The sequence below is a fragment of the Callospermophilus lateralis genome, chromosome 4 (assembly GCF_048772815.1).
Source record: "Callospermophilus lateralis isolate mCalLat2 chromosome 4, mCalLat2.hap1, whole genome shotgun sequence".
NCBI classification, from domain to species: Eukaryota; Metazoa; Chordata; class Mammalia; order Rodentia; family Sciuridae; genus Callospermophilus; species Callospermophilus lateralis.
In genome coordinates this window covers 76,482,817-76,626,995 of record NC_135308.1, presented here as the reverse complement: position 1 = coordinate 76,626,995, position 144,179 = coordinate 76,482,817, and the positions used below count along the sequence as shown (strand labels likewise).

The 144,179-nt window shown below is 38.9% G+C and overlaps 1 protein-coding gene across 1 annotated transcript; it reads left to right on the top strand.

Annotated features, from left to right (window-relative positions):
* The first annotated feature begins 95,812 nt into the window (after window positions 1-95,812).
* LOC143398347 (pregnancy zone protein-like) lies at window positions 95,813-140,031 on the top strand. Its single transcript, XM_076855322.1, has 35 exons — window positions 95,813-95,895; window positions 97,756-97,939; window positions 99,065-99,224; window positions 99,394-99,446; window positions 100,233-100,253; window positions 100,461-100,629; window positions 101,075-101,159; window positions 102,848-102,959; window positions 103,274-103,388; window positions 103,539-103,648; window positions 104,679-104,840; window positions 106,193-106,420; window positions 106,646-106,709; window positions 115,918-116,060; window positions 117,284-117,433; window positions 121,100-121,264; window positions 121,850-121,952; window positions 126,218-126,365; window positions 127,020-127,248; window positions 128,039-128,165; window positions 128,497-128,618; window positions 129,094-129,145; window positions 130,297-130,380; window positions 130,618-130,794; window positions 131,098-131,185; window positions 132,024-132,180; window positions 132,837-132,911; window positions 133,319-133,499; window positions 134,386-134,609; window positions 136,031-136,249; window positions 136,424-136,551; window positions 137,543-137,633; window positions 138,280-138,348; window positions 139,056-139,158; window positions 139,925-140,031. Exons 1-35 carry the CDS (start codon window positions 95,813-95,815, stop codon window positions 140,029-140,031), a joined length of 4,488 nt encoding a protein of 1,495 aa, XP_076711437.1.
* The last annotated feature ends 4,148 nt before the right edge of the window (window positions 140,032-144,179 follow it).

Here is a 144,179-nt window from a genome sequence, read left to right as displayed (position 1 = left end):
ATAAGTTTTATCCTCTAATTTTGAAATCTTTAGTGTTTCCTGATTTTTAAGTAATATTGCATAAGGAGATCCTACACAAGCTGTAACAAAATGACTTTCATGTACTTAAGAAGGCCTAATCATATGTATTATGTCTAAAGAAGCCAATAATCTGTAAAGTTCTGTATAAACCTGATAATGTTGTTTAATTTTAGTAAAATATAAAGGGGTAATCCATCCATCTGAGAACCATTCATTCATGGGTTCAAGTGGAACGCTCCTAATAATTCGTATTCGAGGAGTATTTCATGAAGGTGACGATAAAATTTTAGGAGCATCATAATTAGATTTAGAAATAGAAAAATCATATATTGGAAAAGAAGAATTTTTTGGAAAGATTTTAAATCCTTTTTTAATAAACATACATGTATGCCACATTGGAAATCCAAATTGTCTATCTATTCTTACCCATGAATGATCAAGATGGGACTCAGCTTTTTTACAATCTTGAAACATAGAAGGAGGCTTTTTTGAAGGCAAATTTTTTTTTAAAATCAGGAAAATCTAAAGCTAAAATAGAAAGCATCCAAAGATCCTTTATATCATTTTCCTCATTTGGAGAATTTGTCATAAAAGTTCTATAATTAAGTGGTATGCAGCCCACAATTGGAATAATATTATAACTAAAACACAGAGGAGGTAAATGACTATGACCCTTAAAACTAAAATTATGAGTTGATATAGGAGTAATAAAAGAATTAGATTTACCCCCCAGGAGGTTAGTATTATTGGTAAATACCTTAATATCTCCTTTTCCCCAAGTAGTGAGATGAAATAAAGGTGGATCAGGATAATATGCCCAATAATATTCAGAAGACACATTGGTTACCTGACAGGCAAGAATAGCTAGCATAGCAACAAACATTTTCTCAGGAGTGCAGAGGTTTGACTGAGTAGAAATAAGTTCTCGAGCTTGATGAGTCAATTGTTTTAATTGTCCCCAAGTTGGTAATTCTGCAAATCTTGTAGAAGATGATCATCTGAATAAGGATTGAGGATCATCAAAGCTCATTCAGGAGAAAGATGGAATCAAGGTAGTCATCAAATCTTCCTCAGGAACCATGGTCAATGGTGAGGCGTGTCGGAGACTCAGAGGGCACGATCTGTTCCGCTTTCTGGTCTGGAGGCTGGACATAGGGTCGAATCAGTCTGTCAGGAATCCAAATGGGGGAATCTGCATCCTGTGGGAAGACACAAGCATATCCTCGCCCACAAGTTAGTAATACATCAGGTCCTTTCCATTTACCTGTCAAAAGATCTTTCCATTTTACCAAGGGTTTTGCTGATATTTTTTCACTTTCCCAATGTCTTAACATGGGAGTCACTCCTTTATAATCACAATTAAGATGATTGATCACAAACAAAGCATGTTGTAAAACATGATAAGGAGAACTATATTTATATTCTCCTTCTTGAAGTTTAGTAATTTGAGCTTTCAATGTTTGATGAGCTCTCTCAACTATAGCTTGTCCTTGAGGATTATAAGGAATTCCTGTAGAATGAGAAATTTTAAACATATCACAAAATTTTTTAAAAGCATTTGAAGTGTAAGCTGGTGCATTATCTGTTTTTAATGCTTTAGGCATTCCCAAATATGAGAAACAAATAAACAAGTGTTGCACTACGTCTTTATATGCTTCCCCAGTTCTTGCTGAGGCAATAATCACATGAGAAAAAGTATCAACAACAACATGAACATAACTTAATTTTCAAAATGAAGGAATATGAGTAACATCCATTTGCCATAAATCATTAGGTCTTAAACCACGAGGATTAACTCCCATGGGTAAAGTTGGCAATAATGATGGACAGGTTTGACAATTTTTGACAATAGTTCTAGCTGATTCCCTAGGGATATGAAATTGCTGTCGAAGGGCAGAAGCATTTTGATGATGTAAAGCATGACTAGCTGTAGCTTCCTGAACAGTAAGAATTTGGGGTCTGGTTAATGAATCTGTCAATGTATTGCCTTGTGACAATTTTCCTGGTAAGTTAGAATGTCCTCGAATATGTCCTATAAAATAAGGATGTTGTCTATCTAAAATCAACTTCTGTAAAGAATTTAAATGATGAAAAATTGTAGTTTTATGTTGAGGAAGAGAAGCTGTCTCTATATGAGGAAAAATTTTTACAATATACTGAGAATCAGTATATAAGTTAAACATTTGATCTTTTAATTGGGTAAAAGCCATAATTACAGCTATTATTTCTGCCCTCTGAGCAGAGGTTTCTTCTGTCTGTTGAACATAGGTTTTATCATTAATAACTAAAGATGCTCATCCATTTGAGGAGCCATCAGTGAAAACTAAAGCTGCTGGTTGAGGTAAAGGTTCAGAAGAAAACAATTTTGGAAAAATAACAGGGTTATTCTTAACTAAATATAACGAAGGGTGAGATGGCAAATGAAATTTAATATGACCATAATATCCCTGTAAAGCTATTTGCCAATCTTCAGAATGTTCCATAAGTGTATTTAATTGATCTCTGGAATAAGGAATCGCCAAACTATCCATTTCTTTCCCAAATAACTCTCTACTTCTATGTCTTCCTTTTATTATTAATAAAGCAATCACAGTAGGGTATGAGCAAATAACCTTTTTAGAAGTAACCGGCATATGAATCCATTCTAAAGGGCCTGACTGCCATAATACTCCTGTGGGTGTATGAGGAGTAGGTAAAATAAGAAAATCCCAAGTTTGAGTATAATCAACTCTTTGTAATTGTTGTTTATTAATAGTTTCTTCTACCTTATTTAAAGCCAATTTAGCTTCTTCTGTCAAAATACGAGAAGAATGTGGGTTAGAGTCTCCTTTCAAAATATCAAATAAGGGTTTAAGATCTGCAGTAGTAAGTTTCAAAAAAGGACGAATCTAATTAATATCTCTTAAAAGTTTTTGAAAATCATTTAAAGTTTGTAAATGATCAATCCGTAATTTCAAATTTTGATGGGAAACAGTTTGAGTATTTATAATTTTACCCAAATAATTGTAAGGAGGTGATTGCTGAATTTTTTCTGGGGCAATGATTAAACCAAAATTTTGTAAAGACTGTGTCAGCATTAATAATATATGATGAAGCAATTGGACATCTTTATGAGCAATTAATATATCATCCATATAATGAATGATATAAGCATCTTTATATTTATCTCTTATTGGTTGTATTGCTATTGTAACATATTTTTGACAAAGAGTAGGACTATTTTTCATACCTTGAGGCAACACCTTCCATTGGAAACGTTGATATGGCTGTTTTAAATTCACAGAGGGAAGGCTGAAAGCAAATCTTTTGCGATCATCAGGATGTAATGGAATAGTAAAAAAGCAATCTTGTAAGTCTATTACCATAACATGAAATCCTTTAGGGACAGCTACTGGAGATGGGAGTCCTGGTTGTAAGGAACCCATATCCTCCATGGTAGCATTTATAGCTCTTAAATCTTGTAATAATCTCCATTTACCTGATTTTTTTAATAACAAATATAGGAGTGTTCCATGGACTATTAGAAGGTTCTATGTGTTTTAAATTAAGTTGTTCCTTAACCAACAAGTCTGCAGCCTGTAATTTTTCTGTTGTTAAGGGCCATTGTTCTATCCATACAGGCTCATCATTTTTTCAAGTCATTTTATCTGCTGTTTCAACAATGGCCCCAATTAAAAATCCTGTTGAGCTTCTTCTACAAGAGCAGTACAGAGAGAAACTCCCATTTTAAACATTATATCTCGGCCCCATAAAGTAAAAGGAAGAGAAGGAATAACATATGGCTGAAAAGTTCCTGAATTTTTGTCATCAGCCCATTTAAGTATTTGAGTGTTTTTTGCTACATTAGTAGCAGTTCCAAGTCCCATAAGTGTTGAGGGAGTTACTGTTGTAGGCCAGGTTGAAGGCCAATCTTTTCCAGCTATACAAGTCACATCTGCTCCTGTATCTAATAAACCATCAATTATTTTTCCCTGAATCTCTAATTTTTTTATAGGACGAGAATTTTGAATTTTTTGAACCCAAAATGCCATATCACTAGAGCCAAATCCTTTTGTTTGTCTTTGTTCATTTGAAATAGTTCGGTTTCCGATAGATAAATAGGGGAGTAGCAAAATTTGAGCAATTTTTTGTCTTTTATGAATAATCAAAGTCTTCCGAGATGGGGGTTTTATTAAAATCTTAATTTCTCCAGTAAAATCAGAATCAACAACTCCAGGAATAACTTTGATTCCCTGTAGGGAAGCAGAGCTTCTTCCTAGAATAAGACCAAAAGTTCCTTTAGGTAAAGGTCCATAAATTTTAGTAGGTATAGCTAGAACAGAATAGTCTGAGGGAATAACTACTGATTCTGAAGATGCCAAATCTAATCCTGCTGAATCTGGTGTGGCTCTTAATAAAGCCCTTATAGTATATTCTGTCGAAAAAGATTGCTGATGACCTCTATTATTTAAGGGGCCCGAGGAGGGCCCCATTACCAGTTTCCCGGCAATGGATTGGCAGTGATTTGTGGAAATTTTTGAGGCATTGGTCCACCTATTAAAAGTGTCCCATCTTTATGAAATTTAGAGCGACAGTCCTTTGCCCAGTGAAAACCCTTATTGCAACGTGGGCATAAAGTTTTGGGTCTAGATATCTGATTAGAAACTATGTTTTCTTTATTTTGAAAATTTTTATTAGGACAAACTTTACTAAAATGACCTGTCTGTCCACAAGAAAAACAGCTTTGATTTCCTTTATTTTGTTCTCTGTTTTGAAGTCTTTTAAGAAACTGAGCATTTGTTTGTCCTCGTAATGCTGCAGCTATGGCTACACCTTGCAAATATGAGGGTGATACATCAGCACAAACCTTAACAAAATCAGATAAATTTCCTGTCTTTCTAATAGGTCTTAGGAGTGTCTGACATGTAGTATTTGCATTTTCAAAAGCTAATTGTTTAATTATAATTTGTGCAGCTTCATTATTTGTTATAATTTTTTTCACTGATTCTTTTAATCGAGACAAAAATTCCTCAAAAGGTTCTTCAGGCTTTTGTTTTATAGTACTTAAGCCAGAAGTTTTAACTCCTTTATTTTCCAATTGTCTCCAAGCATTAACTGCTAAATCTGAGCACTGGATCAAGGCAGGATGAGGAAGATGTAATTGATCACTTGGCTGAGCCCAATCATTTTCTCCCATTAACATATCAAGAGTGACTTCACTATTTATAGATTTATTATATCGAGAGTGTTCTTTAGCTCTATCTTCATAATCTGTTTTCCATAGTAAGAATGTTCCTCCAGGGAGACAAGATTTTGCAGTAGCAAACCAATCATATGGAGTCATCCATCTAGTGGCAATAATTTCTACTATCTGTAAAGTATAAGGAGAAGTGGGCCCATAATCATGAACAGACTGTTTTAATTCTTTTAAAAGTTTTAAAGGAAGGGGCTCCCATTGAGGCATATAATTCTCATCATTTGGATCAAAAGTGATAGGGAGAGTAAAACTTAAATCTCCAGATTGTAGAGCCTCTTTCATAGCTCCTTTAAATCTTACATTCCGTGGAGGAGGTGGTAAAGTATTTTTCATTTTGGAACCCAATTTATTTTTGGTAGAAGATCCGCAAGAATGTGTACTTATGGGGGCAAAGAATTCTTCATTATGATATTCAGTAGCTGCTTCTTCTAAATTATCTTTATTTTGTAAACAAGACTGATCCTTCTCCTCATCTTTTTTTAGGACATAAGTTTCACTTCTAGAGTCCTTCCTTAGGGGAGTTTCTTCAGTAGGGACAGTTAAGTTAATATTATTTAAGATTTCAGCTTCTTGAGCTGGATCTAACATATCTTTTAAAAGATTCCATAATGCTATAGCATCTACAGGCATATTTTCTGGTCCATAATTAGAGTAATATGCTCTTAAAGCTTCTCCTATTTTTACCCATGTTTTTAGATCTAAGGTTCCCTCTTCTGGGAACCAAGGACAACATTCCTGAATAAAATGAAAAAACCTCTGTAATTGTGAAGTGGGAACCTGAACTCCTTTTTTTCTAAGCAAATGTTTAACAATATTAATGAATAATCCTCGTTCCTTGGATTCTGTATTTCCCATTTTTCTTTTATCTAATTACCCACTCTCACCTGTTCTGCCAACAGGGGGCTCGCGAAACCCACGGGTAATGGCCTATCCACTCCGAAAACAAGGGGGCAAATGCCGAGGGGGCTTACCTTCAGGTGCCGAGGGGATTACCTTCAGGTCCCTGGCTCGGGCGCCAATTGCCGGGGTCCAGCCCCAGCGGGGTCCAGGGAGTCCTGAAGGAGGAGTGGCGTCGGCGAAATGATGAGACAGGAGTCGTTCCGTTTGAGCAATCTCCAGAGAGAGAGCTAAAGCTGCTTTCTCTGGGTCCCCTTTTTATTACAATTTTTCTCATCATTATAGATTCAGAATACGTCATTGGTTATATAATTTAAAACTTTGCCAAGACATGACATTTCCTTAACCATGATTGAGAGCACACCGATCTACATTCTTCCAGGATATGACCCCCAGCCATACAATCATCAAAGTACAGAATCATCAATAAAACATGTCACCAATTTACATCCTTCAGATTTTCCCAAGATTTACTATTTTTCCCAAGATATGTTATTTCCTTATTAACTAATGCCAAACTACGTAACCAGACTCTAAGTCTCCTAGCCAATCATTAACCTAACGTACACTTGTACTTTATTTTTAATCTAAAATTCCCATCTAAGAAAGTCCCTTTAAATCTTATATTTAAAATATCTTAAAGTTTATGAATCATCCTTAAAACATATCAGAAACCTATACAACTAAAGACTTAAAAATTTCTAAACTTAAAAATCTAAATAAAATAATATTTCTAACATTATTTTAAAACTGTGTCTTATAAAGCTATTTTAATTAATTCCTAAATTTATTCTCATAAAACTGGTTGAGCTGCTTTCTCAAAGAGTTTCTTTGTTTCTCAGTCAAGGTACACTAGTTCTCAAAGAGTTTGTTTCTCAGTCAAGGTGCACTAGTTCTCAAAGAATTTGTTTTTCAGAGGATGATTATTGTCCATTATTAGGTTTGTCCACAATGTACTAAGATAGAAGAATAGCCTTTTACTTTGTCCTTGATATGCTGAGGGGTGGGTAGAACGGCCTCCAGGGCATGAACTACCTGTTCTGTTCTAGCCATCTAAAATTTAATTTGTTTGGCATTTAACATACTCATGCCTCCTGTGAGAAACATAAGCATGAAAATACAAAGTCCCAATTACATAAAAAAGGGTCTCATGGTTTCGGTTACCCACCAACCAGCGTGGCTTTGCCAGCATTCATCCTCACTGTGACCCTGTCAAGACAGTGGGAGAGTGGCTTTGCCAACACTTTTTCTCACTGTGACCCTGTCAAGACAGTGAGTGGGGGATCGCCTCCACCAGGAAATAAAAGAGATAAAAATGTTTGCTAATTATCATTCCTTCTGGTTGTCTCAATTTTAGCAAAAAATAAGGAGCAGACCTTAGAGAACCCTGTGTTTGCTGCCTGCCCAAAAGATTGGATAGCATTTGGAAGCCAGTGTTTATATTTTGCTGAAGACATGGGGAATTGGACATTCAGCCAGACCTTTTGCGCTACCTTAGAAGCCAGTCTCGCTCAGTTTGAAAGCCAGGAGGAACTGGTAAGAAAAGGTTTTGGATCACTTTTCCCTTTAGAATTCTTTGCCCCCTGAGTGGTTTGGGCTGCATAAAGTTAAAGCTGAAATATGAGAAAGGATCATATCTCAAACAGAATTTGGAGCATGAGACACATTTTAGTGTGTGCCATTGGTTAAGGTATATACTTGGCCTGGAATTCTGTGAGTCATTTCAGATATTCGGGCATACTAACCTGCAAAAATTAAATATACTGTTCTCCTTCCACTCAAAAATATGCTAATCAGATAATTTGTCATCTGCATTGACACATGTTGGATATTGAAGGTGTGCACTAAAAGCATTGTGCTAGAATGACAGCCATGAATATATGGCCCCTTATGAAGAAATTTAGGATCACAGATATTAAATGACTTAACTAAGAATTGATGACTGGTCTAACTCCAAAATCTATGCTTCTCAAGTATACCATGATATCACCTCTACAAAAGAAGGCTGTAGGGAAGATAAACTCAAGATCTTTTTAAAAACATGAACACATGTTTTCCCTTTCTGTGTTGTGTAGCAGAATTTCCTGAAAAGACATAATGGCCTTTCTGATTATTGGATTGGCCTTAAAAGAGAAGCATCATATCACATTTGGAAGTGGACAGAGAACACTGAATGTAAAGCCTGGTAAGTTTTCAGAGTTCTTTTTATTCCCTTGTATTCATGTGTGTGATTTGTGTGTATGAGATGAGAAAGTTATCCACATGTAAAGCGCATTGCACTAGTGGATAAAAAATATGAATCCTAAACTCCATGGCCGATAGTGTGCTTAGTATGCTCAAGGCCCTAGATTCAATCCCCATTAAACTCTACATATACCTAAAATGTAAATATTTTTATGCTCTTCCATATTTACTACCTGTGTCTTTAGAAAGAACTTACATTATTGTGATTTTGCTTGACATCTTTTGCAGGATGATGGCATCAGGCATAGTTATTGCAGTTACACTGATTTAGAACTTTGCTGATAAACAGAGAGGGCTGTAATATCTATCCTAGGAAGCTACTGAAGGACTGATGTCTGTAAGACTCACACATCCACTCTTTATACTGCTGCATCCATTCACAAAAGCAAAGTTTCCAGAGAAACATTGGGAATCTCTTCTAACATTTCATTATCAGACAGAAACCAGTGAATAAATCCATTAGATGGGTTAATAATTTTAATGGATTCTTGGTAACTGTAGTCAGTTGGGGCATGGCTAGAGGAAGTAGGTACATTGACAGAATAACCTAAAACATCAGATATACTGTTCTCCTTCTGTCTTGAAATATAGTAATCATATAATTTGTCATCCACAATGGCATATGTTGGGCATTAAAAACATTGTGCTGGAATGACAAACATAGGCTGATACTTTCCCAAATTTTTAAATATAGATATGTAAGGAAAATAAAATGATCAGAAGCAAAGTGAATAGGCAAAAGCAAAAGCTGCTAGCCCAAGCTGCTAGCTTTATTTATATCCATAGGTTACTTTAGATCATTGACATCATTAGTACATATTGTTCATTGTATTACCAGGCATGTTACAGACTCAGCAACATTATGCAGCTTATTCCTCAGTTACATACTAAACTGTAATGTGCAATGTTAGGAGCTTTGTGTAGCTCCCAAGAAAATCCATTGTATAAAGTTACTTTTATGTGGACAGGTTTAGGCACAGTGAAACATTGTAGTTGTCTAACAAGAGAGTTCCTTTATTCCCAGGAGTTGTGTGCCTGAGATTAAGGTCAATGCTGATAAGACACTAACTCAGAGCCTCCTCCTGAAGGACATTGCTACAGTGGCTAGGCATGCTGTGTCTTTGCACAGAAGTTTTCCCAGCAGCCAGGCATTCTGTGTCTTTGCACAAAAACTTTGCACAGTCACCCAGCATGCCACAGTCATGAAGCTATTAGAGACCTCAGTCCCAAACACAGAACCCTTACATAGATAATTGGCATACAATAGGGGTATGCCCTTGGGGACTCTTCCTAGTTCCTGGTCCCTTCTGCTATGCCTGTTGCTGCTTTCTGAGTGCCATGAGCTGAGAAAGTTGCCTCTGCCATGCTCTTCTACCATGATGCTCATCCTCACATCTATTGTGGTGGCCAGGATCTTGCCAATGAATTCTTGCTGGTTTAGAGGGATAAGCCTCCTAAGAAATGAAAGTCTATAAGAATTAATAAAGAACAAAAGACAAAGTCAGAAAGCTATCTTCAAAAAGTTGGAGCCCCTGATAGGTCCAGTCCACACAGGAGCTGGAGCTAGACAATTAGAAAATGACTCTTGAGGTGTATTTAAAGTGTACACCAAAGGCAGGAACAAGGTTTCAGGAGTAGAGCCATGCTTCACAATGTCTTGTAGTCAGCATGTTGATTGGCATCTTGGCAGGTCACACCCATCTCAGAGGGGCTGTGTGGCTACAATAGGTTACCCCTTCTCCAGTGCTCTGTGGGATCATTGACAGAGCTTGAATAGGGCTCAAAATGTGTCTGGGAAGTTTTACACAGAGGAAATGTCCACTGGAAGTTCCCAGACACCATCTTAGCCTATTCACTAGTCTGTGGAGTACAATTGAGACCACACAGCCCATAGATAGCTCTCAACACACATCAGGCTGAAAGCACTGGACCTAGCTGACCATGGACTGAAACAATGAGCCAAAAGAAGTCTTACCTCCTTTAAATTGTTATAAACATTTCAATGGTGGTAAAGTGATCATTTCATCAGAACAGGTAAAATATAGGGCACAATCACTTCCATCAAAAATGTTAAACTCTTAGGAATTTAGAAGTAAGTGATTTTTAAATATCTTCAGACATTTATGAAACAAGTAGAGATCAAACTAAAAATAATCTTCAGAAGAAGCTACCAATGACAACAGTTTGGAGACAGCGGCAAGCACCAGTTAAATACCTAATCAATAACACATAAGTGGGTTTGGGATAGATGAATGATAAACTTGTGAAATTCAAGCAAAGACCTTGAGAATGTAAAGGAAACTAAATGCAGAAATAGTATATATTATCAATGACTGACACATTTCTCTTGTTCACATTAAAAAACATGGAGGGTTGATGCTAGACAGTATAGTGGAGAAGCAAATGTGGATGTCCAGCCTATGAATATTTAATATTTTTGTCTCTGATTTTAGGTTTTCCATCAAAGGATTTGGAGCATGTACCTACCTGGATGATAATGGAATCAGCAGTGCCAGGAACTACACAGATAATGTAGTTGTATGCTTTCCTCCACAAAAAAAAAAAAAAAAAAAAAAAAAACTTAATTAAGCTTCTCCAGAAACCCTTACCATAATTGTTCTTAGACTCTTAGCAAAAATTCCTGGAAAAGAATTCTCAGTGAGGGTGTGTTTACAGAAGCATAGTGAGATAAGACTTGTCCAAGGCCTTCACAGAGACATTCACATTTTTAAAAAAAGTCTGGCCAAGACTGTGCATGGGCAGGGAGAACCCAGGCTAGGACAAAGTCCACCACAACAGCCCACTACTCATGCTGAAAGTTGGAGCAAGAGAAGCCAGAATTAGACAGGTAGTCATTGTAGACAGGTAGATGGAGTCAGGTCGGGTCAAGGAAGCCACTTTTGAGTGAGTCTGGGAACTTAGTGACTGTACCCTGAGGGATCTTATCAAGAACCTGCTCTTGCTCCAACCTGTTGCCAAGGTAACCTGTTGCAGAAATTTTCCCTCCCTACAGAGAGCCATAAGGTTTTTAATGTATTCTTGCCTACTCAACCTGCCCTTCCCCATGAGCCCACCTATTTCTCACCTTTTGGCCATTACACTGAGCATTCCTGGGCCTTGTCACATATGCAGGAAGGAGAAAGATAAGCGGGGGGGAGCAGGAGAACAAAGGAATCCTAGGACATATAAAAAGAGCAGAACACCTCCTGGCTTCTTGGGATGCCAGGATACCAGGTATGGCCCACTTCTCCTTTGCAAAAGTCTATATTACCCCTTTTTAAATAAACCCTGCTTCTTATGCTTGCCTTAGCATGCTTCTCTAATGTTCAAAATTCAACATGTGGGGAAACAGGACTCATCACCAATAACCGCGGTATCACAAGGAGCCAGCAAGGGGCAAAGAGAAGTGGCCTGTGGGGCCACACAGCACTGCCACAGGGGGATACAATCTGCTAAGGCAAGGCAAAACCATCACTGGGCAGTTGGAGCCAACTTGCTGGTGGGTGCACAGAAAAAACATGGCGGCTCCCAGGCCAACAGAGTTCCACCAAAAGCAAGGATATTGTAACTTCAGATGGGCAAATTTGAGAAATGCTCTGGGCAAGATGGCAGACAGTCTGGAAAGTCCAGTGCTGTGGGCAGATTTTCAGATCACATGGAGAGCATAGAAAAGCAACTCTAGCCACACAGCAGCAGCATGGTGTTTCCTCATAAATGAGTTTTCTTTTGTGCAGGATTCTTCCAAACCCTGCCTTCCATGGTCACAGCATGGCATGCCCACACAAAGTGGGCTTTAGCTGGCTTCCTCTCAGTCCCTCCCATCATTGCTCAGAGCGGGCCTTCCAGCTCTGCTTCACAGAGCCCGCATCTTACAGCCTCTGTCTCTTAAAAGCAAGCACTCAGGTGAAAACTTTTCTTTTTCTGTTCCAAATAAATGCTAACAACAAATAATATATATATATATATACACACACACACACACACACACACACACACACACACACATACACACACACACACACACACATATAATATATATGTATTTGCACACATATATGATTTACCCAGCTTAAATCCATCTTAAGATTGGGAGCCATCTCATCACAAGGTCATGAAAAGTTTATTTCTGTTTTACTATAAAATACTAAGATTCCTATTTGCCCTGACCATACTTTGATGTTTAATATTGCTGGAAATTCCTGCCCATGCTTTGAACTTACCCCTGCCTGGCTTTCCCTGACCAGATAACAACCCTCCCAGAAATCTCAGCTGCTCCTAATTAATTTTGATGTCAGAATCTGAGTTTACTCCCTACCTTGAGATGTTAAGACGTGTAGATCTTTAACCTGCCATCTGCCCTTGTATTACGCTTGCTAGAAGCCTATCTTCTGTAAGCTCCCGAGATACTCACCTTTATAATTTTTTGAGTTATAAAAACCTCCCTGCTCTTAATCCTGATGCCAATCTATGGACCTGCATTTTCCTGAGGTAGTTGCTGATCAGCTCTCTTGTGTATACAAAATAAGCTTGCTTTAATTTGGTTTAAAATTGGAGTAAGTGGTCTTTTCTTTGCATCACAGCTTACACACACACACACACACACACACACATATGGGGCCACACAGGCAGACTCTAAACCAACCAACTCCTGTGTCTTTGGCAGCAGCTCTCTATACTTAACTATTCTCAATGCTTCATTAATAAAATGTAATTCACAATTCCATCAACAGGTTTCTTTATGAAATTTTCTTTAAAGCTCCAGTGCTAGAGTTCCAAAAAGGTTGTAACTTTAACAAGAGCTATTCTACTTATGTTTTCTAAGACTTTTTTGTTATTTGTTTTGGTTTTTAGAGATGTTATTAAAAGTTAATCTGACAATTATAAAAACAAAAAGTTGGCAACCTGAAATATTTTGCTTCACAAAGTTTTCATAATTGCCACTTTTTTATTTTCTGATTAATAAAAGTGTATATACAATAATTATGTTTACATTATAACTACATTACAAAATGTTGTAGAGACAGAGGAGGCAGAACACTGAAAGACAGCAGGAAGCAGATTTATCATTTATTTCTATGGGTTACAACCAGGCTCAGAGGGAAAAGTTTTCACTGTAATCAATTAATCCCTCTGAACCCTGAGTTCAGGCAGTTTCAGAACTTTCCGCCCAGTGTGTGTAGGGGAGGGCAAAGAAGTTCACAGTCTGCAGAAGTTCACACAAAAGCAGCTTTTTCTTTCACTGCTCTGGGCAAGATAATCCTCAAGGAGAGCACCTGAGCAGGGAAGAGCCTCTTCTCCCCTTTTTCCCCTCCTCCTCTCAGCTGTTACCATGGAGCCCAATTAGTAACATCTTCTCTTTGAAATGTAAACATCTCTGTAAAGCTCTGGCCCAAAGTCAGAGGCCTTGCTAAAGCATCTTTCTTGTCACACTTTGCATTTGCAAACACACTTTCCACTTGAAAACTTTTGCAAACTATTATATATTATTAAAATACTAGGTAGTTCATAAATGTTGTAAAAAAAACTAGTAAAGGGGGGTTTAGCACCTGGAATGCTGATCTCTTTCAGGCCCATGGCCAAGTAAGATAAAGCAACAGAAAATAGAAAGCTTAACTACATTGAAGTCTTTTGTAGAGATTCTTTTGCTGATATTTCTAATATCAATTATGGTGTGAATTTCTGGAAAAAAACCTAATTAATATTTTCTGTGGAGGAGGGGGTACTACTACAATAATATCAAAATTAACATAACTAAATGCATGCACTCACAATTTAAAAATAAAATAAAAATTGATACAAATACTTTTAATTCACATGATTTGATGAGGTTCAATTTGAATTGGGTAATTAAATAAAAAAGCAATGGCTTTAATATTAATACACATTTTTCCAGCTGGTTAAATGATCTATGTTTTCTAATTTCTATAATAATATTTATATCCATTTACTTGTAACACTTTTATTCAACAGGAGAAACATAACCAGTATTATTATTTACATTTACCTCATGCCCTGACTATTAAATTTAAGATAAATGACATTAATTATATAAATATTCATTTCAGGAGAAAATTATTCACTTATGAAATTAAGATGCTAACTATTTGACATAACATCAAGTAAATTTAGCTCCTTAAATGACATAAAGTAACATATTTAAGATAATTAATGTTTTCTTAAGTTTATAAAAAAATACAGATTTATGATTGTCTTATGCCATCACTAACAACAAGGTTACTAAAAGTTAAGTCTTAATAGATATAATTTCTATATACAAAAGTGTCCAAAAATTTTGGCTACATTTCAATTGGAATATTTTCTCTTATTAAAATATAATAATTTGTCTAGATTCAGAGATTTATAGGGATCATTCTAGGATATAAACACAAGCAGGATCCTACAGATGAGAAATCATGTTACAAAATTCTAGAAGGAAAGAAACCAATGCTTCCACAAAGAGAAAAGAAAAAATGGAGAGTTCTAGAAGCAAGAAAGAAAATGTCTCTGGCTAAAAAAGTCTTTATATATTAAATACTTTGATAATAGGAAGGAAGAGATTTTTCTAAATGTGAAAGTCTTTGTATGTTATATACAGGAAGTTCTAAGTAAGTAATAAAGAAGATTTGTAAGGGATAAGTTTGTGTGTAATTAAGTTGCATGTGAATATATGGAACAATAAAAAAATATTTAAGGTTTTTCTCTAAGATCAAATATTGATATACAAATGTAAACCAAAATATAGAATAATTTCTTATACCAGATAAGTTTTATTATTTAAAACAGAGCTAATTTAAAAAAATAAAATAAAATTTATATAATTTTGACTAGGCAATAACTATTCTTTTTAAATGCCACCTTAAATTTTATATTTAAAACTTTTTTAAAAAAGCTATACTTGATTGACTTGAAAACATCAATGTAACTATGACAATGATTTCTTATTTTTATATATCAATTGTATCTCTGTTTCCTAAATATATCTGTAAAATATAAGGTTTAAGAGAACATTTTCCTGAGCTGAAGCTCTCCAAAGTAAAGTTTTATATAATGCTCTCTTAAAAACATATAATAATAACAAATTAATTGAAAATTTATTATATAATTTACTATTTTATAATTATATGTTATAAAAATTTTATGTTACTCTCTACACTGAGAACTAAACAGCTATATTTTTAAAAAACAATTAAGAGACACTAACTTATTTAGAGGGTAACAACATGAGATATAAAAATGTTCAAACACCTTTCCTCAAGAAGGTGTTAAATTTTCTCTTCATTTGTTCATTTCATGCTTTGGATGTGACATTGAATTATGTCAACTAGTTTGCATTAACTGAAAAAAATTTCATACCAAAGTTTGTAGGACTGGGCTCGTGGCTCAGTGGTAGAGCTCTTGCCTAGCATATGCAAGGTGCTGGGTTAGATCCTCAGCACCACATAAAAACAAATAAATAAAATAATAAAGGTATTGTGTCTAACTACAACTTAAAAAAAGAAAAAAAACATATATTTAAAGTTTGTAGAGTGGTATTCAAATGAGAAACTGGGATTAATTTGAAGATTAAAACACCTTACCTAACTTTTGCCAAGAGAGCCACTGTAACAAATATTAAAAATTATACATAAGAATCTCTTAAAATTCTATAGTTTATAGATAACTGCTGTGAACATCTAGTATATTGCCTTCTAACCTGTTTTCTATAAATATAGAAATACATATTTTATAAATGTAAAATCATACTGATAATTTCAAAACTTATAAATCATTTTAAATTACACATAATTAATGTTCTTTTACAATGTTGTTTTTATATTTTTTTAAATTTTATTTTTTAAAAAAATTTTAAATGACAGCAGAATGCATTATAATTCATTTTACACATATAGAGCATAATTTTTCAAATCTCTGGTTTTACAAAGAGTCACACCATTTATGTCTTCATACATGTACTTAGGTAACAATGTCCATTTCATTCCACTGTCTTTCCTACCTTCATGCCCCCTTTCTTCTCCTTCTTCCCCTTGCCCTATCTAGAGTTCATCTGCATTATGAATCAGCATTCTTAAATCAGAGAAAATATTTGGCATTTGTTTTTTTGGGAATTAGCCTACTTCACTTAACATTATATTCTCCAACTCCATTCATTTACCAGCAAATGCCATTATTTTATTATCTTTGAATGCTGAATAATATTCCATTTTGTATATATAACCACATTTTCATTGTCCATTCATATACTGAAGAACTTCTGGATTGGTTCCACAGTTTAGCTATTGTGAATTTTGCTGCTATAAACATTGATGTGGCTGTGTCACTGTAGTATGCTGTTTTTAAGTCCTTTGGGTATAGACCGAAGAGGGGGATAGCTGGTCAAATGGTGATTCCATTCACAGTTTTCAAAGTATTTTTCATACTGCTTTCCATTTGGCTGCACCAATTTGCAGTCCCACCAGCAATGTATGAATGTGCCTTTTCCCCCACATCCTCGCCAACACTTACTATTGTTTGTATTCTTAATAGCTGCCATTCTGACTGGAGTGATATAAATTCTTAGTTTTCATTTGCATTTCTCTAATTGCTAGAGATGTTGAACATTTTTTCATATATTCGTTGATTGGTTGAACAATTTTTCATATATTTGTTGACTGATCGTCCTATTCTGAGAAGTGTCTGTTTAGGTTATTGGCCCATTTACTGACTGGGTTATTTGATTTTTTGGTATTTAGACTTTTAAGTTCTTTATATATTCTAGAGATTAGTGCTGGATCTGATATGCATGTATTAAAATTTTGCTCCCAAGATGTAGGCTCTCTATTCACCTCACTGATTTTTATTTTTTCTGAGAAGAAGCTTTTTAGTTTGAATCCATCACATTTATTGATTCTTGATTTAATTCCTGTGCTATAGGAGAATTAATAAGAAAATCTGGGTGTAATCCAATATATGATGGGTTTGGCCTACTTTTTTTTTTCTATTAGACACAGGGTTTCTGGTTTTATTCCTAGCTCCTTGATCTACTTTGAGTTCAGTTTTGTGCAAGGTGAGAGATAGGGTTTAATTTAATTTTGTTGTATATGGATTTCCAGTTTTCCCAGCACAATTTGTCAAAGAGGCTATATTTTCTCCAATATATGTTTTTGGTGCCTTTATCTAATATAAGATAACTGTAGTTATGTGGGGTTTTCTCTGTTCTGTTCTGTGTTATTTATCTATAAGTCTTTTTTGGTGCCAATACCATGCTGTTATTGTTACTATTGCTGTGTAGTATATTTTAAGGTCTGTTGTAGTGATGCCTCCTCCTTTGCTCTTCTTGCTAAGGATTGCTTGGCTATTGTGGGTCTCTTATTTTTCCAGATAAATTTCATGACAGCTTTTCTATTTCTTTGAAGAATGTCATTGGGATTTTGATTGGAATTGCATTAAACCTGTATAGTGCTTTTGGTAGTATGGTCATTTTGACAATATTAATTCTGCCTATGCAAGAAAAATGTAGATCTTTTCATCTTCTAAGGTCTTCTTCTAAGGTCTTCTTTAATTTATTTTTTTAGCATTCTGTAATTTTTCTTGCAGAGTTCTTTCACCTCTTCCATTAAGTTGATTCCCAAGTTTTTTATTTTTCTTTTCTTTTCTTTTTTTTTGAGGCTATTTTAAATGTGGCAGTTTTTCCTTGTTTCCTTTTCAGAGGATTTATCACTGATATGCAGAAATGCCTTTGATTTATGGGTGTTCCCAGGTCCAGAGGATAATATTAACTGCTTGATTCTAAATCTTCTCATGTAGCTTCATAAGAAAATACAAACTTAAAAATAAAGAGCAAGTAATAATATTCTTTTGACATATCATTAACATAACTAAGACACAGAGAAAAAGTCTATGATCTTCCAATTGTTAGTGGAAGATCACAACACTTACTACTGCCAAACACTTGAGGGTGGGTAGAACTGAAGAGAGAAAGTTTAAGAGAATCATGAATAAAAGAAAATGACATGTAAATTAGGAGAACACAGTGAATCAACTCAAAATAAAAGAAAGTCCAGCATTTGTACTGGAAAACAATTTGATCAAGAGAGGAGGGGTACTGACTATTGCAGACAGGGCAGGTAAGAAGGGAAGGATGTAATGGGATACTATTAAGGACTGCAGAAACAAATGAATAATTTTTCATTAAAAAATTATTTTTGGCAGGGCACAGTGGCATACCTGGTAATCCTAGTGGCTTGGGAGGTTAAGGAAGGAGGATACAAAGTTCAAAGCCAGCCTCAGAAACTTAATGAGGCCCTAAGAAACTCGGTGAGAACCTATCTCTAAATAAAACATAAAAATGGGCTAGGGATATATATAGCTCAGTGGTTAAGCATCTCTGGGTTCAATCCTGGGTACAAAAAAAACCAGAGCATTTCTGTAAAAAATAACATAAAAAAGTATTTTTACCTATGAACACTACCCATAAAATACTAAGAATTAGGGAAAACAACAACTCTAAATAAAACTTCTATAAGAGAAATAAAAACTGCAAATAAAAACATCTCAGCTGATGAAACTTCTCCACTCAAGTATTCTACTCAATAAATAGATACAAGCCATATCCAAACACATCAGTATAAATGAAAAGTTCACAAGTTGGGCATTTGGGTATTTTAAAACACTGTGAATCAGAAATTTAATATAGAATAAAACTGGGTGAAGCAAACAAACAAAAAATAAAATAAAAAATTTTATTGAACTACAAAATAGATGAAATAAACAAAAACATCAAATGCAAGTATGAAAGTACAAAAAACATCAAGAGAAAATGGTCAAAAGAAAACTCTAAAGGCAGTTTTGGAGAAAAACAGTAGAATAAAAGAGTGAATACAAACAGGTCATAGGCAATGTGGTTGCATTGCAAAGCAGACAAAGTAGTTGTACTATATGAATGGAGTTTTTTGAGAAAGGGAAAAATAAAAATTTTAATTTTTAAACTATAATTCAAGATGAATTTTTAGAAAGAAAATTTAGACTATGTATTATATGTTTATACTTGGTACATGGTAAAACTTCTGCCAAACAATAAATATTGAAATATATTTTACTTAAGCTACTAGATTTTAAGTATTGAGAGAAATAAACCTTCAAGGCCTTCAGAGATAAAAGCTAAATAATCTAGAACAAAAAATAAATTAGAGTGAAGTCAGAATACTTACATACAATATTCAAAGCAAGGCAATAATGGAACCATATTTTCAAATCATTTAACATATGAGCCAAGAATTTAATGTACAAAAAACCTGTCTTCATGTATGAAGAAGTCTTTAGGAAAACAATTTGGAATATGAAGACTTTTAGGGAATTCTAAGCCTATATGACCTTCTGAGAAAGGCAGTAGAGAATGAGCTTTATGTACCCAAAAAGTGATGAGGAAATTGGTAAAACATTGCAGATAAGAGGAAAAAGTCAGAATGTAAGCATTATATGTTCAAACAAGAGAAAGAGGCGACTATAAAATGAGACAAAAGGCAAAGAAAGGCAGAAACTAGAATAAGATTATTGACTGTTGAGTAGATAATAGGTATAAGTCAAGAATACTACTTAAAAATAACTAGCTAAATTTCAAAGTTAAACAAGAAGTGTGAGACCCCAGGTTGGATCTCCACAACTGCAAAAGGAAAGAAAAAAAAAGTTTAAAGCAGGAAAAAAGTGAGATTAGGGTATTATAAAATAAAACCACTAAAACAAAATTTTGATTTAACCTAAACACCAAAAATCAAGAATAAAAATTAAAAAGGAAAAAAGATATCTATAACAAAGTACAAGACCAAAATGATTTAACAGTAATGATAAAAAAATAATATGATATAATTCAAGAGTAAATATGTAAATTATTATCAATACGAGTGAAAGGACTTAATTCTCCTTTAAGAGCAATATTTTTAAAAAATCAAAACCCTATGATATATTTTATACAAAAAATAACAAAGCACAAAGTTTCAGTGTTTTAAAGAACAAAATTAAATTTAAAGGGCAGATAAATGAAAATAATAAGGGGGCCAAGGTTGCAGTCCTCCTGATATCAGAAAAAAAATAGAATTAAGGCCAAAATGCTTCAAGTAAAACAGAGGATTATGATTTATATCGTGAAAAGCTGCAATTCATCATAAAGTTTCAATAGTCATGAATACCTGTGTACCATGTAATAAAGCAGAAATTACAGAAAGAGAAAAATATGAAAACAATACTAACAAAGAATTCTTACATACTACTTTCAGTATAAGATAGCTAAGTGGATTTAATAGTATACATAAATTTTTAAAAATTGAAATAAATAAATTTTATGGATACAAAATAAGATAATATAAACTACATCTTCTCAACAAATGGAAGAATTATCAAAAACATATTTGGGCACAAAAATATATCAGACTTCATAAAATAGAAATATTACTGATTATGAGACAATATAACTTTAAACTAAAATGAAGTTCCAAAATAAAAAGGTATTTTTACACATAAATTAGAAAACTTTCCAGTAAGTAAATTTTTTGGTGAAAGGACAAATGCCAACAGAAATTGAAGAATTTCTTTAAAATAAAAATGGAGGAATCATGACATATCAGAATGCATGGAATATTTTTGAAAGTAGAGATCAGGCTGGTTGTAGCTCACTGGTGGAATACTTGCCTAACATACATAAGGTCCTTGGGTTGATCCTCAGAGATTTGCACTCAACACACACACATTAGAGAAAAACACATTCAAACCAATAAAAATTAAGAAAACTGTGTAAATTTTAAATAAAAATAATAGCTAAAAACAAGAACAAAATGAAGTACTGTTTAGGAAATGATAAATTGTGATAGAGTACCAAAAAACCTATACTGCATCTAACTGATACATTAAAATACTACTTTTTGGGAAAGAGCAAAATAGGGAAACCACTAATTAATTTAAGAAGGAAAAAAGTACAAACACACAAAATAACAATTATATAATGGGCAGAAAAACATAAAAGTAAAAAGAATGTAAGGATACTGACAATATGGTTTGTAAAATTATTAGGACTTCACTTTTCAACAAAAAATTTTAAATTATAAAAAAATCTTAATTTCTTAAAAATTATAATATACCAAAACTTACACCAGGATAGAAGAAAGGCTGAAACAAACTATTTTCCTCCAAAGAAAAAGAATATTGGTAAGAGTCTCTGATACACAAATGCACCAGACACTAGTCATATCTACTAAGGGTAAGAACGAGGCAAGAATGCTCTCCTGTCCCTTGCAATTTAGTACTGTACTGGTATTAGGGGAAAAATAATCATAAAAAGAAAAATGAAATGGAAAACTATCTCTATTCACTGATAACATGGTGACATATTTAAAGTCCCTAGAAAACCAATGAAAAACTAATTCAACCAAAAGCAATCCAGCAATTTTGCAAAATATAAAATTATTATGCAAAAATAGCTCCCAAGAACAGAAATAAAAAAATTATGTAACAGAGGGGGAAAACCTCATTTACAGTAAACAGAAAAAGAAGTTAGAATGCTAATTAGCTAAATAAGAAACTGTATAGAAAATTATTTAAAGTTAAAATTCACAAAGAACACAAAATATCCTTGCACAAATAAACAGACATTTATTGGTCTTAATCAGAACATTGCCCCATAAAGATGAAATTATTAAGTTAATTTATAAATTCCATGTGATCACAACCAAAATATCAGTAGGCTGGTGTTAGAGTCTGTAAACAAGTCAGAATGGCGCCTGGCATCTTGCCAGAGAAATGTTAGAGTCTGTAAACAAGTCTGGATGGCGCCTGGCAAAATGCCAAAGGGAGTGGTTTGTGAAGTAACGCCAGCAAGCCATTAAGTGTGGAGATTTCTTATTGGTTGACTGCTGTATCTATTTTATGTTAATTACATAAGCTGTGTGGAATGTACAAATACCACTCCTGTCCTACAATAAATGGCTCCCAATCCTGCTGTATCAAGGTATGCAAGTTGTTTGTCAGCCCGGGGTTAGTTTGCGACAGCCAGCCGGCCTGCGGCAGGCTAGAATTTGAGAACTTGGACATAAGTTGGTACATAAGATCAACCAAAATAGCTAGGGGTACCCTAAAATTAAAGTGACTGGGCACCAGGAAAGCCAAAGAAGTTGATTCATAACAAAAATTATTACTTACCACAGAGTCTCTATAATTGAAACAGTGTGGGGCTGAGATATGATAAGACAGACCAATGGAATGATATATAAGATTCAGAAATAAACATAACTACAAATAGAAACACATGACAAATGTCATATTTTAAACTAACAGAGCAAAGATGATTTTGTGTCAATGAGATAGTTATTAAATGAAACAAGATAATTTATATTAATATTATTCTATACTAGGAATCATGGATTCCTGGAAAAATACTGGTTTTAAAAATTAATGCAAAGAATGTACAAGATAAGTCTGGAACCTCTTGAAATAGAAAGTTGGTAAGTGCTAGAACCAGCATGTGGACATGCTAAAGAGGACATGGAGACCAACTTGGGGATGTTCCTCCTGAACAAACCTGGAACAAATTGAGCATAAAAATAATTAAGAATAGCAATAAATTATGTACCATTGAGTAATAGAAACTGTGTTTCCTCAAGTAAAGAAGAAGATGTAAAACTGGAAACCACCATCAATCATTACAGCAACATTGGTTCAGACAAAAATTATCAATAAATGATAAAGTTAAGTGGAAACGTTGGTGAGGTTATATACATAGATTTAATAAAAGCAAAATGTTTATTAGTTCAAATGGGGATAAAAAGACAATGGAGATCCAGGAAAACATCTTCACTATAGTAATCAAAATTAATATCCTCAAAGATGGGAAGATAGATCTTAAATGTAATATCTTAGATGTAATATCCTGAAAAACACAACACTTTATGTGGTATCCTGTGCACAAATACATAAATTCCACCTAATCATAGGAAGCATTAAATAAACCTAACATAAGGAACATTCTATTAAATAACGGATACAAGTCTTGCATTTTTTAAAAATGGCAATTTCATAAAGAAAAAAGAAAGGCTCTTTTCCAGATTAAAACAAAACAAACAAAAAAAAAAAAAACAAAGAGATGCAACCAAGGAAATGCTGTATATTGTTCTTTCCTGAATCCTTTACTACAGGAATAAAACAAAATATAGTTTTTTTAAAAAGGAGAACTGACAACTGAACATAGTAGGCAGATTAGGTCTCAAGTATCAATTCAATACTAAGTATTATTGTAAAGTTCTTAACAGGTCATAATCATGCATAGAATTATGTTTTACTATGAGTGTTGGGTAAGTCAAGAAAAATAAATGTATTATCCACAAAGTAACAAAGGAAGAAATTAGTGGATAGTTTCAACATGTTTCATGTCACATAAGCTTCATATGAAGGGTAAGACTTAGAGTCCAGACAGAAATAAGAAAACTGAGGAAATCAGGGATCTCAGCTGGCAGCTGTTATTCCAATTTCAGCAGGAGGACACTTTTATCCACAGCCTGGAGGGCACACAATGAGTCATGGGCTGCTTGAAGAGACTGGCATTAGACAGAGTCTAACCTGAAGTAGAGAAAGAAAAGGAATGAGAGTAGAGATAATTTCTACAAAGTAAATCTGAATAAATTCAGTTTTTTTCTAAACAAATTCTGATAGATTCTGTGCATATATTGCTCCAGCCCATGTTTACCCTCAACTCTCCTTAAAGGAATTTCTCCTTTACCACCTTCCTGTCATCTCAGAATTAGCACTACCATTGTCAAGGATAATTATTTCCATTTGGCAATTTTCTTGATTCCTTCATAACTTAAATGCTACCCCCACTTATTGTGAGATTACTACATAAATATCAGAGTGGTCTATTAAGGAGGTATCAAAAAGCAAACTGCTTACCCTTCTTACTCTGGACAGGACAGACATAGAAGAAAAATCACCTGGAACTTGACACTGTCAGCAGCAATTTCTCCACTGGGATGAAGGGTGGAGACAAACAGGGCAGTCACAGGAGCCAGATCAGCACTGATGCTGATGGGGAAGGAGAAGTTCCCATTCCAGGCTGGGTAAACAGGAGATCAACAGATAATGCCCTTGCATTCCTGAGTAAGCTTAGGTAAAAGAGAATGGCTATGGATATAAAGCACCAATTAGGCTTTGTTTTAAATGCAAACAAATCAAATAATGCCAACTACAAATGAAAAATAAGACTGTGTAATGTAGGGAATTAGAATACTCTGGTTTGGGAAATCCCTTTTCTGTAATGAACTCAATGACCTGGGAATAGGAGAAAGAGGTCAAACTGTCACTTATCCAAATATTTAGTAACTTTCTTTAAGCCATCCCATTTGCACTCTGTCCTCAAATTAAAATAAGTGCTCTTCCTAACTTCTTTACTCTCTAATGATTCCTCAAAGAGAAAAAAAGGTAAAGTACATGTTTATCAATGGTTGCATTATATACACCATTGTTTTTGATTTCCTTTCGTCCACTGAGAAAGATTGCTCCTTTCACCACCATCTGTGCAGGACAAAGAAAACACACTATGAGATCTATTGCCTAATATCATATCATATTATCATTATATAGTGAATTACCTCATGATAATTTGTTACATAACATATGGAAACTTCCACAAATTAAGAGTGAACTTGGCACATTTGAAGAAGAACAGAAAGTAACCACAATGGATTGGGAACCTATCATGGACTAGATACACTGTGAACAATGTGAAATGCACTGTAGGAGGAGGAGAATTTTATCCAGACTTTCTGGCTCTGAATTTGCCTTCATCTAATCTCTATCAAATATATGATTTAAGGCACATCCTTCCACCTGTTTGCCTCTATTCCATTATCTGTAAAACGGGATTTCCATAAGGCTGATGAAGCCAGCCAACCCATACAAGGGCAGTGCCTGACATGGAATCCTCACCCTAGGAGGAAAAACATATCATTTCTAATTACACATGTATGTCTGGGGAAACCAAGGCTTAAGGAGTTTAAAGAACCTGTCCAAGATAAACTAACTTGTGTGATTAAGAGGAGAGGGTGGGGGCTGTGTGTGGTGGTGACTCAGGAAGCTGAGTCAGGGGGTCACAACTTCAAGTCCAGCTTCAGAAAAATTGCAAGGCCACAGGCATCTTAGTGAGGCCCTGTCTTTAAAAAAATAAAAATGCTGGGGATGGAGCTCAGTGGTAGAGTGACTCTGGTTCAGTCCCAGTACCCAATACTGGCCCCCAACTCACCCAAAAAAAAACAAGAAAAGAAGAAGACAATGACAACAATGAACAAGAAGAGGGTGGAATTCAAACTGGGAATTCCTTAATTTCCAAGTCTGTTTGTCACTCTCCAATATGCCTTGAAGACACAAAATGAATAGACTCAAGCCAGCTAATTCCATTGACCTCTTATCAAAATGAAATTTCTATTTTATTTTTTGCATCTGCCTAATATTCTACTATTAAAAAGAGTTTTAAACGCCTGATATGAAATAATAATTGAATGCAGTGGCAAGGCCACAGCCCACATTGGAGGCAGAAAAACTCTGCAAAGGCAGCAGTGACTGCAGCACGCCCCTGAAAATGTTGCCATGGACAAACCACACATGGAGGGCATCACTATATGCAAGGCAGCAGTGACTCCAGGGTCAAGGACCCTGAGCATCTGGGCCACTCCACAACCCACGAACCGCCACCAGGGGCGCTGTCCTGCCAGCGGCAGCCTGCAACCAGGAGGCGGGGCCTGCGCTGGGGGCACAGAAGGGGTGGCTTGGGGTGACTGAGAGGCCAGTGGCCTCCTTTGGGAAGAGCGCAACATGCACTTTCCACAGCGCCCTTTGGCGCAGAGCAGGACGGGGCTGAATGGAGGACACACCGACTCTGCCGGCAGCACTGGAGCGCGTGCCCCCTGGCGGCCAACGGACAGACTCCTGTCTCTGAGCATGGGTTGCGCCTAAGTCCCTGAGGACTCCTGGGTCTTGGGGTCCTGTCAGAGATCTGTCCACAGATAGGCACAGCCTGAGACTACACCATTCATGCTTCTGGGTGCCATTGCCTGCCACCGCATGCAGGCATGCTGTCTCAGCTGCTTGAAAGTGGCTGGTTCGAATATTGTGCTTTTCACTTCTCATAATTCCTGCCAGACCCACCTCTGTGTTTGTGCATGACAGACACATGGCTCCAGCATGAGGGTTGCCCAGGTGGTTCTCGCACCCATGGGCACATACAGATGATGACCATCTCCAAAGCAGAGGGTGGAAGATTCCCCAGGATACATTAGGAAGCTCTGGAGAGCCTGTGAGGCCCCCTGGCTTCTTGAACTCACACCCATGGTCAGAAGGAGGAGATGGGTCTGAACCCAGCTCTGTCTCCCCCAACCAGGGCAGCTTCTGGCAAGACTTGGATCTTCCTGGGGAAGAGATACAGGCTGTGTTGGCAGAATCTGTTTACTTGTGCATATGCCATGGGAATATGGCAGCAGCCAGCACCCCAGGTGGCCTTTGGAACCATCATGTGTGAAAAAGGGACTCAGGTAAGGAGTCCCAGAGGAAGTGACCTCACTTCCTTGGCCATGGAACATATAGAATTTGGAACCCTCCTAGCTAGGTCCCAACAGTCCACCTCCAGCCCCAGTCCGTTCACTTGTGTTGACAAGGCAAGCAGAGAGCCATGAGCTCTTGTGGTCCAGTCCTCGGTGGACGCCCTGGCCTCAGGAAAGCCCTTCAGAGTGGCCTTTCACGTGCGTGGAGGCGCTGGGTCAGCCGTGGGTCCAGAACACTCTGGCGATTTTTCTCAAGGAGACCGGAGGTGAGACAGGACAGAAACTTGCAGGTGAGCAGAGTCTAACCCGCCTGTGTGACTCCCCTGAGACAGCCCCAGACCCTCACGAAAGCGAGTGGGTGTGAGTGTGTGTGTTTCCCTCATTTCAACTGAGAATTCGAAGGGAAGGAAAGCCTTTGGTTCAGTTTCCACCTGACTGTAGGACAGTGAGACATTTGGCAGATTCTACTGTTTCCTGGTTGAAATGTCCCTCTTTGATCCCTGAAACTAGGGAGGCGACAAACGTCCATCCCTGGATGTGTCCCGTCTGGTGGACAGCTTCACCTCACTAATGCGCCAGGAGTTGGAGAAGGACCTCGTGATCATCCTACAGAGGCAGCACCCCTCCTGGGTGGAAGAATTGTTGTGCAGACGCCCTAAAGTGACCAGCATCCAGAAAGTGCTAGAGCTCCTCAGTCAAAGGTGTGTGCCACCTCCAGGGCCTGGGACATGGCGATCTCTTGGCATGGTGGATGGGATGCCAGGCACCACTCTGGACCTCTGGCAACTCTGTGGGATGTAGGATATTCACAGGAGAACCTGCCAGGGTGTTGAGCCAACCAAGTAGGATGAGCCCTACTAGTGTAGTTCCTAGGCCTTGTACTGGGCCAGGCTTCCAAAGCCTCAGGACTTCCCCTGGGGGGGCCTGTCCTGCCCCTGTGGGGAACTCTTCTGCCTCAGCCCAGCTGGACAGAGGCCTCAGGAAGAGCAGTTTGAACATTTGGGAAGGAGCATGTGGCTTGCATGTGGAAGGGCCCCTGACCTGCCTGGAGGCAGAGCGGGGACAGCTGGGGTGGATGGAGGGGGACCTGGTTGGGTTCATTCATGGGCCCAATAGATGTGAAGCACCTGCCCTTGGCAGGCACATGGCCTATCCATTAGGAAGCAGTGCACACACACCTCCCAGCCCTCCTGAGCTTTCACTATTGGCAGGAAGTTAGTCAAAGCCACCAGGCGTCTTGGCGCATGCAGGGCACAGGATGTAGGAGGTGACATTCTCCTGGCCTTCTCTAGGTATGAGGACCAGCAGCTATGCATGGAGGAAGTCTTCCTTCCAGGACAGAAGTGAGTGATTTGGGGGCCACGAGAGTGGGCTTCTGACTCCAGGGTCATTTGGGGAACCTTGGCAGTGGATGGGTGGGCAAAAACGCACTGTGAAAACCTGTGATATGTGGCACACGGATGTGGTCTGGTGATTTCCTTGTGGAGTGGACACAGACAGCTGTGGTGGGACTCTGGGTAGCTAAGGACCGCAGGAGTGGCTGGCACCTCAGAGTCTGGCCCTGTGAGGATCCCTCGCCTACACAGCCAATCCCAGCCACGATGGCCCTCACTTTTCTCTACTGAGGAAAATTTGGGAATCCTCCAATGTGCAGGAGAAGGGGAGTCCCTTACCTTCACATGGCCCTCACAGGCCGTCCCCCTTCTCGCCCTACTGCATGGGACCTGCTTGGCCACTCTCTGGGAAGCCCATCATCCGGGTGGTCCAAAGGGGCTTCCAGCTCAACGTGATGCACAGTCGCTCATGGCTCCCTGCCCCACTCCTATGTCCCCAGCGCCTTCTGCTCCTTCGTCCAAATGTGGCTCTACCTGTACCCAGAAGATTTTGTGGGGTCCATGGACAGCCTGAGGAGTCTCAGGACCTTCTTGCTCCACACCATGCCGGAGTCAGGGCTGACAGTCCAGGTGGAGAGCCTCCTGACGGGGCTGGAGAACACGGATCCCAGTGAGTCCGAGGCCTGTGATGAGGGGGCCTGGGGGTGGGGGGTGACCTCATGTGTGTGTCCAGGAAACTCTGCCGCTCCTACTGGGAACTGGCCTGTGGTCCCCAGCCCAATACTCCTGACCCCACCTGCAGCAGGAGGGCCCTCGTCCGGGAAGAAGTCCTGGTGCCGGGATAGGGGCTGGGCTCTTCTCACAGCCAGGGTTCTTCTGAGGATCGGGAAAGACCCAGGGAAAGGCAGTCATGTTGGGGCTCTTTTCTCTTTCAGCTGCCTCTCCAGGAAAAACCCTCCATTAAACAGGGCCAAACACCAGAGGCACCAGGTCACCCATCTCTCAGGCCAGCACCCACGTGTGCTGGAAAGTTGACACTGCCCTAGAGCTCATGTCTCCTCTGGCCCCTCTACCTTTGTGAGCTCCTGAGGACTACTCAGTTCTAGATCCCCACCACGCCTCTCCTCTTCCTCTCCTCTGGAATTTTCTGGACTTCTAAAATTTATTTATTTCCTGATTTGATTACTTCCTTGTTTATTTATTTATTTATTTATTTATTTATTTATATTTCCTGTATTATTTATTTGTTTATATATTTATTTATTATCTGGTTTGGTTTGAGTTTTGTTTAGTTGTTTAAGGTTCTTTCATTGTTGTTGTTATGGTTTTTTCGCTATAAGTTTTCATTGTTGAGATAGGTGTGTTAAAAAGTTTGGTAATAAAGTTTTACATTGTGTGATATCAAGTTGCCTGCTCAATCCATTCCCAAGGCTGTGCCACCACCAACACTGTGTAACTTCGATGGGAGAGATCCCAGAGGAGCACATGGGTCTTGTGGGGGAGAACACACACTGGTCATTCCAGAAGAGGTGAGATAGAGGCCCCTGAGTATGGGGGAGAGGTGACTGCCTAAAAGGTTGAGGATTCCATGCCACCAGAAGCAGCTGGTTTTCTGGGCGCAAAGCCCCTTAGGACCATGCACATGGAATGTAGAATCCAACAGAAGAGGTGTCTTTGCCAGTGTGGTCACACTTAGGTCTCCTGCTCTCCAATGTGGAGTGGAACCCCCAACCCCTACCTGAGTGGTAGGAATCCAAATGGAAATGTGACGGCACATGGAACTCCCCTGCCAACTCTGGGTCTCAGGCTTTGGGCCCATGTCATTGAATCCATGCCAAGACACCATGCAGAATTGGAAGAGCACATGAGTTTGTGCCCAGGAGCCACATTTTCCTCATGCATAACACTGAAAGCATCATGGTTGACCTATTTCAAACAAGATCTTTCTTCTTTACTTTTGTCTGTCTTTTTGTTTTGTTTTTCAGTAATGCGTGAGGAAACCAGGGTGCTCTGCTACCGAGGTCCTTGTGTAGGACTTTTTCTTTGAGCATTTGTGACAAACTCCCTAATTGGCAAAGACTGGCACAAATTTTGAGATCATCCTGCCTGGATCACTCAGGACGCTGATAGCCACAGGCCCAGCTTCGTGGATCTGCTTAGAGCACTGCTCCCGATGTCCACAGAGTTTCAGGGTGGAGTGTATGTGTCAAAGCCCTCATCTAAGAAACTTACACACATTGGATCCTCGTAGTATTGTGCAAACAAATCCACAAAGTCACCATGTCCACAAGACCTTCTTCAGGACCAGGCCAAGGATAGCCAGCAACACTAAATGCAGGAATTTGTCAGATTCAGAGCCCTGGGTGCTGTCTCCTTGAGTCAGGGAGAGCTGCTGTGGGTGGGGCCCTCTCCTGGTACAGTGCAGCCCTTTAGATGCCTAGGAGGTGAGGATGCCCCACTGTCTATCACCCCAAAACCTGACCTCCAAGAAGATAACATACTTCCTAGTGCCTTAAAGACAGGTGCCCGAACTCTGGATGCTGAATGTCACAGGAATGGGTAGGGGGTGATTTGCAGATGGTGTGCAGTGACCCAGGCAGACGGTCTGAATGGGGGATCTTGGTTGAGGAACACTGCAACACCAACACTAAACCTCAGAGTATCCATCTGCTTTTGCTTTTGAGCTCCTTGCTGACTTTCAAGGTGACCATCATTGTTTCAGTTGACTTTATGGAGGGTCAGCAATATGGAATCAAGTTCACTGGATCATCCAGCTTTGTGCTAGATTGGCTCCAGCTCATTAGGATTCACACTTGTGTGTGCAGTGAGTAGATGGGATGTCTAGGACCAGCCTGCATCGAGGACCTAGTAGAGGTGACTGGGTTGATGAGGTTGTCTTGTCTCAACACAGTCATCCTCTGGTGAGATAGCCTGCACTCATGGACATGGTGGCAGGTGGGATCCAGTAGTAACAATGGGCCCCACCCCAGAGTTCACATCCTCTCCAAATGCTATGGGCCAGGATCCAGGTGTGCAGACAATGAAGACCCTGGGAGGGCAGGATTGAAAATGGAAGGCCTCACCCTACAATTAGAGAGACCTAGTCTCAAAATGAAACATCAAAGGGCTGTGGATGGAGCTCAGGGGCAGAGCATCCTGGGTTCAATGGTCCATACTTGAAAGATAGAAAAAGCCCTGTGCCTCAGAACCCAGGCACAGAAATACACTCTTGGAACACCAAACTACTTGGGAATCTAAGCTCCTTGGACATCAAGAGTTCCAGGAGAGCCTGGGCAATTGTCCTGATTCTGTCTGAAAAAGAAAAAGAAAAAGTGTGGAAGATGGACCTCACTACTAGAGAAGCCTTGTGTCAGAAACTTTCTAGTTCTTTCAAATGAGAACATTCAAGTGCAATTTACTCTTAGAGCAAAATCTTTCTATTTCTGCCATGTTGAAGAGGCTGAGCTGAAAACACACTTACCTTCGCTCACTAACTTACAGCCTAAGACTTGAAGTCAGAAAACCACGTGCTTTAAAATGGCAAGTCTCAGTGGGTACTGAGACTCATAGGCATTCCCCCCACCCCAAGGGTCTTGCTCATCAGAGAGAGAACTTTCAGAAAAAATTGCCTGTGACCAACACTGCCTGTGGCTCTCCCTATCTAGGGCCTGCTCTTGTACTTGGGTTCACATCCTGCTTTGACCCTGCTGGTTTTCAAGAAAAACCAGAGGCAAGGGAATACCAAGAGATTCCCTTTCTCTTCAGTCCTCCACAGGCCAAAATGCAGGCTTGCCACTCTTGCAGCTTCTCATCCAGGTGGTCTTTCTGGCGCATGCTTCTCCCAGGTCTGGCTTTGCAAACCAGCATGTGGAAAGGGAGAATCTACAACACACCGAAGAAAAAGTATGGAGGTGAAAGACAGGAAGGCAGGGCTGTGGTTACCTCCTTGCACAGGCAAGCATTTCCATATCAACCCTCTTTACACTTGCAGCCTAGAGACAATGCTGGAAGCCCTAACTTGCTAGTGAGCCTGAGTCTTGAGGATGACTTGTTTTTTTTTTTTTTTTTGGTCTTTCTTTTTCTCCTTTCATATATAAATGCCTCCCACAAGTGGAATCCAAAGAGAAACCTGGCAGCCAGGAGTCCTCTGCCCAATTTGGACTTAGGAAAACCCTGCAGAGGCAGCAGGGACTGCTGCCACCCCCGCCCCCCCGCCCCCGGAGGTGTGGCATCGAAGAACCTCAGATGGAGCCCATCCTGTGTGCAATGCAAGCAATGACCCCAAGGTCATGGACCCTGAGCATCTGGGCCACTCCACAAGGCCCACGAACCGCCGACAGGGGCGCTGTCCTGCAGGCGGCAGCCTTCAACCGGGAGGCGGGGCCTGAGCTGGGGGCACAGAAGGGGTGTCTTGGGGTGGCTTGGGGTGACTGAGAGGCCAGTGGCCTCCTTTGGGAAGAGCGCAACTTGCACCTTCCGCAGCGCCCTTTGGCGCAGAGCAGGACTGGGCTGAATGGAGGACACACCGACTCTGCCGGCAGCACCGGAGCGCGTGCCCCCTGGCGGCCAACGGACAGACTCCTGTCTCTGAGCATGGGGTGCGCCTAAGTCCCTGAGGACTCCTGGGTCTTGGGGTCCTGTCAGAGATCTGTCCACAGATAGGCACAGCCTGAGACTACACCATTCATGCTTCTGGGTGCCATTGCCTGCCACCGCATGCAGGCATGCTGTCTCAGCTGCTTGAAAGTGGCTGATTCGAATATTGTGCTTTTCACTTCTCATAATTCCTGCCAGACCCACAAATGCTTTTCTTTAGGGAATCCAAAAACCTATGAAAATTCCTATGAAAGAATGATGTTTCAGGAAGAACATATGAGCCATTCCTGAGCGTATGTAGGTTGTGGTCCAGTCCTGGTGAGACTGAAGGGGTATCTGGGTTGAGGAACACTGGAACACTACCACTAAACCTCAGAGTATCCATTTGCTCTTGCTTTTCAGCTCCTTGCTGACTTTCAAGGTGACCATCATTGTTTCAGTTGACATTTTGGAGGGTCACTAATATGGAATCCTGTTCACTAGATCATCCTGCTTTGTGCTAGATTGGCTCTAGCTCATTAGGACTCACACTGTGTGTGCAGTGAGCAAATGGGATGTCTAGGACCAGCCTGCATCGAGATCCTAGTAGAGGTGACTGGGCTGATGAGGTTTTCTCACCACAGTCAGCCTCTAGAGAGTTAGCCTGGACTCTTGGACATGGTGTCAGGTGGGTTCCAGTGGTAGCAAAGTGTCAAACCCCAGAGTTCACAACCTTTCCATGTGCTATGATCCAGAATCCAGGAATGGCAGTGCACACCTGGAATGCCATGCTCTGAGGTGTCTTGGAGGGCAAGATTGCAAATTGAAGGCTATTCTCTGCAATTTGTGAGACCCAGTCTTCAAATTAAACATCAAATGGGCTGTGAGAGTTGTTCAGTGGTAGAATATCTTGGGTTCAATCATCTGGAAAAACAGAAAAAATCCTGTGCTTTGGAATGCCAAACTACTTGGGAACCTAAAACTTCTTGGAGGAATATGAATTCCAGTACACCCTTGACAATTTTCCTGAATCCTTCTCAAAATGGCAAAGAAAAAGTGTGAAAGATGTACCTCAGTATTACAGTATTCTTGTATCAAAATATTTCCAGTTCTCTCAATTTATAACATTAAAATAGGATTCCTCTCTTATAGTAAAATCTTAAAATTTACGCCAAATTTAAGAAGCTGAGCTGAAAAGTTACCTTCAATAACTTACAGCCTAATACTTTAATTCAGAAAATAAGATGTTGGAAAAGCATAAATCTCATTACTTAATGGCATTTCCAGCCCTTCCCCACCAGTGGTACCACTCATCAAGAGAAAGAATTTTCAGAAACAAAGTGCATAAGAATAACAATGGGTAAGGCTCTCCCTATCTAGGGCCTGCCCTTTTCCTTAGGTTCACACCCTGCTCTTGACCCTGCTGATTTGCAAGAAAAGGCAAGGGCAAGAGAATATAAACAATTTCCCTTCCCCTCAGTCCTCCACAGGCAAAGATGCAGGCTTTGCACTACAGGCAGCTTTTCACCCAGGTGATGGCTTTGGTGACTCTTTCTCCCTATAGCTACACCCAGTCCTAGCCTTGCACACCAGCACCTGGAAAAGGAAAAAAATGTACAACATTCAGAAGGCAAAGTTTCCAGGTGGAAAAGAGGAAGGCAGGCTGTGGTTACCTATTTACATATGAAACCATTTCCATATGAACTCGCTTTATACTTCCACCCTAAAATTTACCATGGAAACTCCCACTTACTGGTGAGTCTGAGCACGAGATTTTTTATTTATTTATTTATTTTTTTTAGTGCATACAAATGCTTCCTATGTGTGGAATGTAAAGACAAAGAAAAAGGCTCCTCAGCCCAAGTTTGAGGAGGAAGAAACACAAGGGCAGCAGTCCATCCATCCTCAGGGTGAAGAGCCACTGGCAGCAGAGGTGCTGTCTCCAGCCCAGAGGAGGGGCTGGAGCTGGTAGCTGAGCAGAAGCAGGTCTGGGTGGCAGAGCAGGCAGTCACCTCCCTTTAGAATGGAGGAACTTGCACCTTGCCCAGCGCTTGAGGGAAGCTCTTCTCTGGCTCCCCAAAGATCTGTCCAGAAGATAGGTGGTGCAGAGATTCCCTTTCATGGCTCTCGGTTATGTTGCCTGCAACAACAAGCAAGGAGGTTGGAAAAGTTTGGAAGCGACTTTTTAGCATATTTTGCTTTTAATTCCTTGCTCTCCCATCAAGACACAGAAATACAGAAAGTATTTACTATCTGGGAAACAAAAGCCATTTAAAATTGTTATTGAAGTATGATGTTTGGGAGAAAAGATGTGAGCCTTTTTAGGTGCTGTGTAGGTTGTTCTAACTTTAATTAATTAATTAGTCTATTTTTGCAATACTGGTGATTGAACCTAGGGCCTCATACTTGCATGCTAAGTTTTATTCCACTGAGCTGTACCCATTTTCTTTCATTCCTTTCTTCTCTCTCTCTCAGTAAAAATGAACCCAGGAGTACTCTACTGATTAGCTACATCTCCTCCCTTATATGTGTTTATTATGCATATATTTTTAAATTTCAAGGCAAGTTTTCCTTAGTTGCCCAAGCTGGCCTTGAACTTGCCATTCTCTTGCCTCAGCTCCCCTGAGTCTGATTACAGGTGGGTGCCACCTTGCCCCCCTACACTCCTATCCCTTTTTGTAGGTTTTGTTTTTGATTTTGTTTTTGTTTTTTTAACAAGGGCTCTTGCTATGTTCCCTGGGCTAACCTTGAAGTGGCATTCATCCTGTCTCATCCTTCCATGTCACTTATATTATAGGCACTGGCCTCCCTGCCCTAAAAATTTTTACAAAAGAATAATTTTTGTTTAGAAATTTTGTAAGTTTTCTTTCATAGTAAGAAAGCAGAGTAAGACAAGTGTGCTTGCTACTGATGTATTTAATAGACACTCCAGGGTGTATGCTATTGAATCAAATAGAAGAGGCCTATGATTATGTGAGAATCTGAATTTCAACTGTGTAAAACGAGAACACGAATATACATATGGTATAGTAGCTCTACTTTTGATGGGAAAAATATACACTTCAGACACCATGGGATCTTTGTGGCAGTATTTCCTAAAAGTGAATATAAGAATAAAGTCAAAGCTGTGCAACTCCAAAGTAGTATATTCCAAAAAGGAACAGAAGTCAGAGGTTAAGTGAATGTTCCTGATTCTGATGACCCTTCTGCTGACCTGCCTCCTGAGCAGAGCTTGGCAGAAAGTCTGTGGACTTGCAAAGCAACCCTCTCTTCTAGGAAGGAGCACCTTATCCGTCCCCTTTGTTTATCAGGGAAATACATAAAACAGTTTTACTGAGCCATAAAGAAGAATGAAATTATGGCTTTTGTCCATAAATGGATGGAAAAGGAGAACATCATGCTAAATGAAATAAGTCAGACTCAAAAAAATTCAAGGGTCGTTTCTTTCATATGTGGCAGCTAGAGCAAATTAAGGGGGAAAAGGACAGTGAGGGGGATTGAATATCATAAAGATATAGGGAAGATAAGTGAAATAGAAGGGGACCCAGAGATAGGGAAAGAGAAGGAACATGGAATGATTTACCAAAATCACCTTATGTACCTATATAAATGTAACTCCAGAAATCTCACCTTTATGTATATGTACAAAGCAACACTCAAAATAAATGATTAAGAGGAAGATAAATAGAGTAGAGGAAGGAAAATAAGGAGAAGGGGGAGGGGAGGGGAGGAAATTGGGAAACAAAGACTAAAAACTGCTAAATCAAATTCCATGCATGTGATTTTGTCAAAATGAACCAACTACCAGGTACAACTCTATTGCTATAATAAAATTTTTTTTAAAGGTGGACTGGGAATAGAACTCAGTAGTAGTACCCTTGGGTTCAATCCACAGCAAAAGGTGGGTGGGGAGTGGGGAAGGGAGAGGAGCAAAATAACAGAAAAATGATAACTTTGCAGTTCACTGACCTCACCAGTGCTCTGGGAGAAAATTGGACTGTGGATTAAATACCTGACATGCCTTCAAAGCAAGGGACAAAGTACAGGTTCTGGACTCCTTAACTCAGGTCAATTAGGCCTGGCTGCTGATGTTCTGATCTGGTGACTAAAGGGAAGAGGGACAGGTTCATGACACTGAAATAAGATGGAGAGACTTTCAGCAAAGAAGTGAGAAACAGGTCAGATTCAAGGGAGCTTGAAGGAGAAGTGGGGGCCCTTTGTTCTTCATGGAATCAGGAAAAACTGGTTCCAATCAGGCTAGGAGATTGAGCTGAGGCTGGAAGGAAGGGTACAGTGTAGTTCCTTGGGCAGTGGGAAAAGGGCATGGCCATACCTTCAGCAAAAGCCTGAAGATGGGAAGCCCAGGATGAATAGGTGTGCAGTGAATTGTTGAGTTTGGCTAGAAGATTCCAAGGGAGCAGTGGAAATTAAGTGAAAAGGAACTGGAGGCTAGGTGGTGGTTTGTCACTTAAGTAGAATTAAGTATTAGGAAGGACCTAATAGAGAAGCAATGTCATATCCAACAACATGAAGACTGTGGTGAGTGTTTGGGGTGTGGCTCTGAGGTAGAGTGCTTACCTAGCCTGTGCAAGGCCCTGGGTCTCATCCCCAGCATCTTAAAAGAAAAGAATAAAAGACTGCAGGCAGAAATGAGACACTTAAAGCAAAGAATAAGGAGATCCTTCCTCAGAGATTGGCAAGCACATTAATCTACATACCAACCACTTCAGTTCTGTCCCCTAAGAACACTTGGAGTGGCACCCTCCTATTTCTGAGATGGACTGTAGAGAGTGGAGAATGGATTGGAGGGAAGTGATGGGGTTGAAGAGGAGCACTAAGAGTGAACCCCAACCGAGGTGGCAGCAGCAGGTAGGAGCCAGTTGTACCTGCACCATAAGATAAATTTTGATAACTGACTGAGGGTGGGCTCAGGGAACAGCAGAGACTAAGGATAACATGAGGTTTTCACCCTGGGTAAAGAAGCCAGAGGGCAGTTGCATCCACAGAATTCCTATTTGATTTTAATGTGAGACATAACAATGGCTGGCATTTATTGAATACTTCCCAGGATCTAGATAAAGGGTCTTATCATTCATTTATGTAAATGGTTTTGTTTGTTTGATCCATTTGCTTTGTTTTGCATTGCTGGGGATTGAAACCATGGCTTGCTCATGCTAAGCATAGGCACTCTATAATTGAGCCCAGCCGCATGAAATTTTTTTTGAGGGGGATGGGTACTGAGGATTGAACTCAGAGGTACTCATCCACTGAGCCACATCCCCAGTCCTGTTTTCTTGTTTTTTATTTAGAAATCAGGTCTCACCAACTTGTTTAGTGCCTCACCATTGTTGAGGCTGGCTTTGATCCTCCTGTCTCAGCCTCCTGAGCCACTGGGATTATAGGCATGCACCACTGCACCCAGCATGCAATTGTTTTTTGAGTACTTATTGTATGCCTGCATTGTTTCAGATGCTGGACATTTGAACTAAAAACACACATATATAAAAATTTCTTTGCAAGGTACAGTGGTGCACATCTCTAATGCTAATGACCAAGATAGGTCTGGCAGGAGGATCATAATTCTGAGGCCAGCCAGGCAACTTAGTGAGAATCTACATTTAAATAAAAATAAGAAATGGTTGGGGACATAGCTCATTACTTGCCTATCAGGTATGAGAAATTCAGCAAAAAGAAAAAAAAATAAAAGAGAGACATTGATTTATCAAAGCTTGCACTCTGGTAACAGTTTTATAGACAAATGTAGAAGTAGGTTAAAAAAAAAAAAAAAAGTGCGGGCTGGGGATGTGGCTCAAGCGGTAGCGGGCTCGCCTGGCATGCATGCGGCCCGGGTTCGATCCTCAACACCACATACAAACAAAGATGTTGTGTCCGCCGAAAACTAAAAAATAAATATTAAAAATTCTCTCTCTCTCTCCCTCTCTCACTCTCTCTTTAAAAAAAAAAAAAAAAAAAAAGTGTCCAGGAAGAAAAGGAAGGAGAGAGAAGACTGGGGCAGAATAGAGGTGGTAAGGAGGAAACCTTGCTCATCTGGGTCATGTGGACTATTTGGAGCATTCAGCAGGTTGAATCCTTCCTGACCTCATCTGTCAAGATCCAGCATTAACTGCTAAGGTGCCCTTCATTTTCTAGCAAGTTTGTTAGTTATGCTGACATGTAATTAGAATATGGAGGGTCCTCTCATTGTGATGATTGGGTTTGCACAACCTAGAATCAAACCAAATTAAGTATGTGCCTAAGAAGACAAGACTGATTGTAGGAATGATCACACTTAAAGTCATTGGCATTATATCGACATATGAGTAGGAAAATGGATTTTTACTTATATTCAAATGTCATTTTCTTCCACCTCTAGTGTGTTCTCCCTGACAAATGACTTGTAATGAAAAGCAAAATTCATAGACTTGAATTTTGATCTTTTCCTCTGGTGAAGAAGAAAATGGACAAAAGGAAGATAAGAAGAAGGAAGAGAGGAGCCAGACCAATTCTCAATGATAAATTGAGCAAACCAGAGCTGTAGCTAGCAGAGCTCACAGAATGTCATGAAGAAAAAAGGAAATACCTAATTTAAAATGCTTAAAGTAATTTAATTTCAAAAATTACCAGTTAATTCCACTATTTGTTGAGAGTTGAAACCATGAGGGTCAGAAATAAATTGCACTTTATCAAGTAATAAATTAGGCAGATGATGCACTGAATTTTTTGAATCGTTATGATTATTATTATAACTCAGTACTGGGAATCAAAATGAGGGCCTCACTCACACTAGGCGAGTGCACTATCACTAATCTATAACCATTTTATTTGAGGTAGTGCCTCCCTAAGTTAGGGAGGCTGGCCTCAAACTGGCAATCCTCCTGCTCAGCATACTCCCTGAGTACCTGGCATTACCACTGAGCCCCACTTGCATGAGGCACTTTAATCTGTAGAAAGAAAGAAATAAAAGACTTATAGTTACAGGAAAAAAAAATATATGGCAAAGCAAAAATAAGTTTTTCTTTTCCTTTGGTGCTGGCCAACAACTCATGTGAATAAAAACTTAGGAACATTCTTTTGAAAGAAATGATCAGAAACAAATGGACTTATAGCAGACTATTCACAGGGAAGTTTTGCTTTGACTTCCTTTTCCTGGGGAGAGAGGCAACAAAGTAATGTTAAAATGTCAGTATTTGTATTTACATTGCATATTCTGTTTCTTCAAATGAGGAATGGTGGTGTGTCCAGTGATAAGGGCCCTATCACTCTAAGTGTTCCCTTAGGAGAGGTTGGAACTGGATGAGCATCATCTGGACCAGCTGCTGCTTTGAACCTATGACAATGCCTTGCAAAATCCCTGAGAACAATTCCCTCCTGTGCTGTCTGGGAAGGGCTCCTGTGGTATGAACACAAACATGGGGAAGACCTCAATGGGTTGAATGCATGACTCTGGTAGCTGGGGAACACAGCCAGATTTGGGTTAAATAATCTCATGTAAGGAAGGGAAGTATTACTATTTTAAATCACATGATAGAAAGCCCAGCTCAGTGAACCATGCCTGTAACTCCAGTGACCCAGGTTGCAGAAGCAGGAGATTTGCTGGTTTGTGGTCAGCCTCAGCAAATTAGTGACACCCTGTCTCTAAATAAAAAGTAGAAGTTTCTGGGGATGTAACTTAGTTGTAGAGCACCCCAGGGTTCACTATCAAGTACCATAAAAAAATATAAAACCATTTATTTCTATAAAACACCTCTTAAAACAAGAAAAGGAAAGCTAGGCAAGATAATGCATGCCTGTAATCCCAGCAGCTTGGGAGAATGAAACAGAAGGATCACAAGTTCAAGGCCAACCTCTGCAATTTAGAAAGGCCCTAAGCAACTTAGTGAGACCCTGTCTCTAAAAAAAAAAAAAAAAAAAAAAAAAAAAAAAAAAAAAAGAGCTGGGAAAATGTGAACATGTCACAACTTTAGGGAAAAAAAGCAAGGAACCTGTGTGTGTGTGTGTGTGTGTGTGTGTGTGTGTGTAAAATAAGCACATGGACTGCGAAAATTAATAGTAATCAGGTTCAAAATGCTTATCTGCATTCATTGTTTACTCCCCCCCCCCCATGACACACCCAGGTAGTGGTTGTATCTGAGATGAGACAGGACAAGCACACAGGTAAGAAGAGCAATCAAGGTGGGGAGAGCAGGAACCAGGACAGCAGCAGCATGTCTTTTTCCAGAACAGTCTGTAGAGGGCAGTAATGATCACCAGAGTCCTCCCAAAGCACTGGTTTCTATGGACCCTGGATTAGCAGGTTAGTACAGATAATTAGTATCATGTAATTCTGGTATTTACTCAAGAAATACTTCACTGCATTTTGCCAAGTGAACAGAAATCATTACATGCAATAGAGCAGTTAAAAATTCCCAGGGGTGATGTGTGAGGCCTTGGGTTCAACGTTCAGTATTACAAACACACAAAGAAACCAAAAAACTTTGACAGTGGGCTGGGAACTTTGCTCACTGTAGAACACTAGTGTAGCATGCTGAGGTTCAATACCCAGCATAGAGGAACAAGAAAATGTTTTATAGAACTATCAAAATTTTTCCTTTTCACCTCTCAAAGAACTAACAATGACAAAGTGGGTGGCATTGGGGACTTGAACCCTGGGACACTGTATGAATAAGACACACTCCCAGCCCTTTTATTATTTATTGACACAGGGTCTTTTATAAATTTCCTGGGATGACCTTGAATTTGAAATTTTCCTTTTTTAGCCTCCCAAATTGCTAGGATTGCAGGTGTGGACCTCTGCACATGACTAAAGAGGGTGATCCTCTTAATTCCAGCATTTGCATTCCCTTCAGAAGTAGGATGTATTCTGAATCTTTCCTTTGTCTTGGACTTGGATGTCATTAAAGTCAGGAGACCAGAAATAATAACATGCTACTTTAAAAACACACCCCCCCCCCAAAAAAAAAGAGGAGGGAAGAGTTGAGAAATAATTTTTAAAAACTGTAATAACAAAACCTGGAACTGTGGTCAGAAGCAGCTGTCAGTATGGCTACTTCCTCTCAACACAAGAAACAGATCAGAAAGTAAGAAAAGAATATGGACACTGACACATCCAGTTACTCAGCAAATAGCAAAGATTTAATCTAGAAAAAGCCAATGGAAAAGCACATTTGTCATTACCCAGAGGAATACTCATGGCCAAATTACTTAGATAAATGTTCCCTAGTTTGAGAAATAAAACAGCAAGTAGCCAGTTCAGCATCTCACATCTTCCTTATTCTTGCAAGAAAGCCTGCTGATGAGAAGAGGTGCTGGGATTGGCTGGCCTAGGCTCCTAAGAAGTCCACCTGTGGGGAAGATCCTAGAATATGGCTGGCTTCAGGAAGAGCTTCCTTCAGACCACAGCTAACATCTACCTTCACAGAGCTGCTTTGGGAGGAAAATGGACAAGCCTGTGGCTCTCCATGTCAAGGTGTGTGGAAACTCCTACAAATGGTGGCAAGTCCCCAGGGAGAAGTACAAGTACCTTACCAGGCTAAAGATCATGGGTCTGTCTGGCATGTTGCAGGAAGGTGCTGAGCTGCCACAGCCAGCTAGCCACTTGTCAAACAGTGTACATAGAGACCAGGTCCTTTGAGTGCTTCCAATGGAACCAAACTTTGAGGTGTTGTTCAGCCTCCTGGGCCACCAGAAAATCATAGGGTGAGAAGCACTTCAGCTGCCAGCTCTGTGGAGAGGCCTACAGCCTGGAGGACCTTTGGGCAGAGCCTAGAAAAGTCCATACTCATCTCTGAGCTTTGCCCTCTGGTTCATTTTGTCACCACATATGTGCAGATTTTCCATATGAACTGTGATGATGGGGAGAGATACAAAGGAAGAGCCAGAAAATCAGGTAAAATGATGTACAATCTCCTTCCATATGTGAAAGAGCATGTCTATCATATCCTCCAGGAGCATTTTGCACCTGAGCTATATCCCCAATCTTTTTTTATTTTTTATTTTGTGACAGGGCCACACTAAATTGTCCAGGCACAACTCAAGCTTGAGATCCTCCCACCTCAGCTTCCCTAGTCCCTGGATTACAGGTTTGTGTGTGCCAATTCACCCAGAGGTCTCTCCCCCACCCCCCTCTTTTTTTTTTTTTTTTTACATTAGTCTATTTTTGTTCTTCCTTGGAATTGATGAAGAAACTCTTGTTGCATCACCTTTCACAGGTTTCTTCTCTCTAGGGGTGAAGATTCAAGTATTTGCTGCTGCTTTTTAATTTAAGTTTTATTTTTGGTGATCCTGGTGGTCAAACTCTAGGTCTTGTGAGTGCTGGGCAAGTGCTCTGCCACTGAGCTACATCCCCTGCTGTCATTCCTGAAATAAAAATCCGAACTCCTTTACATTAAAGTTTCTTTCCTGGGAGAATAAGACCACTCAGACATTTCTCAGGGGTGGCTCATCTGTCTTTGCCTTCTGTACTAGGCTGAGGCAGGCCCTGATCCTGGACAAGCTGACCAATTATCCTCTTAGGGCATGATCAGTCCAGAGTAAGTAGCAACATTTTTTCCTTACTGTAAGCCCAATTTTGCAGTACAGATTTGCCATTAGCATAACTGATGGTTTTCCTGTTTTGTTTGTTTTGTTTTGTTTTGTTTTAGGGCAGGTTGGCTGTGCTGCCTAGGCTGGCCTCTAGCTCCTGGGCTCAAGCGCTCATCCTGGTTTAGTTTGCCAAGGAGCTTGGACTATGGGTGGGTATGTGGGGCCATACCCAGAGATAATTTTATTCTCTCTGAATCCTGTTTGTATTTTTAAATCTCACTTAATTAAAAAATTTTATTTGGAGAACGATCTTGTTTGCTACTAAACTCGATGATCCATTGGTAGAGAGGAGAGGATGAGTAACTGTGAAGATTGTTTCTCATGGTTTAGGCTTTAGCAATGATGGGGCAGGAGGAAGAGAGATAGTTTGAGGTAAAAACCACGCACTTGTTTGATGTTGTAATTTTCTGTTTTTCAATACTGGGGATGAAACCTAGGGATGTTCCGGCAATGAGCTACATCCCTAGCCCTTATCATAAAAAGACAGGGTCTTGTTAAGTTGCTGAAATGGCCTCAAAGTTGTCATCCTCCTGCTTCAGCTTAATACAGTTATGTATGACCACACCAAGCAACACTTAAAATTGGGGATGTGTATGTAAGACAGTCAAATGGAAGCACACCTGCAATTCCAGTTATTTGAGAGGCTAAGGCAGGAGAGAATTGCAAGTTTGAGGCCAGCTTGGGCAATTTACTGAGACTTTTCTCAAAATAAAAAAAATAAAAAAGTTCTGGGGGTGTGACTCAGTTGTAAAGTGTCTCTGGTTTTCATATCCAGGACTACAGACACACACACACATGTACATGAGCACACACACACACACACACACACATATACACACACGTACATATATATATGTATGTGTGTGTGTATGTGTGCGTGTGTATATATATGTGTGTGCATGTGTGTGTGTGTGTGTGCGCGCACGCACCCATGCATATTCAAGTAGATATTTGAGGAGACCTAGCATAAACTAGCCTAGGACTTTAATGTTTTAGTACCACAGATATAAAATATGTGACCAGGGATTGGATTAATAGCAAAAGAAGTCTTGTTTCTTCTTTGCAAAACCCAACCTATACCTCTTTTCCACAGGACAGACTTCAATAATTTTGATACTCTTGCAATTTGGACAGCCTCTTGCCAGTGTTGTCCTAAATTATTATGAGTTGCTGGAAAAGAGATGGAAGAATTACTCCTCCTCCCCACACCCCCATACCCCCACAAGTGCTGGGTATGGAACCCATGGCCTCACAGGTTCTAGACAATTTCTCTACCACAACCTCAAGACATCTTTTATTTAAAGTGGTCTCTTAAATACAATTGATCAACAAACATATGAAAAAATGTTCATCATCTCTAGCAATTAGAGAAATGTAAATCAAAACTACTCTAAGATTTCATTTCATTCCAGTCAAAATGGTACAGAATGGTAATTATTAAGAATAAGAGCAACAGTAAGTGTTGGCAAGGATGTGGGGGAAAAGGTACACTCATGCATTGCTGGTGGGACTGCAAATTGGTGCAGCCCATAATGGAAAGCAGTTTGGAGATTCCTCAGAAAACTTGGACTGGAACCACCATTTGACCCAGCTATCCTTTCTCGGTTTATACTCAAAGGACTTAAAATCAGTGTGTTACCGTGATGTACCACATCAATGCTTATAGCAGCTCAATTCACAATAGCTATGGAACCAACCTAGATGCCCTTCAACAGACGAATGGATAAAGAAAATGTGGTACCTATACACAATGGAATATTACTCAGCCTTAAGAAAGAATGAAATTATGGCATTTGCAAGTGAAATGACGGAGCTGGAGAATATCATGCTAAGTGAAATAAGCCAAACCCAAAAAACCGAAGGCCAAATGTTTTCTCTAATAAGCAGATGCTGATCTATAATGGGAAGGGGGAATGAAAGGACTTTTGATTGTGCAGAGGGGAGTAAAGGGAGGGGTCGGGATGTGGGGATGGGAAGGATAGTGGAATGAAAAGGACATTATTACCCTATATACATGTATGATTACAAAACCAGTGTGACTCTGCACTATGTTCAGCTAGAGGAAGAAGTTGTGCTCCATTTGTGTGCAATGTATCAAAATGCATTCTGCTATCATGTATAACTAATTAGAACAAACTTGAAAATAAAGAAATCTAAATAAAATGATCTCTTCTTTTGCTTGCCATGCACAAGGAGCAAAATCTGCCCTTTCACCTACTTTTACTTCTTTACCCATACATCTTATCATTTGATTTTGAGGGTAAACTGAGTCAAACTCTTGTATCTTGGATGTGGTATTTAGCTCAGCTGTAGAGTCCACTGTAGAGGCCACTTCTAGCGCGCACACACACACACACACACACACACACAAATTAAAGACCTACTTATCTTTATCCCAATTATGTCTTTAAGTCCTTATAGGTCCTCTTTCTTCCCAAATAATTAATATCATCAGCCCTTTTGTCGCTTTCTCTTGACTGTGAAAAGAAATGCAAAATGTGGCCTTAGCAATATCCTGCTTACCAGGGATAGACATATTCATTACTAGGAAGAAATCCATCTTTGCATTGTTCCCGGGTCCAGCTCTGCTCTGGCTGCCACTGCCCCCAGTGTGCGCCTCCTCCACCCACAGACTCCAACGGCTTTATGGCTCAGTCCCTGAACTCCAGTTTTCCTTCTACCCCGCTGCAGGGGATCACCTGCTTGCCTCACCAAGCCAGAGGCATCTGTGGCCACTGGCTCCAAGATCACCACTGGGGACTTAAAGGAGGAGAAGGAAGTCGTGGAGGAGGCTGAGAAAGGAAGAGAAACCTGCTAAAGGGAATGCTAATGAGGAGGCTCCCAGAGAGGCAGGGAAGCAGAGGAGGAGGCGCTGAGGAGGACAGGGAGACGGAGACCAGCATGCCTAGGCAGCCAGGCCAGGGCTCCTGCAGATGACAGGAGAACGATGTTGATGCCAAGAAGCACAAGAGGATGAGGATGACTAGACAGCAGAAAAGGAGAATTCAAACTTAAACAAGAAAGCCCCAGAGACTTCTTTACTCTCTACTTCCTTTCTGGGAATCTAATGGAGGTCACCTGGAGGACAGAGCCCGCCCACCCACCTGTGCCACCTGCAGATGGCATATGCTCTCCACCACCCCACACAAAACACAAAGTGAGTTTGCAACAGGGGAGGGAAAACAAGGGCCAAAACCTCCTAGGCCCTGCTTATATTTTCCCCCTTAAACGTACTTTAAAAAAAGGAAAATTTGTGCTTTTTATTCACATTTTATATTTTTATACGAATTAGTAGGGGCCATTCATTTTTACTGATCTTGAAAGACCAAACCATCCTTGGAATGGTTCTTTCTTCTACTTCTCGGTTTACTTTTTCTGTGACCATGTTCCTTATAATGTCAAAGAAGGAAAAAGAAAAGAAAAAAAAAACTTGTTAAAAAAATCAAAAACAGCAACAATAACAACAAAAATCTGTTTCCAAATTTTCCAGTAAGTTTTTTTTTTGTGTGTGTGTGTGTATGTACTTTAGCTGTAATATAGGTACTTGCTTTATATGAGATGGTTAAAAAAGCCAAAGATAAAATGCCTTGGTTTTATTGTGTGTGTTTGTTGTTAATTTGTTTTTTGTCTATGAAGCTGCTTTTATTTTTTGGACTGTTGGATGTGAGTCAATACTGTCCTAAAATAAACCAGAATTTTATTTTGCCATGTTTTCCTAACAAACTTTGGCATATAGCTTAAATTTAGAACACTCATGGTTCAATCACCAGTAACAGAAAAAGTAAAATAATTTTGTAAAGCCATATTATTTCCATTATAGAATCTATCTTCCCATTAGAGAGTTTATTTATGTAGAGCTGCCGGGGATCAAACCCCAGGCCTCATACACAGGAAGCACAGCCTCTATCACTGACTTATATCCTGACTCCCAAATCAGTAGTTTATAAATACAGGAATAAATAAAAATTACTGATCTAATCAAACTAGTAGTAGGAGATGGTATCTTAGATGGTGACTACAAAGGTACACACATTAGAAATACAATTATTATGTGACTGCACAATTCAGGTTAAAGCCCTGACCCCAATGTAATGCTATTCTGAGAATGGAGCCTGTTACTTTAGAAGTAATTAAGTTTAGATGAGGCTTGAGGGCAGGGTTCTAATGATAAGATTATAAATGTTATAAGAAGAAACAAGAGGCTAGGAATGGATCTTCATTCTAGAGTGCTTGCCTATCACACACAAGGCCCTCAGTTCAACCTCCAGTACCACAAAAAAGAAGAGAGTCTCCGGATAACTCTTCACATTGATCTCAAATTATTCTACCACCTCACCTCAGCTGTTGATGAGCTTAAATTCAGAGATGAACTCACTTTTCCTAAGATTTGCCAACAAACCTCATCATCACTTCTCACACTGTATATAAATCTGATGAAAACAGATGATTGGTTTTTCTATATGCAAACAGGGCATGAACAAACCAATGACTCTTTGGTTACTATTAGCTTAATACAAAAAGTTGAACAAAAAGGTGGTAAATGTGAAAGAAATTCAAAAGAAGTAATTTTCCAACCAACATAATGACTAAAACCCATTTAAAAAAAATACATTTCAAAACACAACATATAAAGAACTGGGAATGTACCTCAGTGGAAGAGTGTTTGCACAAGGCCCTGGGTTGAATCCTGAATCCCAGTATCCTCTAATTAAATGAAATGAAAAATAAAATAAATACAATCTTATCTTTGGTTTCCAAGGAAAGTTTAATGTGATCAAGAAGGGATAAGAATTATTCTAGATAATTTCTTCTTGTTTTGTAACTGAACAGTCAGATAATTAGAGTTTTCAAATGTAGCACTACTCAATTTGTAAAATTCAAGTGAGACTTTATCTAATGGTCAGATGCTATCTTGGAGTCATCTCTTCTGTTCTGATATGTTGATGAGATATAAGAGGAACTTATTGGGGGCAGGGAGTTGACAGCTCAGTACAACTCAGATCTTTGTTGGATTCAGCAAGTGTCAGAGAAAAACATTTTAGGAGGAGAGGCAATGTTTTACAACCAGGTGGATGTTAGGTGCAGGGCAGGCTGAACTAAGTTGTCTACAGGGCAGGCTGAACAAACGTTAGCTTCACGATAATCTGGGCACTCAAACCCCTCTCTGTCTGGTCCTTTATCACCTATTTGCGTCAAGGCTGAACACTGGACCCCACTCAAGGCTGAACACTGGACCCCACTCAAGGCTGAACACTGGACCCCACTCAAGGCTGAACACTCAACCCCCACCAGTCTGGTGCAATAGAGACCCACATCTGACCCCTGTCCCGTCTGCCTGAAGGCAGAAGATGGCACCCTTAACAACTACTGTGTGATCCAATCATTGCACACCAACAAGGGAGCTTGCAGACCCAAAGACCCCATTAGATTTTGGCAATAAAAACTCCTTCCTACAGGGCCTCTCTCTCTCTCTTGCTTTTGCTGTCTCTTGTTCTCTCTTTCTTCTCTGGCTTTCGCTCTCCCTCTCCCTCTCTCCTCTCCCTCCCCCTCTGCTCCCCCCACTCTTTCTCACTCCTCTCTTTTCTCCTCTTTTGCACTGCTGCAATAAAGACATCTTGGTCTCTCTGATTGTTGTGGTCACTTTCCTTTCAGTAGAAATTGATATTTGACTTCCCATGCATCAGCATCAAGTCCAACCTTCCCTACTTCATACCTCCATCTTTTCTTCCTATCTTATCCTTTGGAATCCTGAAGAGGTAGTGGCCTGCACACTCTATATAGTTCAGTAAACTCCTTTTGTTGATGATTTTCCTGCTTCCTGGAGCACTTCTCTCTGATCTGCAGGTTTTTACTAACCCTTGAAGATCCAACTCTGTTGTTCTTTCTTCCAGGAAGGTTTCAACAAATCCCCAAATTACTTGTTCATGTTTGTCTTTCTCTATGATTTAAACACTATTTTGAACTCTGGGGCAGAGGTTGTTTGATTACTAGCCCCTCAGTGGCACAGTTCCTGGCAATAAGAATCAACTACTTCAGCACCAGGAGATATCCAGAATGACTCTCAGACTTTTGTCTTAGCAAACAGTTTAGCAGACTACCTTTCATCTAGACATTGGATCAGGCAGTCAGGACTCTGCATTGATTTTAATAATAGAGAGTGGAGGCTTATATTAGAGTAATAGCAGAAAATGCTGAGAGAAGGGGAAGAGATCTATTTAGATAAAATACATTTAGGAATGAACATGTTGAAATATATGCAGTATTTAATGAAAGAAAAGGGAAGGGAAGATGATGAGATAGAGTCAAGCAAATAAAAAATTATTATGTAGATATGGGGTAAGACAGAAATGATGTAGAATTGGTATTTGTAGTTTATTTTCTTCATAGGTCAGCATCATCTTAGCATAACTAAAGGGTTCTCCTGATGATAAGCATAAGACACTCTTTATGTGCTGCATTTGGTTGTGAAGGGCTCTTTGTTAACATTTATTATTCATTATAGTTCAAGAAATGGGAGATTATTATTTGTCACCAACATATTGATGAAAATGAGAGCTTGCAAGAGGTGAAAGCCAGTAAGACTGTAGCTACAAAGGTCTCTCATCAATCATCAATGCTATTAAAATCAACAGCATGGTTTCAAATACTTTTTACTCTTTAGTTGTTGTATTTGGTTTCTTTGCAATTATGTAATTTTAACTATACTTTATTGTATGTTTACTCAATACTTATTAAGGTGGGATCTCACTACACTGTTGGGGTGACCCTGAACTCCTTGGTTCAAGTGATCCTCCTGCCTCAGCCTTGATGGGACTATGTAAACTTGCTGCTGAGCTACACCACAGCTCCCTTGAGTCAATTTTAAAGCAGTCGTTAGATTCTAAATTACTTCTCAAAGATTCAGTGACTAACCATTTCCTATTGAATAAAGTCCCTGCTTCATGGCCATTCATGATCCCTCACGGTCCTGCCCAATTCAGCTGTCTGTTTCTCATGTGCTCTATACACTAACCAAGCTGGTTGCTTGCTCTTCCACCCTTTCTCAAAGCTCTGTGCTTTTGATGCTAGTGTGTCTTCAACTTGACCTTCACTGTCAAAACTTTCCCACCCTCCAGAGTCCAGTATACATGCAGCTTTGTCATCCCCCACATTCTCTTACCTCCACTGAAAGAGCTGGTTTTCCCATTTGAACTCTTATTGGTACTTTGAATAGGGCATAGTGGTATTTTTCTACCCTACTAAGTGATCAATTCCATGAATACAAGGATTTTGTGTTTTCTGCTGTTTTGTGTTAATTAATTCAGGCCAATTTTGTCCCTCAGGGAAAGGTAGAATTTGTGTCTTTTCATGTCTGAAGTATATGGTGTCATGCTGATAAGAAGTTATCTTGGATTTACCTTAGTCAATGTAGTAATATTTTTTTTCCTTTTTATTGGACCTTTATAGCAAATCCCAGACACATCATTTCTACAATAAATACATCAGAGTTCTTCTAAATAGCATGTCATCACAACAAATCTGTATTACAGTTAATACCCACGTCCTGTTTCAATTTTCCATGATTGTCTCAAAAATGACTTCTTATAGTTGGTTTGCTAGAATCAGGGCCACCAGCCCACCCTCTGACATTTCTCTGTACCTCTGTTTTCCGGGAGAAGTGTTTGTCTGACAACATCTTTCAGGGGTCTGGGCTTGGTGCTTCCTCTTGGTGAGATGAGTTGGTCCTCTGCACCCTGTTTTCTGTGAACTCATTTTGAATTCTGTTGTTAACTAGAATTATTATATTTTTAGTACTAGAGATTGAACACAGGGTCTCATGCAAGAGTACTCTACTACAGAGCTACATGCCCAGCCATTTAAACTTCTAGATATTCTTGCTAAGTTCCTGAGGCTGGCCTAGAACTTGCAACCCACCTGCCTCCTAGTACCTTTAATTTCAGGTGCACACCACTGTGCCCAGCTATTAACCAGAATTGTTAAAAACCATAAACATCCACCAGTTATTAAGATGACCTGAGAGACAGTCAGGGTAAGTACTTGGTCCCTTGATCAGCTATTGGAATATGGCACTGCCTCTGTGAGTTTCATCTGGCAGACTTGTGTTTCTGACTGGGTAAATAGACACCCTAAGAAGAAGCTCAACATGAACAGGGTCCCCTCCTACTGCTCTAAGATCCAGTTTTACTTGCCAACTCCAGCAGTGACCAATCTGATGATGACAAAGCTGGGTAGAGAGAGCTTCTGCTGTGATGGCAGGTGTTTGGCAGTTCTTTCCCACCAGGGGAGTAGATCATCCCAACCCAACCAGAGACTTGCCAGGTACGTGAAGCTATCCAGCAATCATAAAGTCTATGACACAAGGAAGTGCTCTGGGGTCTTGTTTACCAAAGGGCCCTAAACCCAAAGGTGTAGGACAGAGCAAAAGAGTCCCAGCATGGCAGTATCTCTATGACTCTTGGATCCACATTGGAATGCAGGGATGGTAAGACTGGTCCATTCTTCACCCCCAGACTCAGAAGCAGATGCTTAACTTCTCCTTCACCTCCCTGAGTGGACAGCTATGATCTGAGGCAAAGGCACAGACCATGACCCTGGGAACAGCCTTCATAGGCATAGCCTATGAGCAGAAATATACAGAAGCAAAGATGCAATGCTATTTTTCCAAAGACCCATCACCCAAGTCAATTTTTTTTACTTATTTATTTATTTTGGTACCAGAGATTGAACCCAGGGACACTTAACCACATCACTAGCCCTTTTTATATTTTTATTTTGATATAGGGCATAAATTGCTGAGGCTGGCTTTGAACTCACAATCCCCCTGCCTTAGACTCAGGGCAACTAGGATTATCGGTGTGCACCACTACTGTTGGTCCCTAGTCCCTTATAGTCTGAGAAGCTGTGCCAAATGAACAGGGTTGTGAATGTGGTTTGAATAAACTTGTGAGTCCCCCAGATCTTGTGCTTTGTAACCCACACAAATACATTGCCAAACACAGTGCTCTAACCACACTCTGACCTAGCAATCAAGTCTTTTGCTTCTCTGCAAACCACAAATCTGCCTTGTACAGACAGATGGAGGAAAGGCAGATGATCAAGAATAGGGAAGAAGAAGCCAGGGAAGAAAGAAATTGAAAGGGCACATGAGTGACATTGGGGCTAGGGAGAGAATTCAAATCCCAGCCTTGGACACATGGTAGCTGAACGTACCTTCTGAATACCCACTCTGAACATACCCTCTGCAGTTCCCTGGGGCCTGGTACCTGGAGAGTAGCCATTGCAATCTCTGATGTTGTACTCGAATCCCCTTCTCCAGATGGCAGTTCACCTGATAGAACAACTTGTGGGATTAAGGGGAGCTCTAAATGACTGCATGGAGGATCAAGAATTTTTCCTTCCAGGCTCAAGTGCATCTGCCCTGGTAGCTGCTCCCTAAGGCCCAAATATCCAGCAAAGTGGGGCACCTGACAGACCAGGTAAATCTAGCCCTCATCCTCCTTGTTTTCCTTGATGCCACAGGAAGAAGTCAAGGTGGTGGAAACCTCCCCACAGCTCACACACCCATGGAAACCCTTGGTCAGCTGCAGCCTCTGGTGGGTGCTGAATCGCTTGGGTTACCTTCCTCAGTTGGCACAGGCGTGGGGCTTCTCTCTGCTGTGAATCTACCAGTCAAGGAAGGCTTGAAGCACAGAAGAATGGTTCTCCCCAATGTGCACCAGCTGGTGTTGGTAAAAGATAGACTTCTCCTTGAAGGCCTTTGCCCAGTCAATGCACACGGAGGCCCAGGGCTGTGTGTGGATTGGCCATGCTGTGCCCAACCACCCAGCTCACAGTTGGTGGGCTTCTCACTCTGATTTCTCTATGGCACAGGAGATTGCAATGCCACCAGAAGGTCTAGCTGCATTTGAAGCAATCAAAGAACCTTGTCCCTGTGTGTCCTATTTTTTAAATGGCCACTAGGCTATGGCAGTTCAGCCCAGCCAGCTCTGTACCAGGCCATGGATGAATTCATGATCTATGGCCTGGTGAGAGGTCGTTGTGCTTCTCCCTGGGGCCTGGCCACTGTATGCAACACTTCCCACACACCTGGCCCTGCAGAACTGTGGGCTTGACCACTTTTCTCCATAAAGTGACTCTGAGATGCTGCATATTTGTAGCAGTCTGGAGGAAGCTCTTCCTGAAACCAGCCACATTCTGGGATCTTCCCCACAGGTGGACTTTCTCGTGAGCCTAGGCCAGCAAATCAGCTGACTTTCTCATCAATCTCTTCTCATCAACAGGCTTTCTTACCCCTTCTTTGGGATATGCTTCCTTCCAGCCAGAGACCTCACACCCTCCTCGGCCTGAGGCTCCATGTGATCTACCTAGGGATCTCCCAACTTGTCTCAGATTCACACAGCTGCTTGACATCTCTTCCCAGAGGAGCTGGGTGGGAGTTCTCTCCCTACTTCCCCAAACTCTTGTCTCTCCCAATCCAGGGCTCATTCTACTGCTGCGGGTGAGAGACAAGGTCTGGTTTGGGACCTCAAAACCCCAAAGCAACCCAGCTCCTGAAGTTGTCCAGCATCAGGTTCCAGTAGAAGGCCCTGTGGTCCAGGTCAGATGCGCCACTCTTCTCTTGACAAGTGCACGGCCATGTCCTCAAAGGTCACTGGCTCCTGAAACACAGGCAGCTCCAGGACCGGCCTCTCACATGTTTGTAGGATCAGCAGTGGCCAAACCCTGTCAGGAAATCTCAGGAGTCCAGAAGCAGCCTATCTTTGCAGGAAAGGATAGTGCCCTGTGCTATTCAGCAGTGGGACTCTAGGGTTGGATCTGGGGGGTAGTACTATTTGATTGGGGATTGGGTGAGTCTGAAGGCTCAGGGACTGTGGAGTCCAGCTCCAGAAGACCCTGCCACATCCCAAATGACCAGAGCACATGTGGGAGAGGCTGGGAACAGCCCAGGATAGTGACCCCAATGGGGCTCCAGACTCTCCTGCTGCTCTGCTTCCATGCCAATAAAGTATTTTTAGATCATATTTACACTAAAAATTCTATGCTTAAACTGACTATGAAGACTTTTAAAATGCACTTTTTTAATGCAATTTTTAAAATAAAATATCTCTAAAGCAAGCTTTCAGATGTTGTTCAGAAAGAGATATTTACTCTATTTGTGACTTACAGCTTCATCATGCATGAATTTATTTGTTATTTTTTGCTTGTTTGTTTTATCTTACTGGGAATAGTCAGGTATAAGTCCTTTTATTTCTGAGTCCTTTATATTTTCTATCAAGAGAATAATGTTACACTCTTATGAACATGAGCTCTTGGCTAGCATCATAGAAAGAATTTATTTTTATTTACTTCTATATTTTTTGTCATTGTAATCTTCCTATACATTAAATTGCCTCATGGAAGCAGGGCTCAGTGGTTCTAGCCAGTAATCCCAGCTACTCTGGAGACTGACTCAGGAAGATTTGATGCCAGCCTCCCTACTAACTCCGGGAGGTGCTGTCTCAAATAATATAAAATGATTGTGGATGTAGCTCAGTGGTGCAGCATTTGTCTAGTGTGAGCAAGGACTTCCCTTTGATTCTCAGTAATATTAAGTGCCTCATCTGCCTAATTTATTAATTGATAAAGTGAAAATTTATTACTGACATTAATGATAGTGTCAGTACTCTAAAACTAGTGGATTTAATTAGTAATTTTGACAATTAAGTCACTTTTCATCAGTTATTTCTTTTTTCTGGATGATGTTCTATGAGCTCTTCTTGCTACATCTCTGGTACGCTCCATTTAGCATTGAGAATTGATGTGGCTCCTCTTGCCTTCTGTGCTCTACCATTTGTCCATTTTCTTCTTCATCAGAGGAAAGGATCAAAATTCTAGTTTATGAACTTTGCTTTTTCTTAGAAGCAAAGTGTCAGGGAGAACATACTGGAGTAGTTGGAAGAAGTGATTTGAAGATAACCATTGAAGCATTTACCTTTTCATGTGGTAATATTATGCTGTTGACAGACTTGTTTTCTTCTTCAGCAAATACTTATTTTGTGTGACTATAGATTTTGCAAACCTGCTTATTACATTGAGAGGAAACTGCATACACTAATAGTGTGTCAGCTCAGCTACCAAACTTGATAGAAAATGAACCCAGCATCTAATGCTAATGTGACCCTGAGCACATCAGCAGGTTGTGCCGATCCTGAAACCTGAGGTCAAGAAGGATGTGCCCTGAAGGGTGCACCATATAATCCCAGCAGCTTGGGAGGCTGAGACAGGAGGTTCATGAATTCAAAGTGAGCCTCAGCAACTGCAAAGTGCTAAGCAACTCTAGTTGTCTCTAAGTAAAATACAAAATAGGGCTGGGGATGTGGCTCAGTGGTCGAGTGCCCCTGAGTACTATCCCCAGCACCCCCTCCCCACAAAAAGAAGGATGTGCCCTGCTGAATACACCAAATAGTCCATTTGACTTAAGTGTGCTGAGTGTCATGCAGTGGAGGAAGCATTTCATCTTAAGCGAAGGAGTTTTGTGGGACTTAAAAAAAATAAAAACATTGAAAAAACATTCCCTGAATTAAAGTCAACTCCCAGTTGTATCCATACTAAGACTGTATTATTGGAGTGAAATTCCTAACTCCCAGGATATACTCCCAGGATGTGATGACTGATGTTTGAAGATGGGAATATTTATTCTTGATACAGTTGAATTTTTTTAGTTGTTGTTGTTAGTTTGGGAGAGATAACTGTGCTTTGTATCAAAGAAAGTATATCAGATTTGGTCTGAAAGACATTAACACTAAGATCTGTAATGAACTATATGAAAATGGTGACTGCCATGTTAATTCAAGAGAAATTCTAGCAGCTGGAGACTTTTGAGGACTGGAAGCTGCATGCTAGCAATTAAACTTATGCATGTTGCAGTGTATAATAACAAAGGCTGAGAATCCTTGGTATTTGAGAGCACTTTTCTCTCATGTTAGATTTGACTATTGCATTGCAATGGCTCCTTTGGCTGAAGCAATCTCTTCTGGTGAGAATGTGATTATCATGATTGATGCATGAGTGAGTGAGGACATAGGTATGAGTGGGATTCAGCTTGTTACCAGTGAGATATAGATAATTATTTGAAAAGAAAGTCCATTTTGAAACATTCAAAATAATACCATTATATTAGTCAGGGTTCTCTAAAGGAACAGAATCAACAGTATGATTATAAAAGGGAATTTATTAGATTGGCTTACCTGACCAGAAGCTGGATAGTTCACAATGGCCATTGCAGGCTGGAGAGCTGGAGGAAGCAGAAGCCATGCTGAAGCCTCAGAACAAGAGGGATCAAAGGTACTACCCCAATCTGAGACCAAAGGCTTCTGGAAACTCCCTGGAGAATCACTGGCAGAATCCACTTTGAAAAAGTGAAGGAGCGAAAGTCTGTATCTTCAAGGAGATCACAGCAGCAATCAAGAACTCATTCAAGAAGAATAAACTTACATCTGCTGGGGCTTCCTTATTCTTCCAATTTTTTTCATTCAAGCCAAGATCTTATTGGATGGTGCTGCTCAGGCTTAGGGAGTGCCTCCAATTCAGTTGGCTACCCCACATGTCAATCATACCTAGACACACCCTCATTGGCACTCTCAGAAGCTTCTTAATCTTTGGCATCTCTTCATCCAATCAAGTTGAAAATTCAAATAAATGATTACAATCATTGTTGGAGTATTCATGTCAACTGGGGACTTGTATACTGCAGGCAGTATCTGTTTGCTTTTAGTGTTTGTAACTTTGTGCCCACATCAGACTGATCCCCAGCCCTAGTGTGGTGTATACTTAATGCTGATCCGTGTAGATGGTTTACCTTTTCTGGTGAATTTTAACTCTCAAAGAAATTGTAAAGGATTTTTACCAGAGTAAATTACTTATTACCACTTTATGACTCTTGCTCATATGTTTCCCCCAAAGCATCAATGCAGTTTTTCTCTTTTGCTTCATTTTGCCTACTTAGGTAGTGGGGTTTGCACCCAGGAGTGTTCTACCACTGCCAGGCAGCCCCACCCCTTTGATTGTTTTTTGATACTTTGCCCACAAATACTTGATACTTTGTCCTGAAACTTGCCATTCTCCTGCCTTGTCTCCTGAGTAGCAGTGACTTCAGACACGAGTCACCACACCCAGCTCAAAGCATCACACTTGCAAAGCAAGAGCTTTACTGCTAAAGGTAACACATAGGATGTGGACCCAGCACCCATGGCCACACTTCTGAAATGAATCCTGTGAAATATCTCCAGGTGGAAACAGGCAAGGGCTGTGCTGTTTCTAAACTGAAGCTTTTCTTCCCTATTTTGACCCTACTGATGTGAGCTGGGTTTCATGTAATTTGTATTTATATTGGCTGTGTCCCTGAGAAAGGAAATTTTAAAGTATAATTTCTCATTGTTCATATCTAGAAGCTTGTTCCATCCTGAGGAAGATTCCAGGCATGGAAGAACTCAGGGCAGATTGACAACTTCTGTATTGAGGATGGAATTTGCCATGGCTGAGAATAGCACCTTTGTGCAAAACCTCTGGGCCATGTGACCAGGCATTACACAGGTCATTTCTTCCTTGGTATTCAGAAGTCTCCTGTTTTGAATGGAAGTTTTTAGTTGTACAGGGTGTGTGCATTTTCTTCTCAATCCTTGATGTCCTCTAACAGGATACTGCCTGCTGGGAACACCATGCCTCGAGGTGTGTTTTTACAAACAGTCATTTAAGAAACAACAACCATGAACTGTGAGTTTTCTTCTTCCATCACTGTAAACTCATATGACAGAGCCATCATCACTGTCTGCATTGGTACTAGGTAGGGAAAAGCCACCCTGAGCCCTCTGCTCTCCATCTACCTGGTCCACCTATCTGTGGGCAGGACAAGGCTTCTCTCCAGGTACCAGGAGAAAATGTTCTTGGAAGAGCAGATCCAAGAAGTCCATACCAGGGCACACAATGCATCCCCCTTGTCATGTGGGGCCCATAGAGCCTCATAGCCTTGGGATTAGACCCCAACTCTGTCACTCTGTAGGGGCTAATTAACAAAGACTCAGTTTCCTCATCACTCTAATGAGGATGCTCATTCCATTTTTATCTGGTGTCTTCAGCACATACAGTGCAATAAGTGACATAGATGATCATGGGCCCCTGCAGGGAAACAGAAAGCCTAAGCTGTTTCTTCTGATGTCTCCCCCCTACCAGGACACTGCTGCCATGGACTCTGGTCTCTTCCCACTCTCTTCTCTCTGATGGACAGGCCACCTTGCTCTTACTGCACTGTTCCTCCTTGAAATCATTCTCACCCCCCCCATTGAATGGGGTGTCCCTCAGCCTAACTGGAATTATCAGACCTCCTATATCTGAGAGCAGATCCACTCCTCCTGCTTAGGACATTCACTATCTTGAGTGTTGGCACCTGCCTGTAGGTACCCTTATATGTGTCAACTTCCCCAGGCCACCTAGCAGGGTTACTCATGGTGGGACTCCCTCCTTCTCTAGGTTGCCAAGCAGCAAGACAGTGCTGGTGATAGCATAGACCCACTGAATGGATTGAACAGGCAACTTTAAACGAGTCAAATGAAATTTTATTACTATAAATTCTCAAAATGTCAAACTAAATATTTAAATTATCAGTATCACAAAAAATAAAAGGGATACTTTCTAAGGGCAGTGGGAGAAAGCTGGGCATGGGAGACTGGCATTGGCCACATTACAGATCTGACATGGTGGGAAATTCTAGAGAGTGCTTTAGAACCAGGAAACATGGAAACTGTCCCACAAAAAGTAGATGGGCTCTGGCCTGACTGCTTATCAACTTCCTGCCTCTGGATTTTCAGTGCCTGAAATTTAAAAACAGTAGAAACTGCCACAGAGGAAGGAAGCTCTCTTGCCATAGATGTAGACACAGCTGGCTCAGCATCTACAGCAGTTGGAAGACATGGTAGACTGTCTTCTGGCTTCATTGCTAGCAGTTGAGCTACCTCTTGGTCCTCAAGGTGCACAGTGGCCTCTGGAGGCTCCATCTCTCCCTGTGGCGATGGTGCCAGAGTTGATCCATCCTCCTGCACTGATGGCTTCTCTTCCAGTAGCTCAAGAAAAATGGTTGTGAGTTGCCCCAAAGTTAAGATTGTAAATTGGGCTCTGTTGCTGAAGTTCTGTAAGTTGAGGTGCCACTGGAGCTACAGAAGAAAAACCCCAATATGAATGCCTTTCCCTTGGCCTTTCCCAATTCATATAAAACCCCTATCCCTCCAAGTAGGATGTGTGCTTTCCTCTGCCACACTTTTCCATCCTGATGTTCTGTCTCACCTGTGCACAGAGCAATGGAGCTGGCTGTCCAAGGACTGAGATCTCTGAAACTGTGAGACCTAAATGGACTTTGTTGCCTCAAAAATTGTTCTTGTCATGAATTTGGTCACAGCAGGGAACAAGCTGACAAAAACATTGGTTATGGGAGATTGCATATCATCTTTTCCTGAATTTCTGACTGCTTCTTTCCCTCTTTTTCCCTATCATTACCAGTCAGCATATTTTGAAAATTGGTATTTATGTTTGTGACAAACTGACAGCAGCATGTCATGTTATAGTTTTCTTGTTCTTTGGTCATCAGGGAGAGAAGGGAAAAGAAGGATAAGGGGGCCCCTCAGCAAAGAGTACTGCTGGGATTCCAGACCTTTAGGGGAAAAGCTGGTGTCGCACCAGGCAGACATCAGGGGACCCCATTGAATGGCAAGGAGGTGGAATTCCTATGCTTCCATTACTTAGTGTCTCCCATAGATAAATAGATACAAAGTTTGGGTTGTAAAATTCAATGATGTACAATATATATCAAGGAGCAAGGATGGTGGAAACTAGCCACTGGGTTGTCCAATAGCATGGTAATAACCATGTGTGTGGACTTCTCTTTTCCATGTCTTTATGCAAGCCTGCATTTCTTCTTTCAGGGTGGCAGCAAGCCACTTCCTTTTGTCCTCCGTGCAGTTTCCGACAGACAGTTTTCTCCTACTATTCTAACTAAACTGAAACAAGGCCCCAGTAGAAAGAAAAAAGAAGCATCTCAGAAAGCAATAATGATTCAGTAGCTAAGCTACTAGATAGAGTGGACAGACAATTCAGTTTTCTCCTCCTCCTCCTCCTCCTTTTTATTTTCTTTTATTAGAATATTATAATTACATGTAGTATTTGAGTTAAGTTTAACAAAATTAAACATGCAAGGAATTTGATTTCAATCCACCACCACCACCACCCTGCCCAAAGGGGGGAAAAACTTCAGGGCAAACTGTAGCAATCCTATAAGAAGATCCACACAGTGAGGCCTGGTAACACACCTATAAATCTAGCATCCTGAGGAATTGAGGCAGGAAGATCTCAAGTTTAAATTCAGTCTTGGCAATTTGGTGAGATCCTCTCAAAATAAACAAACAAAAAATTGTTGTGGAAGAAACTCAGTAGTACAGAAGCTTGAGTTTATTCCAGAGGAGGAGGAGGAGGAGAAGGAGGAGGAGGAGGAGGAAGAAAAAGGAGGAGGAGGAGGAGGAGGAGGAGGAGGAGGAAGGAGGAGGAGGAAGGAGGAGGAGGAGGAGGAGGAGGAGAAGGAAGAAGGAGGAGGAGGAGGAGGAGGAGGAGGAGGAGGAGGAGGAGGAGGAGGAAGAGGAGGAGGAAAAGAAAAAGAAAAAAAGAAAAGTAAAATTTACTTTTAAAAAATGTAATAATTATGGTTTAAATGCCTTGAAGAAATGAAAATGTCTCCTGAGCACTGACTTCTGTGCTCTTCAAATGCTGTATTGTATCTTTAAAAGGTTTCAATGGCATGTGCAGACAGCCTTAGGCCCAGGAATGGCAGGGGAGTTCCACACACAACCATATACAATTTGGATTCATATCACCCAGGGAGGGGACTACTGTTCCATTTCATAAATGAGAACCAGAGACCCAAACTTCCAAAGACACCTGTCTGATTGCCTGTGTGTGTCTTCCTCCACAGGACCCATGTGCTCTATTAAGGGTTCTATCTGCAGCTACACAGTGCTGGTGGTTGCACAGCCTGGTGAAAGGATTGAGCATACAGCTGTGTGAGTCAACATGAAAACTTTTAGTGAAAATGTTTAACATTACATGCTAAAGAATGCAAAAATTGAGATCCACTCTCACCAGTGTCTGCAGGACGCAGGTGTACAGCAGGCCTGATCCACCCTTTTTCCAGTGGGGCAGGCACTCTCCAGAGTGGAATGTGATGATCATTATTATCCAAAGTACAGATATGAAGACACAAATTGGTGTGAATATACTATGTATACAACCAGAGATATGGAAATTTTGCTCTATATGTGTAATAAGAATTGTAATGCATTCTTCTGCCATATATAAATTTAAAAAAGAATGCAAAAATTGGAATCACAAAAAAATAAGGTAGACAATCAGAGGGGAGGGGAAGCACAGCTGTTATGGGGGATCTGGAATGGGTTACACTTAGGAGCTTGCAGTATGGGAGGTTCCATAGAGGACATTAGCAGTAGGACAGTGGGAAAATGTTCCATCAGAACTGAGAGCAGTCGATGCTGGCCTAACAGGTTCTTGATGTCCTGTCTCTGGCTTCTTGATGCCTGAAACTTATGTTGCTGCCAGGAGAGATGGCTCACCATATACCAACTGGAAGATATTGTTCAGTATCCTCTGGCTTTGTTACTGGCAGCTGAGTTACCTTCTCTTCATTAAGGTTCACCCTGGGCCACTGGTGGCTCAACCTCTTCCTATGTGGATGGTTCCAAAGTCAATCCATCTTCCAGTTTTGATGGCTCTTCTTTCTCTATCCCATGGAATATGGTAATATGTTCTCTGATTGTAAGAAGGTACTGGGCCACCTGTTAGGCCAGCATCCACTACTTCCATTTCTGCTGGAACATTTTTCCACTGTCCTACTGCTGGAGGCAGTTCTATAACTTGAAGTTGTGCTAGGGCTATAGGAGAAAAGACCCCCCAATATGACTGGGCCTTTCCCAATTCACACAAGAACAAAGGGGAAAGGCTAACCCCTTTCCTCACAACAGTGTGTATTCCCACACTAGGGACCTCCAGATGCAAGATGTCAGACTTGTCTGGGGTGGGACCACGTGCCAGTTCCCTGTAGGACCAGCACAAATCCCTCTGCACACACCTTCAGTCATCCACCCCAGCACCCTTCATTGGAGGGCTCAGACTCACTGGGATCTGTGTTCTTCAGTTGTGTAAGGAAGCTAGCACATGGAAGGTGACTTCTAATTTAGGCATAGTGAGCAGCAGGAAGGTCCTGTGATGTTTCAGGTTGTCCAGGTTCTGGTATCTCAAAAAATCATCTAGATAGAGGTAGAGCCACTTCTAAATGATGGAGTAGACGGTATTGTGAATTGTGGGGTGAGTAAGGAATCCAGGAGGGGCTGGGTCTCTCCATTAGCTGAAACTTCCCAAGGACCCCTTCACAGTAGGCTTCCCAAGGCATGGCCAAGCAGGTTGCATGCAGCAAGGCAAGAGGCCTGTGAGGCACATGTGTGGGTAGGTGGCTCCCCACACCAGCTGTCCAGTTTCTTTTCGGACATTTATGGACAATTTGGCCAAGATTGGCTGTGTTGGGGAAGAAGTTTCACAGGTTCTGGCTCTGAGGCCCTAGCCACTCTATGCACTTTGGGTACCCAGAGCCCCAATAAAACTCTCTGTCCCTTCTACAGTCAAAGCCCCATACCTCTGCCCTCTGCTAGGAATTACACAAGGGTGGGACCTGGGTTTTGCCCAGCCATCCTCTATACCAGCACCCCAAGTGTCCCCTCTGGAGACAGAAACCTTCCCTCTTGGCCAAAAGACCACTCACTTCTATCCTTGAAGGTACTCCTCCTCAACGTCTAGCTGGAGGTTTTCATATCTAGAGAAGAAAAGGAGGGTGTCACCTCCAATATCCTGTGCCCTTCATCTGCCTAGATTTGCTTGACCAACTTCCTGACAATAAATGAAGCTCAGGAGGTCTGGGGGGTTTCTCTGCACTGCTTCCTAAATGAAGGTGTTTACAGAGGAATCTGTGCTGGCCCCACAGGGAATTGGCATGTGGTCCCAAGCCAAACAAGCCTGACATCCTGCAGCTCGAAGTCCCTAGTTAGAGAATAAAGTGCCTGCCAATGGCAGGTGCTTCACATACACTGGAGCCATTAATGAGCCCAACACTGATGCCTAGCTGTCTCAGGACATGGGCTCCCTCCATCTATCCCAGGGGTCCCTGCTCTGGTAACATGCAGGCCAAGGACCTTCCAAATGCAATCTACATACTTCTTCCCAAATGTGAAAACTGCTTTTCCCAAGGTCTTGGATCAGTGAGGTCTGAAGCAGAGAATTTCCTCTTGGGGGAGGGGTGGCCATCAGATGAAGTTCAGAGCCCTTGGCAGCCTATGCCACAGGACCAGGCCTGAGACAAACACTCCCAGTGCTCATCCTACTTGGTTTTCTCAATACCCAGGCAGGGTCCTTCTTTGAAAATCCTACTTTCCACAGAGTTGATTAAGGCTCAGAGTCATGCCTGGCATCCCCAACACAATGCCAGGAGATCACCATGTACACACCTTTGACTCAGCAACTCCAATACCTTCTGGGATCTGGTCAAATTTCATTACGTATACAAAAATTCATGGACATAGGAGGTGTTCCCCTTTTTCAGGGAAGTCACCAAGCCAATCACAAGCTCCTACAGGATGAGTGCTGTGAATGTTTACACTGCACTGGACACATCCACTGATAGAACTTTGTCATCTTCTCCCTAGGTTGGGAAACAAAGAGGGACATTTCAACATGGGAACGAACAGTAGCAATTAGCAAAACAGCTCATGGCCATACAGTCAAGTAAAAACAGAACAAAAGACTTTTCCTCCGTATTCTGAGGATCTCTCTCTCTCTCTCTCTCTCTCTCTCTCTCTCTCTCTCTCTCTCTCTCTCTCTCACACACACACACACACACACACACACACACACACGGTGAGAGTCTGGGACTTTCCTTAAGAAAAGCTGATTGGTGGGTAACCTATGCTTACCTGCAATTGTCCTGTCTTACTTTTGGTCTCCTTAGAAAAACCCTCTGATTCATGGGTACCTAGCAGACTCAGTGCCTCCACACTTGGGAAAGGCCCCTACTCATGGATACCCAGAGGCCAGAGCATTTGCAGATTGGTAGACAACAAGAACTCATGGCTCTGGACTTGCTGTGTCAATACAATTTAGCAGATAGTGACTGTATCTAGACTATGGACACCTACCTACTAATGTTCCAAGTTCTATTTGTTCCATTGCTGCTATGGTTTCGATGGAGATGTCTCCCAAAAACTCACATGTGAGACAGTGCAAGAGGTTCAGAGGAGAAATGGTTGGGTTGTAAGAGTATTAATCCAATCAGTGATACTTCAGTTACTGAGTTGTAATGGAACTGATAGGGTATGGCTGGAGGAGGTGGGAATTGGGGCATTGCTTTGGCTATATATTTGTATCTGACTAGTGGATTCTGTCTCTCTGCTTTCTGATCAAGACATGCACTGCTCCCCTCTGTCACACTCTTCTCCTGCCGCCCATGATGTTCTGCCTCACCTGGATCCCCAAGGAATGGAGCTGGAGATCTCTGAAACTGTGAGCCCTCAAATAAACTTTTCTTCCTCTATAATTGTACTGGTCAGATCCTTTAGTCACAGCCATGAAATAGCTGACTAAAACAATTACCAAGGAAGTGAGATTACTTTCTTGGGAACTCCTTAACTTGATATCTTCCTCATAAAAGATGAGTTTAAAGGACCCCTGGGACACTGGCTGCTTTCTCCTCACCATACATTTACACACTTGGACACAGGTACACAAACACACAAGGGATCATGTCCCCAGACAGGCCTAGGTATAGCCAGCCCACCTGGTTTAGAGAAACAGAACTTGGTTCTGACGTTTCCCCTTCTTGTTTCCGTGTGTGTGAGCATGAATAAGGCATTGCACCTTGAAAAGCCTCTGTAGCTTCTCAACATGTCCCTCAGTGATAATTCTAGCATTTATTTTTGAGGTTGTCATCAGGTGTATGTGCCCATACATACAGGGACTCCCTGAGAAACCCTAATGCTCGAGTCATGGGTCTGTAATACACAAAAATACAGGTGACACCACATAAGAAGGTGAGGGACAAAGGATGACATGCAACTCTACAATGCCCTGAGACCCACAGTGAGAGAGGGAAAGTCAGCTCCTCTCATGACCAGGTTTCCCACTGTGCACCACTGCGAGGGTATAGTGATGAATTTTCAGAGATAGCCTCCCTTTGCTGTAGACCTGCCAATGGCTTTCTGTGAGAGAATTTTCCCCATATTACGTCTCATTGTTTAATGTGGGTACACTACAAGGGATCCCAAACATCACAGCATCTTAGTGCCCAAGGCCTGTAGCTCCCTCCCCTCTATGTGGATCCAAATTAGCATCTGGTTTCTAAGAAATAGAAATCAGAAAAGGATGCCACTTGCAGTTGGAGTCAAGGGAAGTCTCATTTCTGCCTGGCTCCACAGCCCCACAGCAGAGGACACAGCAGGTATTCAAGCCCTTCATGGGAAAATTTGGTGTGGCAGCAGGCAGAGACCAGAGGACTGAATGAATTGAAGGGGACAGCATTTCTGTGCTTCTATTTCTAAGTCCTTTCATAGAGTAAAATATTTGGGATAAAAAATTCACTGATGTACAAAATATATCAAGAAGCCAAGGATATTGTGAACTGGCCAATTGCACGGTCAAAATCATGTGAGTGGACTTCTTTTTCTCCATGTCCTTAGGGAAAGGCTACATTGCTTCTTTCAGGGTGGCAGCAAGCCATATCAGTTTGTGTGCAATTTAAGACAGTTTTCTCCTATTCTTCCAAATAAAAGGGAAAAGCCCCAGTAGTAAGAACAAAGAAGCATCCCAGAAGGCAATATTAATTCAATAGCTAAGGCTACTGAGCAGAGAGAAGGATGAACAATTCAGTTTTGAGGAATAGAAAGAGAATAGGAGGCCACTCTTGGCAGGGGTGCATGCTTATGGAGCACCCTGTGCTCACTGTTGAATGGTACACAAGGCACTGATTTCTTTCCCTTCTCCTAAGAAACTTCAAGAATTAGCTCAACATCTCTGGAAACTAAGGTCCATCTTCCTTGTGCACACAGAGCTAAGTGGCTACTCATTATGCTACCAGCAAAGATGAGAGGCACATGAGAGACCACTGGCCAGGAAACACTTTAAGATCAATACTCACATGCCAAGTCACCCATAAGGGGAGGGCTCCCAGCACAGGGCATCGCTGGCTGCTTCTGTATTCTTTGAAATGTGCTGGAAAATCGCATTTGGGAAGGGATGGCCACAATGAAGACCAGCATCTCAGAATGGTGATGAGCTTGATGCACCCTGAGGCTCCATTCAATGTGGAAACAGGTTACGGACCTTGTGTCCTAACCTGCTAGGAAGTCAAAGGAATGGGAAATGCTGCCCTCTTATGTCCTAAACCTACAGGCATTCAGTTCGTGGCCTTAGGTGATAACATTCTCTATGCCACTAAGTTTCCATGGGAAGGAAAAAGTGTCCTGGACCAGCCTCTTCATGTCCCTTGGGCCATGCAATAGGCAAAAGTTCAGTCAAGATCCATGTCACTAAATACAACCCTGAAGCTAACAAGGGCAGCTGGTGATATTTTATCTTTTTTTTTTGGCCACACTAGGGAAGAAACTCAAAATTGCTCTGTTCTGATCTTTATATAACTCTACAAAACAGAAGAAAGAATCCATAGTTTCTGGAAGAAATTATGATTGAAGATTCTTATCCCTAAGCTGTGGACTTGGACTTAGGGTTCAGGTTTCCTACATCTCACCCAAATTCCTCTGAGGCACAACCATGCCCTAACTCCATTTCCAATTCTCTTGTCAAAGTTGGATAGTCAGGAATAGAGGTATCTCATGGCAGTTTTCCGTCTAAGGACAGACCAAGGGCTGGCCTTGGTTCAACTGACAAATTGAAAAGTCCACACACTTCTCAGCTCACCTAGAAGGGGCATCAGGTTTTCTCTACCTGCTTTCTTGTGACACACAGACTAATACTCAGGAAATGAACCCAAAAGGTGTTTTACTAGTCCTGGCCTCATACTGGAATACATCCCATCCCAGACTTGGGAGAGAGCCTGGCAGGATTTGGAGGACTTTCCCTTGACTTTCAGAGTCTGAATGTGTAGCTGAAGACAGCGATCCATCCACACAGTGGATTCAGACAATGCCTCTATGGAACACCCTCACCCCCTGCTAGTCCTGCCCACGAAGCAGAGGATTCTTCTTTGGAAACAGGCCTCCTGCTCTCACAGCCATATACCCCAGGCATGGCCCTGAGCATTGGGTCCACTCAGGTGAAGCCATATGAAGAGTTTAGGACCAGCTCTGGCCTTGGGTCCATGAATGGCCTGAGTGAACAGCATCTGGGCTCCAGAAGCAGCCCTCTGCATCACAAAGATTCCTCAGCTTCCCCCAAAAGGGCCAGCCATGCCCTGGCTTGCCTCACTCTGGGCCACCAAGGAATGAAAGCCACAGCAGCCTTGATGGCTGCCAGCTTTCTATGCCTACACACCATTTAACATCGTCCACCTTAGGAGCCCCTGGGAAGAGGCTCTGCAGTCACAACAGGTGTGCATCCCACCTCTGCCACCTTGTAGCCATGAAGCATGCTCCCCTACCTCCTGTTCAGTCCCTTATCCTTTAGTAGAATCCCAGGACTTCTCTAACCCATATCGCCCTGTGTGATATGCCCCACCCTGGGACTCTTGCTTCTCCTCCTTGTTCCTCCTTTCCCAGTCTCTTTCAATGCAGTTTGAACAGCCCTTTTTTGCTCCAATGTGATGCACTCCCCTTAGCAAGTGTCCTTCTTTACCTATTTTACTGTGTCCAAGTCCTTTCTCCCCTTCCTTTTCTTCCTGGACACATACTAAATATTTTTACCTATGTCTATGATTTGGCTAACCCACCACCAGTATACAGGCTTCCAAAAATCTATAAATCTCTCCAGTTCTGTGTCTTTTCTGCTTTTTATTCTTTTTTTTTTTTTCATGTTCTTAAGGATTTATCCCAAGTTGTCATACATGATAGGTAAGCAATGAGGTAAATTTCCAAGCATTTCTTCATTTTATATAGATACAGGGTCTGCTCACTTGCCCAGGCTGGTTTCAGACTTATTGTCCTTCTGTCCCACCTAACCCAGTCATTAGCATAAGAGATATATATCACGCTGCCTGGCAAAGGAATCATTTCTAACCTGTTTGGCTTCATTTTAAATGTTCAGCATATGCAACAATGCAGGCATTCAGTATGTGCTCAATAAACAACTTCATGTTCCTTAGCTCAGCTTTAGAGTGTGTGCTTAGGTTCACCCTCTTAGCACCCACCTGTAATGTGACTCAGGGGATTAGGCAAGAGAATAGCAAGTTCAAGACCAACCTGAATTAAGGAAAACTAAGAGTAACTAAGGGAAACCTTCCTCAAATTCAAAAAATACATATGTAAACACAAAAAAGGGAATGTAGCTAAGTGGCATAGCACCCTTGTTTAATCACTACTAGTAGTAGTAGTACTATTACTACTACCACTATTAATAATAATAATAGAGAGAGGGGGAAGTTGGGAGGGAGGGAGGGGAAAGGAAGAGGTACAGACAGATCAGTGGGAGAAAAACCTTACTTAGCATGGAAGCATGAGACCCCAAGTTCAATAGCCATTAAGGCAATTTAATCAATTCAAGATAGAACAACTTAGCCACTGGAAAGGCTCACACCTTCTCCCCCAAAACGTCATACTAAAATACAAATTTAAATTGCTTTTGTTTACCATATAGAAAATAATTTCTGTGTCTTGATGGGAGGGCAAAGAATTAAAAGCAAAACCAGCTCCAGGGCTTCTTGCGGCAGCAGCTTCTCCTGTGCTCTTCTGGTCAGGGACTACGCGAACCAGCGCTGGTAAAGGTAAAGGTCGAGCCCTTCCAACAAGCCCAGATCAGCCAACCTGACACTTGGCTTCTCAGATGCCAGCTTCCGCCCCGCCCCCTGGCTCCAGGCTGCAGGCCTACACTCCTCAGGGGCAGCAGCTCAGGGACCTAGCTGTGCAACCCAGATGCTCAGTAGCCTAGACCCTGGGGTCAGTGCCGGACACCAGGACAGGGAGGGGATCCACCTGCAGCTAGGCCTCACCAGGACCCGCTGGAGGAACATTGCAGTTGCCACCCCCTCTGCAGACTTCTCCCTCCTCCAGCTCTGTGGGGGATAACCCTTTTCTCTTTAGATTCGCATATTGGAGGTGTTTGTACATGGACTTAAAAATTTTTTTCTTATCCTCAGGAATCAGAAGTCTGGTAGAGATTCCATGATAAACTTCAGACTGAGGTGTAAAGAGACTTCATATGGAAATGAATTAATATGCAAATGAATTAATATGCAAACCAATAACCACATCCCTGCCTTCCTCTCTTCTATCTGGCTACCTTTCCCTGTGTACGTTGTAGACATTTTTTTTTTTTTCCAGGAACTGGTGTGCAAGGCCAGGCCTGCATGTAGCCATTGGGAGAAGGAGGCACCAGAGCCATCACCAGGATGAAAGGCTGCAAGCAGGGAGAAGTCTGTGCCTCTGCCCCTGGAGGACTAAAGGTGAGGGGAATCTGTATTCTCTTGTCCCTGCCTTTTCTTGAAAATTGGCAGAATCAAGACCAGGGATTGAACCTAAGTAAAAGGACAGGCCCTAGATTAGGGAGAGTCTTACACCATGTTAGTCTTACACAGAAATTATTTTCCTTGATGAGTTGGACCTTTGGGGGAGGAAATGAATTTATGTAATGAGATTTACTCCTTTCCAACAACTGATTTTCTGAATTAAGGTATTAGGCTTTAAGTTAGCGAAAGTAACTTTGTTTACAGCTCAGCTTCTTAAATATGGTATAAATATTAAGATTTTGCTGTGAGATAGGAATTATATTTTAATTTGAACAAATTGGAGTATTCTGACTCGAGGGTACTCTACCAGTGAGAGACAATTTCCACCTGTTTTTCTTTTCATTTTTGAGAGAGCATCAGGAAAATTACCAAGGCTTGAAACTCCTGATATCCAAGAAGCCTTAGGTTCCCAAGTAGTTTGGCATTTGCACTTCTGTGCCTGGGTTCTGAAGCACAGGGCTTTTTCTGCTTTTCCAGTATTGACGATTGAACCCAGGATGCTCTGACCCTGAGCTACATCCAGAGCCTGTTTGATGTTTCATTTTGAGGCCATGTCTCACTAATTGCAGGGTGTGACCTTCAACTTGAAATCCTGCCCTCTCAGGATCTTCACTGTCTGCACACCTGGATCCTGGCCCGTAGTATTGGAGAGGATGTGAACTCTGGGGTGTGACCCTTGTTACTACTGGAACCCACCTGCCACCATGTCAATGTGTCCAGGCTAACTCTAGAGGAGACTGTGGTGAGACAACCTCATCAACACAGTCGCCCTCCTCTAGGCCCTTGATGCAGGCCAGCACTAGATGTCCCTCGGCTCACTGAATACACATGTGCGAGTCCTAATGAACTGGAGCAAATCTAGCACAAAGCAGGATGATCCAGTGCACTTGACTCCATATTGCTGACCCTCCATAATGTCAAGTGAAACAATGATGGCCACCTTGAAAGTTAGTAACTCATTAGAAAGCAAAAGCAATGGATACTGGGTTTAGTGGTGATGTTTCAGTGTTCCTCAACTGAAATCCCCCATTCAGACGGCCTGCTTAAGTCACTGCACACCATCTGCAAATTACTCCCTTATTCCTGAGACACTCAGCATCTGTCTCTAGGGCACTAGGAAGTAGGTTATCTTCTTTCAGGCCACATGTCAGAGTGATGAGTGGTGAGTCACCCTCATCTCCTAGGCATCTAAATGGCTGCCCTATACCAAGAGAGGGCCCCGCCCATAGCAGCTCTCCCTGACTCAAGTAGACAGCACACAGGGCTCTGAGTCTGACAAGTTCCAGGGTTTTTTACTAGTGGCTATCCAAGACCTGGTCCTGAAGAGGGTCCCTGGGACATGGTGACTTGTGTGGATTTATTTTCAGGATATTACCAAGATCAAATGTGTTTTTTAAATTCCTTAGACTAGGGCTTCGACACTTACAGTCCACCCTCAAACTCTGTGGAAATCTGTGGCAGTCCTATAAGGAGATCTACATAGCTGGGCCTGGAGGCACACACCTGTCATTTCAGAATCCTGAAGGATCAAGGCAGGAGGATGTCAAGTTCAAAATCAGTCTTGATAAATTAGTGAGATCCTCTCAAAATAAGGTGTTGTGGGAAAAGGTCAGTGGTAAAGAACCCTACTGCAAAAATAATAATAATAATAATTTTTAAAAAGGTAACCATGATGGTTTAAATGTCTTAAAGAGATGAAAATGGCCCCTGAACATTGACTTCTATGCTCATCAAATTGTGTATTGTGTCTTTGCATGGTTTCAAAAGCATGTGCAAATGGCCCAAGACCCAGTGTTGGCAGAGGAGTTCCACATGCCATTACATTCAATTTGAATCCATATCACCCAGGGAGGGGGTTGTCCTATTCCAGAGATAAGGACAGGAGGTCTAAATGAGACCAAACTTCCAAAGACACCTGTTGTGTCTGGTTCTATGTTGCATGTCCATAGTCAACAGGGGCATTGCCCCAGGGAAGGCAGCACCCTCTGGTGGCCTGGAATCCTCCCACCCTTTAGGAAGTTACCTCTGCCCCATACACAGGGGCTTCAATCTCACCTCTTCCAGGATAGCCTGGGTATGTCCTCCCCCACATGTGCTCTACTTGGGGCTCCATCAACAGTCGCACATTGCTGGTGGTAACACAGCCTCGGGGATGGATTGAGCATGCAACTTTATATCACACAACATAAAATTCTATTACCCCTAATCTTATACCATTTTCAATAATGAAAAAACCATAGCAAAAACAAAACAAAACAAAAAACACTCCCCAAACAGAAACAAACCAGAAAATTCTGGAGGAAAGGAAAGGGATAGCTGTGGTGGGGGATCTGGCACTGTGTAATCCTGAGGAGCTCACAGTGATATAGGTGCCATAGGAGAGATTAGTTCTTGAGCAATATTGACATTCTGGCAGAGGTGGAGTGGGTGCTGGCCTGAGAGTTTGTTGACCTGGTGCCTCTGTTGTTTTCCTGCCTGGAATGGATGTGTTTTTTTGGTTTTTGTTTGTTTTTTTGTTTTGTTTTGTTTTGTTTTTTGCCAGGAGAGGCAGCTGCACGAGAAAATACCCGAAACATGACTGCCTTTCCCTGGGCCTTTCCCAGTTCTCAGAAAAACTCTCCCTCTGAGAATAGCCCAGCCCCTATCCCCATACCAGGACATCTTCCCAGATGAGGGCCCTCCAGCTGCAGGATGTCAGGCTTTTCTGACTTGAGACCACAGGCCAGTTCCCAGTAGGAGCAGCAGAGTTTCCTGGACACACACACGCAGTCACCCACCCCCCCAGGCCCCCCCATCACAGGCCTCGGACTCACTGGGATCTGTGTTCTCCAGCCCCGTCAGGAGGCTCTCCACCTGGACTGTCAGCCCTGACTCCGGCAAGGTGTGGAGCAAGAAGGTCCTGAGACTCCTCAGGCTGCCCACGGACCCCACAAAGTCTGGATACAGGTACATCCACATTTTAATGATGGAGCAGAAGGTGCTGTGGAGTTTGGAGTGGGGCAGGGAGCCATGAGGGGCTGGACCTTCTCCTTTAGCTGGAACCTCCCAAGGCCCCCTGAAAGATGGGATTCCCAAAGAGTGACCAAGCAGGTCACACGCAGCAGGGCAAGGCGGGCAATCTGTTGAGGGACATGGGTATGTAGGGAGCTCCCCAAATTCTTCTCTCTCACCTGAATACAGAACACTGAAGGCAATCTTGGCTGGAATTGGCTGTGTAGGGGAGGGATCCTCACAGGGCCTGGCTCTGAGGCCCTAGTCACTCCTCTGTTCCTTGGCTACCTAGAATCCCACCACAGCTGTGTCCATTCTACAGGGAAATCACCAAACCTCAGCCCTCTGCTAGAAATCCACAAGGGCGGAACCTGGTTTTTGCCCACTCATCTACTTCAAAGGTCTCCCTAGTGACCTCTGTGGAGTCAGGGGGCTACCCTCTTGGCCCCCAAACCACTCACATCTGTCCTTGAAGGTATGCTTCCTCAATATCTGGCTGGAGGTTCTCAAACCTAAAGAAGGCCAGGAGGGTGTCACTTTGTACATCCTGTGCCTTTCATCTGCTTAGATCTCTTGTGGTCTTGACTAACTTCCTGACAATAAAGGAAGGTCAGGAGGGCTGGGAGGTGTGTCTGCACTGCTTCCTAATGGATAGGCCATGTGCCTGCCAAGGGCAGTTGCTTCACCTACATGGAGCCATGTATGAACCCACCACCCCTGCCTAGCTATCTCAGGGCTAGGGTCATCCCCTCCATCAACCACAGGGGTCCCTACTCTAGCTCCATGCAGGTCAGGGGCCCTCCCAGATGCAATCCACACACTCCTTCCCAAATGTGCAAAACACTTTTCCTGAGGCCTCAGACCACTTTTGCCTGATGCAGAAAACTTCCTCATAGGGGCAGGGACAGGCCCACAGGGGAAGTCCAGAGGCCTTGGCAGCCTGTGCCCAGGACCAGGTCCAAGACAAACACTCCTGGGGCTCATCTTACTTGGTTTTCTCAATACCCAGGCAGGGTGCTCCTCTGAAAATCCTACTTTCCACAGAGTTGACTGAGGTTCAGAGTGATGCCCAGCATCCCCAACACTACGCCAGATCGCCGGGTCCCGAGGCTTGGAGGTGGTACATACCTTTGACTCAGCAGCTCCAGCACCTTCTGGGCACCGGCCACATTTGGTCATATACACAAAAATTCATGGACCCAGGAGGTGTTTCCCTCTGCAGGACAGTCACCAAGTCGTTCTCAAGCTCCTGTCGGATAAGTGCTGTGAAGCTGTTTAGTAAATAGAACACGTGCACTGTTGAATCTTTTATTATCTCCCTAGTTTCAGGGATCAAAAAAGGACATTTCAAAATGACTCACTGCCAATGGTAGGTGCTTCACTTACATTGGAGCCAGGATAGCCTGTGTGTGTCAAGTGAAAACAGAACAAAAGACTTTCCCTTCATATTCTCCATTGATCACACACACACACACACACACACACACACACACACACACACGGTGAGGATCTGGGGCTATCTCAAGGGGAATCCCAGAGATGGACTAGACTATGCTCATCTGCAATGGTCTGTCCTGCCTCACCTCTGGTCTCCATGGGAAAAAATAGAGTCTTCAGGACCCAGGGCTGACCCAGTGCCTCCACACCCTTGAAAGACCCCTACTCAGGGCTTTCCTGAGACCTGAGCATCCACACATTGGTAGACAGAAACTCATGCTGTCTCCATACAAGTGAGCCAACTGGGGCTGTATCTGGACTCTTGTGCCTAGCTACAAATGTTCCAAGTTCTGTATGTCCCATTGCCAAAGAAGTGAGGTCACAACCTTGGGGACTCCTTACCTGAGTCCCTTTCTCACACATGATGGTTCCAAAGTCCCCTGGGAGTCTCACTGCTCCCATCATCCCATGACATATGCACCAGTGTACAAAGTTACACCAACAGACCCTGGATCAGATCCCCAGACAGACCTGGGTATAGCCAGCTCCCCTGGTCTGGAGAGACGGAGCTTGCATTGGATATGGAAAATAAAAAACCACAAGTGTGGCCTGGAAAAGGGAATGAAAAAGAAAGCCAGGCATTGATAGCTTTCATCTCTTCCAAGATAAATCCTTTCCAGATGCTAGCCACATGCAGGGAGAAAGTGTTTCATCAAACCTAGAATGATAGTCTCTAGGAAACACTTATCTCTTCAAAGATAAATCCTCTCCAGGTGCTGGCCATGACTCCCAACCTTAAGATCCAAATTCTGGAGTGCCCAGACTGACATGTTCATTAAATCACCCACAATCTACATAAGCCCAGGCCCCTGCTTTGTCCAGTGACTCATTTTCCACCAGGAAAGTGGGTTCATTTCCATAGGTGTAGTCTTATTTCTAAATAAAAGGCTGAAATGATCCATGAAGTTTGTGTCTGATCTTTCTGTGCTAACAGTTTGGTTCCCTGACTGGGGATGGGAGTGAGGTAAAATTAATCCTTCCCCATCCCCTTCCCCTACAGTTAAGTTAAATGACTGATGGGACCTGGAAAGTAACTATTGAAGTGTCCAGCACCCCCCCCCCGGGATCTCTGAGGTTGGGGGAATACCCAGTCATGACTCATGATGCAACTATAGCTGAATCCCCAGATTGACTGTTTCCCTCACTTCTTTCCCCACCCTACAGAAAAAGACCCCTCACACCCTCTGAGTCCACTTTGGCTGAATGCATCATCTTTCTGACCCCCTTCCCACACCATTCCTCCCCATCCCAATCTTCCCTTCCTTTACACATCCAGCAAACTTCATGGATCAGGGACTTACTTGCCATTTACTCCTGCATTCACCACTGCCCTTCTCATTTCTTTGGAGAGGTAAGACCCCATCCATTCATTTTATCTCTACTGGGTAGAGACTTTGCAGGCTAAATGGCACCCTGTCCTTTACCACTGGGACTGGCATATCAGTGGCATAAAAAGTATAAAGGACTCTTTTCCCTCTGTTGTCACCTTCTTCATTAAGCCTCTCCAAAGACGGGAACCACTCAATCAATTCCCAGAGACACCCCCTTGGGCTGTCTCTCTACTAATTTTAAAACACTCTATTCCCAAACTGACCTCAAAATTAAATGCCTCATTTGGCTCACTACTCAAATTTGGCCACAATACAAATTAGATAATCTGTACCAATGGCCCAAGTAAGAAACTTTTGATCAAATTCTCCAGAGTTTCAAAAAATTACTTATTACAGAATGGTAAGGTTGTCTGAGGTTCCTACTTCCAAGCTTTCTTTTTCCTTCACTCAGTTACCAAATATACCAAGCCCTATTTCCACTATGGGCAGCAGGGACACTGGAAGGTGGACTGTCCCCAGGAAAAAACACCCCTTCACTTGGTGCAGCCAGCTTCCCAAGTCCCTGAATGCATCCCAGTATCCCCAGGTTGTAGGGATAATAAATGACTAAGCAAAAAAAGCAAATATTCCTCTTCTGAAGAGATTTTAAGGGCACAGCTAGCTGCTAAATGTCCTATTTAACCCTGACCAGCCCAGCAGCTAGTAATATGTCTCAATAAGGAGTGGGACATAACAGCCTCATTCTTCAAAGTAATGGGAGATAATGTCTCATAAATTTCTGCATCCAAAACTGGCCTAATTACCAACCAGGCAAAACAGGGTGAAAAAGCCCTAGGCAGCAATTTCCTTGACCAAAACTACACTGAAGCTTGCATTAGAATGCAAATGGCAAGCTTGGCAGGCTTTGGTAGGAGGCCTGTGATTAAAGGGAAAAAAAATATATATCAGTTTAACTTCTTCCTGGCAGCAACACAGAAACATGACTTCAGGACACTCCCTCTCTCTCTCCCTCTCACCACCCCCTTCTTGTTGTTCTTTCTTGTTACTTTAATGAAATAATTAATGGCCAAATCATTTTTTCTAGGACTCCCATTTTTTAAATTCTATATTTTTGAACTCATAATTTTGATTCTGTGCACCTAAATTAAAATCTCTGATCAGACCTTTTATTCAACTATAAAGGTATTTTTACACATTTCTTTATTCAGAGACCAATTTACAAGGATTAACTCTTAATCTAATAGGTTTTTAAAAGCTATAAAGGCCTTTGCTTTTTTGTTCTGTGTATTATCTTGTCTTCATGTATTTGTGTATCAAAACCAACATACAGAGCACGCATAAACTAAAATTAAAAAAATAGATCCGAATACCTTTGATTCAATGATTCAAAAGTTCAATTTACATTAGATTAAAAAATGAGGGTAATGATGTCTTTAAAATCACTGACCCACATATTTTTTTCCAGATGATCAGACAATGAAGGGTGTTGTTTTCTATTAAAGTGTAATTAATGTCCATTGCTTCTAGGATTTTCCTTCAACAGAAAAGGATGACTTAAAATGTTAACCAAACTTAGTTTTTATGGGTAACCTAAATTAAAAATGGGTAAATCAGATTTAACATAAATGGGATAAACATTATAAATGTGGTTTTTAAAATTGTTTCTCAATGGAAAGTTTAAGATTGCTTTGTTTCTGGTCCTCACTAAAAGCAAGATGACCAAGGGTTAAAATTCTACTTTCATGTATGTTCTACATACAAGAAAAAGAAAAAAACCCAGAGGATGGTAAAATACTGTTGTTTTATTTGAACCCAAGAATCCTTCAGTATTCTGACTCAGTCTTTAGGCTCCTCAAGGCCAACACTCCTGGACTTGTGACTCTGGGAATCCTGCCAGTAATGAGGGAAAGAAGCATCTGAGTCAGCTGCAGTGGCTCCCACTCCTCCACCTGCCCTGTGTCCTTCACTATCCAAACTAAGGAAAGTTTGTATGTACAAGTTTTTCTGTTTTAAAGGCTCTCACCTGTCAGCCCTAGTTTTGGTGATCCTTCCTTGTTTATCTGTTACTTGAATCTGTTACTGGCCCTTTAAGATGTGGGCCACATTACATTACTGGATAGTTGCTTAAGAATCTTTGCTGAATCGTCCACCTATAGATATGAGCCTGTTAGAGAGAAAGATGTTTCACTGTCACTATCTGGCCTTTAAATAGTTTTCTGGATAATTATACAAAATTACAATCAAAGTTGGTCTGTCAGGGATAAAATATATGAAAGAGATTCTGTATGTACAGACATTGATTCAGTTATATTGTAAGAAGACTGAACAGTCAAGTACTAAGTTGAAGATATCAAAAGATATGGGTCAGGGAAGTTCCACCAACATTGCACTGCCCTCTGGTGTGCAAGGAGAGGACGACACCAGGGGGGAAAAAGGGTCTGAAACTAAAAATGATAAAAGAATCAGTTAGAGGTATGAAATATTCTTGTGCTAAATTCTAAGATGAGAGAACAAAATAAGAAAGTAAACAAGTTGTGAATGTCTAAAATCGCAGAGGTTTGCAGAAGATAAATCTCAAAAGGTTTGTGTTTGTGATTAAATTGGCTTTAATTAGCACAGGCAGTTATTTGAACTTTAATGAGCTGATATGAAGCAAAGTCTAAAACATTGGTTTGCTCTTATCTATCAAGGTAACTTTTCAGTATTTGTATTTGTTAGATTTTATTACTTGGGAAACTAAGTCTTAAAGGAATTAGGGTTTGTACCTGTCTTAAAGCCTTAAATGGTTACTTTGTAACTGGTCAAGCAAACAACTGTGATTTAGGTTATAACAATATAATTAACACCCAAAATATGTGACTAGATATATGTATGCATCTGAGAACTATATCTGTCTAAACCTTGTCTAAGTGTTATGCTAAAATTTATAAAATGAAAGCTTATGTAAGTTTACTGGGAAGATAACCAATAAGTTCTCTCTTTTATACATGGCCATAAAAGGGCCAGACTGTCATTTGAAGATCTTACTTACACCTGTTTACTTTGACTAAGTTAATTTCTGATCACTAACACTGTTTCCTAAATCTATAAGAGACTTAAGGCTGTCCTTTGATTTTTTTTTTAAATCCATGCAGAAGAAATTATGATTTAAGATTCTTATTCCTAAGGTATGGACTTGGACTTCAGGCACAAATTTCCTATATCTCACCCAAATTCCTCTAAGACACAACAATGCTCTGACTCCATTTTTAATTCTCTTGTCAAAGTTGCAGTTGGATAGTCAGGAATGGAAGTATTTCATGGCACACTTTTCTATCTAAAGATAGACCAAGGGGTGGTCTTGGTTCAACTGACAAATTGAAAAGTCCACACATTTCTCAGCTCACCCAGAAGGGGTACCCAAGTTTTATCTACCTGCTTTTTTGTGACACACAGGCTAATGCTCAGGAAATGTGCCCAAAAGGTGTTTCACCAGTACTGTCTAGATGCTGAAATCCATCTCATGCCAGACTTGGGCGAGATGCCTGGCAGGGTTTGGAGAACATTGTGTGGACATTCAGAATCTGAATGTGTCTCCACCACACAGTGGATTCAGACTATGCCCACTGTTGAACACCCTCAGTCCATTCTCCACTCCCCACAGTACATCTCAGAAACAGGAGGAGGCACCATCAAGTGGGGCCCACCTGGGGGGCGGTATGAATATGAATGCACTTGTCAACCTTGGGAGTGAGAGTCTCCTTAAATTCTGTGGGAAAGGAGGGGGGATCAAAATAGGAAAGAGAGTAGAAAGAATCACACGTAAGTTTCTTATGTTCATGTACAAATGAATATATGACCAGTGAAACTTTGCATAATCACAAGAATGGGATTCCAGAATAAGCTATACCCCTTATATGAATAATATGTCAGAATACACTCTACTTTCATGTGTATCTAAAAAAGAACAAGTAAAAACATTTCTTTAGGAAGAGATCATGGGGGCACCCTCCTTGCACAGAGTGGAGCTAGAAGGTTATTTCACAGTTCTCAGCCACCCAGGTACTCAGAGCTGTATACACCACTATATCTGTGGGCCCCAAGGCTTGGCTACTGCTCAAGATGGCAGCAGATGTTGGCATCAATTATGAGGTATTGATTCTTCAGAAATGGAGGTTGCTGGAGATATGGGTCAGGGAAGTTCCACCAACATTGCAAAGGAAGGCCTGGGAGGCCAAGAAAAGTCTAGCAGAGTTGGAATCCCTGAAAACAGCCCCTGAGAGAGCAATGAATGAAGATGTGAGAAGGAAGCTGAAGCTGCAGTGGAGATCCCAAAGACCGAGATGCCAGTAAGATGGAACATCTGTCAAAGTAAGCTGCACGAATTGAGAAGAGACAAGCCAAGGGAGTGGTCACATGGTCTGCAACCAGCAAGGCCACAGGGGTGGAGCTACACAAGCTCTTTGGAGAGAACATCACGATGTTATGTGCCCCAGATGTTGGATATGGAGCTATAGGTCTTGCTTGCCCAGCTGGATTTTGAACTTGTTTTGATCCCATACCTTCTTTCTATGCCTCTATATCTCCTTTTTAGAATGGAAATAATTACTTTATGTAATTATACATTGGTTATTTGTAACTTGCTTTTGACTTTACAGGGGCTCATAGCTAAGAATTTACCTTGAATTTCAGATGAGATTTTGGACAATGCTAGAAATGTTAAGACTATGAGTACTTTTGCAAATGGACTAAATATATTTTGCATTGTGAGATAGGCATGAGAATTTGGGGGGCCAGGGGTAGAATGTTATGGTTTTGATATATGGTATTCCTCAAAAACTCATGTGGGGGAGACAATGCCAAAATATTCAGAAGCCAAATAGACAATGAGAACTATAATTTAATGTGTGGATAATTTACTTAAGTAAATTAACAGTGGAATCTATAGGCAGGTAAGGTGTGGCTGGAGGCAGTAGGTCACTGGGGATGTGACCATACAAGGTATATATTTTGTCCCTGACACCCAGCTTTCTCTGCTTCAAAGATGTCATGAACTGAAAAGTTTCCTTTTGCCACACTCCTCCACCATGATGTTCTGCCTCACCCGAGGCCCAGAGCTATGGAATCATCTGATCATGAACTGAACCTCTGAAAGCAAGAGCCCAAGTAAATTTTCCTCCTCCAAGTTGATCTTGTAAGGTATTTTTGTCAGAGCAATGCAAAGTTGATTAACACAGTGAGTCCACAAAAAAATAAAAGCAGGTGGACATTGCATAATCACAAGAATGGGATTCCAGAATAAGCTATACTCCTGAGATACTTTCCACCACAATGTGGTGGCCAATATCCCAGCAATGTAGAAAGTAGGTGAAAATTTTTTTAATATTTGAAGAAAAATGTAGAGTTGCAAAAGTAGACTTTATGTTATCTGGGTAAAGTGCTAATAATCACCCCACAAAAGTAAGTGCCTTGGCCTTTTGAACATACTCAGAACACAAATTAAAAAAATAAAAGATTGCTGAAGAACCTCATTAACTTAGGCTTACAAAATTCAAAGGACATATTGAAAAAGTCAATTGCTTGCACAAGTTATTAGAAAATATCAGGAGTCCTAACTTATGGAACAGGTGAGAGTCTCAGAAACTATCAGCCAGGTTGAGGCCAGCTGATATTCCACATGATGAACAGGTTTGGCATGAGAGAAGATGATAAGGGGCTACCTTGGGAGTGAGAGTGAGAGTGAAGCCATAAAGGAGAGGTGGTAGAAGGATACACAGAATAACACAGGAGGAGACAAAAGGAGGAGGTAAAGACTATACATGGTACATGAAAGGAGGTGGTAGAATGTGACACAAAATATCTGGAAGGAGATGGTAGAGAAGATAAGAGGAGCAGGTGGAGAGATGCACAAAGTATGTAAGGAAGTGGTAGAGAACTACCCTGATGGTCATAAGAACAGGTAGTGGAGGATTTGAGAGAAGGTGGTGCAGTAGAAGAATTCACAGGAGCTGTGAGAGTGAAGTGGCACCCACTTTCTCCACAGAAAAGCCCTCTTCACCATGGCTGATTTGGGGACTATCAGCAAAAGAGTCTCTGTGAAAGAGTCCAATGTAGATAAACTTCCTATTTTCATGTCGCCCTGTTTACTTGGCCACTGGCCAGGAAGATACCAGCACTCCAGGTGCTGGGCACCCCCTTACTAGTTTTTCACAAACGTATCCAGTATAGTACTTTGAAGAAATGTGCAAACAAGGCCTCTGGCCTTGAGCTGGGCTTCACAGAGATGTCTACATTTTTAAGATAAGTTACAAGTGGGCTCCATGGTAACTGCTGGCAGGGGGAAGGAAAAAAGAGGAGAAGAAGCTCTGCCCTTCTCAGGTGTTGTCCTTGAAGAGTTAACTTGCCCAGATCAGTGAAAGAAAAAGCTGCTTTTATGTGAACTTCTGCAGACTGTGAACTTCTGAGCCCCTCCCATTACATGCTGGGCATAAAACCCTGAAACTCTCTGAACTTGGGGTTCAGGGGATTGATTGATTACAGCAAAGGCTGTACCCTCTGAACCTGGCTGCAGCCAAATAAAACAGTTTCCTGCTATCTTCGGTGCCTTGCCTCGTTTGTTCCTACTACAAGACGATACAGTGGAAGGTTAACCAGGATGAGATAGAGGAAGTGTTGGAGGGCTATGTAGGAGGTGATGACAAGATATCATGGAGGGCAACACAGGAAGATATGAGAATAGGTACTGGAGGGCTAAACAGAGATCATGAGAGGAGAAGTAGGTATAAGAGGAGGTGGTGGAGTACTACACAGGAGATTGTAAGTGGAGATTATGGAGGGCTTCAGAGGAGGGCATGAAAGGAGATGATGGAAGGATGACCAGGAATAGGTAGAAGAGGGGTGCAGGGCCACACAGAAAGATATGAAAGAGGTGCTGGAGGGCTAAACAGAGGCCATGAGAGGAGGAAGTGAAGGGCTACACAGGAAGATATGAGAGGAGGTGATGGGGTTGTACACAGATGAGAGGAAGTGATGGAGGTCTTCATAAGGGATCAGGAATTGGTAGAGAGTCATACAGAATGGGGGAAGAGAAGGTTGTGGAAGTAGACACAAGAGACTGTGAAAGGAAGTAGGGCTACACAAGAGGAGATAAGAGCAGGTCAGGGGGAGGTATGCAGGAGGAGCTAACAAGAGAAAGTGAAGGCTACACAGGTCACGTGAGGTGGTGGAGGGATACAGAGGGACCATGAAAGGAGGTGGTAGAGGGGTGCACAGATGAAAGAAGGTGGCTACAGAGAAGATGACAGTTGATGGTGGAGGACTACGTAGGAGACCATGAGAGGAGATCCTGGAGGACTGCACAGTGGAGAAGAGAGGAGATGGTAAAGAGCTACTTAGGGGACTGTGAGGGTAGGTGGTGAAGGGCTAAACAGGGAGCTGATGAAGAAGGTGGTGGAAGACCACCCTAAAGTTCAGGAGAGAAGTGAAGAGATATGCAGAAAATGGGAGCAGTTGGTGGAGGAAGACACCAGAGTTGAGACATGTTGGTGGTTAACTACAGAGGAGGGGACGAGAAAAGATGGTGGAGTGCAACAAAGAGGCCATGAGAGATGATGGCCAAGCACTATTCATGAGCCCTTGAGAAGAGGTAATGGGAGGGTGTACAGGAAGAATTGAGAAGAGATGATAGAGGCTTCACAGAATTCTGTGAAAGGAGGTGCTTGAGGGCTACCCAGGTGAAAACGAGAAGGTGGTGGTGGGCTACTTAGGGAGACAAGTAAGAAGCAGGTGGAGAGCAGCACAGTAAGGATGAAAGGAGGATGCCAAGGGCTACAGAGTGTCTGTGAAAGGAGGCAATGGAGGGTGCACAGAGGCCCTGTGAGACATGGTAGAGGAGGGTTACAGAGCAGGGCATAAGAGGAGATGGTCAAGGACAACAAAATGTGGTGGAAAGTATCTCAGAGTCACTGAGCTCTGAGGAAACCTTGGTCTGACCCTGATTCTGACCTCTATTACCTATCTATAACCATAAAACACTAACACCATGCTTTACCTCCTAAGACCACAAACTATGCAATTCTGTTTAATATAACCCACAAACCCTGCTGACCTATCTTGTACCCAATAACTGACCAAAATTCAGATCACATATTTGCTCAGTCCTGACCCAAACCATAATCTCAACTCTAACACTCATGGCTCACCATACAATTTCATCTCCATGTTCCTGATTTGAGTAAGGGCTGACCTCATTGTGGTTGACCTCTGAGGGCAGACTTCTTTCCTCTCTCTAGGGCTAGCTGGCTGGATCTGCTCTGTTCTTGGAGTACGTTCACTGGACAAGAATGGAAAGATCTAAGGCCTTCTTTGTCAGGACATGAATTTTCCCTGAAACAAGTAAGCATTTTGAATATTGCACCTGAGTGTCACATCAGTCCTTGTACCAGGATGTTTTTATAGCCTAAAATTGGTATGGAAACAAGCTCTGAGCAGTGAAGAGGCTGCCCTGGGCCACATGCTGGTGAGCAGCACAGCCAGAATCCTAAGCACAATCCCAACCCAAACTTCCCCACCACCCTGCACCATCTTCAAGCAAGAAAAGAGGATTCCAGTCCCTCTTTTGTCCCTGTCCCATTGATGGGGACAGTGTTCTCTGACGCTGGCGATGCTGCTGGGGATGGGGTGCTGAAGGACAGGTTGAAGGGTGTTAAACCATGAAGAGAAAATCTACCTGGCTGCATTTAATTCTTATCCTCAGCCTGGACCCCACACCCAACCTCACTCCTGTGGGACCCAACTACAGAGCATTATAGCCTGGGATGGGCTTCAGGCCCGGCTGCAAACTCCCCAAACAAGGGAGTCTTTATTCTTACCAAGTCTGTTTATTCATTTCAAACACACTTTCCAGTCTCCTGGGAGCCAGAAGCAGTCTTAATCAGACCTTTCAGGTATGTCCTAGTATTTCCTGAGCTCCAATCATAGCTTCTTCTCTTCCCAAAGAGGCCACTGTCTGTGGGAGGCCATCTCTGCACGTGATTTGAGTTACCTCCCTGGCTGGGTGAGAGGCGCTCAGACACTTTCTCTTTGTGTTAGAGCTTTACTCACCCTTCTTGGGTCTGAGGGCTTGTCTGTGTAGAGGCATGCCTGACCACAGCCCTCAAAGATCCAGTTATCTCACCTGACCTTGGAACATTGCCCCCTTAACCTCATTGGATGGGATTTTCCCCAGAATGTTTTGTTCCCCAATAAAAGTCCTCTCCCTGGCGCAATCACTCTCTCTCTCTCTAGCCTCTGCAAGTAAACCTCGCTACTTCTTGGGTAGCTTGAAGCTTGGGGTTTGAGGAGCCATCCTGGAGCTGGTTTAAAGGTAATTGGAGTCTGTGTCTTTAATTTAAACTCCCTTAGGATTTTCCCACGTAGCCAAACCTTGATATAGTCTGCGCTGGCCACGGACTAAAACTGTCCAATGCAGGCCTGACCAGGAATCATCTTTCTGGGCTTAAGTAAGATTGTGGCTGGAGGATGTTAAATCTTTTAGGCTTACCAACTTTCCTGGGAAGAGGAGAGAAAGAAGTTGACCATGGAGGCTAAGGCAGGGCTTTAGAAAGATGGCTTGCTAAAAGTGATCCTGGGATAGCTCTTGAGACCCTATATCACATCACACACACACACACACACACACACACACACACACACACTCCGTCCAAAAAAGGAAGCTGAGGTCACAAATAGCATGCATCTGGATTCAATCCTCAGATTTGGAAAAAGTAATTTTTTGTTTTCCTTTCTTCTGTCTTCCACTCCCTCTTTTCCATATTTCTCTCTTCCGTGATACCGTCCTTCTTGGAAGGAAGATAGCATGAAGGAGAGAAAATTGACTTTTCATTTCTGTTTCTTCCATGATTTCCATCTCTCTCAGCCCTTCTTTTTCCCCTGCAGGATCCCTTCTCTGTTTCCCCTTTGCTGAGCAGAAACACCTGTACTCCCATGATCTCCCATTTTGGGCTCCTGGAATCACAGGTGCCACAGGAACCTATCTGCCTTTACTTTTGAAAGGTCTAAATTATCTTCTAATTTGTTCATATTTCTCTTCAAAAATTGGACTTGGACTATCTTGAACAAATTTGGGTGTTGGCTTTTTTTTTCCTGACACTACCAATAGAAAATCTTTCAGCTACAAAAAAATATATATAGGTTACTAGCATCTCACAAATGTTTTTGGTTTGCCTTATTGTGTTTCTTGCATTATCATTCGCTCATTTATTCCTTCACTCATTTGTATTACAGTGCTGGGAATCCAACCTGGGCATCACCCGTCCCAAGGAAAGGCTCCAACACTCAGATCCATCCCAGTCCTGGGAGGTTACCTAGAACTCTAGGTAAAGTTCTCCCAAAAAAGACAGCCCAAGGCACACAGAGTTTATCTAGCCTAAGGAGGGAGCCCAGATCCCTTGTGGAATCTGTGCAAATGTTATTTTCATGTATAACTCAGAAGAAACTCTGGTCAATTGAGACAGGAGAATTGGAGGACAGCACTTTCAGAGTGCTCGTAGGCAATCTTAGGAGATCCTATCTCAAAATAAAACTGAAAGCAGCTGAAAGTTAAGTGAGCCTTGGTTCAATCCTTGCATTTGCATAATAAATCAATTATTTCCTGCTTTCCTTCCTTCTCTCTTTTTTTTTAACATACTTTTTTTAAAAGAGAGAAATTTTTTTTAATATTTATTTTTTTTAGTTATCGGCAGACACAACATTTTTTTGTTTGTAGGTGGTGCTGAGGATCAAACCCAGGCCGCACACATGCCAGGCGAGCGCACTACCGCTTGAGCCACATCCCCAGCCCTCCCTTCTCTATTTCACTCTTTGCTTTCTTATTTCTCCCTTTCATGTTGCCTTTCTTTTTATATATTTCCATACAACTTAATTTTTTCCTTTTGTTTTTAACTGGCACATTAAAAAATGTGCACATAATTATACATATTTATAGGGTACATTCTGATATTTTGATACTAGTATGCTTGGTGTAATGTTCAAAGAAGGGTATTTAGCATAGCACCACCTTATACATTTATTATTTTTTGTGGTAATATTATTCAAAAATCCCCTCTTCTTTGTTGTTTGGAAATATTCAGTACAATATTATTAAACACAATTATCTCACTCCACAAGAAATAATTGAATTTATTCCTCTTATCTGTATCTTTTCACCTGTTGACCAATTTCTCAGCTCCCCCTGCCTTCTTCAGCCTCTGGTCACATAACCATTATTCTACTCTAATTTTCAGATCAACTTTTAAAGATTCTATGTGTGAGTGAGATCACGCAGTGTTTACTTTTTTGTTACCAACTCATCTCACTTAGCACAGGTTCATCTATGTTGCCACAGGATTTTACCTTTTAATAGCTGAATAGTGTTCCACTGTCTACTTATAACACATTTTCTTTTTTCATTCATCAATTAATGAACACTTAGTTTGACCCCATTTCTTGGCTACTATGAATTGTGCTGCAATAAACATGCACAGGCAGATACTTCTTCAACATAATGATTTCATTTCTTTGAATATATACTCAATTGTGAAATTGCTGAATGATTCATTTGTTGCACTTTTTAAGTTTTTGAGAAATTCCTACACTCTTTTCCATAACGACTACAGTAATTTACATTCCTACCAATAGTGTGTAAGATTTCTCCTTTCTACACAACCATTTTAGGATTTATTATTCTGTGTCTTTTCAATAATAGATATTCCAGCTATAAATTAGACGTTCAACTTTTTCAATACAATTTCATTGTGGCTTTGATTTGCATTTCCTTGATGATTATTATTATTTATTTTTGTAGCTAGGATTGAATACAGGGGTGTTTAAATATTAATCCAAATCCCCAGCCCTTTTTTTCATTTTTTGTTTTGAAACAGAATATTGCTAAGTTGCTCAGGGTTTCAATAAATTGCTGAGACTGCCTTTAAACTTGCAATCCTCCTGCCTCTGCATCCCAAGTTGCTGGGATTATAGCATGCACCATGGCATCAAGCACCCAATATTTTTTCTGAACTTTTTAAAAGATTCTTGTTGACTATTTGTATATATATATTCTTTTAATAGATGTATATTCAGGTGTTATTCTCATATTTTAATCAAACTACTTCTATTTCAATGAGTAGTTTGAGTTTCTTATATATTTCTGTGTATTAACTCCTTGTCAGATTCATAGTTAGTGCACATTTTCTCCCATTCTATAAATTGTCTATTTGTTTTGTTGGTTGTTTCCTTTGCTGTGCAGAAGGTTTTAGTTTAATATAATAATTTGTCTATATTTCCTTTGTTTTGGAGATCTTATTTAAAAAATTCTTTCTCACATGACTGTCATGAGAACTTTCCCTCTAGTATTATTTTTTGGGGTCTTCCATTTAAGTCTTCAATCCATTTTGAATTGGATTTTGTACATGGGTGAGAGATGATGACTAGTTTCATTGTTCTTCATGTGGATATTCAGTTTCTTTAGCGCCATTTCTTGAAGAGACTGTCTTTTCTCCATTGTATGTTCTTGGCATCTTCGCTGAAAATAAATTGGCTCTAAATGTATGGATTTATTTCTGTTTTTCCTATTCTTTTCCACTGATGTATATTTCTGTTTTTATGCCACTACCATATTGTTTTGTTTACCATAGCTTTATAGTGTGTTTTTAGGTCAGGTAGCAGGATACCTCCAGCTTAGCTATACAATTTAATGATGAAAATATCTTGTTCCAATACTTAAATCAAACAAATAAAAATCTAAAATATTAGGTTGACTTTTTTTCCCTAGTTTTCTGCCATGCTTTGAGTTTATCTCAAAAAAGAAAATATGAGTCTTTCATTGTTAAAATTCTCCAGAAAGAATTTTATTGTCTTTTTTTCTCATGTAATAATAAGAAAAGTATAAGATGACTCATAACAAAAAAATATAAATTCTGAATCATTAGTATTTCTGAACAGCAATATATGTGTGGGTTAAAGGTCTGATATCTATTACCTCTCCATAGGAATGTTTGATTAGTTTTTAATACAAAATAAAAGTATTATTGAAGACCTTTCTTCTTAATGATTTTTAATAAAGGAGATGCTGTTATTTAGCATGAGTCTAAGAGATATCTTATGTTTTCATTTAATGCTCTTAGATGCTTTTCTTATAAAATTTAGGCATGAGAATGAGAATGTTAAAACAAACCATAATCAAGGTACTGAAGCAAAGGTTTTGTGTAGATTCAAGTTGTTACTGAACAAATTTTTGCCTGAAAAAATCTGTACCAAGATGTAATGTGTACTTAATCTGACAGGATGAAAATCTGCCATGTCCAGTAAACAATCTTTGGTTACTCAAAGCCTGTTAATAAGTTAACCACATAAAGGACTTTCATCAGCAAAACACTTGAATAACCCTTGGACCAAAAATGCTGCCACCTTCGGAAGAGAAGCTGAATGTTAAATTAGAAATATTTTTTAGAGTCAAGCATCAAAAAAGGAAAAGATTAAAAACAAAAGACAAAGTCTTTGCCATATTGTGTAAATTAAGAACACTTTTTCTCTAAAATATTTTGTGATTCATATGAATACAATAGATGGGTATTATTAACTATGGTACTTTCCTATTTTGACAAATTATTTGTAAGAGTATAACACTTTAAAAGATTCTTTTAAAAATGATTCTTAGGCAAATATAAAGAGAACAATATGTCAAAAATTTCATTTAATCTATTAAATAATGAAATAACCACTAAGATGCATTACAAATTCCAATGGCATTCAAAAAGCTAGGTTATTCACAGGCAACTGAAAAAATATTTGCATAAGAATGATGAGGTAGGTATATAAAGTGGTTAATATAAAAGAAGCATAAAATCTTGGGTTATATGCTCTGCCAGACAGAGATTATTTACAATAGTATCAGACAAAAAAAAATGAACAAGAACTTCAGTAAGTCTAGAACATTTCTTTATAGTAAATAGTAAGAAGAACTTAGTGTATTCTTATAGCGTTTCCCTTCAGTAAAGATTGTTCATGATAAGAAAAATTGAACTGATAGTTCTCACGAGGTTTGGATTATTTTCATAGGTATATAAAGTGGATTCAATAGCCATGCAGTCCTTATGAGCCTTCAATATCAAGTAAATATTAAGGCTACACAATAAAATTTGTCTAGGAGACAAAACAGAATATAGACTTAGACTTTCAGGAACAATGTTATGGTTTTAATACTAGGTGTCCCCCAAAAGCTCAGGTGTGAGAAAATGTGAGAAAGTTTAGAGGTGAAATGATTGAGATATGAGAGTCTTGACCTAATTGGTGCATTAATCCCCTGATAGGGATTAACTAGGTAATAACAACTGGCTTGTAGGGTGTGACTGCAGGAGGAGGGCCATTAGGGGTGTTCATGCTTTTAGGGCAGATTTGTCCTTGAGAACTTTCTCTCTGCTTCCTGTTGCCATGTTTCTAGCTGCTTTCCTCTATCACACATTTCTGCCATGATGTTCTGCCTCAACTCAGGCCCCAAGAAATAGAGCCAGCTGTCTATGGATTGAAACCTCTGAAACAGTGAGCCCCAAAATTAATTTTTTTCCTACTCCTATTGTTCTTGTGAAGTCTTTTTAGTCACAGCAATGAAAAAGCAACTAAAACAAGTATCAAACAAATAGTAAGGCCACACAATTAACTTTTGGCCAGGAGACACAACATCTTGACTTGGACTTTTAGGAACATCTATAACATGTTATTTCACCCCCTGTTGACTACAAAGATAAATGAATTACTTTTATGTGGAAGACTCCAACATTGCCAAGGTCTTTAGTTTTCAGGGAAACAATCTTCTTTACACTTGAGAAACCTGGATCCCATAAGTCAAGTACCACATTCCAAAAGAGAACTTTGTAAGCATCATTCCCCAATATATTTCTTAATAATGAGCTTTTTGTGCTGGATTAAATCAGAATTATTTACAAATATTAACACTGTTGGTATTTATTTATATAATTAGATCAATGTGTCCAAGTATACTCAAATGTAAAGAAAACCAATTCTTAATGAATAATGTAAATAATTACATTGTCATGGAAGGTAATGACACATAGTAAAAACATTTATTTTTTCAGAATTAAAATGAAGCCATCAAAAATTATATGCCATTATAGCCAGGCACAGTGGCACACACCTGTAATCACAACTGCTTGGGAGGCTGTGGCAGGAGGATCACAAATTCAAAGCCAGCCTCAGCAACTTAGTGATATCATAAGCAATTTATTGAGAACTTGTCTCAAAATAAAAAAAATTTAAAAGGGCTGGGAATGTGGTTCAGTGATTAAGCACTATGGGTTCAATCCCTGGTACAAATAATAATGTGCCATTTTTTAATGTTTAATTTTGTCTATGAAAGTAAAATCGACAAGGCTGGGTATTAGGTAGTGTAAAAAAAATAGGAAAATAACTTTTACCATATTCATAAAAATACATTTAAAATAATACCATGTTCTAAATAAGTAACCATAATTTAATTTTCCTCCTCAATTCACTCAATCCTAATTCATTCTTCCTGCTTGATATTGCATCAAGTATTATTCTTTAAAAAAAATTAATATTGTTTAGTTGTCAATGGACCTGTATGTTTTATTTATTTGTATGAAATAGCTGAGAATTGAACCTAGTCTTTCACACATACTAGGCAAGTGCTCTGCCACTGAGCCACAACCCTAGCCCTCAAGTATTCTTCTTAAATGAAGTAGATTTGCTTCAGAACTGAAACTTCTTGGAAATCTTATCTTGATACACTGTTACAACATGAAAGTTGTTGAAGGATTAACAACTCAGCAGTCTAAATTCACAGGTCTATTCTTTGAAGATATCTGAGTGTTTGACAATGGAGTACTCTGCAAAAACCTTCAGCAAACATAATGGGGGAAAATGTGTTTAAAATTTGATTGCCACACCATTTTTCAATCTCACCAACATGTGTACAAAGATTCTGTCCAGGATGGTGGTTTGGGGAGGTAGTTGAAATTTAAGAGGCAGGAGCTATTAAGAGGTTCTTAGATCAATTGAAGGCACTGACCTTGAGAATGGATTAAGATATCTCTTGTGCAACCTCTTGGTAGTTCTCATGAGAGGTTGTTATGAAAGCTTAAAATTGGCCCCACCCAGTTGTCTGGCTTTCTATATAATCACTCCTACCATTGTCATTTGTCATGGTATAATGCAGCCAATAGTGCCCAAACCAGAACTAAGCTAATGAAGATACCATGTTCTTGAATTTCCAAAACTGTATGCTAAATAAGCCTCTTATTTTCTTAAGAAGCCAACATAAAGTGTTTCATTATAGTAATGAAAATTGATTGATAACAAGTAATCTCTTTTTAAAAATTTATTTATTTATTGTAGTTGTAGAGGGACTGCATGCTTTTATTTTATTTATTTATTTTTTATGTGGTGCTAAGGCTCTAACCCAGTGCTTCACAAGAGCTAGGAAAGAGCTTAATCTTCATGAAGAGCTTTAAAACCAATATATCATTTAATGAAGAGAAAATCAAATTCTGGTAATACTGTAGCAAATATTTGAGAGTAAAATTTTTATCAGCTTACTTTAAATTAATAAACTAATCAAAATTGAGCCAAGTGATGTCAGAACAAAGAGGCAGAATAAGAAATTCAAAAAGTTTCATGTTTGTGAACTAGAAGATTTAATATTATTAAGATGACAATACTTCTCAAATTGAGCTATAAATTTAATGCAATTCCTTCAAAATTCCAGCTATCTTTTTTTTGCAGACATGGACAAACAGAGTCAAAAATTCATAACCAAAATGATAATTTAAAAAAAGATCAAAGCTAGGGACTCATACATCTTTATTTCAAAATTTATTGCATAGATGTAAACAATCAAGATAGTGAGGTACCATTATAAGCACAGATAAATAGATCAATGGAATAGAATTTACAGTCTCTATACTATCTTTATTTCATTAATATACATTGCATGCACATATCAAATAAATATGTACAATTTAATAATAATAATAATAATTTACAATAAAAAATGGAAATCCATAAATAAGTCAACCCATTTTCTATTAATTGATTTTTGAAAATGATATCAAGAATATTCAGTAGAGGAAAGAATACTCACCTTAACATACAGTGTTAGAACAACCAGAAATTAAAAGACTCAAAGATTAAAGTTGGACACCTAACTCATATCCTATACAAAAATTAACTCAAGATAGATTACAAACTGGTAGGAATGACAGTGGAATGAGGTGGGCATCATTACCCTAAGTAAATGTATGAAGACATGAATGGTGTAAATATACTTTGTATACAACCAGTGATATGAAAACTTGTGCTCTAAATGTGTAATGCTATAATTACTATAGCTGTAATGCATTCTGCTGTCATATATAACAAATTAGAATAAATTTTAAAAAAACTAAACTTACAAAAGTTTTAGAAGGAGCATAAGAATTAGTCTTTGTGATGTTGAAAAGTATTTTGATTATTGATTTTTTCAAGTGTAGAAATAGCAAAATATGCTAATGTTTTACATTGGAGATTAGGAAGAAAGAGAGTCAAGGACAATTGCTGTTGGTTTATCTATGATCAGTCCTGGGCTTCACATTCTTTGACAGCATGGACACTGAATACTCTGTTCCATATTGTATTTCCACCACCAAAATAGCACTTAATACACAGGAAGCCTCAAAAAATAATCTTAATGTAAACTTTAGTGCCCAGTTGTCAGACCCGCTGACAATCTGTAACTCCTGGTACAGCAGAGATGCTTAAGAAAGACACACGCACACACACACGCATTCAGTAGAAAATGAGCACTGTCTTTACTTTTTTATCTCCTTCTTTTATACAGCATTGTTAATTAAAACAAGGGGAAAGAAAAAACATCCTTTTGTCAGCTTAATCCTTACAAGCATGGATAAACGTTCTCAGGAAAACTTTGTTTATGGTCACAGTGCTCCATATTTCTTATCAATTAACTTGTGGTTAGTTATTCCCAGGCAAACACACACACACACACACACACACACACACACACACACACACATATATAAATTTTACACTTGGCAGAACATTCTTTTCTCCTATCTTCTTAAGACAGCAACAAGGACACAGTTCAAAGAGTTCATACTTTCTCACAGAACTCCTTGTTTTGCTAAGCGCAGCAAAACTTAACACTTCGTGTGCGTGAGCACACCCCCAGTCAGCAACAAGGAAAGATAGGAGCAAGGAAAGTCTGATGGGATTGATGCTATTAATGAAATAGGCAAATGGGATCTTTGATAACCCCTTTCTGATATCTCTTTTATCTGTCCTTCCTTCCATGGCAAGTACTTCTTTTTTAAAAAAAACTTCCTTCTTTTTAAAATAATTTTTACTTTTTTTTCTTTACACAAATGGAGCACAACTTTTCATTTCTCTGGTTATACATGATATAGTTACTGGCACCAAAACAGACATGTACAGAATAGAGGACACAGAGACAAACACAAATAAAGTACAGTTATCTCATACTAGACAAAGGTGCCAAAAACATACATTGGAGAAAAGATAAACTCTTCAACAAATGGTGCTGGGGAAACTGGAAATCCATATGCAACAAAATGAGATTAAACCTCTGTCTTTCACCAAAACTCAACTCAAAGTGAATCAAAGACCTAGGAATTAGGCCAGAGACTCTGCAACTAATAGAAAAAAAAAAAAAAAACAGGCCCAAATCTTCATCATGTTGGATTAGGCCCTGACTTCTTTAACAAGACTCCTAAAGCACAAAAAGTAAAATCAAGAATAAATATATGGGATGGATTCAAACTAAAAAGCTTCTTCTCAGCAAAATAAGCAATTAATGAAGTGAAGAGACAATCTACAGAATGGGAGCAAATTTTTACCACATGCTCATTAGATAGAGCAATTATCTCTGATATATAAAGAACTCAAAAAACTTAACACCAAAAAAAAAAAAACAGTAATAAATGGGCTAAGGATATGAGCAAATACTTCACAGAAGAAGATACATAATCGGTCAACAGATTTATGAAAAAATGGTCAACATCTGTAGCAATTAGAGAAATGTAAATCAAAACTACTCTAAGATTTTATCTCTCTCCAGTCAGAATGGAAATTATTAAAAAATCAAACAATAATTATTGCTGGTGAGGATATGGGGAAAAGATACACTGAATCAATGCTGGTAGGATTGCAAAATGGCACATTGCAAACTGACACAACCACTTTGGGGTAGTGTGGAGATACTTTAAAAAACTTGGAACTGAACCACTGTTTGACCCAGCTAGCCCACTCCTTGGTCTATACCCAAAGTACGTCACTTTAATCATTTTCTTCCAGGACCAGGAATCCATTGTCAAAAATAAATCCTCCTGAACTTGACTTTCCTCAGTCCTGGAAAGAAATCTGTATATTGAATGACATCACAGTGATACATCCCATCACCTTCAAATACAGTTTCCTTTGTTATTTGCATGTGAGAATTTTTAGGAGAAAGTTTCATTGAAGAAGTTTTCAATGGAAGTTAAAGTTTATTCTAACTAGAATATGAATTTTATCCTTCAGGAATACCTCAGAGCTTGTTAGAATTTAGACTTAAAAAGAATGAGGCAATACTAAGAGCAATGACCCTTTTTGGGGACCTGTGCCCCATTCTGACCTCTCATCAAAAGACTTGGGTGGGGCTTGTTTAAAAATAGCTTCCACATAAAGCCTGGTCAATGTAGAGAGTCTCAGAGATCAAGCTGAGGGCAAGGTGTTGGGAACAACACCACACCTGAGATTTGTCTCTCACTATGGGCAAAGACGAGCTTCTTCATTTATGTTTGGTGTTACTTCTTGTCTTGTTTTCTGCCAATGACTCAGACTCTGCAGAACCGTAAGTCTCACTGAAGTCTCAACACTCTATATCAGTCTTTCCCTTTTATCTTTACTTTGTCTTTCCTATTAAATGCTACCTTTCCACTCATTAAGGTACCTTTAAGTCAGAGAAGATTATCTTGGTAAACCCATTTTTTTCTTTCACATATTCTCAACTCTTGAAATCACTTCTTTCCAGTGGACCAATCATCATAAACACAAGAAGTAGTCACTAAGAAGCACAATTTGAAACCTCATACTCTACTTTCTCATGAAGGTTCTTTTGTTCTGTTGTTACCTTATTCATCTGCCACAGTTGGCCCTGTTCAGGCCAAAGTATGGGAAGCAGGAATTAGTACTCTGATCAACTAACTTTTCTGTCTTCCTTAGGCTTCTTTTTTGCACAATTTTTCATCAACCAATTCAGGTGAATTTCTCTCCCCACATTCCTCTACTTCATCTGCAACTGCAGATACATCAACTTCCACTGCTCCCCATCCAGATAGCATTTGATTATAGGTAGAGATTATTTGGTGTTCTGAGTGCAGGTTGAATGGATAAAGCAAGAGGCATTTATTGGGTTCAGAAATACAAAGCAGTTTATATCCTCAAATGTAGTCTACACTACACAGGATTATCTCATCTATTGAAAATCATTATGCCCACCTTTTAGCAAATAGCAGTAAATCTAGTTATCATAAACAGAAGGGGATTTTTCTCTACACAATGAAGAAATCCTTATCTCTCCAGAGTTAGACTTTGATGTGAGAATTGAGAGAGTGACAAAGAGACAAAGTATCTGTTTCCCTCTTCTAGGGACAGTAAGATTCCAGGAGACTAAAGTTTCAAATAACAGGTGAAAATAGTAAATTAAAAGTTATCAGTTTAACATTTACAAAATTTAGCTCCTACTCCAAAGGCAAATATTTAAAATGCAAACATTCATGGTTGAGTAATATATTGAAACACTGTGGTTGCTAACTGCAGGTGAAATCTTGGGGAAATTACTCAACCTCAGTGGGTTCCCAATTTCAGTATCTATTAGATTGAATATTAACCAAACCCTTATGAAATAGTTGTTTAAAATACCAAATATGTATATAATTAAATTTTAAGTTGTTATCAAGTAGGCTTAAAATTTAAAAAAAATAGTATATTGAGTCAATTATACACTTATGTCTCCTTTCCTACTGAGATCAAAGAACTAGAGGAAAAAGCTGGATGGGAAGGCAAAAAATAATGTTTATCATGTATCAGATCCTTTAAAGAACAGTACACAAGATCTCAGAAAATTCAGGTGCCAGGGAAGAGTTAGATTAGAAGTACAAGTTGAATGACCATGGGTAAGTTACGTAATTACCATGACCTTCTCTTTTTTATAATAAAAACTTAGTAGTCATGCAAAAAAAAATATGAGATTTACATTATTTAAGAGTGACCCTAAAAATTCATGGCATATTTTTTTGCCAAGAAATTCTTCAAAACACATAAAGAAAGATTGATGTGTAGGAGTAGACCACCTGGAGAATGAGGAAACAAACTTCACTTCTGTATTCCACAGATCAAATACCTTTGGTATTCTCCCCTCCAACTCTCTGCTCTTTACATAACAAAGTAATATTAGGATTCTTGTACCAAGTTTCCTATTTAAAAAAATTAAGATATGAGTTCATGTTGAGGATGGAAGGGCAAAAGTAGTACAAGAAAATAATAGTTCTTAATTGCAAATTAGCTACAGAATCACCATCTTATTGCTCTTGGTTTATTGACTCTTGGTACAGAACCAATTACAGCTATAAATAACTATTGTTCTGGAAAACACAGAAGACAATGCTTATTATTATAGGTTTTTCTCTGATTTAACCTCTTACCTTCCCAGACATTATATGGTGCTGGTCCCCTCCCTTCTCCACACTGTGACCCCTGAGAAGGCCTGCCTCCTTCTTAGCCACCTGAATGAGACAGTAACTATAAGTGCTTCTCTGGAGTCTCTAAGGGAAAACAGAAGCCTCTTTACTGACCTGGTGGTGGAGAAGGACTTATTCCATTGCATCTCCTTCACTGTGAGTACTACTAGAGTACTGGCTGCAATGCCTGTCTCAATGAATTCTGCTAGTCCTGGTGATAGGAACCTGGTGTTCAATCCCAAGTAATCACTTTAAGAATGTTGTTAGGTCTTCCACAAAGACCATAGACTGTAACTTCTCAGCTACAAAGCATGCATCTTCCACTAGAGAAGGGGGAAAATATTTTCTAAATGCCAAAGTTTAGTTTAATTCCTAAACAAAAATCCTGTTGCCCACAAAAATAGTATAACATGGAGGAGTTTTCCAGTTTTGACATATAATTTTCTCTGGAAGGTCAGGGTTGGACATTGCCTAGGAGCAGATTATACAAAGATAATTCTGCATTCAGTGCATTTTTTTTCTTGTGATGCATGTTAGATGTCATCTGAATGTTTCAATCCTGCAAAATACTCCAAGCAAACATTCAGTACCTCTTTGAGGTTAACTAATGGGTCATGCTCAGTTCTTATATTCTCCCATATTTTTTTTTCAGGACAAGGATTATTCATAGATTCAGTTAAAATAAATATGTTTTAATAACTAGAAGTCTATATCAGTCAACTTCTTGTTCTATGACCAACATGCCAGATGACAATTTAGAGAAGAAAAAGTTTATTTCAGCTCTTGGTTTCAGACATAGCAACCATAGTTGGCTGACACCATTGTTCTGAGCATGAGGTGAGACAGGACATCATGGCAAAAGAGAGTGGCAGAACAAAGCTACTCTCCTTGTAACAACTGGGAAGCAGAGAAAGACAGAGACAGAAAGAGACAGAGAGGCAGAGGAGTCAGGGACAAGATATAGTCACCAAGGGTACACCTCCAAGGACCTATATTTTCTAGCCATGCCCACTCAGTAGTCCATTCAAATTATTAATTCATCAAGTGGATTAATCCAGTTATGAGATTACAGTTCTCATAATCTAATATATTTGAGTTCTGCTGATGGCTGCTCTTATTAATTTCCCCTATTTCTTACGTTAATGTCTTCATTCCTATATCCAGAGAAATTGTCTTTTCTACCAAGCTGCTTTTAAGCTAAAGAACAGATAGTAAATAATAATGAAGAACTCAGAAGGAATGGGTATAGAGTTCCTCAATTATAAAATATTTGTTTTTTAGCTCCCAAGAATTTTATCTTCTTCAGAGGTAGGATTCCTCACTATCCAAATAAAGGGACCTACACAAGATTTCAGGAAGAAGAACGCAGTGCTGGTGAAGAATGCTCAAAGTCTGGTCTTTGTCCAGACAGACAAACCCATCTACAAACCGGGCCAGACAGGTATGTAAAGAAATTTCCTCAGCCAGGGCAACACTGAGAAGGAAGGGCCATCTCCCCTGCAGGCTTTCCAGCCAAAGTCATCATCATCCAATCCTTTATCTTCTTGACTAATAACCCATATCATCTACTTTTCTGGGTATGAATCTTACACGATAATTTGTTTTTTTAGTGAGATTTCGTATTGTCTCCCTGGATGAAAATTTTCACCCCCAAAATGAACTGGTAAGCATCCTATGTCTATGAAATGGGAATGAGGGGAGGGACAAATGGGACTATTCTTCCAAAGCCAGGCAGGAAGGTCCAAGAAGAGCAAGATGATGAAAGATATTCCCTTTGTAACCTGACTCCAGCCTCACCACAATTCTAGAGTCTCATATAGGACAAAGTTGAGGGGCAGGAGATGAAGAATTCTTTTCTCTTTAACAGTAATTAATCAATCTGATAATAGCTACATTTAATTGCTCTGAATATACTGCAATAAGGCTAATGAATTATTAATAATATATTTAATACATATATTAGAAAATATATACAATATAGAGTTGGATGTGCTTACTGAACATCACTTGCTCCAACTGGCCTTCAACATATGACAAAATAACAAAGCTACTTTTTTTTTACATTTTTAAATTGACACAGTAATCATACATATTTAGGAAGCACAGGATAATAATTTGATACATGTATACAATATGTAATCACCAAATCATGGAAATTAGCATTTCCATCTCATTTAGCATTTATTATTTCTTTGAATGCTTCTCTTCTAGTAGAAGTAATAGTCTTGGTTTGCTTTTAATCAAATAATTCTGGAAATTCTCTTCCTACTGTGTCTAAGTCAAAATGACATATAAATCTATGAATATACTTCTCTTGTGAAAGTAAATACTATAGTCATATCTTCATTAGGAGGATGTAAGTATTCAAATGATATTATTAAATAATATTTTTCAGGGAAATAGCAACACATAGTAATAACCACATTACTTCTTTCCTGTTTTCCTATAGATTCCACTGATATACCTTGAGGTAAGCATCTCAAAGGAAGTTAGTATTTTGATGTGTTAGAAAGTTCAAATATTCCTCCTCCCTGAAGCCCAATTTATTGTACTTTATCTTCCCTCTGAATTTGTCTTTCCCAAAGGCAATGCTAATTACCACCCTCAAAATTATTGGTAATGTTCAAGGACCATCATAACTTAATGACCACTCCCTGTGCTTCTTGCTTTTCTTTAGAACCCCAAAAGAAATAGAATTGCACAGTGGCAGAGTCTCAAGTTAGAAAGTGGCCTGAGTCAACTCTCCTTTCCCCTCTCATCAGAGCCCATTCAGGGCTCCTACAAAGTGGTGGTACAGAAAGAATCAGGTGGAACAGCAGAGCACTCCTTCACTGTGGAGGAATTTGGTATGGATAATATAAGTGGGAAAGGGCAGGACTTTTCTGGTACATAAAATATGCATTCACTTAAATCATTTAAAGTTTCCATAGGTATGTTGAACTTGAATTAATGACAGTTAAACCTATCTCTAAAGAAAGCCATCATGATTATGTAAACAAACAAAGTCAAAAGGGTTTGTAAAATCATTTCAGTATTCTTTGAAAAATATGAAAATTCTTACCTAAATACAATCATCATCTGTTAGTGTCATTAAAATCTACTGTGGTTAGAGTCTGTTTTAACTGGTTCTGCATGGATTGATAAATCTTGCCATCTTAAAGTTAGTGCATTGAAAAATTCATATAACATTTCAGAGTACCATTTGAGGGAAAATTATAGACATGTCAAAAATGTTTGCATTTCCAGTAAATGTTCACCAGCCTCTCTTTTTATCATTATCTCTATTGACAGTGCTTCCCAAATTTGAGGTCAAAGTTCAAGTGCCAAAGATAATCAGTATCTTGGATGAAAAAGTGGAAATAACAGTATGTGGAATGTGAGTTGTTTTATCTACATTGTCATAATTGACCTCAATTCTGAATAATTATTTATCTAAGTATAGATAATAAATTTAGTTTCCCTCAGCACTTTTATAATAGTATTTCACTGACTTCCCTTTGAGTACTTATTAATAAAATCACAAATATAGAAAATAAAAAAGATGCCCTTAATCGTTATTTAGCTTTCCATATTTGTATCATATTTTTTTGCTTTAATATTTTAGATTAAATTAGAGGTCACAAAATTTTCCCCAAATACATACCTCTAAAAAAATAGAGATATTTTCCCACTTACAACATACCATTATTACACTAGCAAAATTTAAAGTATTTTTCAATATTAGTTATAAACTTGTAGTCAAATCCTCAAATTTTTCTGAATGTGTCTAGAGGTGTTTACACATTGTTTTTGGCAATTTTAACTCATAAGCACTCTTTGTTTCAACTCTCTATGATGGAAATTTTCAACCAAGTGCAAAAGTTAACAGAAAAGTAAAATGAAACCTTATGTGTCTGGTACCTATTAAAAAAAAAAACTATGAAATTCTCCATATTTTAACTCCATTTACTCTCTCTATAGTACTTTTATTTTGCTTTAATAATTTAAAGCAAACCATAGAAACCTATAAATATCTTAATATCTTAAAATTTGTAGCCTTGTTTCTCCCTATGGCACTAATTTATTGAAGAGAAAAGGCCTGTTAGATCCTAAACATTTCACTGGCTGGAACTGCCTTCTTGCTTCTCATGGAACACTGAATTAATTATGTTTAATCTCTCCACTGGGCAATTTTAAGAAAATACTTTAATGATTAACATAGATTCTTTGGTACAGTGATGGAACTAATTATTTAATAGCCTCAAATAATATTTCTCTAAGAATTTTCTACTCTAGGATATTTTACTTTCTCCTTTTCTTCATGTATATACCATAATTACTAATTCTGACATGGATCAAGAAGGAGGAGGCTCTAATGAGACTGACTGAAAACATAATAGAAAAGATCATAGGTCAAAACTACTGGGCAGAAGCCAATAATTAGAATTCTAACAAAGCGACTTACACATAAAATAAATTATCTAGTGACTGATATTATGACTATAAGGATAACAGGTTGAAATAAGCAGTCATGAGAACACTACCAGTGACACTATTTTATTGAGGTGTGCTATTTTTCTGAACCTCCATTCTTTCTTTTTTCTTTTTTTTTTTTTCTGAGCCTCAATTCTTTCTTCCTTTTTCTTGGAAATTGGACCTAAGGACATTTAACCAATGAGTCACAGTCCCAGGCCTATTTATTTATTTAAACACAAATTGTCATTAGGTTACTTAGGACCTTACTAAATTGCTGAGACTGGCTTTGAACTTGCAATCCTCCTGCCTCAGCCTTCCATGTTGCTGGGATTGCAGGCATGCACCACCAGGCCCAGCTGAGTCCCCATTTTTAAGTAGCAAACTGAGGGAGTGAACATGATCTATAAAGATCCCTTTCACTTTTTTCTTTTGTGAAATCAGTTTCTTTTAGCCTTGAGAATAAAACTCATTCTAGCAAATAAGCAAAAGCAGAGGGAGCAGGCTGGATAAAGAAATGTGACAGCCTAACTATTATAAGGCTTGTGGAGGGTTGGTAGTGGGAAATGCAGGTAGCCTTTCTCAATTCCTGATTTGTTTCTCGCGTGATAGATACACCTATGGGAAACCAGTCCCAGGACTTGCAACTGTGAGCATGTGCAGAAAACTATTTCATCATGGTAACTGTTACAAGAAAGAGTTCTGTGAGGAATTCAGTCAGCCGGTTAGTATTCAGTGTTCTTTCTTGGTACTATCACCATTTCAGCCAGAAGGGCACTCTATTTTACAAGCTAGAAGGAGAATAATACAACAAATTTGTTCCAAAATACCCCTTATCCAAAACAGGAATTTCTATTCTTAGTCAATAAGATTCATTGAAAAATTAACCTTAGAGATTACAAAGCAGAAATGAATATAAGGTTCCTGAAGGTCAATTAACAATTTAACCCAAAAAAGTTTCCTTGGCATTAGAAAGAAAATAAATTTAGTGACTATGCATCTTAATCAGCTTGACATTTATTGTCTTTGTGTTCTCAGCTCAACAGTGATGGCTGCATCACCCAACAAGTAAAAACCAACTTGATTCAGATTAAAAGTTCGGGCTACGAAATGAAACTCAGAGTGGAAGCCAAGATCAGAGAAGAGGGAACAGGTTTGAGTACTAAATGAATATGGGAGATAAAATACTAAACATTGATTCATTTCTCATAACAAAATGAGGTTAAGAAAAGTTGACATAGGAAGGAAATTTTAGGACTAAAGTAACTTTCAAGAGTATTACTCTTTTCTGTATATTTTTCAGACCTGATATTCACTGGAAATGGGACCAGTGAAATCACAAACATTGCCACCAAACTCAAGTTTGTGAAAGTGGACTCACACTTTAGACGAGGAATCCCCTTTTCTGGACAGGTATAGTGTAACTCACAAGTAGGCAAAATTTCCTGTTGATATAAGTCCAGGGCCCAGTGATATAACCCATACTTGATTAGTTATTAATTAGTCAATATGACCAAAGTCATGAAACCAAAAACTAGAGCTTCCCTTTGTAAATATCACTGATGAAATGTACAAATCTAGAGTAAAGTACTCACCCAGCTAGCATTGGAATTTTCAGTTTCTCACAAGTGACTCCCAGTTTATGGCTGCCAGTGCCTTCTTCGTAACTGTTCTTCTACTTAGAAATAGGTGAATAAACAGTTCAAATTTTAGGTATAGGTATTATTATATCATGCATTTCATAGTTATTATTGTATTGTTTTAATATGTAAGATATATAATTTAAGAATAATAAAGCAAGGCAAATACTGATTTTATTTATATTAAGAATTGATTTCATTGGTTTTATAATTATTTAATTTTCCTCAAAAAGAAATATTTTCATGTGGGTTTCCATAGCTGATTATTTCAGGAGATAATAGTAATGTTTACTGACCAATATTTTTGGAATAAATGTGTCAGATATCTTCTAATATATTTCAAGTGGATTGCTTTACTTAATCTTCACTGCTACATATGAAGGAGGCACTACTGCTAGCCCCCGTGGGAAGCTGAAGCACAGAGAAATGCTTTATTCAGGGAGGAGGAGAGTGAGCACAGCCAAGCACTCTAGCCTCCTGCTAAATGAAAAGGGGAAAGCAGCCCTTTTAAGTTGAATTCCTATAATTTTGGCACTAGATGTAACTACTAAATTATTAAATATCAAATGTAATTACTAAAAAACCTCTGACTAGTAACATAATTTAGAAAATAATAAAACCTCCCTAATCTTAAAAGAATACTAAGGAGTTTCAAAAATAAACCAGTTATGGAAGCACCTGAGGAGCCCAAATGGAAGAAAAGCCCCATAGTAAACTTAGTTACAGCATTAAAGGCATATGTGCACATGAGTTCTGTTCTCTTTGCTTTCCCTATAAATTATCAAGTACTTTTTCTTCTTTAGGTACTTCTGGTGGATGGGAAAGGTATTCCCATTCCCAATAAATTGATCTTCATCTCTGCAAGTGAAGCCAATTATCTTTACAATGCAACTACCAATGAACAGGGTCTTGTAGAGTTTTCAATCAATACCACTAACATCTTAACCAACAAACTTTTTATTACGGTAAGTACCACAATAAATAAACCCTCTGAGGACAAAGAGAGAGAAATAACATTAGTAACAATGAAATATTCAGAGTAAACATTGCATTTGAAAGAAATAAGAAGTCCAGACTTCAAGGTTAGATATTTGAGGATAATTGAATTTCATGAAAAATAATTAAGGCATTAGAAAAGGATATTATAGGAGTGACTGATAATTTCATTAGTATTATTTGTAAAATTTTATATACTGTGTAAATAAAAATCTTATTTGATTTGGGTCCTGAATAATATCAGCTGCTTCACTTATTAATGAAATTTATGTTATATATTTTCACATCTACTTAGGTATTTTGTAAAGTGATCATGAATACACACACACACACCTAGTATATATTATCTAATGATGATGATCAAAAGATTTCTACAGTTAAAAGTTTTCTTGCTTGTTATCATAAACAAAAAGTGGTAAAAGACTACAATTTGTTGATTCTAGCTTAGATAAAGAGTATTTAAATTATTTCTAATTCCCAATATTCCTGCTAATTAAATTTAAAAATATGTGATGATGTTAAATGTTTTCCATGTAATGGATACCTGCTCCTCCTTAGGACCAAAAAGATAAATAAGCAGAGTCCCTACACTTAAAATAGTTGAAATATCCATAAAGTTAACAGACCTGTAAATTATTAGTATAATGTATCTAAGTATAATAGTTTTTAAACAAATAGAAATTTTATTATGGGATCAAATAGATTAGTCTGCAAAATATGTCAAATAAATTTAGGAAAAAAATTTGTGCACCAAGAAAAGAGCTAAGGAGCAGTGACTTTTTAGGGAATATAGAATTATGTGCTAAACATCTGCAAGGTTTAAAGTTCCAAGAACTACATAGGCCTTAAAAGTTGGAAATCATAATAATGAAAAGAAGTATGAATGCAAATTTTCTGAGGATTATTTACAAGCAATTTTTAGGTCAGTAAGATAATTTATTACATTTATATATAATATAATTTCAATAAAGCAATTTACAAAGGATTTCAGTTATCTGATGATTCTCTTTTCTGTTTGGATGATTTACACTTTCCATTTGAATATCATTATTCCTCTAGCTCTGAAAAGTAGAAGAAAAAAGAAAAACAAAATGTCAAAGCAGTGATAAGTCAGCAGAATCAGGACAAAGGAGACAAGTCTGTGGATGACTTCTTTTTAATATCTTCAATATAGGGATACTGACAACTCTGGTATTTAATAGTCAGCAGGGATGAGGGAGACACAGAATAGAAGACACATAGTTTTTACTATTCATTTTGATAAAAAACTTACTAAAGAATTTCAAGATAATTTTGTCTCTTTGCTTTTCTGTTGTATCAGGTCATGCACCAGCAACCTAACACATGTTTTAACTATGTATGGATCCAAGAAGAACACCAGGGAGCTCAGCATACTGCAAATCATGTTTTCTCCTTAAGTGGGAGTTACCTTTACCTGGAGCCTGTGGCTGGTACCCTGCCCTGTGGCCAAACACAGAATATCAAGGCACATTATATACTGGATGGACAAGCCATGGGAAAGCTCAAAGAACTCGTTTTCTATTACCTGGTAAGAATAAGGCAGTGGAATGTATTCGGGTCTTATCAGTAGACAGAAGTGGTCAATGGGTCCAAGAATGTCACAATAAATTACTTGTGCACCACAAGTAATTCTCATCCATGCTCCCTTGACTCTTACTTTTTATCAGGTTGATTCCCTCCAGCAGACTCAACAAATCAAAGTGGGTCAAGGTCAAAGATGTCAAGTCTCTTTTCTGTTGATTTTTCATTTCAGATCATGGCTAAAGGAAGCATAGTCAGATCAGGGACCCATGCTCTGTCTGTGGAGTCAGGAGACAGTGAGTACCCTCAAACCCATCTCCCCATTTGTTCATTAACACATTTATTCTTACCCCTCAGTGACAGTTCACAAATGGAGAAATTATTTTTATTATTCCCTCATAACAAGAAGAAAGATAATAAGAAAAATATAGAAATTCCTTATGATTCTTTGGCATCTTTTTAAATGGTCAATAGACACGTTTGACTGCCTACTGTAGATCAGACACTCTTTTCCCCCCATAGCTTTATTGAGGTAAAAATGAGGTACAATAAAATGCACATATTTGAAGTATGCAATTTGATCAATTTTGACATGTATGTAACCAATACAATCAATATAAAAAAGCATTTCCATTACTTCTTTTTAATTTGAAATCATGCAGCATGTACCCTTTATGAAATCAATCACCTTAAGATATATAGAAACCCATCCCCACATGTCAACTATTTCAAAATTAAATGGCACTTATAAATATCTAGAGGTCAAGTAAGAAAGCACAAGAAAAGTAAATAAAAAGTGCTTTGAACTAAGTGATAATTAAAGCTTAAAATATCAGGATCTTTGTGATGAAAGAGTACTCAGATGAACATTTATAACAAAGTACTCATATCAGAGAGAAGCCAGAATAACAATAAAATTACTTTCAAATTATGTAGTAGGAAGGAAAAAATAAAGAGTAAGAACAGAAATATCTGAAATAGAAAAGAAATAATACAAATAAAATTTGATAAAAATCTAATCAATAAAAAGAACACAAAAATTAATATCAATGGAAAGGGAGCTATCAAAATAACCCTTATGGATGTTAGAAATATATTAATATAATATTACAATTGTGTGCCAACGTATGTGATAACTTACTTATAACATGGTCTATATTAAAGACAGATCCGTGTGCTGCTGAGAATAAAGTGTATTTTGTCATTGATGGATAAAATATTCTATAGTGTCTGTTAAGTCTAAATTATCAATTGTATGTTTTACTTCTATAGCTTCTTTATTTAGTTTTGTTTGGAATATCTATACAGTGACAGAGGCATGTTAAAATTACCCAATATTATTGTGTTGTGGTCTATTTGATTCTTGAAATTGGGAAGGGTTTGTTTGATGTACGTAGATGCTCCATTGTTTGGGACATAAACATTATGATTATTATGTCTTGTTGATGTATGATTCCCTTAACACAGTATGAAATGGCTTTCTTTGTCCCTTATTAACTCTGGCTTAAAGTCCACTTTATCTGATGAGGATAGAAACCTCTGCTTGTTTAGGTGATCCAAGTGAGTGATATGTTTTTTTTCCCATCCTTTCACCTTCAATCTATGGATGCCTTTGCTTATGAGATGAGTCTCTTGGAGACAGCATATTTTTGGGTCTTGTTTTTTAATCCAATCACCCAGTCTGTGTCTTTTTATTGATGAGTTTAGGCCATTAACATTCAGAGTTATTATTGAGACATGGTTTGTATTCCTGGTCATTTTGCTTTTTAACTTGACTTGGTTTCTCCTTTGATTGACGTTTCCTTTAGTGTAGTTTCTTCCTTTGCAGATTTTCATTGTTGATTTTCATTTCCTCCTCATGGAATACTTTGCCAAGAATGTTCTGTAGTGTTGGCTTTCTTGCTGTAATTTCTTTTTAACTTTTGTTTATCATGGAAGGTTTTCATTTCATCTTAAAAATCTGAAGCTTAATTTTGCTGAATATAGGATTATTGGTTGACATTCATTTTCTCTCCAGAGCTTGGTATATGTTATTCCAGAACCTCCTAGCCTTGAACGTCTGGGTTGAGAAATCAGCTATGATCTGAATTGGTTTCTCCCCTATACATAATCTGATATTTTTCTCTCACAGCCTTTTAAATTATATTCTTATTCTGTACGTTAAGCATTTTCATTATAATGTGCCTTGGTGTAGGTCTGTTGTATTTTTGTACATTTGGAGTCCTATAAGCCTCTTATATTTGATTTTCCACTTTATTCTTTAGGTTTGGGAAAATTTCTATTATTATTTTTTTGAAAAGATTGTGCATTCTTTTGGTTTGTATCTCCATGCCTTCGTCTATCTGGTAAATCTTAAATTTTGTCTTTTCATGTTATCCCATGGTTCTTGGAAGTTCTGTTCATAAGTTCTTAACATCTTTTCTCCATGGTAAACTCTATTTTCAAGATTACATATTTTGTCTTCATTGTCTGAGGTTCTGTCTTCCAAGTGGTCTAGTCTGTTGGTGATGCTTTCTATTAAATTTTAAAATTGGTTTATTGTTTCCTTCATTTCAAGGATTTCTGCTCATTTTTTCCCCAGTATCTCCACCTCTTAATTGAGGAGGTATAATTCATGTATTTTCTCTCTCATTTTATTTCTTATACTGTCCTTTACTTAGAAAATCAGTTTAACTATGTACATTCTAATCTCCTTCTTTGACATTTCATTCACTGTGATGTTGATGGATTCTGTTACTGGAGTATCTAGGTTTGTTTGGGGTGATTTGTTCCCTTGCTTTTTCACATTGTTTGTGTGTTTACTGCCTCAGATTTATACTGTTAGATCGATAGAGTTTCTATCCTGTGGACTTAAATGGTGTCTTTGAAGGTTTCCAGTACCTCACTGTTTAGGGGAAGACAAATAATAAGAACCACCAATGCAAACAATTTACAACATTAAACCAAATAGTTCCTACTATGACATCTACAATGTTAATTATCATAATAAACATAAATGATATGATCAGTTACTGCCTACAATAAAAACAGCAAGTTTGCAAAAGGATTTATAATTTCAAATGATGGAGAGAGACAGACCAGAAATTATATAGGATGGGATGATTATGAGGAAGAGAGAGGAAGAAGTAAAAAATTAAAGGAAGAATGAAAGAGACAATAATAGAGATTGGCTGTTAGCAGAAGAAAGGAGAGAATCAAGGAGAAAAAACATATAAATTAAAACAACAGGAGAAAAAACATATAAATTAAAATTTTTTTAAAATAAAAAATAGAAGAATACAAAACAAAACTATACCAATCAAACACTCTAGCTCACAAAAAAAACTAATCCATGAAAAATGACTAGCTTCAAAAATGCTGGAAGTGGGAATGCCCATTTACCATCAAGGTCACAATTAAACAGAGAAAAAGAATTTTTTAAAAATCTTGTGAAAAGTTAAAGAATTCTTTCCATTGGAGTTCAAAAAGATTCTGTTTCTCTTCTCAGCAGTTTTAGATGGGGACACCCGGAGTGTGATGTTCCACCCTTTAGATTGCTGGAATGACAGTGGTAATCCCACAGGTAGAATTTCTGGAGGCATAGTTTAGGCTTAGGTGGGATCTAGGCTCTTTGCTGAATGCCAACTGGTCTGGAGATTTTAAATCAGTGCACCTCTAGTGCCCACTACTTGCTGGTCCATGTTGGAAGACTGTATCCCAGGGTTCTCTCCTGGGTTCCACCCATGTGGTAGGGGGACCCAATTCTTGCATTGGTGGTTGTCACCTTCAGATCCCACATTTCCTGGTCTTGGGGCTTTAGTCTTCAAACACTTGTGCCCCTGCCTTCATAGTTTCCAGTCATTTGAGGGGGAAAGGTAGAGCTGGGTGGATTTTCACAACCAATTGTCCCTAGTGTAAATCTCTCTCCACATTTGATTTTTTTTCGGGTCACTTAAGCACACTCTATGCCATGCAGTGTGTGTTTACGGGTCTGTATTTGGGACCAAACTCAGATTTGCCAGGAATCAGCCCCCTCAGCTGTTGGTCCCCACACTGGGGCTGCAAAATGGATCCTTCCTTTGTCCTCTGCAGCTGCCTGGAGAGATGGAGGCTTCTTTTCCCACACATGGATATTGTGCAGCAAGTCTTTCAGATTTGCTGGGCAATATCCTTGATCTCTAAATGCCCCATACCCAGATACGCCTCAGGCCTCCCTAAAAATGTGGGTTCCTTTAACTCCTTTATCCCTCCACCATGCTCAGGAGGGACCACTCCGGCTGGTGTTTCGTGTCTGGCCGCTGGTGCTTCAGACTGTGCTGCTGGGGATTTCATCCTTATTTTATTACATCTGACCTCCTGAGTCCTGATCTGCTTTGAATGCCCAGTTTTAAATTCCAGAAAAGTCCCCCACTTTTTTTGTTTGCCCAACTTACTGAGAAAGCTGCCTGTCTGCTTTCTTGGTTTCAATCCATGCAGCAGCCAGGAAAATGACTGCCTCTATTCCACCATCTTGAAAACCCTTCAGATACTCTTTTAAGGTAACTAGTTTATTCACTTTAGTTCATCTCTTCTATTTGACACTAAAATAAAAACCTTTTAAAGTCTAAGTACTTCATGAATAAGTTAGGAGAAGGGAACCATGGTTGTTTTCTATTCTAATTTAATCCATGTGAAGGATTAGACCACTGAAGAGAGAACCCATGAACATTGTAGTAATTAAATTTTAACCTAAGGCAAACATTTTGCCAACCTACACCTCACCACTTAGCTAAATTTAATGACTATTTGAATTTGTTCTGTGTCTAACATTTTCTTTCATTTTTATGATTCCTCTCCCTACCAATTTGGAGAATAAAATCAATTATTATCAAATCAATTATTTATTAGAAAACAATTGTAATTGTATGTTTTAATTGTTATTACTTATGCAATTGCTCTCCATAAAGAATCATTAAAAACCCTCTCTGTAATTAAAGAACAAATTTGTTCACCACTTGTTTAACTTTGACTCTTTTAATTGATCAACTTGGATTGGCTCCCATTGTTATCTTTTTTTTTTTAATAAAATCCGGATATTTTTTATTGAAGAAATGTCATTCAAAGAACTTTAGAAAACATGTTCAATTAATTAGCTACTATGATCAGGTATCTATGAAAACAGTTATAAATCAGTACTCAATATATGCAATCATTTGCCCATTTCACAATAATAGTTGCTAGAAGTTTCGGTTTTAACAGGAAATATGAGGGCAAAAAGCAAATCTAGTTCAGGGATTTATTGTAACATATGTAGGAAAAAATTGTAGAAACTTAAAGCAAAATAAAATAAAGATAAGGTGCCGCAGTCTCTGGCTGGGCACAAATCACGAGCCACCACACAGCTTGTAGATTCAAACAGCAATTCTTTATTCCCGAACTCACACTGGCCATCTACAAACACGTTCTGGGGAAATCCACGTTCTCTGCCCAAATCCACCACTCCTGGGCTTCTGTCTCCCAAATATATTATCACCATATGTTGAATTGGACAACCTACCAGGCACGGTCCTTATGCCACATTAACCTCACTCCCCCACTGGCACCAAGGCCAAATTTGGGGGCCAACAGAGGTGAGGCAAAGAACCTCACCCCCCCCACTGGTGCATAGACCTATCCACAAGTATGGCTGTATGCTGGACCAGTTGTCAGTGACGGGTATGATCCAGTTGCAGTGGTATCAACCTAAGACAGGAGGCTGACGCCTAAAGGTCAGTTTTCCAATGACGGGTAAGAACCATATGTTGAACTGGACAACCTACCAGGCACAGTCCTTAAGCCACATTACTTGTTGTTTAATTAATCAGAAGGGGGGAGATGCTGGGAGCCATCAGCCAAGTAGGTATGACAATTTCCTTGCCAGCGTACTCCCATGCTGTCTAGTGGAAGGACTCCTGAAAGGTGACCTTGCTCAAGGACCAGGGCGGATCCGTGTTTAGGGTGTCCCCGGTTTAGCATAATAGGAGATTAGGGTGTTCCCCCTTTAGAATAGGGCGTATCCTGCTGCCTGAGGTCCTCTTGAGTTCTTAGGGTCAGACAATATATTTGGGAGACAGAAGCCCAGGAGTGATGGATTTGGGCAGAGAACGTGGATTCCCCCAGAACGTGTTTGTAGATGGTCGGTGTGAGTTCGGGAATAAAGAATTGCTGTTTGAATCTACAAGCTGTGTGGTGGCTCGTGATTTGTGCCCAGCCAGAGACTGCGGCAATAAGGATAAAAAACAGATCCAGGTGGGAATAAGGGATTACAATAGGAAAAAGAAACAATTCTGCACATCTGAAGATAAAGCCTGTCTTATGTGTTAGCAGCAACATTTGCTGTCCTCTTGCTAAGATAATAATTTGCAGAACTATTTAATATATATTATCAATAATACAAAAAGCATTGAGTTTCTCCTGTATTTTCTAGCATTATTCTTCTTTTTCTTTTTTAATTGATTTTATTTTTTTAAATACATGACAGTGGAATGCATTACAATTCTTATTAAACATATAGAGCACAATTTTCATATCTCTGTTTGGATATAAAGTATGCTCATATCAATTCATGTCTTCATACATGTACTTTGGATAATGATGTCTATCACATTCCACCATCATTGCTAACCCCCTGCCCCCTCCTTTCTCCTCCCAAACCTCTGCCCTATCTGGAGTTCATCTATTCCTCCCATGCTCTCCCTCCTTACCCCATTATGGGTCAGTCACCTTATATCAGAGAAAACATTCAACATTTGTTTTTTGGGGGATTGGATAACTTCATTTAGTATTATTTTCTCCAACACCATCCATTTACCTGCAAATGCCATGATTTTATTCTCTTTTATTTCAGAATAATATTCCATTGTGTATATATGCCACATTTTTTTTATCCATTAATCTACTGAAGGGCATCCAAATTGGTTCCACAGTTTAGCTATTGTGAATTATGCTGCTATAAACATTGATGTGGCTATGTCCCTGTAGTATGCTGTTTTTAAATCCTTTGGGTATAGATGGAAGAGAGGGATATCTGGGTCAAATGGTGGTTCCAGTCCCAGTTTTCCAAGGAATCTCCATACTGCCTTCCATATTGGCTGCACCAATTTGCAGTCCCACCAGCAATGTATGAGTGTGCCTTTTTCCCCCCACATCCTTTCCAACATTTATCGTTGTTTGTCTTCATAATAGTTGCCATTCTTACTGCAGTGAGATGATATCTTAGAGTAGTTTTGATTTGCTAGAGATGATGAACATTTCTTCATATGTTTGTTAATAGATTGTATATCCTCTTCTGAGAAGTGTCTGTTCATATCCTTGGCCCATTTATTGATTGGTTTATTTGTTGGTTTTTTTGGGGGGTGCTTAGCTTTTTGAGTTTTTTATATACCCTAGAAATTAGTGCTCTATCTGATGTATGAGGGGTAAAGATTTGCTCCCAAGATGTAGGCTCTCTATTCACTTCACAGATTGTTTCTTTTGCTGAGAAGAAACTTTTTAGTTTGAGTCCATCCCATTTATTGATTCTTGGTTTTAATTCTTGTGCTATAGGAGTCTTATTAAGGAAGTTGGGGCCTAATCCCACATGATGAAGATTAGGGCCTACTTTTTATTCTATTTAACACTATTCTGTACAGCAAATTCCTCAAATTTCAGAACTATTTTTGAGTCTGTTTAAAATTAAGAATACAAATTTTAAATAACAAAACCTTCACAAATGTCACTGATGATGGGTTAATTTCTTTAAATTATTCCTTGCAAAAAAAGATGTCTGTTCTCATTTCTCTTTCTGACTTTATGGCATATCAGTCTACTCTGCTTTCTATGTTTAGCTCAAGTGATGTAAGGGCTGAAATTTCACTGCTTTTAGAGGGGTAATTTATTTCTTTTTCAAGATAAGAACTAAAATTTGATCTGTCCAATTGGACAATGATATGAATGGCACGGCACTGCCTAAGAGACATCAGAAACCCATTTCCTCCCAAATTTAGAGTTTTGCTGTGTAACCACCTCACAGTAAACAATGTTAAGTTAAAGTAAAGTTTACATAGGGTTGGGAAAAAATCCGTATTATATACAGAGTTATACAGTTTTTAACTGAGCTTCACCGATAGCAGGGCTTTAAAACACTTTTTAAAACAATAAATTTTATCTGTATATATTTAAGGTATGCAACATGATGTTATGGAATAATGTAGGTAAAAAATGGTGAGTATAGTGATGCAAATTAATATATTACATTATCTCACCTGGTTGCCCATTTTATTGTGTATGTACCAAGGGCAGCTACAACCTACACAGCAGAAATCCCAAATACAGTATAATTTTATTGACTATAATATTCATGTTGTACATTAGACTTTTCATCCTAATATAATACTTTATAAAATTCCTGAAGGATATTTTTAAACTCTTATAGTCAAAAGGGAAAAATCAGTTGTAATTTCTCAACAATTATGATATTCTTGTCCTATGATATTTTGAATTTCAACAATGGCTAGAGAATCTGTTGTTCTATGTGTATTCTAATTGTACCAAGAATATGTAACTGGAGAACTTGGAAGCACAGGACTTTGAAGACTTATAGCTAGGTATCTGGGTACAGGATGTGGAGAAGAGGAGGGAAGATATGGAACAAATGACAGATTGTCTTCTGCCCTTTTTTTAATATTTATTATTTGGTTGTAGGTGGACACACAATCTTTATTTCATTTTTATGTGGTGCTGAGGATCGAACCCAGTGCTTCATGTGTGCTAGGTGAGCACACTACACTGAGCCACAACCCCAGCCCCTTCTGTTCTTCTTTTGTGAACCAATATTCCAAACTCTTTGTTATCATTAAACAAATTCCTTGGCTTTTTTATTTCTTTTATTCAGATAAATGTGGGTCATAAACTCAAGTCAGCATTGAACCATTCAGAAACTAGAAATATTACATCTGGCCTTTTTTTCCTCTTAGCTAGTCTTAAATTTTAATGTGCTTTTCAAAGTGTGAGTATCATTTAACACTTCTGGTAGACAAACATTAATAGGAGTTGTAAGAGCTTAAAACTGCAATGAAAAGTCAAATATCTACATTTTCTCTTAGGAAGTCTAATGGCTATTAATTTCTTCATATTCTGAGATTTTTAAAAGTCACATATTTGAAAAATACATGTTATCAATTTTAGCACTATATTTAAGTTGAAAATCACCTCTAGTCTGAAGTCTAAATAAAATGGTCTCCATTTATCATGCATATATGGAGCAACTTGAAACTACTAATATTTAAGTTGATGTAGGCATCAGGTGGAAAATCAGATGAAGAAAGATGTAAGTGAAAGGAATTTTGTTAATTTAGTCTACAATTGAAGTCATGAGGGAGACATCAGCCTATTAATATCACCAAATAACTACAACAATATTTAAAGAGATTAAGCCACTGAATGCATAGACACAGTTCTGAACTGGGTGAAACCAAGCAACAGTTGGTCTAAACCACCACCATGTTTCCCACTCTCTCCATGCTCCAGTGAAAGGCAGTTTTTTCCTGTCCCTCTCTGTGGAATTGGATATCGCTCCCATTGCACGAGTGTTCCTCTTTACCATTTTACCAGATGGAGAAGTTATTGGAGATTCTGAGAATTTTGAGGTTGAAAATTGCTTAGCCAACAAGGTAAGTGATTCAATATAAAATGATAAGAACACAAATAAATGATACTATCATCAATTTTACCCCAAAGAAAACTGGGCCCAGAAGAGTGAAGTGAGTTGTTCAGTGGTTCCCAATAAGTTAATGGCAGAGTCAAAACTTCAGGCTTCAACTATAGCACTTTTTAAATTACTACCACATACAATATAATTCATTTTTGTATCAGCTCTATGCTGACTCCATTATATGCATATATAAGGTTAAGACTCAGAAGTTCCAAACAGCTGTAGGACAAATAAAAATAACTAGAGACACCTTTCATATACCAGAAGCATTTATGGGCTTCTAAAATTCAAACAAGCTATCTATCTTTGTGATGTCAAATTTAATGTCTTGGGACAAGACTAATATATTGAATAAACATTTTCTTCACAATAGCTAAGCTATGAAACCAACCTAGGTGTCCTTCAACAGATATATTGATAAAGAAAATGTGATGTGTATGTATTTACATATATATGTGTGTATATATAACACACACACAATAGAATATTACTTATCCATAAAAAAGAATGAAATTATGGCATTTGCCAGTAAATGAATAAAATTGGAGACTATTAGGCTAAGTGAAGTAAGCCAATCTCAAACGCTGAATGTTCTCTCCGATATGAAAATGAACACACAATGGGGGAGAGTGATAGAAGTTAACTGGATTAGACAAAGGGGAATGAAGAAAAGGAAAGGTAGATGGGAACAGGAAAGACAGTGGAATGAATTGGACATAACTTTCCTATGTTAATATATGAATACACGACCAGTGAAACTCCACATCATGTACAACCACAAGAATGGGATCCTAATTAGAACAAGTTATACTCTATGAATGTAAAATTTGTCAAAATACACTCTACTGTCATGTACATCTAAAAATAACAACAACAACAAAACCAAACCTTTGGTCAAATTTAACCGATGTGGTTATATTTCAAAGGGTTGGCATTTCTCCAAGGACTCCTGTTCCCTGAACATTCTAGAGCCTACCTGAATTAAATAAATGTAATTGACAATAAGGAAAAAATAATAAACTTTTTCAATAAACAATGAAGAAAAGATGTGAAAAGAGGTCCTCCACTGACATTCGTGAGGAGGTCATCTAAAGCTGAATGTAAGGATGACTGAAGAAACGCATGTAAAGACATGATTAAATCAAGAAACTGGCTTTTTTGACCTTTCTTTCAATTTCACAGGTGGATTTGAGCTTCAGCCCAGCACAAACTCTTCCAGCCTCACATGCCCACCTGAGAATCACAGCTTCTCCTCAGTCCCTCTGCGCCATCCGTGCTGTGGACCAAAGTGTGCTGCTCATGAGGCCTGAAGCTGAGCTCTCTGCATCCTCGGTGAGTTCCAGTCAGAGTTCAGGGATCAGCAAGGACCCTGAAAAGGGCTCAGAGCAAGAGAAGCCTCTATTGAAAGTAAAATGTGATAATAAAGGTACTTACCCCTTGAGTAGTCCTTGATAGTCTCTCCCTGTCCCACATAAGGGTTGTTCTCACTTACTTTTCCAAATCCCAGAAAATAAGTAATAGCCCCATTTTAAGATGACAAAACTAAGAGTTGGAGCAGTTGTGATATTTGTGCAAGATTACCCAGAAGTAAGTGGTATAACTGAGATGTGATTCTGAAACTCTGCCTGCAAGTTTTGATTCTTCCTATGGTAGTCTATTCTAAGCTATTACTTTCAGCATGTATTAAAGGAATTTAGTCTCTTCTCAATATTTCTATTCTTCTATTTCTGTAAGGAATCAAATCTAATGTCTTCATTTTAATGTCTTCTATAATCTTCATGAAAGCTACATTTTGTTAAGATTCCTCACTTATGAGACAGGCATGCTCAAAAAGGAGAATGGATTAATGAGTTGTAAAAGTATTAGATAATATGACTTCTGTCTAAATAAAATAATTTTGGTCTCAGGAATAAATAATCTTGCTACAAAATTAATATTTGAAAGCATTAGGGAAGTCACGCACCTTCTAACAGATCCATTTATGTCTCCATGTTCCTTGGGATCTGTGAAAATGCTAATAAGTAATTCACAATTATTTTCAATTTTTAAAAAATGTCCTACTGCATCTTTGTTAACAACACTGATTCACTAAAATTTTGATTTTCTGCTTTTTTCTGTAATTATAATAATTCATGGTATTAACTCCTGACATGTCATGCTTATTTATTTATTATCTTATCATTGTTGTTGGTATTGTTTCAAGCCCACTATGTGCTGGATCTCTTGCAGGAGCAGAGGAAAAAGAAATAAATGTATCACAGTCCTTGTCCTTACAGAACTGTCATTATTGAGGGGTAATACCTAAAAGACTATATATGACTCAGAAAAATGGTTAATACCATTTGGAAGAAATACTGACAAATAAATAGTTTTTCAAAGAACGATTACCAAAGGAAGGGACATTTTTAGAAACTACATCTCCCAAGTTTTAAATATAAAACTGGGTTATTTATATTTTGGAAATTTTCAGCATAATGTGAAAAAATTTGTGAGTTCATCATTATCAAAAAGTTGTGGTAGACCAGTGTAACTCCACATTATGTTCAGGCACAAGAATGGGATTCTAATTGGAATAATTTATACTCTATGTGTGATTAATATGTCAAAATACATTCTACTGTCATGTATATCTTAAAAAAACAAATTTTTTAAAGTTATACTAAATTTTATGGCTTTAACTGCCTCATGAATCAACATTTAAAAGGACTGATTAATATGCCTGGAGGGGAATTATTGCTATTTTTCTATATTGGGAGGTAAATCGGTAATATTAAAGTTTATTTTGTGTTTGTTCTAGTTTCTGTTTCATATATATGAATTTTTAAAAAATATTTATTTTTTAGTTGTATTTGGACACAATACCTTTATTTTATTTATTTTTTTGTGGTGCTGAGGATCAAACCCAGGGCCCAGCTCATGGTAGGCAAACGTTCTATGACTGAGCCACAACCTAGTCCCTAATATATATGAATTTTAAACCTGTGAAGTAACTATACCAAATATACTTGTCCTATTTTTATTCATCCAAATTAATGTCCTTCAGCATGAAGCACATAACCAAAGTTCTTCTCTACCTTAGTATTTTAATAGTTCAAAATACTTCCTCATTAAAAAAAATAACTATCGCACTGAAGAGCAGTTATATTTCTCTACTTAATTATAACAGTTAACCTGGAAAAGGAAATTTTTTTCTCTGAGTGTTTTCTTTGGAAACACACCTAATTTTTTTACACTTCCTATTGATGGTAGTCTATTCTAAGCTATTATTTTCAGCATGTATTAAGGGAATTTAGTCTCTTCTCAATATTTATATTTACCCTGTTTAGTCATATAAATTTAGTGGTTGTTTTGGTTGCATACAAAGTTTTGAGTGTTATGGAGGTGAGAAGGTATCATAAACATAAATGGAGATTTCAGCTTTTTAAGTTATAGAAATATTGAAGCTTACTTTCTTTGAATAATAACTTAGAAAACACTGGTCTGTCCCAATATAGATAATGCATGCTTACTTAAGTGCCTATTTAATTCTTCTACTGGAGAATAAAGATAAACAGGCAAAGAAGTATAAGCTATTAGCTATATACTGTTGCGTAACACTTTTCCCCAAAATTTAGTGAACGAACACAGTAAACTTCTATTATCTCATGCAGTTTCTGTGAGTCAGGAATTTAGAGCAGCTTATCTAGGTTATCACAGCTTATCACAGCTCTGGCTTGTGATCTGTCATACGATTATGATTAACATGTTGATCAAAGCTGCATTCTTGCAAAGATTGACTGAATTTGGGAGATCTGCTTCCAAGACTGGTTTTTCATGTTACTGTCAGGAGGGCTCAGTTTCTCACCTCAAAGACTTCATATTGCCAGAGATTTCCGGCAGGGCAAGTGATCCAAGAGAGCTAAAAAGCTCTTGGCCTAGCCTTGGAAGTTGTATACTATCATTTCCATAATATCTTTTACAGGTCAGCCCTATACTTCATGAGAGAAATGCTACAAAGGCAGGAATCACAACAGGCAGAGATTATTATTCAGGGAAATTTTGGAGATGGTCTTCATAGGCAGCCTGCCAACCCCCAGTGATTCATGATCCTCTCACATGTAAAAGACACTCAGTCTTCTGTCTGTGGTCCCTAAAATTCTCATTCTAAAATGATAACAGCTTAAAAACTGAATTTCAAATTTAAACCAGATCCAAGTATAGAGTATTCTTCCCAGGTATAATTCCTCAGGTATCTAGCTATGAATATCTTGAACTAAAGTGAAAGCAAGTCATTTGCCTCCACACACCTACCATACAATGGTGGAATGATTGTCATGGAATGATCACTGATGATGCCTTGGAAAAGTGGGGAAACAGGAGGCACTCAGGAGTTGCTGGTCTACAGTAGTTCAAAAATCAAGCCAGGCAGATGCTGGAAGGTCTTCAATTAAGACTATCTTACTCCAGTCCTGGAATAAATATCCAGGCCTCTAGCTCTGTGCTATGAGGATTTGGTTCTAAGTCATCCTTCTTTTTCCATAAAAAAGTAATCTCCGTTTGCAATTGCATAAAAGCCCATCTACCCAATATGGATGATTTATGTTCATTTATGTGCCTATGTGATTCTTAAGTACAAAAACAAAAATGAGTAAACATAAAAGTTTAACAGGGGGCAATAACAATTCATACCTGAATTCCATGGGGCATTGACATCATCAAACACAGAGGTAAGTTAGATCTTCTTCCAATATTTGATCTAAACTCCACACTGAATTTTTGATTAAACTTCATAATTTAAGATTTTATTACTCTTTGAAAGCAATTCCCCAAGCAAGTTTTACTGTTAAAAATCAACAAAATCTTTAACTTTGTTCTAAGGTACCAATTACCTGAATGTACTTAAGAAAAGTTTAATGATTAATTATCCAATTTCTATCAGTTTATTGAATATGTCAAAAAAAAAAAAAAAAAGCAACAACAGGTAAGAGTTCTGCCTTTGATTTCCTCCTACTGTTACAGGTCTACAATCTTCTAACCGTGAGGGATCTCACGGATTTTCCCAACAATTTAGACCAGCAGGAGGAAGAGCAAACAAGCTGTGTGCATTCTTTCATCATTCGTGGAGGAGCGGTCTTTGTTCCCTTATCAAGTTATGATGAAGAAGATGTTTATAATTTCCTCAAGGTAAAGTTCCTACTAATTCACATGCTGTCTTGGGATTTTTTATGCTATTAAAACTTTGAATTTATAAATGATTTTAGTAATTTTTTATTTCAGCTCACCACTTCATTTTTCAGCTGAGAAAATGAATTCAATGGTAAAATTAAAATGTCTTTCAAGATCACACAATATTTAGTAAGTCAGCTATGGCTAGACCCAACCTCTGGCTCTTCATTAGATACTTTTTTATTATATTTAGAGTTTTTTAAAAATATTTTTCCTTAGTTGTTGATAGATCTTTTTAAATTTTATTTATTTATATGTGGTGCTGAGAATCAAACCCAGTGCCTCACACATGCAAGGCAAGTGCGCTACCGCTGAGCCAAAGTCCCAGCCCTATATTTAGTTTTTTTCCCAACTAACCAAAAATAAGTAATAAAGAGTAAAATATTAACAATTCATAAATTATAGTAATTTTGCTACAGTGTATTTCCTGAGTTGTGCATATCTCCATGTAATTAAGACTATTGGAATTATGTAGAAAATTTAAAGATAATATTTTATAAATTCTAATCAAGTTTACAAAGGAAGTGATCATTTTTTTTCCAGGGTATGGGATTAAAGGTGTTCACCAACTCAAAAATTCGGAAAATATCGTCTTGCTCAGTTACCCACACACCTACAAGACAAGCTGGACTAGGATTTCATGGAGGTAAAATAACAAGTTGCTTTTAATTTTGTAGCATATAACAATACTACTTTTCTGCAAAGGTAAAATGAGATCAATAATGTAGCCCTATCTCCTTTTCATACACACAGAGAACCATGATTTAGATTAGTTGTTTTTTGTTAAGATCACTTAAGCTGGTAATCAGCCTATTCAGAACATATCAGATGTTTTCTGTAGATTAGTCAGATGCTTCAGGGCACAAAATCAGATGAAATAGAATATTCCAATGTACTATAAGATTGGAAAGACAGGTAGAGTGGAAAGAGAGTAATTATCATTATGGAATCAGGAAAATATTAAAAGATGCTCCATCTTTTAAAATAGAAGAAAGGACAAAGGCCTACCAATGAAAAGACATTGTAAACATGACAGAAATACTCATAATTCATGACCTAAAAAAAAGTACTTAAATAAAGCAACATTTTTCTAGATCTCAACTTCCCATTAAAACTACTGTCCTATCTTCAGGTCTACCTACATGCAAAGCCCATTATCTACCCTTTCTCATTCTTCTTTCACATGATTTGAACTATCTTTTCTCCAAAGTATCTTGATGTTTATCTGCTAACAAATACTTGTATTTTTAAGCTCAAATTAGGAATCAGAGGTACTTTGTGTAGAGTGAGTAAGTAATGTCTATTTTCTAAGGCTCAGATGCTTCATTAATAAGAAATTTGACTAAAACTTCTTATAGCCTTTCAAAATGCCCAATAAAATAATTACATACAATTTATCAATACAAATTAAGAATTTATTTAAATATTATTTTCTGTGTTCCTTGACATTAAGGTTTATATCCATCTATAACAAGGCTTACCATGATAAAAATCATACTATCAGCTCTATTGGAAAGGGCCATGTTTTAGTTGGCCTTTTCACTGCTGTGATTAAAAGGACCTGACCAGAACAATTGTAGAGGAGGAAAAGTTTATTTGAGGGCTCACAGTTCCAGAGGACTTTGTCCATAGAATGCCGACTCCATTCCTCTGGGACTCCTGGTGAGGCAGAACATCATGGTGGAAGAGTGTGGCAGAGAGAAGCAGCTCACATATTGATCAGGTAGCAGAGAGAGAGAGGTCTCCACTTGCCAGATACAAATATATACCCCAAAGACAGACCTCCAATTCCCACCTCCTCCAGCCACAGCCTACCACTTCATTACCACTCAGTTAATCCCTGTCAGGGGATTAATTACTGATTGGGTTAAGACTCTCACAACCCAATCATTTCTCCTCTGAACCTCTTGCATTGTCTCACATGTGAGCTTTTGGGGGACACCTCACCATCCAAACCATAAGAGGCCATAGGCTGTCTTTCTCTAAGATTCAGTAATAGCACAAATTTCAGCTTTTCATTAAAGGTAAATAAGATTTTTGTCATGTAAGGTATTTTATAAATGATGGAGAATTTAAAGGAAAGGAAAATAATCATAAGAACTACATAGAAAGAATTTCAAGTTGAAACCTTGGAAGTTTGGGGAAAAGGAAATGATCTGGAATTTTTTAAGGAGAGAATTTCAGGTATCTGAGATGTCAGAAAAAAGAACACCTAAAATGTGTGATAGGTACCAAAAAGGGATTGAAATGTGTAGCTATAAATAAGTCAAGTATATAAACAAATGAAGGAACTAAGAAAAATGGAATATCTTGTGAATGCTCTTTTTTCTTTCTTTTTTTTAATTTATTTCTTACATAGATGACAATAGTGGAGTGTATTACATTCATAATTATCCATTCGTGAATGCTCTTGGATAATTAGTTAAAGAACATGAAATCATTCCCATAACTGTTTGGGAAGCCATCCAACCATCTCAAGGTGTTATGGACTAGTATAGATAGAGAAGCCCTTAATAGTATCCCTAGGACCTAAGAGAAAGAGGAAGGGAGAAAAACAATAATTGAACCAAACCATGGACAAAAATTATGTTAGACAATAATAGAAATAACTAGTTCCTAAAACAGTAAAATTAAAAATATAAAAGTTATTTATTCTTTATTTCAATAATTGACCTACTTTCTGATTATATTTACAAATATCAGAAACAAAAACCTTTGACTTTATGAAAGTTATGTTTGTAATAGGCAAGCAAGATCATAAACATATTAGTGAGAATATTATATGGCTCATTAGAAGATGATAAATTATATAAGCAAAATTCAAATAAGGAAAGGGATTTGAATTACAAGGAGTTGCAAATTACATAGGGAGGGCAGTGGAGGTCTTACCAAGAGTGAAATTTAATGAAAACCTGAAAAAAGCAAACCACATGACTATCTGGAAGAAGATTATTACAGCCACAGGAAATATTAATAATAAAAAGTAGTTATGGAGTCCTTTATTGAGTAGATTTCCTTAATTCTTGTAGAAATCTCATATGGTAGGCATTCTTATTACCATTCTTCAGATGGGAAAAAAAAACCTGAGGCCCATAAAAGTAAAATAACTCAGTCACTATATCCCAACTAGTAAGATATGGAATGGGGATTCATGTCAGCGAGTCTCACTCCAGATCTCCTGGTCTGAACCTCTACACTATTCTGCCTATCAAAGACTCTCAGGTTAGTATTTTCCTGAAAATTCTAAGCAGAGTAAGGAAACTTCCACGGTTGAAATAAAGTTAATTAAGTGTAAGCAATTGGAGACAGAGATCAGATCAATAAGCAAGGCCACACTGTGTAGGGCTTTTAGGTCAGGGTGAGTATTTGACTTTTTGACTGAAATGTGGGGACTTTCAGATGAAGAATGATACCACCTAAGATACTTCTCCAAAGAAATACTAAATACTAAATATCTAGTGATACTAAACTAAGAAAATAAAGTTTCAAGTTTTTGTAATTTTTTGCTTAAGAGTTATTGATTGTCAAAGAAGTGTTAAAAAGTTAGATTGAGCAGTTCATTTTAAGCCATGAATGGAATATTCGATTGGAAATATTTTGCAATCAGGAATGAAACAGAACATAAGTGGGTTAGTCCAGAGATCAGCACCTTTTCATGAGGTCATATGGGAAAAACAAGCCGGGGCAGGGAAAGATAATATGTTTGAGACCAGTCACATCCCAAGAAAAAAAAAATCATATCACTTTAACAGTAGTTTTTTAATTGTGGCATGGAGGAAATATAGAACTTTGTTACAGAAACTGAAAAGACAGAGTCAAATTGACAATACAAATAGAAATAATATATCCATCATTTTAAAAATGGAGCTAAATGGTATGGTTTGTCAGCTGCAATAGATGGAGGAATTAGTAGGTCTTTGAAACCTGGGGTAGGAAATGAAAATGAATTCACTTGGGCACATTGTTCATTTATATATTTAAGAATTAAAGATGAGAATAAAGAGAGGAAAAATAAAATATCCATGAGAAAGCAAAGTCAGAGATAGAAAAGGCTACCACTTAAAAAGGAGACAGAGAAAAGCTGTATGATATCCATTAAAGAAATTATTACTGATGCTTTCCTCAAGGATAAATTACTGGAAATCAGTTTTTCATAGCTTCTAAGTATTCCTTCACAGGGTGTTTCTGAAATATCAGATTGGAAACCTGGATAGAAATCCTAACTCAAATTTATTTGTAAGCATGGTTTTAGTCACAATATGAGCCAGGCAGCTTTCATATCTGTTTTTCTTCTCTCTTGCTTTTTTAAGTGATTTCTTTATATGAAATATAGGGCTAAAACTAATTAGTTATGGTTGGAAATAGCTATGGTTAGTATCTTGAATTCTTCACATCATTTTTCTATAAACAAAGCAGAAGAAAAACCTAATGTTCTAGTCTTATTATCCAGAGACCAATGAATTTTCAAGCTTCAACATTGACACACAAGTTTATTGTTGAATTCTGCTCACTCCATTGGTAAATCAAAAATTTTCCAGTATAGCCACCCTTACATCACCTAAATAGCACTTTACAACTTTTGTTCAGTCTCTCTGAGGATGAAGCAATACTCTCACCTTAAAAACCAGCCCTTCCTGCATAAGACCCATAAAACCACCTGAGTTATCTTGTCATTCCAGCTACAATTCATATAAAATCATGTCATATATAGGATACTCAGAATTAAAACCTTTAACAAATATGTCTCTCTTCTCAGTGAATGAAAGATCAACAAATTATTTCCAAAGTTCTACAGCACCTAGGAGAAAATTCAGGAAAACTGAAAATTTTCTCTCCTACATCTCACACAAGCACCATGAAATGCATGGATGTTTTCTTTAATTGAACTGTTATTTTCTCTCATTTTATTAGCAGCAGGATCATTAGCCATGCCATATATTCCTCAAGCAGCTTCATTTAATATGAGAACTTCAAATAATATGCAAAATCCAGAGCCAGTCCTTGAAACTGTGCGGAGCTATTTCCCTGAGACCTGGATCTGGGAATTAGCAGTGGTAGAGTATGTAACTTCACATTTCTCCATTTGCTGTAGGGGAGGGATTGTGGGTCCTCCAGCATTTTCAATCCTAAAATAATCATTCTGGAAATTTCTAAATAACTATCTTAACCTCTGACCATTTTAGGATAGACCTAAATTCAGATGCTTTATTTAGGTGGGTTTATTAATATAATTGTCTCAAGAACTGAGCAATTCTAAAATAATTATGCCTGAGTTTGACAGAAAATAACCATGGGAGACAAAAGTTGTATTTGGGAAGCTTTCCATAAACAGTATGATTAGAACAAGTACATAAATAAACCAAGCTACAATACAATGGTCTATTTGTTGGAACATGTTTTTAAGAATTTTCTTACATAAGAAATGATACAAGTAAGGAAGTTTTAGAACCAAATTGGATCACATTCAAATATATTTATCAAAAGTACAGCCATGTGTGATATGGCCACAGGTTGATAACAGAAAGAGGTGCCTTTTTGTGCCTTTCATTTTTCCAACTCAAGTCCCCAATATGGAATCTAGTACACACACGGCACACACTTGTGCACCCTTAAGTGATTTCTTCCTCCACAGTAGTTTTACACTTATTGATTCTTACTTGAGAAAATATGTTTCATCTGCTTACTTTCTGTTCTTCACATTGTGTCCTCTCAGCTCATCGGGTGTAGCTGACGTAGAAAAAACTGTCCCTGACACCATCACTGAGTGGAAGGCAGGGGCCCTCTGCCTGTCTAATGACACTGGGCTTGGTCTCTCTCCCACTGCCTCTCTCCGAGTCTTCCAGCCCTTCTTTGTGGAGCTCACAATGCCCTACTCTGTGGTCCGTGGAGAGGCCTTCACACTCAAGGCCACTGTGTTGAACTACCTTCCCAAATGCATCCGGGTAAGGAAAATAAGTGTGAATTGGAAGGGTGGATAGAATAAAAGACTCCTTTGTCCAAAGTTCCCAGCACTAAGTATTCTTTCAGGTAATTATGTGTTGACACTACAAATAAATTGTATGTGGAAGGGCAGGACATGATCACTGAGAAAAAATGACACATATGTTAGAAAGTTTCTTAATATTGATTCAAAATTCAGTTTTATCAATTCCATGAGTGTCATTCTCTGGGCCCTCATCTTGAGATCTCCACAATACTGTATATAGTTGTAATTTATCTTATAACACCTATTTCCTTATAAATTATGCCATAATTTTGTAGTATATTATTTCCTTTGCAATACAATATCCTCAAGTTCAGGAACCTCTTATGTATTGCTCATAGTGTTCCATGCCTTGAACAGAGGAGACATGTATAATTTAGAGGAAGTGAGGGAAGGAAAGAAGGAAGGCAGAGTCAGGAAGAACATCATCATGGCAGATAGGAACTTTAGGTTGTTTCCCCACGGACAGTATATAATCTCTGTTGCTCCCCTCCTGCACTGGTGCTGTATCAGCAAATTTCTCTAATTCACCCTAATGTAAATGCCAGATCTTCCAACTAGATAAGCAATTGTGATTTGTGTCGGTGCCATTTTCATGCTTCTTAAAGCATAAACCAACTTAAGTATCATACTTTTCTTTTAAAAATCCAAATGTAAAGCAACATCCCACACTTGGCCCTGATTCCATGTGTTCATTGTCTTTTCATATCCTGTTCATTTTTATCTCTTTGCCTCACTTGTGGATATAGGTTAGTGTGCAGCTGGAAGCTTCGCCAACATTCTTAGCTTCCCCAAATGAAAAAGCAGAAGAATCCTATTGCATTTGTGGGAATGAAAGGCAAATCTTGTCTTGGACAGTGACTCCTAAAACTCTGGGTGAGTGACAGTCTCCCCAAAAGGCTCACCAGTCACCAAGGATGGTGGCTATCCAAGCACTCTTTTCACTGTATTAAAATTTTTTGTTGTTGTCCAGGGATATAATTAATTTCTTCTCTTTTTATTTCTCCCCACAATGACCACTTCTCATCATTCTCATCTAACTTGGTCCCCACAATCACTACCCTTGGTAACATTTACTCTGCCCATTAGTCTTGGAATTTTTAGTAATATTTCCTTCTCTTGCCAACTGTAAGAATAGAGTGTATCCCTTAAGGGTATTTGACTTACAAGATGGATACTCAATTTTTCTATCATTCTTTTTTTTTAGGGAATGTGAATTTCTCTGTGAGCACAGAGGTAATGCAGTCTCTAGAACTGTGTGGAAATGAAGTTACTGAGGTTCCAGAGATTGGAAGGAAAGACACGATCATCAAAACTCTGTTGGTGGAGGTAAGTCAGTCTGACCCACTTGACATGTTTTTCTGAGCCCCTACCAATTTACAATGTGACCACTCTTGGGACAACAAAGGACAATATCATGCTCACCCAGTCCATTCTATAAGACTAATGGAATTTCTCACCTTAAAAGAAATACAGGAGACATTGCCAGCTATTATAAGTAGATTTTTCCATAAATCATTTGAGAATTATTCCCTTTTTAAAAAATTTCTACCTCTCTCCTAGGATTTGCAAATTTCTTGAAACTATTATTGATTCACTAGTCTTATCCTCATTTTTCATTTTACCCTCTACCAGCTCCCCTGGTTTTTCAGTGTTTTATGGATTTATAATAATTTCATAATAAGTAGGATATTGAATATCATTTCTTATAAATACTACCTTTCAAAGGAAGGAACTTATGTTGTCTTTCTATGACCTGGGGATATGTTTATACCTTTACTTATCCTTTTTCTCTTCATTCAAGCCTGAAGGTATTGAACAAGAGGAGACCTTCAACTCTATGACCTGTGCTTCAGGTGAGACTCCACCCTTAAAATTACTGTGAGAACAAAGCTACACACAGGTAGAAACTTCAAATTACTATGTGTATCCATACATATTCTCTCCCTTAATTTTGGAATTGTTTATTAAAATTAGCATCATACTAATTATTTCTTTATACACATTTAACAGATAAGAACACCAAGCCCAAAATAGCAAGTTAATATGGCTCAGGTAGTACAGGAAGGACTAATTCTGGGGACTTCATGGTTCATATTTAGCTCTCTTACCTCAATAGACCAGTGGTTATCCATTAAGAAGCCTGGCTATTGAAGCTCAAAGTGTCCCAGGACAAGGTAGAAAGACAGCCAAATTATGACGAGTTTTAATCAAGTAATAGTCCCTAAAATTGCTGCTGATGAAAAACATGGCATTTTGTACTAATCCCACCTAAAATTTTTTTTTTCATTTCAAGGCAAAAAAAAAGTTTCATTTGGTTTTCACTATATTATTAAGAAACAGTTGTAGCTTTTATACAGTATTGCCACCTTAGTGTTAATTCCATGTCCAGAATACATACAATATTGTATTTGTCAATTGAGAAGGAGTAATTTAATATATATTCATGTTATCTATTTACAAACATCAGAATCCATTGAAAATTATATAGAATAAGGAAATGAAATAACTCTATTCTTATGGATATGTTTTACTAACACAATAATAAACCAGAGAGATGTGGCTTCCCACCATCTCCTAGCCTTCTTTTAGAAATCTACTAAGCACAGCAATGCAAGACATGGTTAAATAAGGAGGGAAAGGAGTCTGAAAGTCACACAGTATCTAGAGGAACTGAACTATTCAAAGTAATCTCATCTTTGAGTCAAATTCTTATTCCTTAGATCCAGAATTCCTCAAGGAGATAAAAATAATACTACTGCTAACTATAATAATAAAGGAAAAGCAATATTAATAACTGTTTACAGTCATTGAAATTTAATATGTTGCAGACACTGTTCTGATGTTTTACATTTATTATTTCACTGACTCATCACAGTTTATCCTGGGTCACATAGCAGGGCCAGTAGCATATGAAGGTGTTTATCTCTGAAGCTCCCACTCTAACCATGATTTTATATTGTAATCACAGAGGACCTTCTTTGATATGAGTTGTCTATTTCTAAAGGTACTAAAGTGTCTGAGCTGCTATCCCTGAAGCTTCCACCAAATGTGGTCAAAGAATCTGCCAGAGCCTCTGTCTCAGTTGTGGGTGAGTCACCTTAAGCTTAGGAAACTTGGTCCAAATGAGTTGCCTGTGCATAATTGTCAAATTTGTGATTGTTTCAATTTCTATTAGGGTCCTAGAAGGTTCATTATCTGTAAATGTAACTTCCCCTTATCTAAATGATAGAGTATGTGACTCTGAATATAAAAGTCATTTACTGTTTATAGCATTGACTACTTTTGAAGTGAAAGTGCCCTGACTTCTAATCTTTTCATTCCCCAGGTGACATACTGGGTTCCACTATGCAAAACATACAAAATCTCCTCCAGATGCCCTATGGCTGTGGAGAACAGAACATGGTCCTATTTGCTCCTAACATCTATATCTTGAATTATCTGAATGAAACCCAACAGCTAACTCAGGAGATCAAGTCCAAGGCAATTGGTTATCTTATCAGTGGTAAGTGAAAAAGAAAAAAAAAACTTATCTTGTTATTCCAATGAGACTTTTCCCAATTAGGCTTAAGCTATATCATTAAATATTAACCCATGTTGGTGATTTTTATGGAAATAACAATCTTCGAACTCTGCAATAGGATGTTGTTTTAGTGTCTATAATATCCACTGAACTATGGCAGATCCATAGTACATAGGTGATCAGACTATAAGTGGCTCCTAGTGGTTCCTGGATGGATCAGCCTACACTTATGGGTGGCTTGCCTCATCCCCTAGGCTTCCTGAACTATCTGAACCTCCATTCCAGGTTATCAGAGACAGCTGAACTACAAACACCAAGATGGCTCTTATAGCACCTTTGGGGAACAATATGGCAGAAACCAGGGCAACACTTGGTAAGAAAAGAAAATCAATTCTGAATTCCAATTATGAGTTCAAAGAACACACATATATTATTATCCTATTTAATTCTTATAGCAATCTTATGAGAGTTATTAGCTTCATTTTTATGGAGGAGGAAATTAATATTCAATTTGTATAAATAAATGTCTCAGGCCAAATTCTAATTACTCAAAGAACTGAGAACACTTTAAGGTTCATTCTTTTGATATGCAAAATATCAAGACCCTTTTTCTTGTCATACTGCTAAAGGAACATAAGTTTGTGATTTGCCCCTTTTAGTTGTTGCTTAGCTTTTGAGAGTGTTCTAAATAGGCTAGAAAAGCAACAGCTGTCACTCATAGAGCGTAACTTAACTCCCTTCTAGATGATTTGCTCTCATTCTTATTTGACTGCATAGGCAAACAAGGGGAAGGAACGTGGTCAAAGAGCAGGACAAAATGGTGGGAAGTATTTTTGCAGCAGGACATCAGGGTAACTAGAGCAGAAAAGAAGGTGAAGAAGCTTATGAAAAGAAATAATACAGAATGCCCAGAATGTGAAAAAAAAATGGTCTTACCTAGTCCCCCAAAGAAACTAGAAGGAATCCGAATCCCTAAAGTTAGCAAAGAAATTCTTTAGGAAGCAAGGACAAGTTGGTGATGGGCTTAACAACATATGGCAGTGAACCCAAAAGAACATGGAAGATTCCACATTAAAAAGCCTCTAAACTCTCAGTTACAGCTCATAAATTCTATAGGGGTGCACTGGGAGTGGGGGGACCCTATGCGTCCCAAACAGAGCATTATGGTGCTGCATGAGAACAGCTCCACACTCATGCTTTCTCCCCCCCAGGCTCACAGCCTTTGTACTGAAGACATTTGCCCAGGCTCGAGCATACATCTTCATCGATGAAGCACATATTACCCAAGCCCTCACCTGGTTGTCTCAAAAGCAGAAGGACAACGGCTGTTTCAGGAGCTCTGGGTCACTGCTTAACAATGCCATAAAGGTGAATTCTTCCCAGAACTTCTGAACCCTATAATGGATCAATGTAATATTCTCTTAGGGGAGGGGGAGAAGAAGCATAGAGAAATTGCCAAAGGTAAAGTCCTAGGTAAAGTGTAAAGGCATCAGAGAAAGAGAACAGTTGTCCCTTGGTATCCACAAGGATTGGTTCCAGGACACTATGCAGATACTAAAATAAAAGCTCAAGTCCCTTATATAAAATGGTGTGTCATTTGCTCATAACCTATGCACATCATCCTGTATGCTTTAACTATCTCTAGATTATTTATAATACCTAATACAATGTAAGTTCTGTGCAGATAGATATTATACTGTATTGTTTAAGGAATAATGATTTAAAAATATCTGTACATTTTAAATATAGATGCAATTTTTTACAAAAACAATTAATCCACAATTAGTTGAATCTGTCCATGCAGAACCTTTAGATGCAAAGGATGATTATTTTAATCTTTCTACGAAGGAAGAAATGTACTTTATCATGGTGATATTTCTTTTTATAATAGCAGCAAATACTAAGGAGGGTTTCTATTGAGCAACAGAAAATAATATACAAAACTTGTAGTGGAGTGGGAACCAATCAAAATCAACTTCAATCGCCCTCTCAGTCTCCCTCACAAACTCTCTCCATATTTACAGGGAGGAGTAGAAGATGAAGTCACTCTCTCTGCCTATGTTACTATTGCCCTTCTGGAGATTCCGCTCCCAGCCACTGTAGGTACCATCTCAATCCATTCCCTTCTGTGAAAACTGAAGCCTGCTATCTGGAATGGCTTCCTAAGAAAAGCCAAGCCTCAAACTTCCTTTGCTCAATAACGAGGCATTTTCAGATCAATGAGCTCTTTGGTAAATGCTTTTAGGAGAGATTTATACTGTTCTTGGCCAGTGGTGTCCTTGGACTCTGTACTAAAACTAAGACAAAGCATCTTGTTTTCTTCATTAGAATTAACTATAAAGTTAAGAGATCTAAAAGCTATCTTTCTATTTAAATGTGATAGGTATCTGGCTATCTACTGGATTGGCTGAATGTCATCAATGACATCTGACAATATCCAACTTAGGGATTACTTTGTCCTCTGTTTAGCCAAGTTAGACACCACCACTTCTTTTGATTTTTATAGCATCCTGTTGTCCGCAATGCCCTGTTCTGCCTAGAATCAGCCTGGAACACAGCAAAAGAGGGAGCCCATGGCAGCCATGTCTACACCCGGGCTTTGTTGGCCTATGCTTTTGCCCTAGTGGGAAACCAAAACAGGAGTAGAGAAATATTGCGCTCACTCAATGAGGAAGCTGTTAAAGAAGGTAAGAGTAAATGACAAAAGTTTTCCCTATCCACTTACACTGATTCAGGGAGGAAAAAAAAATGTGTTGTGCTCCTGCTGAAATCAAGAAGCTTCATCTGTTCATTCTTTTCTTGGGTCATATGCTGTGAAACAGAGCAACTCTTATTATAATATCTTTTCTAGGATTATATGTTGTATAAAACATAATATAATAGACAATGACACAGATGAATTATAGAATTCTATTCCCACCCACCATATTACCCAAATTTATATATTTTCTTTTGATGTCTACATACTACACAATTGGATGATAAGAGGTAAAACAACAACATAACAAAAAAGTAAAGGTAGCGTAATAACATTTTCAGTGCAGTTTTTACTCTAAAATTTTGCCAGCAAGATCCTTACAAAAGTTTTCTGACATCAAAATGGTAGGAGTTTTTTTTAATATTTTTTTGGTTACAGATGGACCTTTATTTTATTTATTTATTTTTATGTGGTGCTGAGGATCGAAACCAGTGCCTCACACATGCTAGGCAAATGCTCTACCACTGAGCTACAGCCCCAGCCCCAAAAAGGTTGGTTCTATATTTCAATTTATACTCTAATTCTAAGGAAATGTCACAAATGATAAGAATCTCTCTACCACTGTTCTAGAAATCCAACTAAAATAATATTTGAGAGAATGGTAAAGATGCTGTATGCCTCTTCCTCCACCAATATTTTCTACAGAGTAACCCAAACAGCATGGAAGTATGAGTTGTAGGGGCTTATGGAAAAGAGAAAGCCTTGATTGCTCTCCTGTATTAATTTCAACTCCATATGATACAAATGTGCATTCACTTATTATTTAACAAGTAAACAATTATGATTCCTCCCCCTTTTCTTTTGTCATCCTTAAGACAATTCAGTCCATTGGGAACGGCCTCAGAAACCCAGAGCACCACAGGGACTTTTGTACCAACCCCAGGCTCCCTCTGCTGAGGTGGAGATGACGGCCTATGTGCTCCTCACTCTCCTCACAGTCCAGCCGGCCCCGACCCCAGAGGACCTGACTTCTGCAGTTCCCATTGTGAAGTGGATCACAAAGCAACAGAATTCCCATGGTGGCTTCTCCTCCACCCAGGTCTGTGGTTCACAAAAAGTGTTCTCTGGGTACATCTGGAAATTAGATAGGTTGAAAATGCAACAGTTACAAGGAAAAGAGAAGGGAAATAAGTAAATCAAAGAAGAAATATTTAGGGATATTTGTGGGCAGTGAGAATACACAGGAAAGACTTTAGATGTTCCTCCAAAAAAATGTTTTTTGCTAAATCCTAAGTGCTACCAAGGTGGCAATTTAGCATAAAGAGCATTTCTCTCTAAAGCTACACTATGCTCTGTGAATACTTCTATACTGGGGGGAGGGGGCAGATCTCAATTTCTGAATATAGAGAATAGTTCAGGATGATACCAATTTAGATATACCAAGGTTTCTCAGCAGCAGCACTACTGACATTTGGAGCCACATAATTATTGCTGTAGGGGCTGTCTTTGCATCGTACCATGTTTAGTAGTATTCCTTGCCTCTTCTCACTAAATGCCAGTAGCAGCCAACTCCTAGCTGAAACAAAGCAAAACCTCCCCCTGTGGAGAATCAATGTTCTAGAATACAGACTATATCTTCACACTTCTCCAGGAACTCTTCTAAGGTGAACCCTCCCCCCCCAAAAAAAAAAATGTGTTTAAAAGGAAAGTGATTAAGTTGAGGCTCACGTTGATCTTTATAGAATGACTGAGAAATTCCACTTAAACTACTCCAAGGAACTGAGCCTCTTTTTCCTGGGAGCTCCCTTCTTATTTCCCAGTTAAGTGGGATTTTTAGGCAGAAGTTCTTGAAAATTTCCTTTTTGGTCTTTTTTTTTTTTTCCTATCTCAATTCTGGAAATAGCTTATGAAAGGTATAAACCACCAGAGAGTCTGTTACCTGTCTTCTTTCAATATTTAGGATAAACATAATGAAACTTGTTTTTCAAAGAGATAAGGTGGGGTAAATAAAATAAGCTAGAAAAAGAGGAAATGAATCTTGGAAAAGTAGGGCTTGTCTTGTGCCATTCTTTTTATTCACAACCAATTTCTATCACTCTTCAATCTAAATGGTTATTATGCATCTGGTTAATAGTGGTCACTATTTCTGTTTTACTTCTTAATTTTAGAATTATTTTTTGAAGTAAATGACCAAGAGCAAGAGAATTGTTAATAAGAAAAACCTGAACAAAAAAAAAGGGAGGGGGAAGATCTCAATTTCTGAATATAGAAAGTAGTCCAGGATGATACCAATTTAGATGAAAATAAATTATGAGATAATTAAAATGAGTAGTATTTTGAGAAAGTGTGGCATGATTTTGATAATACCTGAAAGGCAGCGGAAAGGAAAAACAACTATCCGAGGTATGCTTTGTAGGGGAAAAATTCCTTGTCCCCTTATGGTGGCTAACACAGACTTTTGGGGGAAATTTCAGCTACCAAAAATTGGCTGTGGGGCAATTCTCCACTCATCTCTTCCAGGACACAGTGGTGGCTCTGCATGCCCTATCCAGATATGGAGCAGCTACTTTCACCAAAACTGAGAAAACTGCACAGGTTACCATTCAGAACTCCAGGGCCTTTTCCACAAATTTCCAAGTGGACAACAACAACCTTCTGCTACTACAGCAGATCTCATTGCCAGAGCTGCCTGGGGACTATACCATAACAATAACTGGGGAAAGATGTGTATATCTTCAGGTGAGACTCTGGGTTTGCTATGTTGGAGAAAGTTACTTTAAACTCTGGTTTAAATGGAAGCTCTACTCTTTCTTTCCTGGGAAAGCAAAGGGAAAATCTGGAGACATTAAATGATGAAAGATTGAGAGAACCCAGGAAAAAAGAAAGAAACTGATGATCTTTGATATTTTACAGACATCCATGAAATACAATATTCATCCAAAGAAGGAGGATTCCCCATTTTCTCTGAAGGTCCAGACTCTGCCCGAAATTTGTGATGGACCCAAAGCCCACACCAGCTTCCAGATCTCACTGAATATTAGGTAGGACCTCTTGACTAAATTACTCAATCCTGACTCCAAAAACTACCTAGTACTATCAGTAATTAGTAGCCTATTTGGTAGCCATGTTGTTAAATGAGAATAATAGAGAACTGATACACCTATTACTTTAACATTATGAAGTATTCCTTTTTCTAATAAGTCTTTTTATCTTGAAGTTTCAGTAATACTTTAAAAATAAATCTGGTATTATCTTTCAAATTAATTCACTAATGTGAATTAGTCCAATATTCTAATCAGTTCCTACTTTTCACACATAGTTTTGTTCAACTCACTGCTAATGAATAAATTATTTTCCTTGAGGATTTGTGTTTTAAATTAAGTCTTCCTTGCTTCTACTGAATAATTAAATATTATTTAATTATCTCTCTAATCAAATGAATAAGTAATAAATATTAATACTAAATGCAAAGATAAATTACATGATAAAATATAGAGATCACCCATCAAAAACTACAGGAATCCCAAGAAAACAAAAGCAAATGGTACTCCCATGCATGAAATACCAATGGTGTTAATATTATAAAATAAATCATATTTCAGACAACCAACTCAGCTATGAAAAAAGTATACTGTGTAAGAGAGTGTGTCTGGTCTCTGAAATTCTGGAGCCTCTTTGGAGAAATATGATACATTTTGGTTGACTAAAAATATAAAAGTAATGCATAAAAAATGAATAGTAGTATAGATGGAGTTTCTAAAAACTGTAGATATGTTTAAAATGCAGATCATCAAGATCCACTTTTAAAGATTCTGGTTTGATTGTCTGGGATGTGAAATTTTAGCAAGCTGTAGATCTGAGGTACACTCAGGTTTTCAACATCAATATCATGCATGTCCAAGGTGCACAGATTTCTGTGGATATTGAGAGAAACCTTCATGGAGATGGACAGGTTTATGGTGAGGCCTGAAGGAAAAATCTGGCTTTCTTTCACATATTTCATCCTAACTCCTTTTTGCTTTGACACTATAGTTACACAGGGAGCCGTCCTGTTTCCAATATGGTGATTGCTGATATAAAAATGATATCTGGTTTTATTCCCCTGAAACCAACAGTAAAAATGGTAGGTATATTTTAAGTCCATTAGAGCTCAGTCAAAATGATGCTATGTAACCCCAAACTAAAATCATAATAACATCAAACCACATCTATATCATCCTGCCTCATAAAGTATTTTCCCCAAATTCAGGAAATCAAACTATTTATTTGGCTCTATGATAATGGAATGGTGTGATACTAAAGAAATACAAGAATGGTTCCCATTCTTAGGCCACTCATGGTCTAGCTGGGAATTTAAACTACACAAGTGCAAAACTATAAAATAACAACTCAAGAAAGACAGAATATAATTCAAGTCCAAAACTGACTGATAGGAACTAAAAAATTGTATTTTTAGTTATAAAAAAATTGATGTGAACTAAAATCATCTGCTACTTGGATATTGAGGACTATATAGTTTCCTTCTCTTCATAAGTTTAATGATTTTTGTCACAGTCAGGACATGATGTTGTTGAATCCTGCCTCCAAAACTTGATATTTCCCATCTTTTTATATCTAATGTACCTGGTTATTTAATCTAGAAGATGATTTAAAGTTTCCTAGTTCTATGATTTAAAGAATCCTAGTTCTTACATCATTCAGATAATAGTTTTCTGCTCTTAGAAAACAAATGTGCTAACAGTGCAAGACTAACTCTTAATTTTCTTTAGCTTGAAAGATCTAGCTACGTGAGCAGGACAGAAGTGAGCAATAATCATGTCCTCATTTATGTGGATCAGGTGAGAGTTCTGACATTCTGGCTAGAATTTCACATCAGTGGGCTTTGTAAGTGGGTCCCTTCACAAGGAAGCCAGTAATATGAAGAAAGCAATAATTAGGAATGCCCTTCCAGAAAGTTTTACTATTCTAAAGAAAATAAAAGAAATATTTTAACTCCAAGGCATGTTCTACTCTTTGTAATTATGTTAAATTTCAAGTGTGAAATTAATAGAAAAGTTTATAATGTATTCCTGTTACTTTACAGGCCCCCCCAAAGGAATAAATATGTTCACATTGGTTGATCAATGATAATGTTAACATTTGAATATGTCATTATATAAAACAAAATGTGGATTGCATGAATATCTTCAAATCTGACTGTGAAGCAAAGGAAATGTTTTATTCAGCACACAAAAAGAATAGGGTTATATTATAATCACAGATTGTAGAAAGCCACGTCTCTATATCTTGGCAAATATTCACATTGGTCCAGAAAATTAATCTAACCACAGGACTACAAGAGGATATAGGTTGTCTCAGTGGGTCTTTGTTCACCATAAAAAATGCCCACAGTTATGATATAAAACCCATCCTGTCATCCATCAATGTTTGCTCATGTAAAAGATACAGGTAATCAAAGAATATTTAGTGAAGAATATGTTTTGTTCAAGGAAGAAAGTAGAAGGCATTCTGTGTCCTTAATTACTTACTCCCATTTTCATTTTAGGTGACAAATCAGACACTAAGTTTTTCCTTCACGGTTTTGCAAGACATCCCAGTAAGAGACCTGAAGCCAGCAATTGTTAAAGTCTATGACTACTATGAAACAGGTAAGTGATAGAGAACTGAGACAATTAAACTCTCCCAACCAAAACCAAGAAATTGATCGTATTATGTCAAGTCATCCTATTTTCAAGCCACTTAGTCAATATTGTATCTTTGTTTCTTTCCTCCAAGACATGTACACTGAAGAAACTACCTATAAAACTAATTTATCAGTTAAATTGAGTAAGAAACATAAGAATTTAAAAAGAAGGAAAACACAGTTCACTGTTTTCAACTAGTTTAGACATAGAGAACATAATACACTTGGAAAGATAAGTTAATGACACATGAGTGTTAACCAGCTAGTAAGACTGAAAAGCTAAAATCATGTTGAAGGTTGATGCTCAATAAGAGCAGAGAAAAAAAGATCCAAGCTGGATCCTGAAGAGAGAGTACAAATTTTAGAGTAGACAGGAGTAAAAATAGTGTTCTAAACTAGACACATCATTTTAGAAAAGGAATTAAAGAAACAAGCTCAACAAAGTAAACAGAAGTAGAGGATTCAGAGAAGAGAGAACTTCAAACTGATGCAATAATGGTCGTCTTCCTAAAAATTTAAAATTTGAACAGCTGCTGTCTAAACAGGTTTCAATCCCCTCTCCTCTCCAGAGAAAGATAATATAGATATTTTAATTATTCTGTTCCATTTTGGTCTATTTACCTGGAGAGTTTTGATAATTCTTATAGCATTTACTTCACTCCAATAGAAAGGTAAATAAACTTAACATGCTCCCTATTTTTAGATTTTTTTTGTTTCTCCATTTCTTTCAGATGAGTTTTCTATTGCTGAGTATATCAGTCCCTGTAGTACAGGTAAGAAGTCACATTTTATGACCATTTTTATATTCTGTAAACCTTGCTTGCTAATATTCCCTTAAATTTTAAATTCTGTAGAATCTGAGATAATTCACATGGCAAGTTCTCACACAAAGAGAAATCCTTGAAATAAAGCACTTGTTCTATAGTGGATTCTCCAGTTTCTGAGAAAAAACCAATAAGCTTTGTTATTTATATAACAACTATCCCTAATAGGCAACATTTTGCATCATAGCTACTTGGGTTTCCTTCTTTATAAGGGTTGATGAATTACAACTCTCAAGGCAAATCTAGTCCAACACCTATTTTTGTAAATGATGTTTGATCGGTACATAGCCACACACATTCTCTTACTATCGTTATGACTGCCTTAATGCATTGATTAGTAATGACAAAACCACATGGCCACATGGCCCACAAAGCCTAAAAATAAAAATATTTACCACCTGGCTTATCACAGAAAAAGTTTTATTGTCCCCTACTGTAGTTACTCTGCTGCTACACTATCTGAGAGAATGCTCCTCAGGAAACCCTGCAATGTTCTGATGGGTTTTCTTGCTGTTTCCTATCCATAGATACAAAGCATGAAAATGTTTGAGGACCAGATTCAGGCTGCATATCTTACTGGAATCCCTGTCATATACTTTTATTTAGAAGGAATGGAGTTTTTCTCTATAAAACAAATGCCCAAAATGTGTACTGAATAAATATACATTTCTGGTCAATCATGTATTCATCATTCATTCATCAAATACTAATTGCATGTTCACAGGGTGAATTATATATTTTTAAGTAATATGGACACAGATTTGTAACATATCTACTTATATTACAAATGTGGACATAAAGTCAAATCAAGAACAATTTAAAATATCTTATTTTCTGAGAAAAAACTATTCATTAAGGGAGTGTGCATGTAGTTCAGTATATGCAAGGCCCCAAGTTCAAACCCCAGCACCAGAAACACCGGAAAAATTATTTATTAATCTAGGAAGCCTTCACTTGGGAAATAAAGGGAAAAGTGGGGTAGGGAGGGGGAGCATGGGAGGAACTCTAGATAGGGAAGAGGGGTGGGAAGGGAGGGGACAGGGGTTAGTAATGATGGTGGGATGTGATGGACATCATTATCCAAAGTACATGTATGAAGACATGGATTGGTGTGAACATACTTTAGACACAGAGATATGAAAAATTGTGCTCTATGTGTGTAATAAGAATTGTAATGCATTCGCTGTCATGTATTTAAAAAATAAAATCAATTTTAAATAAATGAATAAAAAATAAATTAGGGAGGCTGGAGTTGTGGCTCAGTGGTAGAGCGCTTGCCTAGCACGCGTGAAGCACTGGGTTCAATTCTCAGCAACACATACAAATAAATAAAATAAAGGTCTATCAACAACTAAAAAATATTTAAAATAATAATAATAAAGAAAGAAAGAAAGAAATTAGGGTTACATAATTTTTTTCTTGAGAGGGAGTTCCTAAGCAAAAGCATCAAAAATAGGCTTGAAGAGACATGAAAATAATTGGAGTAATTAGAGAACATTTTGGAAAGAGGCAATAATGTACAGCTGTCAGTCTGTAGACACAGGAGCCAGACTTCCTGGAATTGAATTCTGACTCTAGCCTGCCTCCCCAACTAAGTCACTAGAACAGTTATTTAACCTCTCATTTTAACCTCTCCATTTTCTCATTAAGAAATGAGGATAACATCAGACTTTCTCAAAAAATATTGTTTAGGAGGACGTACTACTGTCTTGAAAAGAGAAATAGCTGAATCAAACAATACCTCATAAAGCTTCTGCTTAAATGAGGTGTATTTCAATTTTGTGTCTATTTTGCTAAAGCAAGTTATATGACCAAGCCACGTTTATGTTTGATTATATTATTTTTTGTTTAAAGATCCTTATCTTTTGTTTAAAGATCCTTATCTTTTGTTTAAAGATCCTTATCTTTTAGAAGTATGTACTGAAATATTTGTGATCTTATTTCAAATATGGCAATAGGAGAGATAAAGTGATAGGAACACATAAGTAGGGATATGGGCAGGCAAAATTGTACATAGTTAACAGATATTGGGGCTGGTATTGTAGGTTCATTTTACTGTTATAGTATTGCAGGTACATCTGGATACATTATTCTATTTTTATAATCTTATTTCTCTCTAATTTTGAAACTTCACTATAGACAGAAACTTATGAGTAAATAACAATGAAAGTTACAACTATACAGAATTGAACAACAAAAACATTATACATCAAATACCTGGAATATTTAAAGTGAACCTTAGAATTGTATTTTATAAAACTAAACTAAATGTATTCAAAATGAAAGATTTTTAAATGGGATCACAGGAAGGTGGGGTAAGATGGCAGCTGAGTAAGAACTTCCATCATCATCTCCCCCTTAGAGACACATTGGGAATAGATCTTTGCACACCAGTTTACCTTTACTCTAGCTGAGGAAGCCAGGTGAGAGACTTTTTGTATGTTTTTAGTGTAATAATAAAAAATGTTGCATTAAAGAAGGCAAGAAGGAAGGAGTTGCCCAAATCACCCCAATCCCAACTGCAAGCAGTGGAGTACAGGGAGATAACTCAGATTCTAGATTTCAAACCTAGAACCAAGCCAAACACAAGGAAACCGTGAGCTGATCAGAACTGCATGGTCCCTGACCCTAGGCCATTACCTAGGGAATACTGAACCTCTGGAACCTTGTTGGCCAGGTGGCCAAGAAACTGCCTCCCATACCCTTTTTTTCAACCTCAGGCAACAGAGCAAAGAAGAAAACTCCTCTCACCTGGGAATGGGGCTGGAAAGTGTGCACAGGACTAGGTGTTGTAAAACTCAGAGATATAGGATGAATTTTTAAAGATAGAAACTAAGCACACCTCACCTGCCATTCTGTCTTTCAAGATCAATGCTGAATTAAGACATACTTCACTTGACAGAGAAAGGATACTCATGAAGGCCCTAGTTTCCCCACTCATGCCACAAACCTCTGAGGCATCTACTTACTCATAGAGAACCCTATGGCCTTCACAAGACATAGAGCCCAGCTTGCTGAGCTGAGGAGCTGTGGGGTTACTACACTACTATTGCCCCAAAGAAAAAGTCCAGCCCCTGTGTCCCCTTCCCCACCCAGGGTACTGAGAAACAATCAGGCAGCTCCCTCCAGCAGCTCTACCAACCCAGCTCTGTAAACCAGCCAGGAGTTTTTATTTGCCTTCCCACTGCCAAGCAAGAAATTGTGCTACTCACCCCTGAGCAGCTTGGCCTGCAGAGGCCTCTAGAAATCAATCAAGCAGTTTTGCACACCCTCTTACTGCCCAAATGCAGCTGAGTGGCTCTACCCTTGCTCCTTTGACCCTGGGAAACAACCAGGTAACCAATTCTAAGTAACTCAACCTGTCAAGTCTCATGGGAAGCAGCCAGGTGGCATGATTCACACACATCTGCAGAACATAGCCAGGCAGCCATTCCCAGACAGCTCAGTCCACAGAGGTCCAGGGAAACAGAGGAATAGCCCTATTCACTTATCCATGACCCCCGAAAACAAACAGACTTTCCTAAGTAGTAGTCAACAAAGTCCCCCAGAAAAGTCTTACCTACTACAGGAGTGTGGCCCCCAGAAGCAGTTGGGAAGCTGCTTTTCAGAAGTTCAGCCTATGGCTTTGGCTCTTAGCTCTCCAAACTGATCACACTGGCACAGCGCAGCCCCCTGGGACCCTCTGACACTGAGAGAACCTTATCCCACTATTGCCACTCACCTGGGTCTTCCAGGTGGCTCCACCCATGTATAATCTCAGAAAACGACAGGCATCCCACACCCACAGCCAGGGACCCCATACCCAGACTTGCCAAAATACTTGCCTCACCTAAGGGAGCTGCATTCCAACTGGTTGTGCAACCCCACTTGCAACCTAGGCCAATAAAATGCATATAAGATATAATAAGAACACAGCATCACCTCCAGGATGTTCTTCTAAAGACATGAATGCCTTCTGGACATTACAGTTTTATGTTTTATAAACACATCAAACTCTTGCTCAAACCTTCTTTTTCTTGCCTATATGAACTATCTTGGTAATAGTGTTATCTATTTTTTAAATTTTTTTAGTTGTAGGTGGACATAATGCCTTTATTTTATTTATTTATTTTTATATGGTGCTGAGAATAAAACCTAGTGCCTCACATGTGCTAGGCAAGTG

Coding starts and splice junctions, on each gene's coding strand:
- LOC143398347 (XM_076855322.1), top strand. CDS start 95,813: ATGGGCAAAGACGAGCTTCTTCATTTATGTTTGGTGTTACTTCTTGTC. Junction 102,960..103,273: donor GTGAGGAATTCAGTCAGCCG/GTTAGTATTCAG, acceptor TTGTGTTCTCAG/CTCAACAGTGATGGCTGCAT. Junction 136,250..136,423: donor AAAGATGTGTATATCTTCAG/GTGAGACTCTGG, acceptor GATATTTTACAG/ACATCCATGAAATACAATAT.